This window comes from Trachemys scripta, chromosome 7 (assembly GCF_013100865.1).
Source record: "Trachemys scripta elegans isolate TJP31775 chromosome 7, CAS_Tse_1.0, whole genome shotgun sequence".
NCBI lineage: Eukaryota > Metazoa > Chordata > Testudines > Emydidae > Trachemys > Trachemys scripta.
The window spans coordinates 24,968,731-25,112,909 of NC_048304.1; the positions used below are offsets into that span (position 1 = coordinate 24,968,731).

Consider the following 144,179-nt stretch of genomic DNA (forward strand, 5'->3'; position numbering starts at 1 on the left):
AACCAGTTTAAAATGTCATTCTTATGGACGTTATATTTTCTCATGTTTTAATTAATGTAAATTTAGCTAATATTTGCCTAGTTAATATTACCAGCTTAACTATGTCCCATCCAAATGGTTTTATCAGTATTAATGATCCAGTCCTGTGAAGTACTGAGTGCCCCCAGTAACTCATGAGAAAATTCACAGGATCAAACCCATTTGAGATTAGATATATTGTTTCCTTGTTTATTCATTCTCGTATCCAATAATACTGGATGAAGTTTATAGTGGTAAAGATTTTTATCAGCTGATATATGGAAACCAAGCATCCTGACATTTGATTTTGAATTAACCCAAAGTCAATGTACATAGTCCCATCCACAAAGTAAAACCTTTAATTTATTTACATGGCCCTGATTCAGGAAATCTACATTCATCCCTGTTGAGCAAAGTATTAACATACTTAACTGTTAGTATATGGTGAAGTCTCATTGCTTTCAATGGGATGTCAGCTGATGCTTAAGTGCTTTGCTGAATAGAGGTGCTTTCCTGAATTGGGGCCTAACAGTATACAAGGAAACTCCATTTCAGATGGCAGAATTCAATGTCTTCCATTGTTGTATGCAGTATCATAGGTGTGTTGGTTCCAGGATATTAGAGACACAAGGTGGGTGAGGTCATATTTTTCATTGGACCAACTTCTGTTGGTCAGAGAGATAAGCTTTTGAGCTTACAAGCTTTCTTGCCTGAGTGGGAAGCAGGGCTGGCTCTGGCTTTCTGGCCACCCTAAGCAAAAAAAAAAAACCGCGGCGGCCAGAACAGCAAAGCAAAAAAAAAAAAAAACCTGCGTCACGGCCCTGCAGATGTGCCCCGGCTAGCGGGGGGAGGGGGAGGGAGCGGGGGGAGAGAAGGGGGGCGGCCAGGGCTTCAGCGGGGCGCTGCCACGTGGCCCTCCCACCGTGCCCCTTGCCAGGAGGGCTCCACACCGCTCCAGGTCGGCTGGGAGGGAAGGACGCAGGCTGCCCTGCCAGGCTTGCTGCAGGGCGCTCCCGTCCTCCACGCCGCTGCCCCCTACAGGGCGGCCGGAGCAGAACAACACCAACAACAAAAAGCAGCCATGCCGCCTTAGGATTGGGCGGAATGCTGCCTCCTACAAGCTGCTGCCCCAAGCACCAGCTTGCTCGGCTGGTGCCTGGAGCCGGCCCTGGTGGTAAGATAGACAGAAATGCCAGAGATGACTGTCTGTGATTCCATGGTAAAACTATTATATTGCTTTAGAAATTCACCTTGTTACTGGGTTGGTGAAATCTATAACACATAACCAATTTGGGGTCTCTGCCTTGCTTCTTGACAGTCTGCCCTGTGTTTTTCACTCATGGTCATGAACCACTCTGTTAAAGCTTGTCTCTTTCACCAACAAGTTGGTCCAATAAAGGATATTACCTCATCAATCTTGTCTCTCTACAAGAAAACTGATTTTCTGAGTTTGGTGATTCATCCACCAATAAAGGATATTACCTCATCAATCTTGTCTCTCTACAAGAAAACTGATTTTCTGAGTTTGGTGATTCATCCATTAGACCAATAAAAGAACCAATTCCTTTAACTGGCCTTTTCCTTTTTTTGTGTAACCCTTCTGCCCATCTAAGTTGGCAGCAACAAGGGCCGGGTTCTGTATCTAGGGGTTCCGTTTCAATAACACAATGCAAAACCGGCTCGAGCCCCCACCCAGTGACCTGGGACAATTACATACCACCCCCTGGGCGCCTCTAAGAGGCAATACTTCCCCTCTCGCAAGCACGGAGTCTGAGTGTAACAGAAAATGTTTAATAACATGAGGTAAACAACATCAGCATTAAATTGGAAAAACACCAGAACTAGAGTTCTTAGACCAAACCATGAGCGAAGACCCACCCCAGCAAATTGGGCCGTGTCCTCTCCCATTGGTTCTTGAAACCAGCGACCCAAGAATCACCAAAGTCCCAAAAGTCCACCAATCCCAAAGTCTCTTGGGTCCAGCAACCCAAGAATCACAAAAGTCCGACAACCCCCCAAAGTCTCTGTCCATGATCAGTGCAGCCCTAGAGTTCAAAAGGGGGGGGGGCGAGCAGGGTGTTAAGGGGCACCTTACGTGATCCGAGGCCAACCGGCTGCTTCTCCGTGGGGTTCCACCGCAGCCTTCACCACGAACTGCTCCATTCCACCTGCAGTCCCACTCCTGCCGTCCCCGAACTGCTCTGGCAGCTGCTCCGCTCCGCCCCGCTCACCGACCTGTGAGCCGTGCCGCTCCGCTCACCGACCTGTGAGCCGTGCCGCTCCGCTCCGCTCCGCTCACTGACCTGTGAGCCGTGCCGCTCCACTCACTGACCTGTGAGCCGAGCCGCGCCGCTCCGCTCCAGCCGTCCCTTGGGCTGCTCCCACAAGGCTCTGCTCTGCTAGCTGCTCCTCCAGCCGCTCCGCTCACCGACCTGTGAGCCGCTCCGCTCACCCCCGCTAAGCTAAGTTAGCTTAGCAATAGCTTCAGGCTCCCCCACTAGTTAACACAGCCTCAGTGATCTCAGCTCTTAAGTAGCTTTAGCTCTTTTGTGATTTCAGCTCTTAGTGATTTCAGTCCTTAGTGATTTCAGCTAGTAGTAGGGGAGCCCCAGTGCTGGTGCACTATTGGCCCAAAGTGAACTCAGCTCAGCAGTCTGTAACTAGACTCCTAAGGGAATCAAAGTTAGCTCTGACATTCAACAGTGGAGAGAGGAGGAGGTGCAATTGGTGTTTCAAGCCAACAAAAGGGACCCACACCACCAGGTACCAATACCTGTCCCCATCCTCTCTCAATTCACTGGGTTTTGTAACCCATGCCCCTTGACAAGCAAATGCTACCTAGGTAATGGTGAATGATTCACTCAGTCCTTCTGTCATACAACAGTTCCACTGGCCTTGATTCACAGAATCAGGGTAACAAAACTTTATTCTTCCTGCCCCAATAACAGAGAAACTGGGGATCCCACACCAGCCAAAGTAACCACTTTGAGTTGCTGTGGTTTCATGCCAGGCGAGTGGGTGTGCCTATGCAAACAAGATCAGCCCCTGGAGTTCTTTTCCACACTCGCCATAATTCACCACCAGATGTCAGGGTAGAGCTTATCCTGACTCTGCTTACATTTGTAACCATTTTTTTGAACTGCACATATCTGTAGACCTTAAAGCAGAGATCTTCCATATACCATAGGTACCAACTTTCCCTGGCACCAGTGGGTGCTCGTGCCCCTAGCCACCCCCATTCCAATCCTTTCCCCAAAGACCCCACCCCAACCTGCCCCCTTCCTGCCCCTATTGAACCCCTTCCCCAAATCCCTGCCCCGGCCCCGCCTCTTCCCCAAGCGCGCCATGTTCCCCCTCCCTCTCAGCCGTGCGAAATAGCTGTTTCGCGGCACAAGCACTGGGAGCTAGGGGGGCAAAAAGGGGGCACGCGGTGCGCTCAGGGGAGGAGGAGCGAAGGTGAGCTGGGCGGCAGTGAGCTGCCGGTGGGTGCTGAGCACCCACCAATTTTTCCCCGTGGGTGCTCCAGACCTGGAGCACCCACAGAGTCATATGCCATATACTATATGTAGCCAGAAGATTTCTCCAGGTAGTTATTCAAGAACATGCATTCTAATTTTGAAGGGTTTGTTGTGTGCTGAATTATACTGAAAACATTGCAAACACATGTAGAATCTTTGAAAAGTGAGTGTCATATCTGTTATGCCTTAAGATGTATTCCTTAACATATCTGACTTTGATGAACTTAACGGATGACAGTGATTATCCTATCCAATTTGTGTGATGGCAGTAGTCCTCCAACTTCGTTTTTATCTACGAAGCCTTGAAACTGTCACTCTTTAATCAATATTCTTTTCTGTTCTTAACATTGAATGTTGCTTATAATAGGAAAAATAACCGAACTAGGTGCTAAGACTTCTTATTGGACAAAAGCTGCAATTGGCAAAAACTATTTGCATACATTTAAACTACTTTTTTTCCCCACTAGGTAAATTCATGGTTTTATTGCATTTTGCTGATTCAGGGACCAAGCCTGCAAACTCTCTCTCTCTCTCTCTCTCTCAATTTCACTGACGTCTGAGACAATTTACTTAAGTAAGGATTTGCCGTATTGGTCTCTTATTTTTAAAGTAGTATGTCCGTTGATTTTCAGATGATATTAAGCACTGAAGCTCTTCTTGAATTCAATGGGAGCTGAGTGTATGCTGCACCTCTGAAAAATTAGGCTGTACACTTTAGTGACTCTGGACAGTTTTTGTTCATTGCAGCCATAATACAATGGGAAGAAATAAAACTAAGACATGTTTATTTTATGAGGAAACTAACCGCAACAGGATTGTATTGGGCACAAACAAGCCTTTTTAGGATAATGCAAGGAGGGGAAAGTGACAGTCTCCTTAAATTCTTTAATTATTTAGCTGGGTTTTGTTTTTGTTTTATTGGGTTGTTCTTTTTTTTAGAAAGCAAAAACACCAACTGCAGTACTTGAATTTAAATAATTACCTTTCTTGTTTTCATTATTCGATCAGTATGAACACAATAAATCCCAAAGAATGTTAGTTCCTCATTGTTTGCTTTTATTAAAGTCTTAGAGGACATAGAAGAAAAACACTTGAGAGCCAACCTCTTGTGTCCCACTCCATGAGACAACTAACTTAAGTAAAGTTACTCACATGTCCAACTTGTGTTTGTAGGATTAATCCCTTAGTTACTCCATTGTGCAGGGAGATAGATACTCAGAGGGTTATAGCCCCAGATGGTGAACATTGATGTATTTGTCACACCAGTTTACACCAGATGAGCATCTGTCTCAAAATCTTTGTCCTCTTTACTATCTATGATGCTTACTTCATATGGAATTAGTTTCTTAAAACCTCTGAATACAGCATGTTGTCAGTAATTCAGGTCAGCTGTAAATAGCAAAAAGTGAGAGAACTGGAGAAAAATGGAGAAACTCCACCATCTTCTCCAGTTGCAATATAGTTCTGTTGATAATTAAATGTTCTCTGTATCTTATTTCCTTTGCTAATTAAATAATAACTATGAATAGACAAAATTTAACCTTCCCAGGTACATTATTTTCAATTTAGTTTATTCTTGAAAGAGATAAGGGTTGAATTTTGAAGCCTTGTTTCTTTCTATTCCTGGAGGGTGATTGATTCTTGGTAAGCTGCACTAACATTTCTAGAGGAAGGACTTTCTTTCAATGCTAGGAAGTGCTGACTTCACAAATATAGTGAACAGGAAAGATGGAATAGCAGATGGCTGTGTTTTACATTACATTAGTGGAGAATTCACTGAAGTTGTGTCTTTTGCTAGATGTTTTGGAATCTATTTGGAAACCCATCTGATTCAGAAATTTACCAAACTTTCATGGACAAAGAGAAAACAGTTGTCTTTATTGCTTGAAGTTTTACCCATGCTATTGGTTGGTCTGCAGAATGGAAGGTCAATATTTATTTGCCTGCTTTTTTATTGTTTTATAGTGCCTGGCATTTGCAAGGAGTATGTGGTAGATACATTGTGACTGAACTACGACTCCAAATATTGACCAAGAGAATTCAGTTGAGATTTGTTTGGAGGCGCAAGAGATTAAACAAAAAAGCCCTGATAATTGCCACAAAGTAAGATAAAAAGCCTCCTTAGCTCAATGTGGATAGTTTTCTTTAATATACTCCGATATGTAGCTTCATTGATGAATTATCTGTAACCTTTATGGGTTCCATACAAAATGGAAAGTTATTTGATCTCACAGTTAAAAAAGACTGTTTTAATCTGGAAAGATTTTACTTCAGTATGGAGAGAGGTTATCAAAGTTAGTAATTCATACTTTATTTTAAGGAGAACTGAATTTGATAGTTGTAATTGTGTTAAATATCATTGAGAGACTTTCATCAAACCCAACTAATCAGAATTCAGTAAAGGAAAAGTAATCTAAAGAGATATATACTGTATTGATATCATTAAATTAAGATCCAAATATTCATTAACATAAAATTCTTAATACTCCAAAATTTTAGACCTATAATACATTGATATACAATAAGGCAGCAAACAAAAGGTATTAAACAAAACTTTCAAATAGAAGGGTTAATTAAGGAAAACCAACAAATCCCAAAAGCATGGTGAATTCACACACGAGCAGAAAAATATCTACAATGGGGGTAGATTCAGAGAATGTGAGAATTTGCATACCTCCCTCATTTGGATAGTGAAGATGGTACTAGAGATGCAGGGGTAATTTCTCTCCCTCCCAACATACAGGATCTATTCCGCAGCTTAACCCTGTTCCAGGTAATTTGAAGCTATTGTCTAACTCAATGCTGGAAACAAAGTTTACAGCAGCAATAAATCACACTAAGCCAGTCAGGTTAATGCCTACAAGCCTCACTCTATTATCTGACAAAACACCTAAATAAGGTTACTGTCTCTCATAATGGAATTTTTTCCTCACAAGAGAAGACTGACAAAGCAATTTACAACACAGGACTAGTAACATAATAATAGCACCAGCTCTGGTGGTCAGCTTTCAATTAGTGAATGTTAACAATGGGATGCTTCCCATTCATATCATACCAGTGTTGTTGCACAAAGTCTCTTTAGCACAATTGTTATCAGCTTTTTCTCCGTCACAATGCTGTTGGCTTCATGAGATGTTAACAGCACAGAAGGGCCACTAACTTCACATTTGTTTCATGATACACATTGCTTTACATCAGGGACATCATATTTATCACGTTAAGACAAATACTCCATTCTCAACTTAAAATGTTAATCTGCTCTTCATAGGACACATACAGTATCTCAGACTTAATTGCTGCTGATTGCTTAGTATCTTGCATTACAACAGCAACATATAAACAATTTAGCATGCTATATTCAACTGTTTAGGCACAGACAATCCAAATAATGTAAATGTTCTGTCAGAACATGCCTCAGGTGTATTGCTTCAGTTATAATTAAGAAAGTTGTTTTTATCTACCACTAATACTGTAATTTAATCCAGTACCAATTCTACATCTTTTGAGTCTTATTCATATAAAGCTTTTGTTCATATACCACCCACTGGGAGTATTGTGAGGAAAGCGAGTTGTTACATTCAGGTATACTTCCAAGAAACCAGGAACTTCTCAATTTTAATCCCGGTTCTGCCACGGAGTTGCTCTGTGAAATCACAAATTCAGTGTCTGTTTCCCCATCTATAAAATGTGTATAATAAGCCTAAACCACAGAGCGATGCTGCTATTCCAGTCCATTCCATAGGACTTAAGTTGCCGTAGTGTTGGCTTCAATGGGCTTAAAGTTAAGTTTGTCCTTAAGTGCTTTCCTGATTAGGGATGCTTTCCTGAGTTAGGGTCTAGGTTCCCTGCCAGAAAATTAAAATTACTGGCCCACTTCCTCAGTTGTTGTAAATTGTTATATCTCCATTAACTTAATCCTTCAATATTCTAAGAACCTCCTCCACCCACAAATCTCAGTCATCCCCAGATGACAATAGAAAAAGATGGCCTTTGTACTTTGGCCTGAAGGTTTCAAAGGAATTCTCAAGTAAAATTAAAAGCCCTAGAAGAGGGGCCCTCATGGAGAATTCTTTGCCACCAACTCCCTCACCTATAAACCAAGGAAGCTCCTAGTAAGGAATATATGTGCGTATAGTTTTTCTATATAGGATTTTAAGCAAAGTTAATTCCCTATCAATATTAGTATGTAGTCAATCAGTGTCCCATATCACCAGAGAAACCTCCTGTAAAAAATGGTCTCGACTGGAGATAAAGCTATATGACTAAAACACGTAATTGATCATTATTACTTTATAAAAGTTATCCATGTGCACAGGATTTTGATGTAACTAATAAAAATGTTAATACCTGTCTCTAACAGGTATTTTCCATATGTACATTAAACTTAACATACATGCCATTATAAAATAATGTAATGGCAACATTGAGATCACATTATGGAGCAATAATACAATACAAAATTCTCTTGAATATACGTAGCTGTTTGTATGGAGCTGAGAGATGGGTGAGGTAGGGGGCAATTAAGAACAAATGGTTCACATAGTTATGAAACGATTGATAGAAATATTTCCATGATTTTTTAAATTGCAATGGAAGCAGTTTAAGACAAAAATTATTGTAATATTTGCAATACAGACATTGTAGTATGTTCTAGTCATGAGAACCTTAATGTAAAAAAGTCCACATACTCAGCATAAATCTTAGTGAAACTTACAAGTCTATTTTCCCTTTCCTTTAAAGGAAAGATGTAAATTATATATAATATATTTCTTCAGTTTTAATAACACTAGCTGCTATTTGTAACATGTGTAAGCACATATAATTTTCAAATTGACAGTGTCCCTTGTTCAATACCACACTTTACTAGTTGTCCAAAGTTTGGTATTGAAAATTCACTGAAGCAATAAAAATTAGAACAGGACTTTGTTCTATTGTGCATAAGAAGATTTGTTGATCTGCAGGCCTACTAATACAGGGAAATATGACTCCTAAAACAAATGCACAAAAACCAGGTAACATCATTTGCAAAATCCTTATTTTGCCCAGTGTGGAATGAGACAATTCTAGGTCACTAATTTCAGACCTTTGAGATTATCTCATAGATATTTAATGATCACCAATCATAGATAGTTAATGATCACCAATCAGGATTGTTTAGAAACCAATTGTGTGGCAGGTCATGTTTTGATTCAATGGATTAACTTGGTTTTTGTAACTATTGTTTGGATGATCTTATTTTCATTTTTCATTTTATAGGACTAATTATTATGTAATTGGATGAGGGCTCTAGGCTTTTTAGTTTTGTTTTTGTTGAAAAAATCAGTATGGAAAGTGATGAAATGGCAGCAATTGACCCAAACCAATATTTGATGACCTGCAGTTTATATAATGTAATATCTTGCATTATAGCAGGATGCCCTCCTCTGCTACTGTTAAGATTAAAAACAGGTTTCTGTTTAGAGCTTGATTCTTCTAAGTGTTCATCCACATAGTTACTCAAATTGTCTTGAAGGAAAACAAAACTATGAATGCCAATAGTGCTTATTGGGTATATCCAAGTTTACATATATCCACTGAACCATGATGGAGTAATCATAAAGAAAACAGTAGAAGACTTATCCTGATTTCAATGGGTGTTGGGGCCACTCAGTACCTTGCAAAATTGGGTTCTATATTACTGAATTATGCCCAGATCCTTGTCAACAGCTCTGGTGCTTTGCCATGCAGAGTCAGCACAAAGCACCTGGAAAACTTCCCTTAAGGAGCAGCTGAGGATTCTCTGAGAGATAAAAGTCTGTAGGTGGTTCAGAGCCACTCTTTACTCATTGTAGGAGGGAGGGACGGGGGGGGGGGGGGGGGTTGAAGAGGAGGCATGCTAAGGGGTGGGAAAGGGCGAGGCAGAGCACATGGAACAGCACCATGGTGGGACATACCCAGGCTCTTTTGAGTTAGGGAGTGGATTCTGTCTTTTTTTGGGTGCCCCACAATAGGGTGGTGCACAGCAGATGATAAAGTTGACACTGTATATAACTGAAGTAATTTTCTTACACTAAACAGGAAAGCATTGAGTAACTGCTTGGCATATATGGCACAATGTTAGCTTTCCTTTTCACCTGTGGTAAATTCATCTGTGAATGAATAAATAGAAAAGAAATCATTGTGCTTGGCAAGATTACTAGAAGCACTAAATTGATTTTTTTCTAATCTGTGTGGATGCAGGACACTTGTTTTTTGGCAGTGAGATACTAGAAACATCAGCATGAGATTTAGGACTGTGGTCTGTCTTGTCTGATACATACATAGCTGGTGTAACTTCCTATGAATTTTACACAAGCTTGTCTATTTTGCATATAGTCAGATGATCTTGGAATGCTCCTGCCCTTGGAATAATGGAACAAGTTGCTTTAATATAAAATCAGGGCCGGCTCCAGGCACCAGCTTAACAAGCAGGTGCTTGGGGCGGCTAAGGGAGAGGGGCGGCACCTGCGGCAATTCGGGGGCGGCAGGTCCCTCACTCCCTCTAGGAGCGAAGGACCTGCCGCTGAACTGCCACCGCCGATCGCGGCTTTTTTTTTTTTTTTTTTGCTTGGGGCAGCAGAAATACTGGAGCCAGCCCTGTATAAAATAATAATAAAATAAAAAACAATAAACAGTGCTATACTGTGTAACTAGAGTATGTTTGTTCAGTGTTATAAATCACAAAGTTCAAGGCCCAGTTACTTGAGCCATCTCTAAGCAATAACCTTGTACCTTCTCTTGAATGATTGGAAGGGAGTCCCTGTGCCCAGTCATAATCCACAGCCTCAAGAGGCATAATCTTCTGCTTTGAGAGATGGTCAGGACTTGAATGGGTGGTCTGCCTGTATGCTGCAGTCCACAGGACACCATGGGGCGGGAAGGGGAAGTAAGTGTTGCTTCTTTTTAAAACTACAAGCACATGCCTTATAGAGTATATCTGCTCAGATCCAATCTTCTTTCTGACAGCAGACTGGCCTGAGGACCCACTACATATATGGTGCCACTTCTCTGCTTCACCTTGTGCAGCTGATAGCTCTAAAAGCTCTTTGCCAACTTTCAATGAAAGTTGCTCTATAAATGAGACTATTTAGCATCATTGTCATTAATAATCACTTAGAAAATACCAAGTGTGGAGTTTACAGTTTCTGCTGCCAAATGGAATTTATACACATACTGTTGCTAACTCTCATGATTTGATTGTGAATTTCATAGTATTTGGGTTTTTTTCCTTAAAGTCCCCAACCCCTGGAGTCATGATTATGTGAGAATTTTGTCTTTCTTTTAAAAGTAAGTTTCTGGCCCTCATGGCTGCAGAGAAAAGCTTGAAAATGTGAACCCAAAAGGCGTAAACATCAGAAACCAAATTAGGAGACAATTCAAAGGTGGCTTTTTTACAATCTGATGATTTTTTGGGGCATCACCCATGATTTTTGAATGGCTGGGGTTAGCAATGCTATTATATACACAGCTCCCTTTCCAACACCTCCAACCAAGAATCTCAAACTTTCTGATTTTTCTGGTCATTATGCTGAATGGCATGAAAACACTCATTACCAATCAGAAACCTCCCTACAGTTCTCAGTTTTAAAACCATTTAATATTTACTGAGAGATTTGGTCTTTGATGCTAGATTCATTGGATTCTTTTCTGTACATCAGTAAAATGACTTTATAGTAATGTAATTCTTTCTTGTGAAGAGGAGTAGTCAGATAAACCCGTTGCTTCATCCCAGCCACTCAGATAATATTCTAATGCTCCCATATAAACACCTAGATAAAAAGAGCTTTTTTTCTGTTAAATATTTAAGAACGTAAGTTCTACTCTTGGGCCAAAGAAGTATACAACTCTGAACATAGAGCTCTATCACTTCTCAACTCAGACTTCATTTCTGCCTCCTGTGTCTGTAACCTTGGCATCTTCCCTCTGAAATCTTCCCTTTCCTGGGAAGGAGATTTCAGAGGAAAATCTACCATATGTGTAAATCCACTCAACATTGTTAGGGGATGTCACTGCCTGAGCTCCATCTTTTCTGAGAGCCTCATCTGTACTTTTATCTCTTGTCTGCTTTCATGCATATAGCTTTCCCAAGCCAAAACTCTTTGGACTGCAGGATGTGGAGAATGCTACTGTCTGACTTCTCCCAAACATAAACAATACAGCCACCTCACTCTCATGTTCAAACAAGACAAGGGCGCCTCCATTCATTTCAGTAATGATATTCTTACTTATAAAGCCACCCATCAGTAGCCTTGCCCCAATTTGTGTCTTGGACTTTATTTCTATATGCTCTCTGTTCCTCTAGAACTTATTGCCTTCTTTTCTTTCCACATAATTGCATCATTTGGATGCAATAGCCTTTTCATCTGCAGCTCCCAGTATCTGTAAAAGATTTACTGTCTCTCTCTGCACCATTGACTTATGTCTCAGTTTCGTATTTCAGATGAAAATATATCTTAACTTCTGATCTTTACCTATTAATTTCTTTCTCCATCTACTAATATTTAGCTCTTTCATTGTATTATTTACAGTAACACTGTAAAATGTTTTGAGATGCAGTGTGTATGAAAGATACCAAACAAAATAAAATCAAGGAAAATAAGAGGACAGGAAATAGAGAACTCTCTAATTAAGGAGAGTATATTTGTGCTGTAATACATTTTCCAAATGTTAAACAATTTACTTTTCAAACTAAATCAAGCTTTTAAGTTCACATATGTCTCACAGCAAAGTCAATGTTTTTCAATCTCAGTAAAAAAGATGCTATTTTACCATGTGTAACTTGCTCCCTCTTGTGGTTGGCAGATAGATTTATACTCTCAGCTCTTTACTAAAAGCAAAACAAAATAAACAAACAAACAAAAAATAGTGAATCTAAATGAAGCTTTGGGCCAGACAGAGAGAGGCTGTCTTTAACAATAGCTTTGTATGACAAGGACAGAAAGTCAGCAGATAGTAGCCCCTTTTGATTACAGTACAAGAAAACTATCTAAACTATTAAAAAAAATACAAGGGAATGCTAATGAGTTGGATAATTAGGTACTATATTTATTGCGAACTAGTTACCGATACTTAAAAGTGTGGTTCTGAATAAACTTCAGTAGATTCAGTTGTTTAATAAAAAATATTATGAGAAATATTTTGCACTAAAAATATTAATGATGTTGTTCTTCTGTGCCTGCTGCTGTGCCCTCACCACAGTGCTGAAACTGCTTGGGACTGGTACCCAGTGATCCTTCATTCCCTGCTGGTAATGCTGAGCCCAGAGGGGACACTTCACTGCTGCGAGATGATGCATCAAAAGAAAAAGACTTGGAGAAAAGAGAAGAAACGGAAGAGGGGTAGAAAGCAACAGAGTGAGAAAGAGAAGAGAGAAGCAGAGTATGAGCAGGGAAAGAAGAGCTACTAGACATCACAGAGGAAGAGGAGTAGAGGAACGGAGAAAAGAGACAGCACAAAAAGGTACAGTTGCCATCTTGTAAACTTTGTTCTAGTCATTGCACCAGAATTAGATGTTACTGAGTTGTGACACCCCGATGTTGTATTGCTACATCATGATGCAGCTGACAGCATCTGATGATGGCATTAGCCCCTGAGAGACTTTAGGACGATCATAAGGAATAAATGACGATGGAGTCTCATGTAATGTCAGTGTACAAGGATTCAGGTGAACATGTATATACAAGGTCAGATCAATGCAAGAACTGCAAACATGGTTACATGTGGGACACACAAGGTTGTACATGACCTTTGCAGGCTATTGTATCCTTGCTTTGTACTATTCATATTTTTCTTGTAAGGTGTTAATAAACCTTGCTTCAATGCAGTTAATGGCAACATGACAAATCTGCCACAACCTTGCTCTGTCATGGGCTGTTGCTTCCCAGTGGCTGAGATCAACATGACATGCTTTCAGGTTTGACTACCATGTGTCTTTATATCATTTGTACTGGCCACCATGAGAATGGGTACTTTGCTTTAGTGGACCATAAAATATGTCTTTGGGTATTCTCGAGTTGGCCATTTGAGTGAGATGCCCAGTTAACACAGCTCAGCATTTATGAGCATGTTTTGAATGTCAGACATCCAACAGTAAATAAGGATTTCAGTATTGGGAATCTTGGCCCACCATTTGACTCTGCAAACAAAATGAAGACAGCACATATAGAACTGATCATATTTCCTAATGTAGCAGTGATATGTTGTTCATCTTCCATAACCATATAGAAGTGTAGTAGGCACAACTGCCTGATAGACATTTAGCTTTGTGCTTATTTTGACTCCCCTAGTGTTCCATATGTGGTATGAAAGCATTCCAAATGTAGAGCTGGCCTTGGCTATGTGATGGGTAATGTCATCATCAATTGTGGCATTCTGCCACTGTATACTCCCTAGGTAGCAAAACAGCTTTACAGACTTGAGAGAAGTGTTGTTTACCTTAATAATTGGGTAGATATGGGCATCCCCCAGCACAAGCACAAGTACTTTGGGTTTTTTTAGGCAGATTGTGAAACCAAAACAATGGACAGCACAAATGAAGTGATCAGTTATGAACTGAATGTCATCCATCAAGTAAGCAACCAGTGCACAGTCATCAGCAAATAAAAGTTCCTTAATAAGTAATTCTCTGCTTTCATATGAGCATGGAAGTGTTGCAGATTGAACAACTTCCCAGTAGTGCAGAACTCCCCTGTCAATGTCATGAAATGTATCCAATAGCATAGCTGAAAAAAGGATGGAAAAGAGTGTAGAAGCTAGCACACAGCCTTGTTTAGTGCAAGTGGTGACATTACATTTTTCACCACTCTGGCCATCATCCTATCATGGAAATATTGTTATATTGGAAGGTGTTAATGGTGGCCATCAATTACAGACCCGGTAAAAGTTGATGAGGGTAGAGCTCAATGAAGTCTTCCAAAGAAGTATAGAGTTACCGTGGTTTGAAATTTACCTCATGATTAGTAAACAACAGCACCATGTTCATGAGCAACCTGAAGCGCAAATATCATAAAAACCATCACAGCTATAGACTTTGCTGGTTTTCATAATATTTACACCACAAAGGCTGGTCATGAACAATATCACAATCATACATCATAAACAACAAGAGCTGTTTACTGGAACAGAATATTTGGACAGTAATATTCAGTTTTAGAAAGCAAAATGTTGATTTTTCTAATTGTCCCTTTAAAAACAGCATTTGATTTTTATTATTCAATTTTCTCTTTCCCTCCAATGTCTCAATGGTACTTCTGTTCTTTTCACTTTCCTATGTAAGCTCCTTGTTGGTTGGGGACTGGTTATGTAGGAAGTAACTCTTCTACTCTCCTTTCTGTACCCTTTTTCTCCCTACCTAATCTTTCCGCTGCTGCCTTCTCCACCCTTTGATTATTGGATGGTGGGACTGTTTGACATCTTCCCCAGTGGGATTGGGATTTTGGAGGTAAATCAATTATCATTCTTTCTTTCCCCTTCTTTTGTTCCTCCTCTTTGTCCAGTAGGAAGGTGCTTGGGTGGGGTTGTGACAGAGGTAAATCACTCCTGTTCTTTCTTTCTCTCCCATTGGGGAATAACTAGGTGGGATTGTGACATCTGAGTCAGCTCCACCTTTGAACAGCTCAGGCTGGTTGTTGGGATGAGAATTGGAGTAGTAACCAGATCGCTGTTTCTAACAGTTTTTATTCAAGGCCACCAGAATGCCAGTTGACTAAATAAATAAATAACTAAATAAAAACACAAGAGCTTGTGAACACTGGCTTTCCAGGGACACGATCCATATCAAAATCATCAGAGAAACAGATGAGCCATGCACAAGGGATTTCATATTTCTAATCAGACAGATTTTGGGGGAAATTATAATAGAGATATGAAAGCGAGAAGGATACTTAAATTCCTGTTTTAAAAATTGGGCCCAGTCCTGTAAGCTGTTCACTTGCAGAATCCCCATCAAGTCAATGGTAATTCTGCACACAGAGTATGTGCAAGAACAGGACCTTTCTGACTTACTTTAAACTACAATAGGACTAATCCTACAAACACAGTCTAAGGAGTCCTAACTTGGGCCAAGATTTTTTTAACTTGTAAGGGACTAAAGTTAGGCTCCTACATCCATATTTGGGCATCTCAGTATTTGGGCCTGACTTCTGAAACGATTGAGCACTCAAGAACTCTCATTGAAGTGAAGAAACTGTTAGGTACTCAGCACTTTTGAAAATCTGGCTACTTATTTAGGGGCTTAAATATGAATTTAGGAACCTAACTTTAGGCAGCCATTTTAAAAAATCTTGATTTTGATGTCAAGGGAACTACTCAGTTGAGTAGCACTATTCACTTGAGTGTGTTCAGAGCCGCCCAAAGGTGGGGACAAAAAGACCAGTTTGCCCCACGCCTCCCATTTGAGAGGGCCCCCAAACCAAGGGGTGTTATGACCTGGTGCATGGGTTTACAGCACTACTCAAGTTTGGCTCAGCTGCCATTCTGTCATGATGGAGGGGATGCTGGGCCAAACCTGAGTGGTGTTGCGACTCTGTGTACTGGATCACAATGCCCAGAATGGGGAGAGGGCCAGGTCTCTGGGACAGAAGCCGCCGCTGCAAGGTGAGTGCTTGCTCTCCAATCCCCTCACCCCCACCCGTGGCCTCCCTTCAGTGGTAATTATTTTGGAAAGGTGGGGGAGCCTCCGTTTCACATTTTGGCCAGTTTTTTCAAGCAGTTTATTCTAATGGAATATTTGTACATGCAATATTCAATTTGAGAAAATTGAGTGTATGATTTTTAGAACTGACCATTTTAAAATCAAACTTGAATTAATTCTGCTAATACATCTACTAACACAATTCTCCTTTGATAACAAATGTAATGTTGACAGTTCCAATGTTTGTCATACAGGACTCATTGGCGCCAGCCACTTCTTTTATCATTAATAGTTTTATCATATTAATAGCATATACATTACTTTGTGATATTTAAATGTTGCACATTTATCGGCAGATTCTGTCATATATATCAAAATGTCCACTGAGTATAAACTATTTCAAAATGTAAAGCCATGCTCACATTACAGTATCTTTTTTTTCAAAGTTCGTTTCCCACTATTATAATATTTGCATATTGTCATTGGCCAAATGTTTGAGTAAGGGACCCATGGCAAAATGCATTTGACTTACTTCAAAGTTGGAACGGAATCTCATTTACAGTTACAGTATAAGGTCACCTGACAACCTAATTGCTAACCGCTTCAGCTCTTTGTAAAAGATAAATAAAAAATGAGCAAGTGGAAACACTCTAATAGGGCATCAGCCTCACCATCAGAATGCAGCTGGCAGTGGCTAGATGCCCTTGTGAAAACATATTCCCGAATGAAGTGTAGTTTTAATAGTGCTCAGGGATTTTCCAGTGATTTTTACTATTATTATCTAACTATTCATTAGTAGTTAATGTCTCTAGGTTTCTAACTTTTTATTTTATTATTATTAACATGCATGAACTTTCAAAGTATTAACAAATTTTATTCATAACTTGTATTTGTTACCTCTGTTTGTGCTTGGTCAACCTCTGAGCTTCTGTGAATTTATTTTCTTCAAAGTCCAAAAAAATCTATTTATTTTCCTCCCAAATATTATTAACTTAGGGCCTTTCTGACGAGGGCAGGTTGTGAGTTGTTTGATTGGTTGACAGGGAGGCTGGGTAGAGGAAGAAGTGGGCACGATGGAATGAGAAGTATTGTTTGGAGCTGGGAAGAGTTTGTGAAATATCCTAGTTTTCTTTAAGTTTCATAGCTGTGTTCAGGCTACATTTTGGCACTTTGTTTTGCACTTTTAATCAATGAAGAAGAGAGCACACTTAAGTTTAGAGAAAAAATCTTTCCTTTCTTTTTCTTTTTATAAGACACAGTATTCAAAAATTTTGATGAAAAAATGGCCAAATATTGAAAGACATATAATTGTGAGAACACTGACAGATTTGTGGGGTTATTAGTAACACAACAATTCTGTAACAAAAAGTATTTCCCTCTATGAAATTTATAATTTTCTGTCCATCATAAATCCACTTTTCTCTAAGAAGCCTGAGCCCAGCTACTCACTTCCATTTGCAAACAGTAATGAACAATGGCCTGGGCACCTAACTAAACAACAAGGCAGAGCCAGCTCCAAGAGTCCAAAATTGTTTTAGTACAGTTTAAATAGGGAGAAGCAAATGTGCATAAGATTTAGAAGGTGGAATACGCTTTAGGGATCTGCTCATAAATGGTAATAATACTTAATACTTTAGGCAAAAATCTTGTCCTTGTGTAGTGTCATTTATATAAAGTTCCCAAAGTGCTTTACAAACATTAATCACTGTAATTAACCATCACAATATCCTTGTGAGAAAGGGAAGTATTATCTCAGTTTTACAGATGAGAAAACAGAGGCATGGAAAGTAAGGCAAAGGCTTGCAAATGCGGATGCCTTAAGTTATGAGTCCATATTTAGACACCTAAATATAGCTGTCCTGATTTCCAGAGATGTAGAACACTTGCAACTCCCTTTGACTTCCGTAGAAGCTCTGCTGCTAAATCCTATTTTGAAACTATGGGCATTACTACAATATGTTAGTCAGACGTATAAGTATCATAAATGGTGCTTTGAGGGCATGGTGAAAATTTATATCCACATCTGCTCCTCAAAAATTATCCATGGATATAAAGCAGATATCCATGGATTTGCAGGGCTGTATCTGTTTGGCCAATTTGATGGAGGCCTGAGCTTTAAAAAACAAAAGAAATAAGGAAGCGGTGTTCCTATCTCCCTCTTTTCTCTTTGGTTGTTCCTTGAAATCATCTAGTTTAGTTAGTAGGTCTTTTGCAGCCCTACAACATTCCCCTCTCTGCAGCCTGTCACCCATACTACTAATCCAGCATGCAATAGTATCTTCTGTTTATGGGTAGCTCTGTTTGGTTTGTATATGAGTAACTCTGTGGCTCAGATGACTCTTTCTAATGGACAGTACCACTAGGTTCCAGGTCTCAGTAAGTGAGCCGGTTCATACTGCACAGTCCCTTCTGCTTTCGGCATGTCACCGTTGTAGCCAGCTGCTGCTGGATGACCCTTTTTTGGTATTCTGCCATCTAGCCAATGTAAGTGTTTATTATAGTCTATTCTTTTATTTCTATCTGAGATCACAGTAGAACTTTTCTGACAGCCACTATTCTAGCTGATGTAGTAGGCAATGCATGTTTCCTTTCTCTTCCCACATACAATATCCAGCTCCTCCATGTGCCTCAGATATTTTGTTATAACTCTGAACTGTATAGTGGTTTGGTTTCCCAGAGGTCTAAAGATAGATCAGTTCTCAGGTCACTGGAGAGATGTTCAATAGAATCACTGTTGATCATGAGTGACCATGGGCTGCGGCGTTGTTAGCCTATAAATGAGGTATGAATAAGCCTTCCTTTCACTAGCCCTGCCACTATGTTCCTGAATTCTGTATGTTTTGTAGTGTATTAGACATGAAGTTGTTCTGACTTGATGTAATGGTAGGTAGATGTCTTTCTGTGTTCTTTGGTCACTTCCAAACAATACAATGAGAGGACTAAAACATCTGGCTGGAAGTATAGTGCATATATTGAAGAAAAATATACAAAAACTCACAGTTCTGCCCTGGGATGTAATGGACCCTAGAGAAACACTGTCACATCTTGAGATCAATGAGATTACAGCTAGAGGGAAAAACTTTGTCCTCACTTTCAAGGCCCTGCACAGCTTTGCACCACCCTACTCCCCAGCACTGGCCATACATCACTTTTTCCTGTTGAAACCCTGCATTCTGCTATTTCTGTCTCCCTCTATGTATCTTTAGTTCTATTCTCTCACAAACGCCTCTCTGTACCTTCACCCATACTGCTCCACTTGATATATTCTCTCTGGTACTATATGCCAGACTTGTTCTCCATTTTTAAATCCCTTTTCAAAACTTACTGTCTCCCCACAATCCTTCAAACATGATGTATCTTGATTTTAGTAACGCTTTTGACACAGTCCCACATGATATGCTCATAAATAAACTGAGGAAATGTGGTCTAAATGAAATTACTTTAAGGTGAGTGCACAACTGTTTGAAAAACCTTACTTGTAGAGTTATGAGTAGTTTGCTGTCAAATAGGGAAGACTTATCTTGTGGGGATCTGCAGGGGTCTGTCCTTGTTCAAGTAATATTCAATGGTTTCATTGATGACTTGGATAATGAGGTGGAGAGTATGCTTATAAAATTTGTGGATGACACCAAGCTGGGCGGGGTTGCAAGCACTTTGGAGGATGGGCTTAGAATTCAAAAGGAACTTGATAAAGTGGAGAATTAATATGAAATCAACAAGATGAAATTCAATAAAGACAAGTACACTTCAATAAAGACTGCACTTAGGAAGGAAAAATAAAATGTACACATACAAAATGGGGAATAACTGAATAGGCTGTAGTACTGCAGAAAAGGATCTGGGGGTTATATGCAAACTAGACACAATCAACTCAGGATTAAATAAGGACTGGGAATGGCTGAGCCATTACAAACATTGAATCTATCTCCCCTTGTAAGTATTCTCACACTTCTTATCAACCTGTCTGTACTGGGCTAGCTTGATTATCACTTCAAAAGTTTTTTTTCTCTTACTTAATTGGCCTCTCAGAGTTGGTAAGACAACTCCCACCTGTTCATGCTCTCTGTATGTGTGTATATATATCTCCTCAATATATGTTCCATTCTATATGCATCCGAAGAAGTGGGCTGTAGTCCACGAAAGCTTATGCTCTAATAAATTTGTTAGTCTCTAAGGTGCCACAAGTACTCCTGTTCTTTTTGCGGATACAGACTAACACGGCTGCTACTCTGATACCTGGGGGTTATAGTGTACCATAAATTGAATATGAGCATAGGCAGTGGGTATAATAGGCTAGGGAAGGCTCTACCTCCCCCAGCATGGCCGCGACTGCCGGACCCCTGGTTGTGAGGTTTGGCGGTGAAGTTTTTGCTTTATTATGCACCATGGAGGTTCTGGGGCAGCTGAGGAGGCACATAATGCCTCTTCAGATGGGGCATATCAAAAGCATCTTCTAACAGATGCTTTTCCCCTGGGCAAGTTTAGTCTGGGGAGGGGAGGCAAGGCACAGCACAGTTACAGCTGGCACGGGGCTCTTCCAGGTGCTGGGGAGGGCACTCTGGGCATGGGGGGAAAGGTCGGGGCTTCGGCCAACCCGGGGCTCCTCTGGCCGAGCAGGTGGGGTGCTCAGGGCTTCGACCTGCCCGGGGCACCTGTGCCGAGTGGGGTGTGTGCACTCTGGGATGGAGGGGCCTTGTGGCACCGGCTGCGAGGGGAGGTCAGTGGGTCTCAGGGCTCCGGGTGTGGGGAGGGCGTGGACGGAAGGGGCGGAGCTGGGGTCTAGCCTCCCCAAAGTGGGGCTCCACCCGCAGTCCATGAATATGAGCCAACATGAGACAGTAGTGTTATATGTAGTACAGGGGAGGCAATTGTTATACAGTAGGGTTACCATGTGTCCGTTTTTTCCCAGACATGTCCGGCTTTTTGGTAATCAAACCCCCGTCCGGGGGGGAATTTCCAAAAAGCTGAACATGTCCAGGAAAAATACTCCCTGGCTTACCTTAGAGCGGGCGCCGGAGGCTGCTGTGCTCCCTGACTCCTGGGCTCTGTAAGAGCCGAGCTGCCCGAGCGCTACCGGCTTCGGGCAGCCCCCATGCCTCCGGACCCTGTGCCACCAGCCGGGCACTTCCCTTCCCGGGCTCCGGGGGCGCAGGGTCCAGAGGCATGGGGGCTGCCCGAAGCTGGTAGCGCTCGGGCAGCTCGGCGCTTACAGAGCCCAGGAATGCAGGGAGCACAACAGCCGCCAGAGCCCGGGAGGGGAAGTGCCCGGCCGGGGGCGCAGGGTCCGAAGGTATGGGGGCTGCCCGAAGCCCGAGCACTACCGGCTTCATGGTTTGCCGGGCAGCCTCCAGACCCTGCGCCCCCGGCTGGGCGCTTCCCCTCCCGGGCTCCAGCTGTGTGAAGCCGGTAGCGCTTGGGCAGCCCTTTTTGTGTGGCTGGGAAGGAGGAGGGGGTATATAGCAGTTGAGAGCATTGTAGAGACAGTGCAGAGCCCCTGGAGTAGAAAGCATGCCTCTGCCTCCTTTGGCTCATGGGCTCCAAAGGGAGATGTATCCAACCATATGTGGCCAAAAAGAATGTTGTTATAACAACAGACCTTTACGGTGGGCAAAGGTAAGTAAAAAAATGGGTATATGGGCGGGGGGCGAGGGGCGGGGGAGGGGGGGGGCTGGAAAAAAGGCCAACCTCATCCTGGAGTGGAAAAGAAGAAATGTGAAACAAAGAGGAATACATAATAACAAGAGTGCCCTCATATGGAAAGTACTATAACTGCAAGTCCTTATGGCTTGGAAATGTACTGCTAACAAAGGATGTGTGCTATATACCAGGGGTGGCCAAATTTATTGACCCTCCGAGCCACATATGACAATCTTCAGAAGTTCGAGAGCCAGGGCACACCTGACAGGGCTTCAACTGTGCAGCAGGCACCTGCTGGGGGTTGGGGCTTCAGCCCCGCTCCTGTTTAAGCACCAAGCCCTGGCAGGCGCACCCTATGGGTCTGAAGTCCCAAGAACCCCAGCCCGCTGGGCAGAAGCTTGGGACAATGGAGGGGGGGCATGTGGGATCATGTACCCACTCCCACCGATTTTTGCCAGGGTTTGCTGGCCCTGCTTAGTCACATGGTGCCGCCAGGCTTCCTCCTTGTATGGCAGCTGCTGGAGCCAACAAGCTGGGAGCTGTGGCCTGAGAGGAGAAGCAGTGGCAAACAGCTGGGAGCTGCAGGGAGTGCTGCTGTTTTTGCTGCTGCCTCTTCTCCCTGAGCTAAAGCATCAGCCCCTCCCTGCAGCTCCCATCTGTTTACTACTGCCTCTCCATGTGGAGCTAACACCTGGGAGCTGTGGGAAGGGGTCGCTGAGGGTAAGGGGGGCATGCCTGGGGTATGTGACTCAAGCTGTTGGGGGGGGGATGAACCTTTAAATTGTGCCCCCAACTCTCAGCAGTCACCAGTTGTCTTTGGCAGAAGCCCCGAGCTCCCCGCCCTCCTCCCCCAGCCTGGTAGGTGGAGAACAGGGGAGTAGGTGGGGGGCTCCGCGAGCCATACTTTAACTGTAAAAGAGCTGCAAGCCACAGTTTGGCCACCCTTCTCATGCAAGTTTCTGGGATAAACTAAAATATTGCATAAAGTCTGTGGAATTAAGCCCTCTTACACCAGGTCTGACTTTATCCCTGTATCTGTGTTAGTCTGCTTAAAGTGATGTCTAGCACTGCAGCATTCAATTAATATTGCATTAAACATAAGAATTCAGACAAGAGTAAGCTGACATGAAATTTTAAAGACATCTGTATTCTCAGCGACAGAATCGATGGCCGTGTAGGACTTCACAGGTGTCACTATGCTGTACGCCATGGCTAATTAATTCTACTCCAAAGGCACAGCCTCCTATTGCTTGAGCCAAAGAAGAGATTCTGTTTGCTGTTAGCCATATAGGGCCTCTGAAACATACTTGAGCATTTCTGGTTCTGTTGATTAGAGGGCAGTGATACACTTACATTCTAGGCAGCCCATTGTAATATTACTTTATATTGTTGCATATATGTCATGTGGTCATGTAAGGGGAGACTCAACTGTAATGCTTCCATGCAAGGTGACAGAGTTAAGTTTGCTATTGGAAGTTGAAGTAGTCCCCTTTTTCTTGGAGTGTTCAATCACATGCTCTAATCTAGAGAGACATGCTAGATGGAGTTGCACTTTCTTCTACCATGAAGTATTCCATTTACTCCAACCAAATCCACATAGATAATATGTGGACAAGAATATTTTGAGTATAAAAACTTAAATTAATTGTGTAAGAGGGAAATAAAATAAGAAAGAGGACTGTAAAAAGATTAAGGAAAATGAGAAACTCTCTGCTTGCTAATTATACTTTATTAAAAAAAACACTGTTGTAAATATTACAAGAATATACATCTGCAGAATTCTTTCCTTTTGTTTTCAATAACATACCTAAATATAAGTGAGTGGTCTTATCCTATATAATATTAAATGCAGATAAAGCCATATGATAAGGCTTATTTTTGAAATAAGTGATTTCTGTTTCACATATCCTTTCAAACTCATCCAAGTCCTGGGTCATTTTTGCTGCGACTTGCTCCATTACAGTTTTATTCTGATCAGGTTGAGCCATGTAGTCCTTTATGGATCCTGCTGGTTTCATTCATGCCATCATCAGGATTGCTTTTTTGGGCAGTGTTAACAATAGTAAAAGTATCAAAAGTCATTGGAATTAAGTGACTTAGAAGCCTAAGTTCCATTTTATGTTCAAGAAAACTTAGGCTCCTATGTCACTTTTGAAAATTTTACCCACAGTGCATTTGTCTGTTTTAGGTGAGCTGTTGTAGGAACAACAATCTCCAGTGTGTCCTTAAGGGTGTGTGTTTCTTCTGCTCAAAAAGTTTGTGTTAGTTGTCATGACAAGAATACATCAAAATACGATGCTGTTGTAATTTATATTTATTAGAAACACTATGTTGTTGTTTTTTTAAATAAATTTAGTTTTGGGTCAAAGTTTGCAGTATAGAGGTCAATACAAAAAAAGTAAAATAAACATAAATCCAAGTAATTTCTATTGATTTTTCTACCTTTAAATTTATTGGATAGCATTTACCTTCAGTTTGTCTTTTTTTAAATGTTATGATTTATTATTTCATTGCAAAATTCTCAGTGTTTTGCAAACGATAGCCCCAGTCCTATGTGTAGATGTGAGTAACTTTACTCATGACATCCCTGGGACTGCTCCCCTGAGTAAAGTTACACATGTGCTTACATGTTTGCAAGAGTGGGGACAAAATCCCTATATTGAAATATACCCATCTCTGGACAAAGTGTAGCAGATAGGTGAACAACAGATGGGGTGAAGATAGGGAAAAATGGTTAGCCACCGGAGCAAACCCCCTATTCTCAAAAAAATACCATATGATCTTTAACGTCCATGCAGAGGGGACAGGACAGGGACAGTTAAAGGCCCATGGGAAAGACGTGCACACAGACACTTGTATGCAAGTCTTGCTAACTTTCCTTTTTGGAGCTGTGGTGTTCCTGAGTAATCTCGCCTTCCTTAGAGGCAAAGACTTTGAAGCAGCATCTCTTTTCATTGCCAAAAAATAGTACATGACTAGGGGCTGGGGAGGAGGGACAACGATTGCATTCTGCGCCAGACACAGTTATTGTAGTTCTCTTCGCAAGGAACAGCCCCCCTGCCACCAGCAGGGATGCGGGGGGGGGGGGGGGGGGGGGGGGGGGGCAGCAGCTGCACATTCTCTCGCGCATGCACGCAGCTAACCCCCCCTCCTGCTGTTGCTTCTGCTCAGACTCCAGTCTCCGTGCACTGCCGCTGCAGACCATGGCACCTTGGCTCCAGTTCAGCTCCTTTTTCTTCACTCTGATCGCCTGCTTCAAGGGTCACCAGCTGGCTGGGCCTGCCGGAGGACCCAGCAGCAGGCGGGAGCCTGCGGCCGACACGTGTGGATGGAGGGTGAGTGGACTGAAGCTTTGTTTCTTGTTTCTCCGCACAATCGGGCAGATTCATGCGCTGAGTTGGGTTTTCCAAACTTGCAGGATTTGGCGGAGTGGCGTGGGATGATGCCAGAGTTTCCCAGCTAAGCCTCGCAAGCGCTGTCCCGTGGGCAGCGGACTCTTTGCAGCCAAGCCCATCTGAGCAATGCAGGTGTGGTGCCTACCTGCCTGTCCGACTTGCTGCTTCTCCCGAATATGCAAGGAGAGCTCGCTGGGCGGGCGGGGGGGGGGGGGGGGGGGGGGAGCCTCTTCTGCAATTCCTTTGCTGCTGCTCCAAGGCTCTGCAGCTGGTAATTTGCGGCCAGGAGGAAAGGTGGCATTTCCAGAGAAGGGATAGTTACTGGTTTCTCGCCCTGGGGGTGCGAGGCATCGTTTAACCAGCGAGTGTGAAGAAGTCACTCAACAGGTCCTTTATCCGCAGCTCTCTCCTTCCTTAACTCGACCTGCCCTGCCAGCAGGATAAAAAGGCGATCATTTGGGCTTTGTTATTTTAATGATTCGAGGCCGGCTTGGGGTCTTAGCTTCAGGCCTGATCATCAGACATAGGATGTAGGAAAAGTAAATTGGCGGGGGGCGTGGAGGGGGGGAGCTGGAAGGTGAAACATTCCGTTATTGGTCTTTACCTTTTGTTCCGGCTCCTGGTGCGTTAGCTTCAGACTTTTCTTGCTGCGTTTTCCTGTTTGTTTTTCAAAAATCACCTTTCAGTGTTTTCTCCCCACAAAGGCTAGCGAGAATTCTAGTTAAATTGTGGAGTTCCAAGGACCATAGGAAGGAAAAGACTGACTTTCATTGCCTTTCTTTTTTGTTAGATTCTCACTAATGATTTCATTAGTTTCAGATCATAACATTTGAAAAAGTTCCTGCAAGGCACAAATCAGGGATATGGAGGGAATAGTGTAGTTCACTGGAAGTTAGAAAACACTGGAAACTATGTAAGAGAGAGAAAAAATGCACATATTGCATCTTAAGTCACGGTTTACTAGCAAAATATATTTTACTATAGTGTTCATGTTTCACAAGATGTAAGCCGTGTGCGCCACATATTTCAAACTACCAGCATACATATTTCTGTCAGGTTCAGCAGCAGCTATTAAATATACTGTCATTACCTATTAGGAGTTATAATGCTTGATTAATTTTGCTTATCTTGACATCTAGAGGAATGTGCAATATATATTTAATTGATTTTTCCTTACATAATGAATTATATTGTATATATTAAACTGATTATATCTGGGTCTGTTTAATGTAAAGCTTTTAAAATAGTCCCCTGTAATAAATCTGCTAAAAACACAATCTTTCAAGTTACTGTGAAGAAAACCTTTATTTTTGTATCACATACAACAAATTTAAGGTTTTAATTTCCTAAACAAACATTCCAATCAGTTAGACTGTGTTACCAATATATTTTTTATTTCCAGTTAGCAAATTTGCCTGACCAGTTTTTTAGATAATGAATCTTATTCTGTAGTACAATTCTTAATTGAGAAAACTCGTATTGACTTAAGTGGGAGTTTTGCCAGAGGAATGACTGCAGGAAGGGACCCATTGTCTTGGTTGTGTGGTATTTATCTTGGAGTGCATGTAAGTTTTGAATAGACTTGACATACTATTAAATGACTGATGGCCCCTGTAACACATTGTCTGCTCTGGGGCAGGGCTGCCTTTGAAGTGCTACCCTGTAGGAAGTAAAGAGACTATTTGCTCTATTAAAATTCCTTGGTATTTCCTCTGTTTAACCACAGGCCACTTCCCCTCTGCCACTCTAAACACTGCAGGGACACTGACTGATTGAAAAGACATAAGCCCTGAAGTAATTGTACCTTATTCAAATAGATATTCTTATTGTAGCTTATTTATAAATGGTTGCTAATCTGTAGGTTAAGGGCAGGAACAAATCTAAAAACTTTATAGAGAGAGATGAATAGCAAGCATGTCTAATGTGTTTTGAGTAAAACAATGCTTGTTAAGCTAATTTTCACTAGTATAGTATTGAAAAAAATATTGTTTAACTGTTGATATTTGAGTAATTAAACAAGAGATAGAATGTGACTTATCTATGTGTGTGTTATTTTTCTTATCACTGGTAGAATTGTGTGGATATGTCACACTTTCTCACAATTGCATTGGGGGGAAAACCTGGCTCCCCCACCCCTCAATTTGAGCACTTTTATTTATTTTCCCCAAATTCATGCTCATTTTCCTCATATGTGAAATTTTCATGTCACATTCTGCTTAGGTTTGCTTAATTTATTAGAACAAAAAAATATGAACTTTTCTAAAAAAAACTATAATCTTTTTGCTTTTAATCTAATGTAAATATTTGAAATTTGTCTTTGTTTTATTGCAGTAAAAATTTAATTTGGTAAAGGAATAGTGTAGATTTGTGTTGGTAAGAATTTATATTTGCAAATATTTGCTGTTTCAATTCAGAGACCCTCAGCTTATTCTTTTCATTTGAATCATTTGAATTTGCAAAATCTAAAGGTTATGGAACAGGTCCTGACAACTTTAGTTGCAAAATATGTGAATACTTGCAGTGCATTCTTTTGTAGTAGTTTGGTCCCAGTCCTGCAAGACCAACATGGCTCTGAACAAGCAAAACAGTTAAGCATATGTGTAACTTACGAGCACATGAGTAGTCTCACTGAGTGAAATCCTCCTGGCCTCACTAACCTCAGTGGCAGAACTTCCTTTGATTTCAGTGCGGCCAGGGTTTCGCGCATTTACTTCAGTGAGAATTTTAAGGCTTATGTACATTTGCAAGTTGTACAAATTTGAGTTAGGATTGAAATTTAAAGCACAATAGCTATTCTCGAATAGCTCCCTGTGTGGACACTTATTCTGAAATAGCTATTTCGGTTAATTTCCCCATGTAGGTATTGTAAGGAATGAAGGACTGAGTTTTAAAATTTAGTTGTATATATTTGGGGCCCAGTTCTGCAAAGAGTTAAGCACATGGGTAACTTTACTCACATAACTAATTTTGTTGACTCCAATGGGACTACTCATGTGAGTAAAGTTTTCCACATTCTTAACTCTGCAGGCCTTTGACTATGTTCAGACTAAAACATAAGATTAATGAGACTATTGACTGAGAGAGAATATAGCATTTGGCATATTTTAAAGCAAAAAAACAAAAAGTATTGTACGTTGCCCACAATAGGGGCTCCTTGCATTCCTCCATTCTCCCCCAGAAGCTTCCTATGTGCCATCCTCCCATCTGCTTCTATTCCAGGGATTTTCTGCAGTCTTCATCATCCCGTCCCTCATGCCATGAGCTCCTGTGTGGACCCCTGCTCTCCCATGCTAGGGTTCCTGATTCCCTTCCCCATGCCAGGTGCTATGTGTGCAATCCATTCTACCCATGCCTCCCCCCCTCCCCCCAAACTTTCTGATCTTCAGAAAGTTTGATTTTCGAGCTGATTTTCAGTGGCACTCAAACTGCTTGGGGGGCTCTGCATTTTAATTTAATTTTAAATGAAACTTCTTAAGCATTTTAAAAACCTTATTTACTTTACATACAACAATAGTTTAGTTATATATTATAGACTTATAGAAAGAGACCTTCTAAAAACGTTAAAATGTATTACTGGCACGCAAAACCTTAAATTAGAGTGAGTAAATGAAGACTCGGCACACCACTTCTGAAAGGTTGCCTACCCCTGTTCTACACCAACAGAAGAAGTTTGTGTCCAGACATGGGGGCTGTGCTGGCGTAGCTATGCCAACATAACTATTCTGGCTTAGGCTCTGTATTGTAGACATAGCCTAGATCACTTAACTAAATTTCCATAAAAAACATGCTAACTACAGCATGCCTACTGCTTTATGTTTATTTAAAAACCAACAACACAATTTAAGTATATACACTACTCGAACAGGAAGATGTCTCTTCATTACAATTGTTTTATAGTGGGTCTGAGCCTTCCTTCCATAAAAAGCATTTAGTCTAAATAGTGCAAGTAATGTATTTTCAGAGTTGGCTTTCAAATGCACAAAACATTTAGAGAGGAAAAATGATGAAAACTTATTCCAGTTTACTTATAATAAACTTGTTCTGAATATTGACAATAAAAATGCATCTTTAATCTTTTACATGCATTTTATTGTGTAATTGTGTACTTTGACTATTCAGGACATTCAAAAGGCTCATGACCTAACAAGCATTTCTGTAGTTGAAGGCCTCCCAGCAATATTATGGACTGGATTTGTTTCCTCTTTATAATGCATGCCATGGTTTAGATTTCAACAAACAAAAGTTGCCTCTTAACAACTTGAAACAAATGTATCAGTCAGACTAATTTCAAAATCTAGATAATTTATTTGAGGGGCAAAACAAATACTTAATTAATTTCATAGATTTAAATATTTTCTTGTCCACTGGTGGAAAAAAGTTAAGCCATCATTAGATGACTCTAGCTTTTCTTTAGTTAATTACTTGATAATGTTAGTGTAATGTGGATGTTAGTTCATTTAAGCTGCAACATTTTAAATGGGTGTTTAATAAGGACCAGCTGTCTTTTCCAACAGATCCGTCCAAAGATGATGAAACAAAGCTTTGATGTGAATTTGCCCATTTAATTCTGCTCAAAGGCTGAAGTTTGCCAATTAATTTGGCATTTTATTAGGGTACTATAAAAATGATAGGAGTGCAAAGTTTTATTGGTGAACAATAAGACTAAAATTGGTCTTCAATTTTTAAATGTGAAAATAATTTCTCTTTACTTTACTTGTGGTTGTAAAATATGAAGTGTAATGCTCCCAATAATGTTCAATGGTGCTTGAAGGAGGAAACTCCAAAAGTTTTATTTTTATTTTTCTGAAAGTTAACAATTTACCTTGAAGTTTTATGCTGTATTTATGCTTTGTTTATCTGCTTAACATAAAACTGAACATTATGTGTAAAAACTGATATATAAAGCATAGCACAATTTGAAAAAACACATATAATTTATATCTCAGGTTATATATATCCATTAATTTTGTGGTGTTCCCTTGTTCTTCCCTCCGCATAAAATTATATTAATTTTGACAACCAATTTTGTGAAAGAAGGGCAAGTCATAGGAGCTATTTTAATTAAGCTACTTTTTATTACTTTCAAATGGACATTCAGCTTGATTTATTTTAAATGCATATATATTTGAAACCCTGTTTCGAGATTAGATATAAACTGTGAAACTGGAAAAAAAGATTTTATCCTATCACGTTTTTTGCAATTGTAAATTCATCCAGCTATTTACCTTTCCAAGCTTTGACAATTATAGTCACCATTGTTTACACTTGTACTTGTGCCTCTGTATGAGTTTCCACAAGAGATTAAAATCAGAGAATAATGATTACTTTACAGCATATAGCAGTTTGCTACAGTAATGGATGGTTTCCTGCAGCTGTTCTGATGTGCAATATTTATTTAACAAAAATATATGGTTTTGAACCCTTTGTCACTTTAGTGACTATGCTAAATCCTGTTAGCTGAGCCATATATTTAAACATCTTCTGTATGCTTCCTTTTCCAGCATGTCAGGCCTTATGCTACTTTAGCAATATGTTCTGCATTCAATAGCATACTGAAAACATCTCTTCCTGGGTTTCACAATAACTGTCATCAGACTGTAGAATGAGTGACCCCAGAATTCCACAGTGGTGTGAAAAGTGTAATATTGACCCATATAATCTAAGGGGTCCCTTTTTAAAAAAAATGATAAATAGTCTTGGAAGGATTAGTTTTTTATCAGTCAATTCGGTAAAGTCAGTTTCATGATACACACCCAAAAATATCTGAAAAAATATATCCGTGGATAATTGAAATTTACAGATAGACAAAGTAAGAAAAATGCTGCTGGGGCACTTATCAGACTTTGATTTAGGGATAGTTACTTTGAATATTTTCACATTTGATATTGGCAATTTGTGTTTTAACAGTTGTATAGCTTTAACTTTTTGAATGTCAATGTCTACTGTTATTAAATAATTATTGTCTGACCTCTCCCATAATTTCCCAGAAAAGTGAACATTTAAATGGATAAAAATAGAAAAAATATTAAAAATAAACCAGTACTATCAGTTGAAATTATAAAATAATCTATTTAATGTTGTTTATTTCTGCAATTGAACGCGGCACCTGTATCAAGTGTATATAACGATACAAAATGTACTTCCAAAAGTTAATTCTTGGAAGTATGCCATGAACATGCATGAATGTGGACAGCGGATACTGAGCAATGTAGGGAAGTCAAGTGCATATTGTTTAACATTAGCTATAACAAGTTTCCATGTTACAGATGTTTCTTAGTAAATCTGACTGATCTTTAAACTCCACTGGACCCATTTCTAATAACCAATTTTCAAATTGTAGGTATTGCTTTGTAAAACGCTTAGAAATAAATGGTCTGACAAACACTCTGATAGAAGGAGTTGATAGTACCACTATAATAGCTTACTATTTAACAGATGATTTTTAAAAAGTTCTCTAAAATCCACATGCTTATTTGGGTTGTCTTGAAAATTGCTGTGCCTCCCGGGACCTAGGGTAAAATTAGTGATCAAAATTTGTGGTTGTTTGAGCAAGGGGTTTCCAAGATACAGCCCATTCCTCTCCCCCTCAAAATGGAATCAAAATGTTACAGTTCTTGTAACTTTATTTTGCCTATTGTGGCTCTGATCCTCCCCAAATTGATATCATCCACTCAAGATTGATCTGGGCTAGTGTCTGGTACCCACTCCTACTTTGAGAAAGCAAGATTAAAAAAATTATTCAAGGTAAAAATTGGATCTACAATATGGCTTGAACCAAGTTGACATGTCAGAGGAAGAAATTTGCCCATGTGCATCAGGACTAGAGTTTAGTTGCAATCCAGGATGGTTGCAGACAGCCTGACATCAGATTAATTGGGGGCTAAAAGATGACACACTGTGGCTTTCGAACCTGAGCACCACCCATGTACTGTGAATTAGCTCAAGTCCTACCTACACTTGGGAGTTTTCTGAGGCTGTCTTGTGCACATTAGTTGCATCGTGCAGGGTCATCTTCTGGAAGTTTTGCCTGCAATTGTTATGCATACTCAGATTTTACTTTAGAGGAATTGTCAAGAATAATAGCATTAATTAAATAGGGGGAAGATTAAAGATTCTAGTAAGCAGCAGCATTAGGATAATGTAACCATGCCACATGCTCCTGACTCATTTTCTGAACAGTGGGTCTGAGTGTGAGGTATGTATAGCAAAGAAAGTAGCTGTGACTCTCATCAATGTCAGTATGATCAAAGTGATTATTAAGTATCAGGAAACTACCCATAGTAGAGAGCTCTGTTCTAAAAACTTATGTGACGTCAACATTGACTAATGCACTGTCAGAATATTTTATAAATCAAATCAGTAACCCATATTTTTCATTAAAAATAAACACATTTACACTTTCTACAATAATTAATCCATCTACACAAACTAAGGGTTCAGACCTCTTGATTTTCCCCTTCAAAATGTTGAGGTTCCTTAGAAAAATTGTAGTTCTTTAAAAAAAAAAAAAAAAAAGAGGCAGAACAAACCTCAAATGACATTCTCCCTTCACAAAGGGTTATAAAAAAATCAAGCAATCCACAAATAGCAATAAATATTGTAAATGATAGTCTAACCTAAAAGCCAGAATTTTTGTAGAACCTTTCTCATCCCGTTAAAATGAAAATCTGGTGCAATTTTAACTGTGGTGGCACTGCTGCGCTGCCACATTAGAGCCAGAGGTAGATATAGTGGTGCAAGTGGGATCATTTGCTCAAGGGTTTCTCAGATACGGTCCCCAAATAAGGAACCAATTTTAATAATCAAAGTGTTCTAAAGTATATACACATAGGGGGATTGTCTTGAAAATAGGTATGCTGTAACAGAGGCTGGGATAGAGTTTGCAGTGCAAATTTGGGGTCATTTGAACAAGGGATTCTCAATATAAGGCCCCTCCCGTACTACGAGCTTCTTTTAATTTTCACTAATATCTGTGTGAACAGATCATATCTTGAATATTGCATACCACAACAGACACAGGGGTATGCTTCTGCATACAAATTTGAAGTCATTTGGTCAATGTGTTCTTCAGATTCAGCCCCCAATAAAGAGATGATATTAATATTAAAGTTGCTCTAAAACCTACATGCACGGTGAGATTGTCCTGAAAACTGATAGTTCATAACAGTGGATGGGGTAGACTTGGGGAGGTGGTGAGGAGATCACCCATTGAGATGAACAGGCCACTTCAAACCTCAGCAATCCTCCTAGACTTCAGAGTGTTGTGCAGGGCGCTTTCCCCCTACATTAGCCCTAAATGGAGTATGGTATCTGAGTCTTTCATCCATGCCTCTTTGCTGCCTCCAGCTGGTAGATGTGCTTCTCACAGCCCATTGGTTTACCACCTACCTTCCTCCTCATTGCCCCTCCACCCATACTGGGGAAATGCAGAGTCCAGGAGGAGGCCAGAGATGGTAACAGACTGCCAGTAATGTGTTCCCAGGAAACTTTCTTGTGCCTGTGCATAGGTACTCCCTAGTCAGACCCCCATCATTACCACCACTTACTGAAAAAACAAGGGTCATTCACTGCCCCAAAACTTTAATACAGAGTTAAGGTTGATTGGCAGTTCTACATACCCTTCCAGAATGTCAAGTGCACTTATACTTTAAATCTCTGAAACCAGGAAAAGATGAGTTACGGTGCATACCAGCCCCTCTCTGTAACCTTAACTCTGCCCTCCTTGAATGATGCTCCAACCTGCTCTGACAGACATCATAGCACTCTTTTTCCATATGATATAGGATACTGTGGGGATGCCTATGGTAGGAGAAACTGTCACACTATGTCCTGAGTAAGGCAAAAGTTGCATTTGGGGCACACTTCATGAATACCAGCTGGGTAGGCCTGGCCTATACTTGACTATTTCACCTACTCTGTATAAACCACCTGTGAAGGGGCTCCCTCTTCACCTCCTGGAAACACTGACTAGTGAACACTCTCTGTGAATTAAGCACCACACACGGTCCAGCAGGATTCCAAGTGTCTTTATTGTGGTTTATGCTCCAAATATATCACAACAGAGCAGCAGTTGTCTGGAACCCCCTTCCTGCTCCCTGGCTCATACTACTTGCTTTCTTCTCAGAGCTACCCAGCTGGCAAGCTAATTACCTCATTAGTTCATCAGGCTCCCTACAGGTGCAAATGATCCCTTCTACTCTTCCAAGCCCAAACTACCTAAGCCTCTCCTATTCTAACTACACCCAGTGCTCTGGGTGTTCTAAGTGACCAGGGTGCTGGCTTCCAAAGGCTCAATTTATAGCTGCTAACAGCACCCTGTCGCACCAAATGTTAGCACCCCTTGACTCTTGTCCTCAGGATTCCCCTTACAACACGACCTGCATCTCTGCCCTGTAGTACACTGTCATGCTTACCGTCAGACTGTTACAAATCCTTCAACAAGAATATTGTGCTCCTCTATTTGCATAACCCGCATAATTCAGCACAGAAATGAGGGGTCCCAGATCCATTGGGTACCGATGCATCACTCTTTGTATCACAGTTTGAGCTGCAGCTACTTGTTGCAATTAATCCCAGCATTAGTCAATATACCTGTCCCTAACACAGTGAAGGACAGTTGGAGGGCGTGCAGATAAATGAGAGAATACAATTCTGTGGGTCACACCATACCACATAAAATGGTACACTCCTCATGTCCGTTTATTATAGGGCAGCCCTGGCCAAAACATACTATCCCCAGTTTATCGTATTAGTTCCGGGGGCAGAGTTAAGGTTGTGAGGAGTACTGTTGTGTGTAACAACTGGATTCAAGAGATTTAAAAGTAGGTGCACTCGATGTTCTGGGAGGATACCTGGCACAACCAGTCAGCTTTAATTCATGTGTTAATAAATTTTTTGGGTAGTGAATATTCTATAAGGGCTTCCAAACTGGCAGGACTCAGCACCAGCTCTTCCAAGGTGTTGAATCCTTTCAACCCGCATGGAGTTCACTGGGTGTAAGCACCTGACAGGCTCAAACTCATAATATTCTCGTCTAGCATATAGTTTTAAATACTTTGCTAAAACCAAGTTCCTTAGGAAGAAGTCATTTGAATACATTTAATTTATGAATTGCACCGCATTTTAAAAATGTACTCTTTACTGGACATGCATCTTTTTTATGACATTTTTGAAGAACAATTTCTAAAAATTGTCTATATCAATGTTTCTCATTCATTTAATTTATTTGTATCTGATTTTTCCTAAGTGATTTAAACTTATGCTTCATATTTTACTTTCACTGGGGTTTTAAATGGCAATGTGAACTAGTCAATTTTGATCATTCTTGGTGAGCAGACTTGGATTTTCATTTCTGGACACCTCCCCCCCCCCCACTCCAGTGGGAGGAACTAAATATTTCTGATCTTACTTCTGACCATATTCAAATCCAACCAAGCAATCAGTGACTTCCCTGACTTTTTTTGTATAAGGCTGTGGGAAAATTCCTGGTTGGCTGGTTATGAATTAATGAAAATCCTTAGAATGCTTCACTAATGATAGCTCCTGTGGCTTTAAAAAAATGCTATTCCCTTTTTTAATTTGAAGGAGGTCATGGGGGTTTACAGAAACTAAGAAAAGAAAGCGTAACATCTGGTTGTGCTCTGCTGATGACTGCTTTTGTGTAAAGAAAAGTTATGGAGTCTCCTCAGCATCAAATGCATTCAAGGTGATCCTTCATAAGAATTTCTTGCAAGAATACATTTCACTCAAACTGTGTTTTCTAATTGCTTTTACTCTGTACTTTGAAATACTGTTTTTTTTCTGTTAACCAGGACACTTTTGAAATCCTAAATTTGTAATATTTTCACCTAAATATATACCTTAATTTTATTTTCTTCTCTATCAAATATTCTTTTGCTTAACTCAGTTATGTTCCTATAACTTTTTCTAAAGGTTTTGAGTCCAACATTAAAAAACATTAAAAATAGATCTTAGGTGACCCTAATGAAATTGATGGAAGTTTTGCTTTCAGAGTTTATATCCATATAGATAGCTATTTTTTGACTACTTGATTATAAAGTAGTTTGAGTTTTTGAAATAACTTTTTTATAATTTATATATACATATTAATATATAATATGCATTAATATATATTAATGTAGTTAATATATAATAACAATTTTGGATAATAATACTTTTATCTGGGGGTTCTTTGTTACCTTTCACTTAACCATGTTTGATAAGTTGAAAAGCCTGTCCTGTAAATGTTTTGATCCAAACAGCTAAATGATTAGTCTAGAAACTGCTGGCTGTTCATTTACAATTACAAGTGGGTATTCTGTGCATGGTTTATATGGCTATCAGAAAATATAATAGGAAATATGTACAGTTTTTAACAGTAACATACACCTCTACCCCGATATAACGCGACCCGATATAACACGAATTCGGATATAACGCGGTAAAGCAGTGCTCTGGGGTGGCGGGGCTGTGCACTTCTGTGGATCAAAGCAAGTTCGATATAACGCGGTTTCACCTATAACGCGGTAAGATTTTTTTGGCTCCTGAAGACAGCGTTATATTGGGGTAGAGGTGTATTTACAATATCTTATCTGTTTTTGAAAAATATGTTTTGGTTTTATAAAGTGATTCAAATTAACAGTCAGGGCCTGTGCTTATCACTTATAAGTGGCCTGCTCTGCACCTAATACTGGCATAGCTATATTGGTCAGGGGTGTGAAAAAAACATACCCTCTAGCAACATCGCTATGGTCACAAAACTCCAAGTGTAGATGCAGTTATGCCAACAGAAGAAGACTTCTGTTGAGCTAATGTTGTTTGGGGAGGTGGGGTTCCTGTACCAATAGAGAAAGCTTTTCCTTCTGTCAGTGCATGCTGCATCTACAGTAGGAGGCAAAGCTATGCTGGCATAGGCTCTGTAGTGTAGACATAGCCCATGAGTTAGAAGCAAGGGTCAAGATTTTTAAAAAGGGGGTCAAAATCCTGTCTCCTTGAAGTCAGTGGTAAAACTCATTTACTTAATTGAATTTCTCTTTGTGTGCCTAGAGTTTGGCTTCTACGTCCATATGTAGGTGCCTAAATAAGAGGCCTGATTTTCAGAAGTGCCTAGCATGTAGCAGCTCATCTTGGCTTTAGTGGGAGCACTGGATTCTCAGCACTTTTGGAAATCAGGCCACTTATTTAGGCCTGCATCTAAATAAGGCCTTAGTGATGGGATTTTCAAAAGCACCTAAATGACTTCGGAGTACAGGATGGGACTTTCAAAGTGCCTAACAAGTTAGGCACTTAGCTCCCATTAATTTTCAATGGGGCTTGCGCTCATAAGTCACTTAGCTCTTCTGAAAATTCCACCCAAAAAATGTAATTTTAGGCACCTGATTTTTTACAATCTGGCCAAAAAAGGCGGAGGAAAATTTCCATTTGTGCCTGTGAAAATCTCTCACTAGATTATGAAATGCACCACATATAAAACAGCACCATTCTAAAAGATTTACAATATTTAATGTTTTGATTGTGCTTTTCATCTGAGGATTTCAAAATGGTGAGTACTTCACGAGCATTAACTTAGATTTACAATCTTGTGAAGAAGACAAAGGATATATAGGAACCATTTCAGCCTCCACTGAAAAGCAACTGCCTCTGTGGTGGAACGCAGCAATTATTTAACAGTGCATTGTAATGCTGTACATTTTCTGACAGGAAATGAAGAATAGTGTATCCAGTTGTAACTCTAAGGGGAATTTAGACAGACAGACTGTAATTTCAAAAATCATACTAAAATTACAGAACAGAACCATAGGGTCTTTTATGACCATAAGTGGTCAAGGATCTCTGTTTCACATCTCATCCTAAAGACAACAACTCCGTCAGCACATAACAAATGTGCTGGAGTGCTGGTACCCTACTGATTTGGATTTAAGGGGCCTTCTGAATTGCTAAGATCTTTGATTTTGTTTACAGCATCAAATCTTTTTCTGAAGCCTCTCTATGTCATTACACAGGACATGTATTAACAGCTCAAGACAACATGGGGGGAAGATCCTCAGCTGTGTAAATTAGTGTAGCTCCACTGAAGTCAATGAAACTACATTGATTTATGCCAGTTGAGAGTCTGGCCCTTATCCTTGATGTTTTTGTCATGAATTAGTTTTCAGTGTCAGATCTTTTTTTTGTTTAATAATAGAAAAATGTTTAATAAGTGAAATAAATGTTGAAAACTATCAGGATTGTTTAAGCTGTACCATCATAGTTAAAGCTCTATTATTACAATTCTGTCAGTTAGTATATCCCTAGATTAAAGGCTGAGTTGTTAATATTCTGTAATTAACCTTGTGGTTTATCTTTCTTTTGACTGAAATTAAATGTTAATCAATCTCTCTCTCTCTCTCTCTCTCTCTCTCTCACACACACACACACACACACACACACACAAGTTAAAATATCAACAAAACTTGACCCTTAACAGGTGACAAGTTATTATTCTATGCTGTTCCTGAACAGCAATGGAAACAAAACCTGTATCTTTTATTCATAAGTTAGGGATAATACAAGTCGGTATAGCTTAGGTTTTTCCATATAGTTGCATTTGTAAGAGTAATTCACTAATCACGCCATTCACTTTTGGGGTTCTTTTCGAGTAAGGACCGCTAGCCGTGAAATGTCATGCAGAGATTTTAAAATGGGACATTCAGCTCACTAAAGAATGAGCTGCAAAGACAGAATTTTCTTTTTATTACTCTTTTGGCAGTAAATGCAAGAATAGAAGCCACAAAATAAATGAGGCTAAAACCCAGTATAATCCAACAATGCTGATAGGTATGAATAATTATTTTTCAGGTTAGCTGTATTATATTTGATATGAACATTTTGGTTGGTGGTTATTGTGTTCCTCTCACACGCAGAACTTCACTTTTGCAAATTCGGTGTGATAGTATAGTAGTTTGCTTTTCTTTTGGCTTGATGAGTTTTGGTTACAACAGAGAAAATAATTGTTTCAATATTTATGTTTCATATTTATTCCAAGTAGCTTTGTTGTTGTTGTGAGTTATTATTTACAGTGGAAGTGGAAGCTTACAGCAGTTTTAGGACCCACTTCTCAAGTTAGTACAATAACAGGACATTTTCTGTGTAGTAGATGAAGGCTTTAACTGGAAGTGTTTTATATACCATATTTATCTTCCTGTTAAGTGTTCAAAGATTAGCTTTTTAGACATTCATGTTAGCTCTGACAAAAGGAAGCCTGGTAAAGATTGTAAGAACTACTGCCTTGATTTAACTCGCTAATCTTTACAGTTAAATGTTTAAACTCTTAAATCTTATGCTGCAATTCTGATTTCCTGTGTGTTGTTTAACTAAAATGGCTGGCAGGAGAAAACCTGTGCATAGCATTAATTTTTTGTCCAAAGTCTTGTTTGTTAAGAGTAATTGTTTCATATAGTAAAATGCTCAGTGTACTATTTGGGGCTCATATTAAAAAAAGTTTGTAAATCTTTTTAACATATTGTCAAAATCAAAAGGCTTTTTTTTTCTTCAAAATTTGATCAAAGTAGCATAACCTGTGCCTCTGTTTTTGTTACACACACTGAAGGTCTGTGGATAACATTACATTTTTTCAGCATGAAACTGAACACTTCAAATCCCTAAAGCAGTCTCAAATTTATGGTTAATAAAAGAATTTATTGTACTCGATGTCATCTGTTATATCACTCTGGGAGCAGAAACTGGCAGTGAGTGGACAGGAAATATTTCCATTTCAAATCGCTTCAATCGTATGGTCTAGGGCAAAAGTTTCTGATTTCAGCAGTCACTGTACACAGCAACGTAATTAAGCACTTTTAGTTGATTAAATGTGTATTATATCTTTTCAAACAATATTAGTTTCTTTTTGATTATGGTATTTAACATGAATGTATTATTTAAATGATTACATGTCTTATATTTGCTGTATTTCGGTATTGATTATTTAAAACCTTTTTTATTGGCAGAAGGAATAGTAATTGTGTGTTTCCAGGTAAATGTCTGTATAAGCCAAGAGAACAGCAGTAAGATGAGTTAGTGTACCATGGCCAAGCTACTTCAAAGTTTCAGACCTTTGTATTTGTAATCAGCTACTTTCTGAATAAAGAAAAAGCTCCTGTCTGGTGATTAGGTTCTTCTAGTGTAATGGATTTCTTACACTTGAAAAAGTTAAACAGTTTATGTTGAAGTGTGATATCTATAGCGTGTGACTTTTATTAATGGAAACTGCCTGCTGTCTGATTTGAGTTTCTATATATATTCACACATTAAATAGTTTTTAAAATGTTTTCAGTAGTTTAAAACATAAAGCTGTGCAAATAATAAAACGGAAATGTATATTTTGAGAAAGATGGTGACCAGGGGAAAGGGCACTTTTGTTCTCTTACTTTAAAAAGTTAACAAATAAATTATCCTCCTAAAACATCTTTTCATTGTTGCCTGTGAATATGTACAATGCAAAATGTGGTTGCAAAAATGTAGTGCCTGCTAGTCTGATTAATTTTGAATTAAATTCTTATAACAAAGACAAAAATGCACAACAAGCTTCTTGCAGATTCCATACTGACTTTATTATCATCTTATTGGGAAAAGTAAAATAAAACAAAACAAAACAAACAAAAAAACAGAAGTGTTTTGAAGTAAGGGTGACAGTTTAACTCTCTGCTTTTCATTGCAGACCAGGTTGCTTCCCATTATATTAAGGAAAATTTGCGGGGAGGCAGGGCAGGGAGAGGGTACAGAAGAAAGGACTCCCATCAGATGGTGTCCATGTGGATAATGTTTGTCACTTCAGACCTTGCTTCCTCCTCAGTTGAAGGTGAGAGAGCCTTTTCAGAAAAGATAATATACAAAATAAAAGCTAGAAGGGGTTGCTATCCTTTGGAAGAAGTCTGCATGTTAGTGCCCTTTTGTCACACTGCCATATAGAATACAGGGCAATCAGTTATCACTAGCAAAACAGGTGTTTGAAAAAGTAGACGAGTATCCTACTTGTATTGTTAAGAACTGTTTTATGCAGGGTTTTGTGTAAGACACTTAGCAATAAGCACCTAACATAGATAGGTAAGACCTAATTTAATAAGCTAGTTCTAAGGAATACATTCCTAAACAGGGAAATAAAATGTGAAAAAATAATTGCTGTGAAATAATACAGTATACAGATTGCACTATAGGTTTGTTACAAATTACTTGTGTTAGAGTATCACCTGAAGACCCCAGCTGAGAGTGTGTTCCATTGTGCTAGGAGCTGTACATGCACAAGATAAGCAGTAGTCCCTGTTTTGAAGAGTTTACAGTCTAATTAGATCTGACAGACAAAGGTTTGGAGAAAGGAAATATTATTATCTGAATTTACAGATGGAGAGCTGAGGTACCTAGAGACTAAGTGATTTGCCCAAAGTCACACAGGGACTCTCTGACCAAGTCAGGAAATGAACCCACAAAGCTCTACTTCTCACCCTGAGTCTGACTGTTTTCTTTGCAGCACACCCAGTCCTTGTCAGCCCAGGAAATGAGCAAGTGGACCTACGTATGAAATCCGGTCCTCATTTGGGAACTTTGGTCAGACTTTTGTTGTTCTTTTAAGGGATTATTTCACATTATAGATTAATGGTAAATGATTATTTATATGAAAGCTGTTTTTAATTCAGAATAAAGAAAATCTGAATCTCATTTGTAACTTTTTTTTTCTTCACCACTTCAGTTTTTAAACTGGCCAATCCAGTTTTAACCATTTGTAGAATATAAGAAAAAGTTACTCCCCAGCTGAGACTTTTATGTACCAAGATTTGGGTCAGAGCAAGTCTTTGTCTAAAAGGGGCTTACAATGGAAATACTGCCAGATCTGAACTGTAGCAGCGCAAATGGCAACACTATAGTAACGTAAGGTCCTGGCAAGTTGTTACAGCTTGTGTGAGATGGTGAATTTGACTGCAAATATCACATTTCATGTCAGGTAATATAACGGTACGAAAATAACAATTAGTAACTAACATCTTACTTTATGGATTGAACATGTAACCTTTGCTTTGGCCTGCTTTCAAATGTACTTAACATTACATTTGTAGGAAAAATGGAACTCTTAAACTGTTTCACTTATTTAAGTGTATTATAAAGTGTGATATCCAGAGGGTGTAACTTTTATTAGTGGAAACTGAATGCAGTCAGACTAGAGTTTAAATAATATTTAAAACATTAAAATAAATATTTGTATTTAGATTTCCGTTTGTAATAGTTAAAAAATCACAGGAATTGATAGCATATAACAGCTCTAAAGGAGTAGAAGTCAGCGTTTGGTACTGCAGGCACAGCATGTTGAAGAATCAGAGGGGGCAGTGCAGAACGGGGAAGAAAATTGGCAGCATGTGACCTCCAGAAGAAGAAAGAGGAGAACCCATGTATCCCCAATGCAGATAGAGGTAAGAAACTGTTTTCAGGCTCTCTGCACAGGTACTACAGCTGAGAATGGTTTGGAAGAGTCATCTGAGGGAAGGGATCAGAAGGAGACCCCATCGACCGGAAGGCATGGGATGCATTGTCCTAGGGATGGGGGATCCACGACCACCACTCCCAAGAGGACACGGGTAGTGGAGGTCGGGGACTCCCTTCTAAGGGGGACGGAGTCATCCATCTGCCGTCCAGACCGGGAGACTCGAGAAGCATGCTGCTTGCCTGGAGCTAGAATTCAGGATGTAACGGAGAGTCTGCCAAGACTGATTGAGCCCTTGGACCACTACCCCTTCCTACTTCTCCATGTGGGCACCAATGATACTGCCAAGAATGACCTTGAGCGGGTCACTGCAGACGATGTGGCTCTGGGAAGAAGGATAAATGAGTTTGAGGCGCAAGTCGTGTTCTCGTCCATCCTCCCTGTTGTAGGAAAAGGCCCAGGTAGGGACCATCGAATTGTGGAGGTAAATGCGTGATTACGCAGATGGTGTCGGAGAGAGGGCTTTGGATTCTCTGACCATGGGATGTTGTTCCAGGAAGAATGATTGCTAGGAAGAGATGGGATCCAACTAACTAGGAGAGGGAAGAGCATCTTCGCAGGCAGGCTTGCTAACCTAGTGAGGAGGGCTTTAAACTAGGTTCACCGGGGGATAGTGACCTAAACCCAGAGGTAAGTGGAGAATTGGGATACCGGAGGAAACACAAGGAGGAGGGTGCAAGGGGAGGCCTCCTGATTCATACTGAAAAAGTAGGGCAATCAGCTAGTTATCTTAAGTGCCTGTGTACACGATCCCAAGAAGCCTGGGAAACAAGCAGGAAGAATTGCAAGTCCTGGCACAGTCAAGGAACTATGATATGATTGGAATAACAGAGACTTGGTGGGGTAACTCACAAGACTGAAGCAATGTCATGGATGGGTATAAACTGGTCAGGAAGAACAGGCAAGGGAGAAAATGTGGAGGAGTTGCACTGTATGTAAGAGAGCAGTATGATAGCTCAGAGCTTCAGTATAAAACTGGAGAAAAACCTGTTGAGAGTCTTTGCGTTAAGTTTAGATGTGAGAGCAACAAGGGTGATGTCATGGTGGGTGTTTGCTATAGACCACCAGACCAGGAGGATGAAGTAAATGAAGCTTTCTTCGGACAACTAACAACAGTTTCCAGATCACAGGCTCTGTTTTTTATGGGGGACTTTTCACCCTGACATCTCTTGGGAGAGCAGTGTAGCTGTACACAGACAATCCAGGAAGTTTTTGGAGAGTGTTTGGGACAACTTCCTGGTGCAAGTGCTGGAGGAACCAACAAGGGGCCATGCTCCTCTTGACCTGCTGCTCACAAACAGGGAAGAATTGGTAGGGGAAGTAGAAGTGGGTTGCAATCTGGGCAGCAGTGACCATGAGATGGTTGAGTTCAGGATTCCAACAAAAGGAAGAAAGAGCAGCAGAATTCGGTCCCTGGACTTCAGAAAAGCAGACTTTGACTCCCTTAGGGAACTGATGGGCAGAATCCCCTGGGAGGCTAATATGAGGGGGAAAGGAGTCCAGGAGAGCTGGCTGTATTTTAAAGAAGCCCTATTGACAGGGCTTTGGAGCGGAGCCCGGAGCTGGAGCCTGGACCAGTAGGTTTTTGTCCTGAGCTGGAGCGGAGCCAGAGCGGAGCAATTCAAAAATTTGATTGCTCCAAATCCCTGCTTATTGAGGGCACAGGAACAAACTATCCTGATTTGCAGAAAGAATAGTAAATATGGCAGGCGACCAGCTTGGCTTAACAGAGAAATCTTCTGTGGGCTTAAACACAAAAAAGGAAGCTTACAAGAAGTGGAAACTTGGACAGATGACATGGGAGGAGTATAAAATATTGCTCAAGCATGCAGGGATGTAATTAGGAAGGTCAAAGCACAATTGGAGTTGCATCTAGCAAGGGATGTGAAGGGTAACAAGAAGGGTTTCTACAGGATTGTTAGCAACAAGAAGAAGGTCAGGAAAAGTGTGGGACCCTTACTGAATGGGGGAGGCAACCTACTGACAGATGATGTGGAAAAAGCTGAAGTACTCAATGCTTTTTTTGACTCGATCTTCACAGACAAGGTCAGTTCCCAGACTGCTGTACTGGACAACATATTATGGGGAGGAGGTGAACAGCCCTCAGTGGTGAAAGAACAGGTTAAGAACTATTTAGAAAAGCTGGACATGCACAAGTCCATGGGGCTGGATCTAATGCATCTGACGGTGCTCAGGGAGTTGGCTGATGTGATTGTAGAGCCATTGGCCATTATCTTTGAAAACTCATGGCGATCGGAGGAGGTCCCGGACGATTGGAAAAAGCCAAATATAGTGCCCATCTTTAAAAAAGGGAAGAAGGAGAATCAGGGGAACTACAGACTGGTCAGCCTCATCTCAGTCCCTGGAAAAATCATGGAGCGGGTCCTCAAGGAATCCATTTTGAAGCACTTGGAGGAGAGGAAGGTGATCAGGAACAGTCAACATGGATTCACCAAGGGCAAGTCATGCCTGGCCAACCTGATTGCCTGCTATGATGAGATAACTGTCTCTGTGGATATGCGGAAAGTGGTGGACGTGATATACCTTTACTTTAGCAAAGCTTTTGATATGGTCTCCCACAGTATTCTTGCCAGCAAGTTAAAAAAATATGGATTAGATGAATGGACTATAAGGTGCATAGAAAACTGGCTAGATAGTCAGGGCTCAACGGATAGTGATCCGCGGCTCAATGTCTAGTTGGCAGCCGGTATCAAACGGAGTGCCCCAGGTGTCGGTCCTGGGGCCGGTTTTGTTCAACATCTTCATTAATGATCTGGATGATGGGATGGATTGCACCCTCAGCAAATTCGCGGATGACACTCAGATAGGGGGAGAGGTAGATATGTTGGAGGGTAGGGAGAGGGTCCAGAGTGACCTAGATAAATTGGAGGATTGGGCCCAAAAGAAATCTGATGAGGTTCAACAAGGACAAGTGCAGAGTCCTGCACTTAGGACAGAAGAATCCCATGCACTGCTACAGGCTGGGGACCGACTGGCTAAGCAGCAGTTCTGCATAAAAGGACCTGGGGATTACAGTGGACGAGAAGCTGGATATGAGTCAACAGTGTGCACTTGTTGCCAAGAAGGCTAATGGCATATTGGGCTGCATTAGTAGGAGGAGATCGAGGGAAGTGATTATTCCCCTCTATTCGGCACTGGTGAGACCACATCTGGAGTATTACGTCCAGTTTTGGGCCCCCCACTACAGAAAGGATGTGGACAAATTGAAGAGAGTCCAGCGGAGGGCAACAAAAATTATTAGGGGGCTGGGGCACCTGACTTACAAGGAGAGGCTGAGGGAACTGGCGTTATTTAGTCTGCAGAAGAGAAGAGTGAGGGGGGATTTGATAGCAGCCTTCAACTACCTGAAGGGGGGTTCCAAAGAGGATGGAGCTAGGCTGTTCTCAGTGGTGGCAGATGACAGAACAAGAAGCAATGGTCTGAAGTTGCAGTGAGGGAGGTCTAGATTGGATATTAGGAAAAACTATTTCATTAGGAGGGTGGTGAAGGACTGGAATGGGTTACCTAGGGAGGTGATGGAATCTCCATCCTTGGAGGTTTTTAAGGCCCGGCTTGACAAAGCCCTGGCTGGGATGATTTAGTTGGGATTAGTCCTGCTTTGAGCAGGGGGTTGGACTAGATGACCTCCTGAGGTCTCTTCCAACCCTAATCTTCTGAGTCTTTGAGTTTGCCATTACAGATGTATTTAAAAAACACACATTATTTACTTTATTGTTCTAACTCTGATAGGACTTAGCAATATATTTTTTTTAAATTCAATTGTTTGTGAACTAGATGAGTACATAGCAGTATCTGAATACATTGTTCTTCTTTCCTCTTCCCACTATAACTTTTGAAGTCATAATGAAAAGCCACAATCTTGAAGGCAGACACAGCTATGAACATCTAAATAGGTGCTTGGATAACATGGTGATAGACTCAAAATAAAGACTTAGTTAGAATGAAAACAAAACTCCTGAGAGAGACACTCAGCTTTGACAATCAATTCTCTTTGTCTGCTCCTCTGTGAGGTGAAGTGTGGATGTTTCTTATTCAGTACTGGTTGCTGGTCTTGTGAATTGTTCTTCTTTGGTTCCTAGATGGCTACATTTTGATTGACATCATGTGACGAAGTGGGAATGTTCTTAATATGTTCTTTGAATGCTGAGTGGGGAGTGTTGGCTGGGAAAGGTTGCAGGGGAGTTTTGCTGGGATGGTCTGCATTGGGGGATGGGAGACTGGCCTTGAGGGAGGATACTTGAGCACGTAACATGAGAACCCAGGAAGGGGGTTGGAGGCCCAGATGTGGCTCAGGCTTCCCAACAGGGCTGTGGTGCTCAGCTCGCCGTTCCGTGGGCCGCTCCAACCATCCCCGCAAACTGCTCAGTTCCGCGGCTCCCTTCCGCTCGCCGTTCCGGGGGCCGCTCCAACCGTCCCACAAACTGCTCCGCTCTGCTAGCCGCTCCTCCAGCCGTCCCCGCAAACTGCTCCCCAGCTGCTTAGCAATATAGCTTCAGGCTCCCCCACTAGTTAACACAACACTCAGTGATCTCAGCTCTTAGTAATTAGTAATCAGCTCTTAGCTCTTTTGTGATTTCAGCTCTTAGTGATTTCAGCTTGTAGTAGGTGAGCCCCAGTGCTGGTGCACCATTGGCCCAAAGTGAATTCAGCTCAGCAGCCTGTAACTAGACTCCTAATGGAATCAAAGTTAGCTCTGTGGTGTCCCTGGGACCCCAAGATGGACCTAACTAAGGGGGTCCTGTTGTCTGTACCTGCAAGACCTGTCGTGGACTGTGTTCCTGTCATCTAAATAAACCTCTGCTTTACTGGCTGGTTGAGATTCATGGTGAATCACAGGAAGTCGGGGATGCAAGGCCATGTCTCCCCCACACTCCGTGACACATCACAATTCCAGATTCTTATTATTATCACTTGTCTTTGGGTACTTCAAGAGATTGGAACTGGGAGGGCTGCAGACCACTGGTAGAGAGGGACCAGTTCCTTCAAGCTGTCCTTTTGGGGGTCTGTGGAGTGTGCATTGCAGACCATTGAAACTGGCAGCAGATTTTGTTTGCCTGCTAACATGAAGGCCAGGGTCACTGGGGGAACTGTAGTAGCTTCTACCAGTACTATACTCCCTGACAATTGCAAGTTCCAAAGCTGCAACCAGAGGGCCATCAGTGGGGCTTATGTCTCTTGAAGTTCAAACCTGTCACCAGCAATCAAAATGACCAAAGTGTGGAACACCTGTATTTTGTTGTTGAATGCTCCATAATGGATATATGATTATGGTTATTAACTATAGAATATGTTTTAAAGGATTTTTTTATTTGTTAAATAAACCATGTTTTTTTAAAAAACTGGAAAAAACAAATTCTATCACATGCAGCCATTTGAGTTATATAAGTGCAACTGTTTGCTGAAGCAAGAATCTTGGATTCTATCCCTTGCTGTGGGATGAGACTGTAACATAGTGCCCAGAGATAAGGGAACTAAAGCTTTTACATTTAGCGTAGGCAATCTGAAAGGCAGTATGGCTGAAATTGTTCTATCCCTGATGCTGCCTGAAATCATCTTATATAGTGTCCCCATTAACTTGTTTGTAAAATGAGGAATCAGGAAGATATCTGACTGCCTTCTAGGGGAGGGTATGAGGAACTGTTATTTGGTATTTTATCCATCTTTCCACAATGCTAAAGATACTGAGTCTATAGTCACAGACTCTTTCTTCCTTCTGATCCACAGCACCTTTGCATTGCCATGTAGAAGATATCTAGATATCAAATCTAGTTTCTCATTCCATGAGCAATTAAACTCTGAATGTTATGAAGGCAGCACATTTAGCCCTTCAGGAAGGGGGAGTACTTAGTGTCAATACATATAGAAGTCCTTGCTGACTGTAGTGGATTTGAAAGGAAGCGCTGCCTCTTGATGCTACTAAGGATACATCTAAACTGCAAAAAAGACCCCCTTTGCAGTCATCTTCTTCGTCTTTTGTATGGCTGGTGTAGAGCAGCAACTACAATTTCACTTGAAGTTGATTGAGGCAGATGGCTACCTAAGGAGTGGCAGAATTTATTGCAGCCATGTCTCCTTCATATTTATCAATTGGGCGGTAGGTAGTAATATGTTTGATGGTCTGTTGTGGGGAGCCATACTTGCACACCGAGGGGTCCTTGATTTTCCATTTGTGCATTAGATGTCCACATCTATCATGGTTGGTTTGGATTTGGTTCAGAGTTGATCAAGATGGGTGTGGAAGGTCAAACCCAGGAACCTTCTGCATGGGATCCAGCACAAGATGCTTATTTTTTAAGTTTTGTTTAGCCCAATCTGCTTTCCAAGCCTCCTTCTGCTCATAGTTTGCTTGCATGAGATTAAGCGAATATTTCCAGAAAGACTTTTGGGGCTTGAGATGTGTGTGTGTGTGTGGGGGTGAGACATTGTTGAGGTCTTGGTAGAAAGGAAAACATCTGTTTTCCTGGATTCGCTGAGCTTCGCAGAGTGTCACAGCTGTTCAGCGTATTGGCAGGGGAGCGATGTTAGAACAAGTAGCTTTGGTGTTGGAGTCAACTTCAGCTGGGTGTCAACAAGTTGCGTGTGGCTGCATCTGCTCCATACCAATGCACAATATTTAGCTACTAAATATACAAGTGCCATTGCAGATGTTCGCAACACTGATGCCATTGCACCTCAGGTTGTACCTGCTAGTTTCTGAATTATGTTGGCTTTCGTTTTAATCTGTGCAGCTGCCTTCTCAAGGTGAACATGGAAGATGAGGGTGCGGTTGAGTTTCACTCCAAGGTATGTTGGGGTGTAATCATGTCGCACATTTTTACCACAGGATGCTACTTTCAGTGTGGTTTTGGCACGCCTATTATCAAGATGAAATGCACTTACTATTGTTTTTCCAGGGTGTGGTGTGAGCCTCCATTTCCGGAAGTATAGTTTGGAGGTCCTCAGTTAATGCTCTCTCAATGTCATGGAGGTTTGGTGCTTGGATTGTCATGGCAAGATCACCTGCATATCCACATTTTTATGATTCAGCTGGAGGCATGTCACTTATGTAAATATTAAAAAGGGTTGGCGTGAGTTCAGAGCCTTGTGGGAGCCCATTGTTTATGGTATGGGTGAGCTGATCTTATTACCCAGGCACACCTGTAGGCATCTGTTACTTAGCATGGTCCACAGCAGGCAAAGTATTTGGTAGCAAAGTATAATTTTGTAAGTTTCAGCATCAGGCCCTTAATCCATACAGTGTCATATGCAGATGACAGGTTTCAAATACTGCACCAGTCTTTAGGTTTTTTTCTGATAGGCAGCCTCAGTGTGAGTTGTGAGTGCCAGAACTTGGTTGCAACAACTATGTTTTGACCGGAAGCCTGCCTGAGGGTATTCTTTTAAGGATGATACATTCAAGAAGTTTATAGGTTGCCCATAGTAGAGAAATTGGCCTGTAGCTTCCCAGCTTCATCAGTGGGTTCCCAGGTTTTCGAATGACAATTACCATTGCTTCACGCCATATTTCAGGGGTCCGTACTGTCCTTAAGGTAGCGTAGTACAATGTTGCTAGCCAATGAAGTCCTTGGGGCTGAGATGGAGGAAGAATTCTGGCAGAATACCATCGGGGCCTGCAGACTTCCCTTTTTTTCATTGCGGCAAGTCCTTCTCTTACTTCCTCAAAGCTGACAGTGGAAGGTTTTGCTTGGATTGATGCAAGTATCCGGTAAAGTTGTTGATACACTTCTCTTTTCATGTGTTTATCAAGTGATCCTTTTGTGTTCTCCAACAGTTTGGAGGCTATTGAGTTTGGCTGAATTTTTCGTGGCTGATACTTTTGGGGATTAGCAGCCCCAAGGCATCACAGTAGTGTCCAGGCTCGACGGTTTGTATGTGTAAAATCAAGGTTTTGACCTTGTGCATGGAACGATACTACCTTGTCTAGTAACTTTCAGTCCAGAAATCATTTGTGTGGAGAAGAACAGTTGTGTGTTTCTAAATCCTTTCAAAAAGGGTTGGAAATAATTATATAACCTGAAAGAAACAGTCCTCAAAGTTGAGAAGTTCCAAATCTTGTCTACTTTAAAAATTACATATAAAATTTCATATTGTCCTGATCTATACAATCATGTAATCTCTAATCTACCCTCCTCCCACATCCTCAAAAAAGAAGACCGTGACCATACCAAAACAAAGCTTTGTGCACAATAATGAGCTTAAGTGTGTACATAATGCTTTTCCCATCTGTGCCTGTGTGTTTCATGACTATGAATGGGGAATATATTGAACTTTACAAGAATCCCTCTTTGTTGTGTTCCAACAGCAGAGCTCTTAACAGCTTCCCTCCAAAGAATGTAGCAGACAGGCTGGGGTTGGGGGAAGAGATCACACACATACACACACACTCTCTCTCTCTCTCTCTCTCTCTCTCTCTAAATGGACAGAGTATGTCACATTTTTGACAGACCAGCCTTTGCATAATGCTAACCCTTTCACAGCTGCAATGCAAGCAGCTGTTCCTTCCATTTTCAAAATCTATGGCTTGTAAGATAAACTCTCCTCAGAACTATAAACTCCAGTCAGGAGCTCTCTGCACAACTTCTGTTTGGAGAATTTGGTAGTAGCTCCTCTCAGCTTGTACGTATCCTGTTACAATCAATTCAGATTCCAACTTCATAAAGTACATTTCAGGTTTGAAACGGGTCAGGTAGAACATTTTTTTAAAAAGCAGTTACATCCCAAGTAATGAAAGATTTACTCTAAAAACTGGTAGTTTATGTTTTGTGCATTCTAGCATTAGTCAGACTATAAACTAGAGAGCAATACAATATATAGGGTAATAGCAAAATGCAAGCATCATTATAATTTCTAATAAAACCTATAAAATAAATGAGAAAACACACAGCTTTTAACTGGCAGACATCTGGTTATTGAATGATTGTATAACATTCTTATACTGTATACCCATAAAGAACAGGTTGGCTTCTGTTTATATGCTCAGAGTTGGCGGACTTTTGCCTCTTCGTTTTATTTTAAATAAATATTCCTTTAAAATAAAAGCTTTTGATGTTATCTGATCAGCACGTATCCACGATTCAAGCTATTAACAATGTATACGTCTTGTTACAGCATGCAGAAAGCAGTCCACCAAACCATAACGATTTAAAAATCAGACTCTGATCTTTTCCCTTGTCTGCCAGGCTTAAGCCTGAGCTTCTAAGAGCTCCACAGGTGGTTATTTGGACATAAAGGGTTATTCTCATATTGAAACATGAGGAAGAATGCCTGTAACTCCCCGTGCAAGCATAAGAAAAGTATGTTACAATGAAAGGTTTTTCAACCTTTAATCAGTATTGTTGAATGTACAGTCTTCTTAAAAAAATTTATGGGGAAGATTTGCAGATTGCAATTCATTGGGGTCTTTTATTTCAGTTTTTTCCCCTTTCCCTTTTTTGAGCTTGGTTAATTAAAATGGCAAAATCAGGAGGATTCAAACTTGGATATTGCAACTGCTTAATAGTGCAGAGTTTTCCCCAAGGTATAATTTATTGAAGCGAGACATGCATTCATAGAATTTATCGGGGAGCACAGTTATTCTGATAGATAGAGATCCTGTACTCATCTTACATGCATCAGATTCCAAAGATTCCAACATTTCAATCTGTTCTGCATTTTAAGATGATAAAACTTCATTTTATTTGCAAAACAGTATAAACAGTCCATCCAGTATAAACAGAATGATGATCATACTCAGTTATAATCTATTATTAAATCTCAACATTTAATGTATCTTTGAAAAAAATGTCTTCATATTTGGAAAATGATAGCACTTACAGTGAAGGATTTGATTTTATTAACATCACAAATGTTTAGGTACTGGGATCCACATTAAGCCTTTGAGTTGTTGAGTTAAACTTAAATATAAAATGTAATGGTAAGTGGCTGACACTTTCTGGTTATAAATGTTAATGATCTGATCGGATTATGGAATTATTGTCCACCAGAGGCTGAGTTTTCAGCTTATTATGTAGTCGTTTCCCTTAAAAAAAATAAAAATGGGCTCTGTTTAATCATAGTCTTCAAAGTGTGCCTTTTGCTGCAGAATCAGACGTGCCCTTTATTGTTATGATTATTCATTAATTGTATTAATAAAGCACCTGGAGTCCCCAACCCAGATTGAGACCCCATTACATTAGGCACTGTATATATACATAGTAATAGACAATGCTTGCCCTAAAGAGACAAAACAAAGGGTGGTAGAAAAGAAGTATTATGCCCATATTAGACATGGGGAACTGAGGCATGTTGAGATTAAGTGACTTCCCCAGCTTCACGTAGGAAGTCTGTTTTATTCATTTGTGTTGCAAGTTACACCTAAGATTCCCGTAATTGATAAAGATCAGTGAAAAGAACATTTCCCTCTGTTTTTTTAGTTTGCTTACTTTGTGCATTTGTTTACTTTGTATTTGACAGCATTTTGGATATCGTCATCCCCACCTTTCCCCCTGTAAAGTCAGTCAGTTTCCTCAGTTGTTCTTGTGGGTTACACAGTGCAACAGTGGAAAGAATGTCATTTGAAAAAAATGTGATTGTAAAACAACTAAAATTGGCAGGGGACTAAGTGTCAATACTACACCTGCCCCTGCTTTTTAAATTCATTTTAAAAAAATGTCTAGATATTAATGTGATGACTTGAAAGACTGAGTTAAAGAGTTCTATGTGAAAATGATAGCAAAGATATCTGTATGAAGCTATTAGGGGAGTTTGTATGACAGTGTAACCCCTCTCCTGTTCACTGACCCAGTGTGAGGTTATTCACGATAGGGGAAGCCTGCCTTGCAACTTTTTACACAACTTTGGGAAATGGGGCCTGAGGCTCCTTTGTGTGCTCTGCATTGTGTCGTGTGTGTTCACCTCAGACCAGACCCACTCAGACAAACCACCAGGAAGAAGGCTTTATTCTGTAAAGAACATAGAATAGGATTACAGTCCAGCAGCCTCCTTTCTGCTTGCCTGCTATTTGCTCCCAGCTCAGTCAGTGCTGAAACCTCCTGCTTGGGGGGGCAGGGGATATATTCTGGCAGCAGGGCTGGCTCCAACTTTTTCGCCGCCCCAAGCCGCAAAGCGGAAAAAAAAAGCCGATCAGCGGCACTTCAGCGGCAGCTCATTCGCTCCTTCTCTTCCTTTTTGGCGGCACTTCGGCGGCAACTCAATGAGGAGGAGAGGGACTGAGGGACCCGTCGTGCCGCCCCCCTTTCCATTGGCCGCCCCAAGCACCTGCTTAGTTCGCTGGTGCCTGGAGCCGGCCCTGTCTGGCAGGAACCAGGAAGTTCTCCTAACATGCCTCAGTTTGTAGTCCACTATTTGTAGTTCCCACAGCTGCTGTTGAAGCACACTGGACCTTGGGCTACAACTGCATAGGCTCAAGTGGCAGCAATATGTAAATGATGCCCAGCTTTTCATTTTGTTAACGTCAAACACTAGCATCGCCATCTCCTGGCCACCCCAGTGTCTGGAAGCCATAAGCACCTGAATGAAGGTATTTGGCTGACATTGAACCCAGACAAGATGTAGGTTATGCCGGGAGGGTGGGGTGAGAAGGAAGTGCTTTAAAACACTCTCCACATCGAAAAAGCTCACTTCACTCACTGCCTCTGTCCTTCAGTTATTAAGACAATCCACAGCATTGGAGTCTTTGTGAATTCCTAGTTGCCATCCTGGAGACCCCAGATAGCTGTGGATGGACAGGAAATAACGAACATTTCTTTTGTCTATGGAGTGCTCCACAGTTATCCATGCTTTGTCAACTTGAGACGGCTCAGGAATTTCAGCTGGTGCAGGCTGTGTTTACTTGCTTATTAAGCATCATTTATGTAGGGAGCCTATTACACTTGTACTCTGTACTCTGCACAGCCTTGCAGTTGGTCTCCAGTTGAAGTTTAAGGTTGACCCACAAAGGTCCCCACTTCTCCATATCTGGTTCCAGCTTCTGCTGGGACTATACTGCCCTCCCTCTTATGAAGGTTAAGGAGCTGGGGAAAGAGTGTTGTCTCCTCACTGTACCAGCCATTTGGAGCCCCAGTTCCCCCTTTCCCAGTGTCCTTAGAAGATACCTTGCCGTTAAGTCCATTTCTAATTCTGGTTTTCTAGGTAACGAGACCCGCTGTGGAACAAGTACCTGCACTGGACACCTGCCATGAGGAGGTACCAGCAATTAGCTTGGCTGCCTCCCTTTATTGGACATGAGAGAGGGCTCCAGCTGGAGGGGCAGGGTTTATATACTGCCTCCTCGGTGCACAGGAGGCATTTTCAATGAAGGGATGTTGATTCTGGAAATCATGCTCTGCTCTTCTCCCACTGAACTTGTTGACCTTTATGGCTCACTGTGAGGTGGAGGTTTGGCCTGTGGTTCCACGTAATTTTTGTATTTGCAATGTAGCTGTGTCTGGAATTTAGTAGACATATCAAGATGGATTTGTGTGCATAGATCCATGAAAATCCCCAGATCGTCCATGCTTTCCCCATAATCTTAGAAGGTTGTGAACTCCCTATGCTTTCTTTCCACTACACATTCTGTATTCTGGAAGCTATCCTGCCTCTTAACATGGTAGACGTATTAGCGAAATGAATGACTGAAGCTGTATGATTTTAGAAATGAGCATAGTTCTCCCACAGTTCCAGGGCATCTATTGAAACCACCTGTTGACTAGTTCCCAAATTTCTCCTAAAATCAGTGGTGGGTGGAGACCCTGCTTCTTATGCCTGTGGCTGTCTACATTTATACTTTAATGGACTGTCAGCAGAGATACTGATATTGATTTAGTTCCTGAATAGCATCTTACAGTGACAATAAGTACTACATTTTGTTTGACTTGCTTGGAATAACAGGTTGCTGCCCATTTTGTGAAGTATAATTGGTGCAGTAGAGTCAAAACAAGATGCATTAAATGCTTTTATCTTGGGAAATCTTAGGAATGAATTCTCTTTATTTGTTTTTTATAGTTTAAGTGCAGAATTTTGGTTTCTGTCCAAGAATCCTTAGACTACAGCACTTAGGCAACATTAGTGGGAATCTGAACTGTTTGCTGTTGTCTACTTTTTTTCTTTTTAGGTGAAATGCAGTTAAAAATAATACATTTTGCCATGATTATGCTTATTCAGACAAAACACTTGAAACAATTAAACGGGGCAGGTCAGACTTTAAAGAACTTGCAAATGATTGAAAGAAATAAGAACAGTGATCCTCCTTTTGCCATGCCTGGCTGCATTGAATTCCTGGGCTTGACTGAAGAGATTTAAGATTTTCATAGTAGAAGGCAAACTGTATAGATTAAATTCTCTCCTATTGTTGGTAAATTGTGGCTTTAAGAACTGTCTCTTCCTTAAGGTAAACCAGTTGGAACACATCCTGCGAACAGCTACATAAAAGATATATTGTATTCTGAAGATGCACAGTGCAAGTACTTTATTTGTGGTTTGCAATGATTTTTTACCTTCCATTTGTTTCACTGATATACTGTAAACTGACAGTATATATTGTATTTTTTAAAGAGATTAAAATAATGAGTGGTGAGGCCTACTAAAAGACTATCTTCTGACATACTTTGCATAATTTTATAGGAGTAGTTAATTTTTATATAATATCTTTCATTCCAAAGGATCATAAAATACCTCAGAAGCTTAACTGGCAAATAATTTTATATCTGTATCTATCTATATCAAGACTACTTTATCCTCCACTAAAATACAGCTATGTTTGGGGTGAAACTCAGCAGTGGTTTAACAAAGCATTACATAATAGGAGCAGCTGAAGAATACCGTAACCAGTTGAAATGGCAGGAGAATTTAGGCAGCTGGAATGTAATTACCCAAGTGGGAAGTCGACCATAACATCAAAGATAACACCCTACTCGTGTGAAAAGTGCTGTGAGATCTTTAGTGATCACAAATGGCCAGTACCTCAATTTTAAATTTATGCAAAAGAGCACTGGATAAGAGATTATCTTCCTGAATCTTGGGTTAGGGAAATACATATGAAATGTTCTTACAGAAGACTGTTTTAGGAGGATGGAATATTTACCAGAATCCTCAATAAAATAGCATTTTCCAGATTATTGTTAGATAGAATGTGAGGCTTCAGGACAATTGTGTCATCTTTTGGGGCTTGTCTACACTTGAGTGTTTCACTTTGAGTTAAATAATTTCCAGTATTTGTAAAGGCTTATGTGGACACACCACAAACATTGTTCCAGCACATAAACATTTGTTCTTTATCCTAGAGTAACTTAAGGAAAAAGCTCTGGTGTGGCCAGACCCGAGATACTGAGAGAAACACTTAAAATTGTTCATATTTGAAAACCTGAAACAAAGGGAAGTGTATTGTGACCAGACCAGGTCACAAGGCATATTACTCCCTGAAGGTTGTACTGTGATCAGGAAGTCAAAACATTAACTCTGTTAACATGAAAACAAAGGTTCTTCCAGCTCATAGGAAGAGCCTAATTGATGTCCAGACAATCCAGTGCAGTAGCTGAAAGGGACAATTGTGTAAGAGCAATGTGTTAATATTTGACACTGAATGCTGAGTTTTCCCTAGTAACCAGAGAGAACCAAACAGGATAGTACTACATGGGAAACTATCCTACAGATGATGTACCAAAAGGCAGAGTGTAGTGAGAGAGAAAAATGACAGAGTAAGAGAAAGGGATTATTAGGGGTAATATCAGGGAAGTTGGCAGAGATAGTATGATTCCAGGCATTATTGGTAAAGTCTTTTAATTTGTATGTTTCTGAGATTAGGCATCAGACTTCATCCAAGTCTAGCAAGTGTTTATCTTAAACTCCTGTTTCCTACAAGTGCTTGTCTTAGACATCTTACACATACACACACACACACACACACACACACACGCACACACACACAATATCTTAGAGAGGTTCTCTTGTTTGATTTATTGATTTCAGATTAAATGCCTGGCTATAATCTTTCTCCAGGAAAGGGATTGGAGGCGAGGGGGCAAAAAGCGACCCAGCAGCAGTGGGTTGGAGAGTTTAAAGTTACAGGCACTAGTTGTAAAGCCCTATCTGTGCTTCTGCCTGATAAGAAGAATGTTTGCAAATCCCAGGCTATGGGAGCTAAGGATTCCAGGATGCTGGATTCTTAAGGTAGATTTGGGGAGCTGGTGTCTTCCTGAAAACGGGGAGGCAGAGAGCTAGATTTGACAATGCGAGGCATTGTTGAAAAAGATGTGAAAACATTAGCAGAAAAGAATAAGGGCCAAATATAGACCAGATGTAAGTGGTCAAAAGGACACTGACTTCAGTAGAATTTTATCTGTTTAACACAAGGCTGAATTTGGCACTGAATCTTTGAGGTTTTAATAATACTGAATTTTGAAAGCACTTCTTCTTGAGGAGTTGCTTGATAGATTTATTCATGGAGTCCAATTAGTTTTCATAGAAAACTCCCACATGAAAGCATGTGTTTTCACAATGCATAAATATGTAAAATCCACCTTGAAGCAGACACTGCTTTTAAAAAATAAGTAAATAAATAAATAAATAAATAACTTTTTTTAAAAAAGTAAAAGGATATAACCTGCCTTAGCAGAACAGGATTCTGAGCCATACTACTTTGTATTTAAAGTAAGTACAGTAACTCCTCACTTAATGTCCCCCTGCTTAATGTTGTTTCAAAGTTATGTTGCTGCTCAATTAGGGAACATGCTTGTTTAAAGTTGTGCAATGCTCCCTTATAATGTCATTTGGCTGCCTGCTCTGTCCACTGCTTGTAAAATTCTGTGGAAGAGCAGCGACTTTACAAGGGAGTATTGCACAAGTTCCTCTTCTCCACCTCCACCTCCACCTCCTCCCCCTCCCTCCCAGCGCTTCCCTCACTGCCAAACAGCTGTTTGGCGGGTCTTAGGACTTTCTGGGAGGGAAGGGGAAGAGCGGGGATGCGGCTGCTCCGGAGAGGAGGTGGAGTGGGGGTGGGAAGAGGTGGGTCTGGAGCATCCCCCGGCAAAGTTGGCACCTGTGCTTCTCTGGGGAAGCTGCCGTTGCTGCTGCAAAGGTGCTTCCTAGCGTCCTTGCCTGCAGCAGGCTGTGCCTGTGTGGGGTAAGCCAGGGGCACTTCCAAATCACAGTACAGTACAGTACTGTACAGTATATAATGCCTTTTGTCTGCCCCCCCAAAATTTCCTTGGAACCTAACCCCACGCATTTACATTAAATCTTATGGGAAAATTGGATTCGTTTAACATCGTTTCACTTAAAGTTGCATTTTTCAGGAACATAACTACAACGTTAAGTGAGGAGTTACTGTATAGTTCTCCAGGCATCTTTCTGTGTGGTCTTTAAAGCTTTTGGTTAATTTTGTTTTGATCCTGACATTTCCTTGCATCTTGTCCTCATTTAGGGATGTAAACTGTTCTTTGGGAGGGACTGTCTTTTATTATACACCCAAGACAGTGGGGCCCTGATCTTTGAGTGGGTCCCCTAGGTTTTACTATAATACAAATAATAATAATACTCTAGTATCAGAGGGGTAGCCGTGTTAGTCTGGATCTGTAAAAAGCAACAGAGAGTCCTGTGGCACCTTTAAGACTAACAGATGTATTGGAGCATAAGCTTTCATGGGTGTATAACCCCACAAAAGCTTATGCTCCAATACATCTGTTAGTCTTAAAGGTGCCACAGGACTCTCTGTTGAATAATACTCTAGTGATTTCTGCTGTAGTGCTATCTATTTCTCCCCCTTTATCTTATTTTTATAGTTTAAACTCTAGTACACTTTTTCATTCCATACTTGTTTCACATTTTATTTGTCAATATGTTCATCCTTTCCTTTCTGTTGCTATCATCTCCTCAGTTTGTCTTGTTTCAGTTGCAGGTTCTTCAATTCAGGGTTTCTATTTTGTTTCTATACAGTACAAAGCTTACTTTTATGGATCAGTGTAGATATTCAATTCAAAATAATTCAATTCAATAATTCAATTCAAAAGTAATAGTAATAATTTCTTCAGAATGTCCAAACTGTGGTAACTACTACAGTAGAACCTCAGAGTTATGGACACCAGAGTTATGAATTGACAAGTAAACCACACACCTCATTTGGAACCAGAAGTACGCAAACAGGCAGCGGTAGAGACCAAAAAAAAAAAAAAAAAAGTTTGACAAGGTAAGGAAACTGTTTCTGTGCTTCTTTCATTTAAATGATGATTAAAAGCAGCATTTTTCTTCTGCATAGTAAAGTTTCAAAGCTGTATTCAGTTAATGTTCAGTTGCAAACTTTTGAAAGAACAACCATAATGTTTTGTTCAGAGTTACGAACATTTCCAAGACACAAACAACCTCCATTTCTTCTTCGAGTGCTTGCTCATGCCGATTCCATTCTAGGTGTGCACGCGCCCACGTGAGCAGCCGTCGGAGATTTTTGCCTTAGTGGTACCCATACGGCCGGCTGTGCCACCCTCTGGAGTGCCGTGCTCATACCGACGGCCCTATGCCCTCTCTGTTCCTTCCTACTGCCCGCAGTGGTCAGTTGGAGCACCTTTCTTGCTTAGCAAGAGCTAGCGGGTTTCTACCATTCGGAACTTCATGCCTTAAGGCCATTGTACATAGTTCGCAGTTGATAGTGTTAAGTAGTTGTTAAATGTTAGTTAGTAGTTACAAAAAGAACAGGAGTACTTGTGGCACCTTAGAGACTAACAAATTTATTAGAGCATAAGCTTTCGTGGACTACAGCCCACTTCTTCGGATGCATAGTCCACAAGTGGGCTGTAGTCCATGAAAGCTTATGCTCTAATAAATTTGTTAGTCTCTAAGGTGCCACAAGTACTCCTGTTCTTTTTGCGGATACAGACTAACACAGCTGCTACTCTGAAACCAGTTAGTAGTTAGGGTCCCAGCTGGACTTTGCCCCCAGGCAGGGCATGCCCCGGTTTCCTGGGTTTAAGCCCTACTCTGATTGCAGCAGGGCAAGGCCTGTGAGTGACCCCCACGGCAGCTGCCTTAAGTGCTTGGGGAAGTCTCACGTTAAGGAGCAGTATCAGATCTGCAAAAACTTTCGGTCCCCCTACCCAAAAGAAATGGGATACCTGCCTCAGGGCTCTTCTGGTGGAGTCTGCCTTCCTCCCGGCTTCTGAGCTGTCCAGACAGGTTGCACCGAGTGCCTTGGCCTCCGTGCACAGCGCACCGCCAGCACCCGGCTCCTCCTGGCACCGTTTGCCATTGCCTAAGAAGAAGGCCAAGAAGCGCACCGAGCAAGAAGGCCCATGGGTCATGTATCAAGGGACCCAGGCCTGCCTGCCAGGCTACTGTGGAGCCCAGCCCCCTTAAATGTCCACCACCGATTCCTGGGAGTGGTATGGGAGCCACACTCCTGCCTGCACCTTCATCATCCCAGGCTCCCCCGGCGCAGAGAGAGCACAGGTCTCCACATGCTCCGATGAAGACCCTCATGCTTCAGGACCTGGCTATGGCTTCCCAAGAGGGCAAGCCCACTGTTAAGGCAGTGGTTCTCAATCTTTTTTTTCGTGGCCCCTTGAAAATTGCTGAGGGCCTCGGCGGACCACTTAATGATCTTTCCAAATGTTGTTTGCACCGTTAGCTACAAAGTATAAAGCACTTTGGATAAAAGCACTATATAAAAAAAAACTTAATAATAATTAACGTTTTTTTGTTCTACAAATAAAGGCACACAACTCCTATTTTAATATCAGTAGTCTTACCTTTCTATTGCGATAGATGTGCCCTCTCTCTCCCCACCGCGGCAGCCCCTGAGCTGGGGCTGGGAAGGAGTGGGGGGGTCTCTCCTCCGCCACAGCAGCCACAGAGCTGAGGCTGGGAAGGAGGGCCGTCTTTCCCCAGCAGCTGCAGAAAGTCGCCTCTTTCTCTGGCCACCGCAGCCCTGCACATCCCAAATTCCCTCCTCCCCTTTTTCTCATCCCACTGTCCCCTCCCACCTACCCCTTATTTCCCCCAAGACCACCACCTCACCTTACATGCGCGTCTTCTCCAGGGTCCAGGCACCTAATTAGTGGAGCCACACTTGCGCGGTTCCACTAATTAGGTGGGTGGCCCTTCATTCTCTCTTGTGCGGCTGCCTAGGTGTGCACCTTAGAGGGAACTATCCACAGACCACAGTTTGAGAACCTCTGCCTTAGGAGACAGGGGAACAATGCCGGTCACTGGACAGAAAATGTCGATCTCCGCTGCATCGGGAATCCCAGGGCAAATCCCAACCACATCTTCGGTTGCCCAGGCGGACTTCAAAATCCCCTTGGCGCTACTCTCGGGCAGTTCCGGACTTTCTCACTCTCTCCTTTAGCTGTCGGTCCCAATCACCAGCGCAGTGGGAATGTTCCCCGTCCCGGTACCAATCTCCCCACCACCGGTACTGCTCTCCACACTACAGTTACCGGGCAGTTACGCCTGGGCAACGGTCACCAGTAGCCGCAACCAGTAAAAAAATGCAGGCATCGACAAGTTCCTCCAGGACGGAAGGCCAGTTCAGCCTATTGCCAAAGTCTCATCGGTGTGATTGAGCACCGGAGCCCGCTCCCTCGTCTGCAGCACCACAATGGCAACATGGCCAGTGGTCTCCTTCACATCACTCTTTGGTGGCCGAGGCGGAGCATCAGGCGGCGGCCTCACCGGACCTGGTACTGGAAGCCTGTTCCGAGGTTGGGGCAGAGGAACCTGTGCCCACCTCAAAGCCTTTTTTTCCGACAGTGGTCAAGACCCCAGCACACACACCGGCAGTCCAGTCTTCCTCGTCATCCCCGATGAGGCGGTCGCGGGACCTTCCAGAGCTAGCCCGCCGGATGACTTTAGGGAACATCAAGCCCTTCTCCGGCGCGTGGCCGAGAACTTGGGGCTCGAGGTACAGGAGATGGCGGAGCAGGAGGATACCCTCTTCAACGTCCTCTCGGCCTCTTCTCCCGCCCGGGTCAACCTGCTTATACATGAGGGATTCCTCAAGATAGCACAGCCTTGTGGCAGACCCCCACTTCCATCCTGCCCACCTCAAAACGAGCCAAGAAAAAGTATTTTGAGCCAGCCAAAGGTACTGAATACCTTTATATCCACCCACCCCCCGGGCTGGCTGGTTATATCTGTGGCCAACAAAAAAGGCAAGCAGGTCTCCACCGCCTCAACTCCCAAAAAAAGAAAGAGGCTAAGAAACTCGATTTATTTGGGAGAAAAAATTATTCAACTGCCAGCCTGCAATTTCGGGTGGTGAACCATCAGGCCCTGCTGGGACGGTACAATTTTAATCTCTGGGACGCTCTCAAAAAGTTCCAGGAAACCCTCCCTCAGGGTTTGGCCCAGGAGTTTGGCACTCTTGTGAAGCAGGGTACTGCGGTGGCCAGATGTTCCCTGCAGATGGCATGGGACACGGTGGACTTGGTGGCAAGGGTGGTCGCATCGGTGATGGTCATGCGACACAGCTCCTGGCTCCAGATGGTGGGCCTCTCCCAGGAGATGCAGGCCTCAATCCGGGACCTTCCCTTTGATGGAGTTGGTCTGTTCTCGGATCAAACGGATGTCAGGCTGCACAGGTTGAAGGACACTAGAGCTACCTTTCGCTTGTTGGGCATGCATACGCCGCAATCCACCAGAAAGCTCTTCTGGCCACCGCCAAGACCCAGGCAGCCTCGTCAGGGACCTACAAGGAGAAGGGATGCTAGTTTTAGTTGTTGTCACCCTTCTTCCTCTCACTCGCCAGCCCAGCCTGGGGCTGCTAAATACCCAAGGGACCAGAAACAATCATTTTGAGGGTGGGCCCGAGAGCAACATCCCAGTCAGTCGACTGGATCCTAGCCGCCTTTTCCTCAACTGCTTCTCTCCCTACCGCTCGGCCAGGTTGTGGGTTACTAAAAATAAATTTTCATGAAGTTAAATTTTGGAATAATTTGTTTAACAAAATATAAAACTTACCAGAAAAAGAAAAAAAATCAGCCATTCAGGTTTTTAAGTTTAATTCTGTCATTAAATCCCAATTTTTACAGCTTGTACAGATGCTAGTTATATATTCTGGTAGAAGCACTCCAAAAGGAAGCATGTAGAAAATACCTGGTATTTAACCTTTTTGTTGAAATTGGTGATAACTTTAAATATAGAAAATAGTTCAACTTAGTAGAAAATAGTGATAGAGTTTAAAAATGAAAAGAACAGCTGTCAGATATAAAACTTTAGTTTACTAACTAATGTGTTTGATAAACACTGATTATTCATCTTGATGTTAGAGTTCAGAAACAATTGTCCCTTCAGCTTGCCTTGCGGGAGCATGAAATTAGGAACATATGTGTATTGATTAACAACATGTGAAAGATGAATCATCATTATTGTTTTGGTCTGGTGCACAAGTCAATGCTTGGGGAAGGGGGATAGCAATTTCCTATCTCCATTACCAGATATCTGTAATTAGTTCAAACAAAGATCTCTGGTTCCCTAGTACTGATGTTAAAGTCATTGGCTGAGAGGGCTAATTCACACTGTTGTTTTGCCTTTATTGAACAAAAGCTGAATATTGACGTACATTTCAGCATTATTTCTATAAGTAAATTTCTAAATGCTTAAAACTCAGTAAATACATCTTTATTTAGCTGACAAAATTGCTGCCAACATAGCTCTATTATATTTAATCATGTGAATGAGGCAAACGAGATTTGGCTGCATGTTCTTTAATGTGGACTCTCTCTGCTGAGTGGCCATTGGTTCTGCAGTACCAATATATTGCAGTAGAATCACTTGTAAAGATTGGGGGCCTGCCTCTGATCTCACATAATTAAAAATTAGGAGTAACTTGGATGATCTCAGTCAAATTATGCAGTGCTCAGCTAGTACTAGAGAGATCAGAATTGGTTGCTGGGAGTTTAAATGTCTTGGTGACACAGGAAGAAGGGCCCCTTAGCGGAGGGAGTATAAGTCAATTACCATGATTTGCAGAACTGTTCTGACAACACTAATGTAATTTCTGATGCTGGTAGGAAGTATCAAATAAAAGAGAAGTAGATATGTTACTTTCATTTCCACTGAAAACATAGAACACCATATGTGCCCAATGAAAAAGGACACAATTATCATAAAAAGGACTTTTTTCTTTACAGGCTCCTAAAAGGGTGCTGACAACAGTGGAGAATAGCAACAACAAACAATAAATAGTTTTTATGTTCCTTTCTAATTAACACAGTTGGGACCTGCTCCCATCATAGGTATTGGTAACAGCACCATTAACTTCATTGGGAGCAGGATTGGAGCTGAAGATTTTATTGTTAGCTCTGTCTCTTAAAATTAAATCCAAGCTTTGCAGTGACTTCCACAAATGTTTTGCATAAATAAGTTTTCACCATTGAAACTTCATAAGTGGAGCTCTTGCGAAGTACAACTATTGGGACAAATTGTATGTTGTAAATCTGTCCTTCTCAACCAAAGCCATATTCTTCATATTGAAAGATGGACATTTGAATCAACTGAAATGTCCTAGGGCATCATCCTGCAAGAGGTTGAGCATACTCAACTCTCAGTGAGCTGAGTTGAGGTCACTCTGCAGAAGACACTTAGAACCCTGAGATTTGAGACTCATAGTTATTCTGATTTAAGATGTTTCAAAACCATAATCCTAGTAGCCTGTGATTTGGAGTCTGTTGAATTTTTTAAGATTCTACGAAGAGGTATATGTGAGTATTCTTTTCAGTGGCTCTTGAAGTTTTGCAATTTGAGGGATAGATCTGACAACTGAATCTTTGTGATGAAAGCCCTGTGACCTGCATGTTTCAAGTTGCCAATATGGTCTTTATCAGATTTTCTGCAAAATTCTGCACTTCCTAACCACATAACGTGAGCGCTGTGTTGTCACTAGGAATAGAAAATTACCTTTTATCAAGTATATAATTATTTGTTATTTTCTGTGTTAAAGTTTCAATTTTGGTTATCCTAGAATCCATTTAAAGTTCTTTAGGTTGTATTTCTTTTTAAAAGACGTTTTGACCATTACCTTTCGTTATATGTTGTTTCTCAGTCATTGTTCATAGTAGTGTGTAGACCAAAGGAATTTTATAGAAAAAGCTCCAGGGAATGGAGACTTACTTTTTAGCAAAGGTCAGAACAAATTAAAAGCTGCACATAAGTTCAACAAATGTTAGTGGTTAATTAACTAAGAACATATAACCCTGAGGTCATAACATTAGTATTTATAGTTTAAGTAAGATACTCTGAACAAGTCTTCTTAATTGTAAGCTAATTAAATAGCACAAGTGCTTAGTGGCTTAAATACAAGGGACTGTTTCCTGGTAAAGTATTTTACTGAACTCATGTGTATAAGTGTTTGGAGGACTGGGGCCTAAATTTGCTGTGATCAGTTTATGCCTTTTAATTTATAAAATGTATGGCTTTAAAAATTATATTGTTCTTGTTTAACAATTTAAGTGTCTTTTATACACTTGAGGCCAAATTCTGCTTATCTTACCCATGCAGTTAGTCCCACTCACTGTTCACCTATAGGATCAGTTGGATTTGGCCTATGATCATACTTGGTTTTAGTAGCTATTGTTTTAATTAGTGTCTGCAGTATGTTAACTTATGCTCATTATGTATATTTTAGTATGTTTAGAAAATATTCCAAAATTCCCGCCAATGGGAGTTGCGGGGGCAGCGCTTAGGGTGGGGGCAGCATGCAGAGCCCCCTGGCTGCCCCTACGCATAGGAGCCGGAGGAGGGATATGCCACTGCTTCTGGAAGCTGCGTGGAGCCATGGCACATGCAGGGCGGGGCAAGCCCCAGACTCCGCTCCCCAGGAGCTCAAGGGCAGGATTAAAACATCTGATGGGCTGGATGCGGCCTGCAGGCCGTAGTTTGCCCACCCCTGCATTAGAGAAACAGCGAATGAGTCATAATACAAATATTGTATAAGTTAAGACTACCAAAAAGATAATTTGCCTTCTTCCTATTTCTGAAACTTGGTATGTTTATAGCTAAACTAAATCAAAGCTAAACAAATAAAAAGACATCTAGGAAAGGAGATTACAAGTTGTGCTTCTGACAGCACTAAAAAGATCTGCCTTGCTTTGATCCATCTGTTAAGTAGCACAGTAGAACCTCAGAGTTACGAACATCTTGGGAATGGAGGTTGTTTGTAACTCTGAAGTGTTCGTACCTCTGAACAAAACATTATGGTTGTTCTTTCAAAAGTTACAACTGAACCTTGACTGAATACTGCTTTGAAACTTTGTTATGCAGAAGAAAAAATGCTGCTTTTAACCATCTTAATTTGCATAAAACAAGCGCAGAAATAGTTTTCTTACCTTGTCAAATCTTTTTTTAAACTTTCCCTTTATTTTTTTAGTAGTTTACATTTAACATAGTACTGTACTGTATTTGCCTTTTTTTTGGCAGCATGGGTTCTGCTGCTGCCTGATTGCCTATTTCTGGTTCTAAATGAGGTGTGTGGTGACTGGTCAGTTCATAACTCTGGTGTTCGTAACTCTGCGGTTCTACTGTAGTTACATCTCTTTAAAAGATTTTCTTCACGCATTCATAGTTTTTCCTCCCCTGCACCAGTGTTTGACTATTAAGATTTGGTGAGATATGCTGCATGTTTCCACACGTTTTTGACAATCCCTTTAAAATGTTAAATACTGTTCTCTTTTACAGTCTAGCGATACATAAGATCATAAGAATGTCCATACTGGGTCAGACCAATGGTCCCTCTAGTCCAGTAGCCTGTCTTCCCAGAGTGGCTAATGTCAAATGCTTCAGGGGGAATGAACAGAAGAGGGCAATTATCGAGTGATCCATCCACTGTCATCCAGTCCCAACTTCTGACAGAAGATGTTTACGGACACCCAGAACATGGGGTTTCATCCTTGACCATCTTGGCTAATAGCTATTGATGGACCTATCCTTCATGAACTTATCTAATTCTTTTTTTAATTCTGTTATATGTTTGGCCTTCACAGCTTCCCTGGCCATGAGTACTTCAGGTTGACTGTGCGTTGCTTGAAGAAGTACTTCTAGATACTTTTTTAAAATCTGCAGCCTATTAATTTGATTGAATGACCCCTGGTTCTTAAGTTGTGTGAAGGAGTAAATAGTACTTCCCTATTCACTTTCTCCACACCGTTCATGATTTTATAGATCTTTGTCATACCCTCCCCCCAAGTCATCTCTTTTCTAAATTGAATAGTCAAAGTCTTTTTATCTCTTTTCATATGGAAGCTGTTGTATACCCCTAATCATTTTTGTTGCCCTCTCTATACCTTTTCCAATTTTAATATATCTTTTTTGAGATGAGGTGACCAGAACTTCACACAGTATTCACGAGGTGGGCATAGTGGATTTATTCAGTGGTATTATAATATGTTCTGTCTTATTTTCTATCACTTTCCTAATGATCTATTTGCTCTTTTGAATGCCATAGCACATTGAGCAGATGTTTTCAGAGAACATTCCACAATGACTCCAAGATCTTTCTTGAGTGGTCTCAGCTAATTTAGAACCCATCAATTTATATATATATAGTTGGGATTAGTTTTTCCAATGTGCATTACTTTACACTTATCAACATTGCATTTCATCTGCCGTTTTGTGGTTTAGTCACTCCTTTTTGTGAGATCCCTTTGTACCTCTGTGCAGTTAGTTTTGGATTTAACTATGATGAGTTATTTAGTATCATCTGCAAACATTGCCTCTTCACTGTTTATCATCTTTTCCAGATCATTTATGAATTTGTTGAACAGCACAGGTCCCAGTACAGATCCATGGGGGACCCCACAATTTACCACTTTTCATTATGAAAACTGACCATTTATTCCTACCTTTTGTTTTATATCTTTTTAACCAGTTACTGATGAATGAAAGGACTTACTTCTTATCCCGTGACTGTTTAGTTTGCTTAAGAGCTTTTGGTGTGGGACCTTGTCAGAGGCTTTCTGAAAGGCCAAATGCACTATATCAACTGGATATCTATATCATGCTTGTTGACACCTTCAGAGAATTCTGGTAGATTGGTGAGGCATGATTTCCGTTTACAAAAGCCGTGTTGACTCTACCTCAACATACCATGTTCATCTACATGTCTGATAATTCTGTTCTTTACTATAGTTTCAATCAACTTGCCTGGTACTGAAGTTAGGCTTCCTGTCCTGTAATTGCTAGAATTGCCTCAGCTTTACATTAGCTTTACATCAGCTTTACATTAGCTACCTTCCAATCATCTGGTACAGAGGCTGATTTCAGCAATAGGTAACATACCACAGTTAGTATTTCTGCAATTTCGTATTTGAGTTCCTTGAGAACTTTTAAATGAACACCATCTGGTCTTGTTGATGTGTTACTGTTTAATTTATCAGTGTGTTCCAAAACCACCTCTGCTGAAACCTCAGTCTGGGACAGTTCCTCAGATTTGTCACCTAAAAAGAATGTGGGAATCTCCCTAATATTCTGTGCAGTGAAGATTGGTACAAAGAATTCATTTAGCTTATCCACAATGGCCTTGTCTTCCTTGAGATCTCCTTTAGCACCTCAATTGTCCAGTGGCACCACTGATTGTTTGGCAGGCTTCCTCTTTCACATGTACTAAAAAAATTTTTTTTGCTCTGAGTTTTCTGTCTTTTGCTAGTTGCTCTTCAAATTCTTTTTTTGGCTTGCCTAATTATATTTTTATGCTTGACTTGCTAGAGTTTAAGCTCCTTTCTAGTTTCCTTAGTAGGATTTTACTTCCAATTTTTAAAGGATGCCTTTTTGCTTCTAAAAAACTTTTACTTTGTGGTTTAGCCATGGTGGGATTTTGTTCATCCTCTTACTTCTATTTTATTTTGTTTTTTTCTTTGTTTTTTTAATTTGGGATATGCATTTAGTTTGAGCCTCTATTATGGTGTTTTTAAATAGTTTCCATGCAAGCATCAACCTTGTGATTAATCCTTTTAATTTATGTTTAACTAGCTTCCTCATTTTTGTGTGGTTCCGCTTTATGTAGTTAAATGCTACTGTGGTGGGTTTCTTTGGTATATTCTTCCCTAAAAGGATGATAAATTTAATTATGTTATGGTTGCTATTACTAAAGAATTGCCTCTCCCATCAAGGGTTTCAGGACTAGCTGCCCCAAGAAGCAGTGATTAAAGGTATCTAGAAACTTTATCTCTGCATCCTGTCTTGAGGTGACATGTTCCTAGTCAATATGAGGATAATTGAAATCCCCCATTATTATTGTTTTTTTTTGGTTTTGTAGCCTCTCTAATCTTCCTGAGCATTTCACAGTCATCTTGGTTGGTAGTATATTCCTACTGCTATCTTCTTTTATTCAAGCATGGAATTGCTAGAGTCTATTGTACAGCTTGTTTCATTTAAGATTTTTACTATATTTAACTCCCCCACCATGGCCAACTCTGTCATTCCTATCTATGTTGTAGTTAGTATTACCGTGCCCAATTGATGACCATCATTCCACCAAGTTTCTGTGATGCCTATTGTATCAATAACCTCATTTAATACCAGGCACTCAAATTCACCCATCTTAATATTTAGACTTTTAGCATTTGTATATCAGCTATTATAAAATTTGTCACATTTTAGCTGTCTGTCTTCACATGATATAATTGAATGGGACTCTTTTTTGGTTGACTGTTTCTCTTCAGTTCCTATCTGTACATTATCAACTTCTATCCTCTCTTCTTTTACTAGGATATAGATTATCCTCTTTAATAAATCCCTCCCCAAGGGATGTCTCTGTCCAAACTGTGTGCTCCTCCCACCCCAGCCCTTAGTTTAAAAGCTCCTTTATGACTTTTTTTACATTTTATGTGCAAGCAATCTAGTTTCGTTTTGATTTAGGTGGAGCCCACTCTTCCCGTGTAGGCTCCTACTTTCCCAAAAGGTTCCCCAGTTCCTAATAAACCTAAATCCCTCCTCCCAATACCATTGTCTCATCCACGCATTGAGACCCTGCAGTTCTGCCTGTCTAACTGGCCCTGCATGTGGTACTGGAAACCTTTCAGAGAATGCTATCATGAAAGTTCTGGACTTGAATCTCTTACCTAGCAGCCTGAGTTTGGCCTCCAGGATCTCTCTTCTACCTTTCCCTATGTCCAGGGTGAAAGTAACTTAAAGGATTTATCGGTATGCCGGAGTCCTGAGCAGGGGGCGGGGCCTTAACCGGAAGGGGAGGGGCCTCAACTGGAAGGGGCGAGGCTTTAAATCCCCAGGCCTTTTAAATCAAGATTTAAAGGGCCCGGGGCTCTGGCCGCTGCTACTGCGGCAGAGCCCTGGGCCCTTTAAATTGCCCTGGGGCTTCTGGCTGCTGCTGCTACCCCGGGGCTCCAGCAGCAGGGCTCTGGCAGCAATTTAAAGGGCCAGAGTAGCAGCAGCTGGGAGCCCCTGGCCCTTTAAATCACTGCTGTAGCCCCGGGCCCCTTAAATCACCGGCCCAGGGAAACTGCCCCCGGCCGGTATGGTTGGCTGTGTACTGGCTCTTGCCAGTACACCGTACCATACTGTACTGGCTTACTTTCACCTCTGCCTGTGTAACTGGTACCTATGTGTACCACAATCACTGGCTCCTTCCCAGCACTGCACATAAGTCTGCCTAGATGTGTCAAGGCTGATTCCCCACTCTGGCACTTCAGTGCAGAATGTGGGGGCCCATAAGGATTCTAAAAATTAATACTGGCCACTCCAGGCTTGTATTAAACTCCCAAGGTTACAGTTTCTCTCTGACCTTGGATGGGTAGATGCTGCCACCACCCAAAGACAAAAAAAAACTTTGAAACCAGAAAGGCGCACTTGGGAATTCCTTCCTGTGGGGTACCCTCAAGCCCTCCTCCTCCTCCTCTCCCCGTCCCACAGGGAAGAGCTGAGAAAGAAAAACAAAGGAAATCAGCTGTTGCCACCAGCTAAATAAACAACATATGCACAAACCTCTTAGGACACCAAAAATCCAATCCTGTTCTTAAAAAAGGCAAACTATATTAAAAACAAAAAGAAAGAAAATACATCTGGAACTTAGGCTTTTGCTAGATTTAAAAAACCCACTAACAAAATTTCTAGATTTGATCTGATGATTTACGATCATACCTGGCTTAAAGCTTCTCATAGCATAACTCTCCCTGTTCCCCTCTTTCCCGGAGAACACAACAGACCCAAAGGGGAAGTTTTTTTTCCCCATTTAAAAAAGTTCTAGCCTTCCCATTGGCTCTTTTGGTCAGGTGCCCACTCCTTTTCCTTTACCTGGGGGATTTTGTTAACCCTTTATAGGTAAAGCAAGCAGAGAACAGCCACCAAGAAGGGTGTGTGTGGGGGGGTAGCTCCCTTTTATGGACACCCAGCCAGCCAGTTAGCTAACTGGCTGGCTGGGTGTCCATAAAAGGGAGCTACCCCCCCACACACACCCTTCTTGGTGGCTGTTCTCTGCTTGCTTTACCTATAAAGGGTTAACAAAATCCCCCAGGTAAAGGAAAAGGAGTGGGCACCTGACCAAAAGAGCCAATGGGAAGGCTAGAACTTTTTTAAATGGGGAAAAAAAACTTCCCCTTTGGGTCTGTTGTGTTCTCCGGGAAAGAGGGGAACAGGGAGAGTTATGCTATGAGAAGCTTTAAGCCAGGTATGATCGTAAATCATCAGATCAAATCTAGAAATTTTGTTAGTGGGTTTTTTAAATCTAGCAAAAGCCTAAGTTCCAGATGTATTTTCTTTCTTTTTGTTTTTAATATAGTTTGCCTTTTTNTGAAGGGTGTGTGTGGGGGGGGTAGCTCCCTTTTATGGACACCCAGCCAGCCAGTTAGCTAACTGGCTGGCTGGGTGTCCATAAAAGGGAGCTACCCCCCCCACACACACCCTTCATTTATCACAAGATGTCTCGAGAGATCTGCAACCTTCGCAAATGGCAGGCAATTTGCCATGTGGTTCTTGCAGTCATCATAAACCCAATCTATATTTCTAATGATTAAATCTCCCATTACTATTATCTTACTCTTCCTAGTAACTAGGGTCCCTCTCCTACAGGGGTATCCTCAGTGCAAGAGAGTACTGTGACATCAACTGAAAGGCAGGTCCCAACTATGGGATCATTTCCCTGCACTCCAGCTTGATGTTCTCTTTCCCTGAGCTTTTCATCCTCCTCAATAGCACAGGGGTTGTCAGTATAGGGGTGGAACCACTCTCCTGTGACCCTGAAAGTCTCCTCTAAGTACCTCTTTGTCTCCCTTAGCCCCTCCAGTTCAGTGACTCTGGTCTCAAGAGCCCGGTCTCTGACGGCCATGAGTTGCTTGCACCAAATGCACACATATGCCACCTGCCTGCGAGGCAAGTAATGACAGATGCTGCATTCAGAGCAATAAACTGGATAGCCCCCACTCTGCTCCTGGACTTCTGCCTGGATTATTTTTACTTTTGCAGGGTTGTGTGTGTTTGTTTGGGTTTTTTGGAGGGTGGGGGGCAGTTATTGGTCTGAGTTTAGACTGTTTGGTAGGTGTATCTTCCTCTCACACTCCTTCGCAAAACTCCCCTATTTGCTGTTCCTGTTTGCTAGCTCCTCTGTTTGGTTAGGAGGTGGCTTTTTAAACCCCTGTTCTTCTGAGTTAGCCCTGCCTCCTTGTCAAGGAATCCTAAAGGGGCTAGGGATCAAAGATAGCAGGTTAGAGCCTTGGTAATAAGCTCTCAGCCTACCTAACAGGCAACTTGGCTGAGCACACAGGTGAAAACAAAGATAACATTTAATGAAAGCCCATACTTCTGTAAATGTCCTTGTGCTTTACTAGACAGTGTTAATTAACATCATACTCACAGATACCATGGGATTTCAATACAAGCACTGAAACCAGTGTCAAAGCTTTCATTGATGACTAGGAACAGGTTAGGGTATATAGTGCATGTTCTCATTTAAAAGTTAGTTTAATGCTATAAAAGGCATTGAATTGATATCTCTGGAGCCCAAAATCCTCTTATTCAGGTTTGCTACAGACCTCAACCTCTGCATCTTGCAAATGTGCTTGAACTCCAAACTACAGGGACAACTTTTAGGAGCAAAATAATATTTTCATGTTTCTGCCCTAGTTGGTTCTTACCCTCTATGAAAACTTCAACAAGGATGCCAGTTAGTGTCTGTTTCAATGGCATCTTTTGTGGTGTGGATACTTGTATGTTCACTTAAAACTGTCTGTGTACCAAATTCACAGCCATGAAAAACGCATCACAGACTGTGAAATCTGGTCTTTTGTGTGCTTTTACCCTATACTATACAGAGTTCATGGGACCAGCATTTCTCAAATCTGGAGTCCTGACCCAAAATGGAGTTACAAGGTTATTTTAGGGGAGTTACGGTATTGTCACCCTTACTTCTGCACTGCCTTCAGAACTGGGTGGCCGGAGAGCAGCTGCTGTTGGCTGGGTGCCCAGCTCTGAAGGCAGCACCCTGCCAGCAGCAGCGCAGAAGTAAGAGTGGCAATACCATACCATGCCATCCTTACTTCTGCGCTGCTGCTGGTGGCTGCTCTGTCTTCAGAGCTGGGCTCCTGGCCAGCAGCTGCCACTCTCCAGCTGCCCAGTTCTGAAGGCAGTGCTATCACCAGCAGCAGCGCAGAAGTAAGGGTAACAGTATTGTAACCCCCCCTACAATAATCTTGTGACCCCCCCTCCCCCACAACTCCTTTTTGAGTCAGGACTCCTACAATCACAATACTGGGAAATTTCAGATTGAAATAGCTGAAATCATGAAATTTATGATTTTTAAAATCCTATACCATGAAATTGACCAAAATGGTCAAAGTGAATTTGATAGGGCCCTATGTATGGGAACCGCACATTTCACATGAGCCACTGAACAGATTTTGGTCACTGCTATCCTAGGCTAATTGAAATCTATATCTAGACGTGAAAAGTTCTCTAAGCCTTTACGAACCCTCTGATTCACGCAGCCCCATATGTAGTTAGCAGAAAGTATGTTTGTTAAATGAGGGTTCTATCAAAGCAGTAAGAGAACATAAGAACGGCCATACTGGGTCAGACCAAAGGTCCATTTAGCCCCATTCCCAACTCCTGGCAAACAGAGGCTAGGGACACCATCCCTGCTCATCCTGGCTAATAGCCATTGGTGGACCTGTCCTCCATGATCTTATCTAGAGCTGCCTCTTCTGTAGGATTGAGCACAGTAATATGCTATTACATTAAGGAAATTCACACTGGTATAACTACATTAGTGTAATCACTCTAGTGCAATCCTCTAATGTTGAAGTTCTGCAGCAGTGAAAGAGTGGTAACATGGTGAAGTAAACTGTCTCGGTATAGGTCCTAATTTGGGCTGATGCAGCATGTCAGCATTATAAGTTCACACTTGTGTAACTACACTGAAGTAATTACGCCAGTGAGAATTTTCTTAATGTAGACAGAGCCTAAGAGGTATTCACATTTATAGGGCTTGTTGGCATTTCTAATAAAGTGTTGGGAGGGAGGAGAGGGAAGCTGATTTTAACCTTTGCATTTTCAAATTAGAGTACTGGAACATGTTTTTTTTATTTTATTTATTTTTTTTTTTTAAGTATTTGTAAAATTGTAATGTAATCCTGGAATTCAAAGTTTTAACACCAGCTCTGGAAAAATAAAATGCAAAAAATGTGGAACCAGTCAGTCCTTTGAAGTGGATTTATGCTGGGCTGACCCCGGGTTTCATTTCCCTTGGAGTTACTGCTCTGGAACACACTGGAACATTGAAATTACCGGAGCAGATTAGCTCAGCAACCTATCTCTGACATTGGCGAGTACCAGATGCTTCACCAAAAGGGACTAGACTCTTTAATAGACAATTAGCTACTATGGGGGAAGTTTCTTCCTAATTCCTGCCAGCTAGTGCTTGTCTTGCGCCCTGCATCATGAGGACTTATAGCTTTTGTGTTTTGTTAATATCCTATCTAATGTAAATGTGGCTAGTCTTGTTATCCGTATAGTGGTCTAATCTCTTTTTTGAAACTTTGAGTGATATTTTGTGGCAGAGTTCCAGAGGTTGAGTACATGTGGGTGTGAAAAAGTATGCTATTTAATTAAGTTTAAATTTGTTGACCTCAACTTTCCTTGAATATCCTCTTGTTCTTGTAGTATGAGAAAGAATAAACAGGAGCATCTGGGTACCTCTTCTAAACCATCCACTACTTTTTATAACTGTCATATCTCCTCTCTAATCTAAACGGTCTCAATCTTTTGAATCTCTACTTTAATGGAAGTCTTTCCTTTGCTCTAAACGTTTTTGTACCCTATCTCTGGACATCTTCTGTTTCTGCTAAATCTTTGTAAAGAAAGGGTGACCACCAGGTGAGGTTGTGCCATCTGTTTGTAATATGTGTTCAGTTCTGGTCATCCTTTCTTTACAAAGATTTAGCAGAAATTGACTTGCATTATAATATTTTCAGCACATTGTTTGCTTTTTTTGACTGCTGCTGCACACTGAGTGAGCAGAAGTTTCCACGGAGCAGTTCACAGCAGTCCACGAGCCTTTTCCCCAAGTGCTTACAGTTAAGTTAGAACCCAACAATGTGTATGAGTATTTCACTTCATACCTTTCAATATGCTTTACTTTACAGTTGTCAATTTTGTGCTGCAGGCTCACCTAGCTTTGCTAGGTCCCTCAGAAGTTCCTCAGTCTTCACTAACCTAGATAATTTTATGTCATCTGGAAATGTTGCCACTTCTCAGGTCACACCCGCCCTTTTCCAGATCCTTTGTAACTGAATTAACAATACCAGTCTTAGTACATATCTTTGGGTTGCCCTTCTATTGATCTTTTGCCATGTCGAAACCTGACCATTTATTCCTGCTCTTTGTTTTCTGTTTCGATTAAGCATGTTTCTCAGCCCTGACAGTACTTTACCTCTCACCCTATGAATACTTAGTTTCCTTAATAGCTTCTTATGAAAAGGTTTTGAAAGACTTTTGGAGAGTTCATTTAGATCATAACAACCAAGTTCTCCTTTAGTTGCTATTTTGTTGAAATGCACTAAGAATTAATATAGAGTAGAGAAATTGTGCTGGTTTGTCCCTTTCACATAATGGTCAACTAAGTGTTTTATAATTCTAATTGTAACTGTTATTTCAGCCAGTTTTACTGGTATTTGAAAGAAGGCATGATGGCTGTAATTCCCAGCACCACCCAGATACTTTTTTCAAAGATAGCTACAATTTTACTACCTTCCAATCCTCTGATATAGGAAGTGATTTTAATGTGAGATTGAATAGTTTTGTTAGCAGCTCTGAAGAAGTGAGGTTTTTTACCCACGAAAGCTTATGCCCAAATAAATCTGTTAGTCTTTAAGGTGCCACCGGACTCCCTTGTTGTTTTTGTGGATACAGACTAACACGGCTACCCCCTGATAGTTAGCAGCTCTGTTGCTTCATTCTTAAATTCCTTTAGAACTTTTGGATGGATGTCATATTGTTCTGAAGACTTATTGCTCTTTAATTTATCAACTTGTTTTGGCACCACTTGTTTTATATCTGTTTTTGACAGTGCCTCATCTTTATTGGTTTGGATTTACAGTGATGATTTATTCTTTTTTAATTGGAGGTAGTGATTAGAGTATCTTTTATATTACACTGCAGTTTTCCTTTAAGTATCAACTCACTATTTCCTGCTTGTCTGGTTTTAAAAACTGTATCATAGTTGTACCTTCTGAAGCTTATGTGTTTAAGTAGCTCTCATACCTATATAGTATTGTGTGGAGCCATGGTGTAGCATCTGTTGAATATGAAAATTTCTTTTCACACAACTTTGAGATTTTTTTCCCTATTTGTTTTAGTATCTGTCACTAACTCTGGAATGTTTACTGCTTACATTACAAAAATGTGCCTGCAATATTAGTGGTTCTATATGAAATTAAGGTCTGTTATGTAAATTTTGATCATTTAATGTATGTTCATTCTTTCATGATTTTGTTAATTTAATGTATATTCAGTCTTTCATGATTTTGTTCATTTGGTGGATGATGGTGCTGATCTGCTTGGGAAAACCAAGGGGATTTTTTTTAAGATTAGAGGTTTAATAGAAAGGTGGTGTTTCTCTTTCAAATGGAGAATTTTATATTTCATCTGTTCAATTTGAATTGTTAAGTGAAAGTTGCAAAGTTGTGAGTATAAGAGCTATTAGTACGTATATTTTAAAAAACTATTTATTTTTAGAGCCATTAGTTTGTGCAAAATGGTAAGGATATTTAAGAAAGTTGCTTTGTTTGGATACACAGTGAGTAAATATTCTGTTTAGTCCTGTGAGTTGTGCCAATTGTGGCTTTGTTTTTCCATGCATATTTTTTGTTTTGTTTTGTTTGTTTCCTGGATTTCATTTGATGTTGCTGGTAAATTTTGAAGTGTTCTATAAAACTCTGATGATAACTTCAAGATAGTTGTGTGGTTTTTTGTGCTGCTCATTCTTGTTAAACACAGCAGAGCTGTTGCGTTTAACTGGGGAGCTGCAGTTAAGGTGAATGCGTGCAAAGAGTGAGTGTTTCCTGATCCTTTCTTCTGGTTCAATATTATGATGATGATATCATCATCATCATTACAGCAGCAACCAAAGTGAACATTCAGGGATCAGGGTTTCCTTGTACTAGGGATGCAAAATGTAAACCAGTTAACCGTTAACCTCTGGGCCGGTCGGCCGACCCCGGCCGGCCGGAGCAACCCTAGCCACAACGGCCGTCTGGCCCTTTAATTGGTTAGGGAGGGATAGCTCAGTGATTTGAGTATTGGCCTGCTAAACCCAGGGTTGTAAGTTCAATCCTTGAGGGGGCCACTTGGGGATCTGGGGCAAAATCAGTACTTGTTTCTGCTAGTGAAGGCAGGGGGCTGGACTCGATGACCTTCCAGCTCTATGAGATAGGTATATCTCCATATATTATAACCGTTTAAACAAAACATTTTAAATCATTTAAACTGTTAACTTTTAAAACGGTATTTACATCCCTACATTGTTCTAAGGGTTATATGAACACAATAAAGACAAACCTTGACCCAAAGAGTTCAGATGGTAGGATTATGACAAATGCAAAATGTGGATGAAATAGGTAAAAGGAGGAGGTGGAAAGCCAAATTAATAGCAAAATGAATATGTTGAGCATAATGTATTCTCAGTTTACCACCTGCCTAATGAGTTTTATTACAACTGTAAGTGAGAATATAAATCAATAGGCCAAGTATATGAATACGTGAGAGTTAGGATTTTAAAAGCCTATTAAATAGTGTATCTTATCCTCAATTCTGATAGCCAGGGCCAGCTCTAGGCACCAGCAAAGCAAGCAGTTGCTTGGGGCGGCATATTTGCAGGGGCGCAAGAATCCAGCATGGGAGCTGAGAACCAACAGGGGGCCCTGGGAGCTGTAGTTCCTTCATTAGCTCCCTGCCTATAGAGCCAGCCCTGGAGCAGGGAAAGAACTACATTTCCCAGCATTCCCTCGGCCGCTAGTAACAGGAAAGGGAGGGGGAAGGAGTATGGAACTGAAATCTGCAGCTTGCTGTGAATGGTAGAGACAGAGCCAGCTCTAGGTTTTTTGCTGCCCCCCACCGCAGCCCTGGGCTCCTCCCTCACCCCTGTGTTGCCCCAGCCCTGGACTCTCCCCCGCTCACACCCCCTGCCATCCCAGCTCTGGCCCCCACCTGCACTCCCCTGCTGCCCCAGCCCTGGGCTCTCCCCCAAAGAAAAAATTGGGTGGACTAAATGGACATTGCACCTCTCTATCTGAAGCCTAGCAAGGGAGGTACGTGGATCCCACTAGAATTTAAAATGAAAAGTAAGGGAGGGGAGGCTCTACTAGACTGGGTAGCTTTAGATACAGTGCCAGGCACGTAGGAGGATTTCCACTTCTGAGCCATGGAAGCAGAAATTGACTTTTCTTTTCCAGATTTGAACACCCTCAAAATTCAGGAGTGCTCAAGCTCAATTTAGGCAGTTGTTACTTCATTTCTCCCAAATCAAATATACTGATCCACTGTAACTTGCTGTAGAAAAAGTAGAATAAATTGACCAAGAAATGCTTCCCAGTGGTTATTAGGACTGGAATTGCTATTTTCAACAGCCATTGCTTTTTTTTTTTTTTTTTAGTTTTAGTTTTATTTGTTTAAAAGGAAGACCGTGATATTGCATTGGCAAATTCCCCATAGAAACAAAGAATGGAACAAAAGAAGATTAAAGGCACCTCAACTTTTCCTCATTTATGTAGGACAGTCTTATAATGTGCATCCAGATATCCTCCAATCACACAAGCTGAAAATTGTTCCACTTTACTGCAGTTCTGTAACCATATAGGAACAGTTTAGCAGTTCATTGATGCTTCCTGGTTGAAAACATTCAAGTGGATTGTTCTATATCTCAGAGTTGGATTGGGACAACCAATTGACTCACAACAAAATGCCCAACAGTGATGGAAAAGAAACATTTTAGCCAAGAAAACTGAGGGAAGGGGCAAATCCTTGCTCCCCCCTTCCCCAAATGTATAATCGGGCCTTAAATAGGACCCTGAAAAGATAGGACTTTACTTGTAATGGTCTCATCCACAAGACTGCCACACAGCCAATTGCATGGTAAGAGTTGGTCAGCTGCTGAAGAATCATACACAGTGTGATTTGATGATGTGTGTCTAAGGAGTCTAGATATTTCAAACATGATGCTTACAGGTCTTAGCCATCTCCTGTTGCTTTAGGCATTGTTAGCAGTGCATCTACTGTTATTAGATAATCCTTCTACAGTGTCAAAAAATGAGGTAATTTCTGGGAAGAGTGAATGAAAGCAACAGATGTTTCAGCAATAAATTCACACATGATGTAAAGCCACCTGTAACAAACAAGAAACCTGATTTAATAATTGAGTTACAGGACCGAGTTCAATTGTGGTGTAACCCCTTAGGAGAGAGTGGGTAAATTTTACCAAGAAATAGAAAACAATACATTGATTTATTTTTCCTCAATTATTAGATCAATATTAGAGCTGTGAGCTTTAGAAAAACCCTCCAGGCAAGTTTTGAAAAAGGCAAATACAAAATAATAAACTGTACTGAATTCATTTTAGATATTTCCTTGTTCATTCCACAGTATCATCAGTGATATTAGCACAGCTCTGAGAAAAGTGTCAGGTAATTAACTGCACCTTTTTTGTGTAGGCCATACCTATTTAGATAACTGTAAATCAACCTTGTTCCACTAGCTCCTTTGCAATACAAAGGAGAGTTTCTTAAATGTTTGTTCAGAATCTGTAAGATCTTTCCCTATCCCTGAACCAGATTATACCATATTCGAATAAGCAGGGCCGGCTCCAGGCACCAGTTTACCAAGCAGGTGCTTGGGGCGGCCACTTCGGAGAGGGGCGGCACATCCAGCTGTTCGGCGGCAATTCTGCGGACAGTCCCTCACTCCTGCTCAGAGCGAAGGACCTCCCGCCGAATTGCTGCCGCAGATCGCGATCGCGGCTTTTTTTTTGTTTGTTTGGCTGCTTGAGGCTGCCAAAACCCTGGAGCCGGCCCTGCAAATAAGTCAAATTTTAGTGCAGTTTGACAGTGCTGCTTTAATGTTGCATGCAAGCCAAGTGTTTAAAGACACTGATAACATACTACTGCAGGTGCATGATCATGAATATATGATATATTGTATATATAATTTATAAATACATATGTATACATAGGTGTGTGTGTGTCCATATAGACTCCCTATAGATACCATAGAGCCTGCTTCTTCTCCACTGCTTTGCACCTTTTTCAGTCATTTACCCCTGCACAGAGATAATCATATAATGTGAACAACATCGATGTATTATATTGCAACTCAATTTTGTAATCTTGGATTAAATAGCTCCTGTGACATATATGATAACACATGGGGCTGCTCCCATTGAAATCAGTGGCAAAACTCTTGTTGTCTTTAGCAATAGTAGGATCAGACCTCATCTCTTTGATCCTTCCCTCAGTAGTTTTGGGGGATACTTTAAATGTATATTTGAATGCAGATAGATTTATCCCATAAAATGTAATACAACTCTAAAATACCAAGAGACAAATGTAACAATCATTTGTACTACTTGTGGAAAAAACATTAATATTTGAAAGTAAAAGCTGCTTTTTAGCTGCCATATATAAAGCCAAAGTGCAACGTACTAGGCAAAAAGGCAGTGAACTTGAAGGTAAATCTGTACAATTGTTAACTCAATAATTAAAGCAGCAATTTGCTGAAGAAATAGTTCCTGTGTTAGGAGTGCAGATGGCTAACTGGTAACATAGCCTAAAGGCAATTATTAAGTCTTAAAACATTTTTATGAACAATTATAGGTGTCTCAAGCATAAAAGTAAACATGATTTCTCTTGAAATATAACACACTCTGAAACAGAATGAGAAACTATAGATTCTTGCATTTTAAAAATTGGTATCTAATGTACTTTACTGTATATTTACAACTTGTTCCTCTAGTAGAAAAGTTTTAGGATACAAAACCTGTTCCAACTGGAGTTGCTCCAGTTGGCAGCCTTGCTAACTGTTTGTTGATTTTAGCCAACCAACCAATAAAGAGCGAAGAATTTAAATGATCTTTCTGTGCTGTTTTTCTTGTCTAATAAGAGTGTATGCTCTTCTTGGCAAAGACTGCCTCTTAATATGTGTTTGTACAGAGCATAGCATGATGGACCCTCAATATTGATTGAGGTGTTACTGTAATATAAGCAATTAAGATGTTACTGTCATATAAACAGATAATGAAAACGATAAATCACTCTTAAATCCATAAAGCACTTACAAGTATAAAATCTACACAATTCTGATGTCAGGTGCAAAAACCTATGTGAAGGCTAAACATAAAATCACAGAAATGTAGGCTGGAAGAGACCTTGAGAGGTCATCTAGTGAGTCGATCCCCTTGTGCTGAGGCAGGACCAAGTATACCTAGACCATCCCAAGTGTTTATCTTACCTGTTATTAGAAACCTCCCAATGACGGAGATTCCACATCCTCACCGGGTAACCTTTTCCAGTGCTTAACTATCCTTATAGCTAGAACGTTTTTCCTAATATGTAACCTAAATCTTCCTTGCTGCAGATTAATCTGCTTGCTCCTTGTCCTGCCTTCAGTGGACACAGGGTTGTGCCCCAGGAGGGGCAAACAAGGGCATGGCCCCCCCAATAATTGTCAGGGGCACAGAACTCCTCCCAGCCCTAGGGTCACGGGGAGGGGGGAGTGAGCTACTCCCGAGGCCTCCTGGTATCCTGTTATACCTGTTCTTTGGTTACACTTTGATCTCTGTAGGTATGACTCCAACACCTTTCATAAGCACTGAATAGAGTTAAACATTTTTAAAAGGCAGTCTGATTTATCTGCAGGCAAATTCCGAACATGCTGAAAACTTGGCCATATGTGCCTGATGGTCAAGCAGATGGACAAAATCCATCACGCCCTTCATGCGCCTACTCACCCTCAGTTGATTAGCACAATGGGGAATTTCTCTTTTGTGGTTTTGATGGTTTTTCTCTTTTGTGGTTTTGATTTCTGTCCTGGAAGTTACTAAGAAAACAGAGCTAAGGTGCCATGATCACTCTTCTGTGCAATGCCCTGGTGCTCTTCTGTATTTCCCTTTATATTTAGGAATGACAGTTTTTTTCTTTTTAGTTGTTCAGGCTTCCTTGTCATTAGGTCTGAGGAAAAGGGCTCAGCCTCAGAAGAGACTGGCATTTTCTTGCTCATGTACGTTTGTTTGACAGCTTGTAGCTTAGTGGTTTTGAGCCTTATTAGATGCTGCTTTCAGTCACACTTTATTTCCTCTCTAAAGATAAGTTTGAGTCACTTTTTGACTTTCCAATCTCTGGGCTGATGGAGTATATCTGTACAGATCCAGTCAGTTCAGAATAATGGATTTGGGGACACCAGTACCTTCCAACACAAAAAAACGTAATATTTTTTTATTATTCAGATATACTGATCAGGTCATCCTCCTTAAAACTGCAGATTTTTCCTTGGTGTTGAAATTTGTTTCTTTGTGATTTGATGCCTGTGTGTATTTGAAAGCTACTGGCAGGAGAAAAGATAGAATTTCAGGAATGCTGCAATCTGTTCTTGCATTAGTTGTATTCACATTGCCTGCCTGCCTGCCTGACAGGTTGAAGACAATATAACTCACCATGGATTTCCATGTGAGACTTTTCTTTTTGTGTGTGATGCCAAATTGAAACACCTAAAATTAAAATGTTTATGTAAACTCAAAGCAAAGTAATTTTTATTTACTTTATTTTTCTGTTGTTTCTCTGTAGGTGCTGCCACTAGTCAGCAAGAACGGTGGAATGCTTAATATCACCTTTAAATATGACAGTAAGTTAATCACCTACAACAGATAAAAATCTCAACTTCTCTCAAAAACAAAAAGCCCAACTCTTACTCTTATATAGCAACATGACTTTTAAAAAAAATAATTCTCACAATTCTTGTAAGTTTGTGAACTGCAGGTTTATGTAAACAAAGATGATTGAAAAATGCTTTTGGTGAGATATTTTTACTAAATAATAATCTTCCCCACATTTCTACTGTCTGTTATGCATTCTGAGCCCATCCAATGTCTGTCATTCAAAAGTAAATCTCCATACAGGAGGCAGCAGCTGCCAAAAATAGGCAGTCACTTCACTCACGCTTACCAAAATTTATGCCATGTAAAGCAGGATTCCATTATGCCAAGTTTTACATTGCTTAATTTTTCTTTGGTCTCTTTAAAAGGAAGACATATTTACACTCTAAAATTAGCTAGTGTTGATTTTAAAAGGAAATAGTCTGTAAGGTTTATATGGTTTTAAAAGGTTTTCCTTACATATACTAGTAATAACAATGTAGATTATTTAATACCAAAAAAGTTTAAAAATCTAGTTTAGTTTCTATCCTTTGTGTGTTTCATTTACCTAAGAACATAAGAACAGCCATACTGGGTCAGACCAAAGGTCCATCTAGCCCAGTATCCTGTCTTCCGACAGTGGCCAAAGCCAGGTGCCCCAGAGGGAATGAACAGATCAGGTAATCATCAAGTGATCCATCCCGTCGCCCATTCCCAGCTTCTAAATTCATGAGAAAAAATGTGTTTGTTTTTAGCTTTGTAGAAGCTTGTTTTTCTGAAATCTAAATTTTGAGGGTAAACGGAGTTGTGTTCCTTTAAGTAGAAAATAAATTTAATTTGTTCTCATGTAAAGGGAATATACTAGAAATAGGTTTCTTTCCAATGATTAATGTTAAATATCTGAGTTTTAGTTTGTTCTCTCATGAACTATAATCTGACTTGCATATCTTGGCTCAGGATATGCTAACACATACTCAGATATCTGTTGGGTGTACGAGGGCCATATCTGCATTGGGAATTTACCCTGTTTTGGCAATCAGGGGTCTGCCACCAGTATAAACTTAATGTGTAGACTAGGAAAGCCCCAATTTTGCAGCAGTGGAGCTAAAATAAATTGCATCAGTGCAAATAACAGCTTTCCTTGTCTACATTTGGTGTGTGCACCTTTACAACTACATCACTGACTGGTTGCTGGAGTTGGAGTAAAGCCCTTATGTGTTAAAACCTAGTATACTTACTGGAAACACTGAAGGAAATCCTTTTGTTTCATTCTGATGTATCTTAGTTTATCCTTGGTCACAATTTCATATGAGCCCTCTGTTTATATGATAATTTCTGAAATATCAATCCTTTATTGTGAATTCCTGTTCTATGTCTAACCTCACATTAGTATTTAAAGAACGCCAGCATAATTTATGCCTATTAAATCCTACATGGAATACATGGTCACTAGAAGAGGGTAATAATTTCTTACCTGAATAAAGAAAAGCAGGAAATAGCAATCAGAGCAGTGATACCCACTGGTAGGTTCACACAGTGGAGCCTGTTTAAACCCTAATAACTGTCATGTTTTTTACCATTAATTCTTGCATCAGGAGCTGGGGTTAACCAATGACAAATGTTAATTTAAAATGCTGCTCCAAACTCCCTGCCTAAGGGGGTTATTTAAGTTTGGCAGTACTGCAAGGAGGTCCCTTCTACCAAGACTGAAGATTTTACATAATACAGAAACATATACTGATAAAGAAGAGCCAACAGAAAGAAAAATGTGGATACCTGGCTCTGATTTAAAAGGCATTTATTTTGTTGCATAGCCTGTCCATGGGTTAAGACACTTCATAGTAGGGGTTAAATAATTTGTTCAAAGTGAGAAAATAAATGTTTATCCAGTTTCGTATTTAACTTGGATTTAACAGAAGAAATGCCTCCCTGTAAAGCCTGCAAATTCTTCACTGCTGTGTTCTTTTTAAACATTTTAAATCAGGAACTCACATTCAACCCTGAGACATTTTGTGTATTGCATTTTGGCAAATTGTTATTTCAGCATAGCATTTTAGTAACTAGGATCCAAAATCTTAGGCAAGGCTGTTAATTGGATCCAGACCTTGCAAGAAGCTGTTACTCCAAACTTTCCATTGAAAGAGATATTTCTATTCTCCTAAGAGGAAATTCGTGCTGTCACTCAGTTGACTTTTAGCAACAGATTCCACTTACAATAACTGAGGACTAATTGCTCAATTTTCATAAAACTTAATATAGTACAAAATATATTTTTCTGAATTGTGCAACAGTTACCTAAAGGAACCAAACAGCTCACCCTTGTCATTTATGGTAAAAAGCCCATTTCAAAGATTCAGTTTGTGTGATTAATAATTTTTCATTTGTAGTTTTCAAGGGAGTGTATTTGATTTAAATTCTTATTTTCTGCATTGGCTTGATAATATCAGTCAAATTCATTTGCAAGCATAGTACAGTCTAGTACCTAGCATCAGATTTTGAATAACTGATTATTAAAATTTGGCACTATACTTAGAACATCAATCCAACATTTTTTTTTGTAAATTTAGTAGATTTTGCAAGTAGAAAATTATAGTACTATGCCACCCCCACACAGTGCAGGTATTACCAAATCCAAGCATTCACACAAATTTAATGAGATTGGCCTAAAAATCGTGAGAGGTTAAAAAATAAACTTTGGAATAGTTTTATTTGACTTCTGATTTTTGAGTCCTTATGGTTCACATTCTCAGGCTTTTCTCAGTAACTATAACTTTTTATTTTTAAATGAAAACTGAGATCTCACATAATCATATGATTCTAGGAGCTGAGGCTTTAATAACATCAAATATTGTGAAACTCACAATAAAATAATGAGATTTATCGACATTAGAGTTCTCAGTGGGCCCTAGTTGCAGATAGATGGGGTATTGGAGCTGTGTGGTTGTTGAACAGATTGGAGACTAAAGGTCTTCACAACAGAGGTGAGAGGAGATGGATTTAGTGAGTGAATGCTGCAATGGCCAAGTCTGCTTTATGGACTGGAATCAATCTGTGTCTTTATTTCAGAAGATGAGCTGCACTATGGTAAGTTAGCAGACAGTGTTATGTATCTGGACTGAGGTCTTGGTAGCTAGTGAGAACAGTGGCTGTTGGGATCTTCAGAAGTTTGTCTTTTGTATTGATATTCCTGTGGTACCTGGTGCCATGGTGGTACAACTTGCTGAGCTGTTTGGACAACATGGACTAGGTCCAAGGATGTTATCACAGACCTGGTGAAAGTAGTTGTAGTTAATGGTGTCTAGAATCCATGATTTGCAGTCTGTTTGCGTGTGATGTTTTAGGAGAATATGTAGAGGGGACACGGAAGAAGATTTGAAAAAAAAATTAAAAAAACAAACCCTTTTCTTGTGCTATTGCTGTACTGGGGAGTAAAGAATTTTGCTTCCCTTTGGAAACTGCAGCCTCCATTATAGATGTCCTGCCCTCTGGAGCCATCCGGTTCACCTGTACTGTATGTGGTATTATTACTAGATGACCAAAATATTTGGTGTGTTAAGGAATCAGTCAGGTGTGATTTATTTTGTGGTTTAATTACCAGTGTTATTGAATCTCATTTTGTGAAAGTAAGCCGTTTTCTGTGTGTCTGTCTGTCTCTCTTTGTCTGAGGTGGTGGGAGCAAGCTATCTGTAGGCCTGCTAGCTGGATAACTGAGAAGTAGTGGGATTGATATTAATAATTGCACATAAAAACAATAATGAAAAAAGAAAATGAAACCAGGCTGCTTTATGTAAATTAATAAATTAAAGTTTGATCTCCTGGAACGGTTTAGTAGTACATTCACCCAAACAGGGATTACAGTGCCCGCATTGTTTTTAATTATCCTGGCACTAAAGCCCTATTGTAGACTTAATGTGCGGTAGATATAACAATACAATAATTGAGGTATTTGAAGTACCTATTTTTAAGTTTGATTATTTTTCTAAAAATGTTAAGGAATAAACTAAATCTTGCTCACTTTACTCACATGAATAGCATTATTGGCACTACTAGCATGAACAAGGCTTTCCAGATTTTGTCCTGTGTCAGTTTGTGAATTATTTGGTCCTGCACAAGACAATTTTTATGTTTTATTTAAGTGATTTGTTTCTCAATGTTTTAGATTGCACTCCTTATTTGAATTCAGTGGGAAAACACGTGATTGGAGATGTGCAAAATATAACAATCAGCCAGTATGCATGTTCCGAACAAGTTGCAGTGACAATAATTTGGACAGCAAATCTACTTGGTAAGTATTAGAGAACAAAACAGTTTAAATCAGGGGTGGGCAAACTTTTTGGCCCGAGGGTCACATCAGGGTTGCGCAACTGTATGGAAGGCCGGGAAGGGAAAGCTGTGCCTCCCCAACAGCCTGGCCCCCCGCCCCCTATCCGCCCCCTCCCACTTCCCGCCCCACTGACTGCCCCCCTCAGAACCTCAACCCCTCCAACCCCCCCCCCCCACTCCTTGTTCCCTGACTGCCCCCTCCCGGGACCCTCGTCCCTATCCAACCCCCCTGCTCCCTGTCCCCTGACTGCCCCGACCCCTATCCACACCCCCACCTCTTGACAGCCCTCCCGGGACTCCCACCCCCTATCCAACTGCCCTCTGCTCCTCGTCCCCTGACCATCCCCTCCCAGGACCCCCCACCCCTAACTGCACCCCAGGATCCCACCCCCTGCTCCCTGTCCCCTGACTGCCCTCCCGACCCCTATCCACATCCCCGCCCCATGACAGGCCCCCCGGGACTCCCACTCCTCCCTGTTCCCCATCGCCTGACGGCCCCCCCAGAACCTCCGCCCCATCCAACCGCCCCCCTCCTCCCTGACTGCCCCCCAGAACTCCCGCTTCCTTACCCAACCCCCCTACTCCCCACCCCCTTACCAGCAGCAGGAGCTCGCAGCTGCGACACCTGGCTAGAGCCAGCTGCGCTCCCCACGCTGCCCAGCGGGAGCAGTGGGCCAGAGTGCAGGCGGCGGCGTGGCTGCAGGGAAGAGGGGACAGCAGGAGTGGGGCCGGGGACTAGGCTCCCCGGCTGAGAGCTCAGGGGCCGGGCAGGACGGTCCCACAGGCCGGGTGTGGCCCGCAGGCCGTAGTTTGCCCACGTCTGGGTTAAATCATCATGTCTTTTGTAATAATCTCTCAATGATCATATTAATTTAAAATAACTTGTCTTTTCCTCTCATATTAATTAAGGCCTGATCAAAGTAACTTGGTTATACACAGAAGCATGTATTTTATTGGAATCTATATTCAGGAAACAAAAAGGCTACAGTTTTATTTTTTTAAATATTCTCACACTCCAACACACAAAACATAGCATTAAAAACCATTCTGTACCTTTTAAACAATCATAGTTTAAAAAATATGAAGGTTGTTATATACACACAGAAAAATTATCCCTCTGCTCTTCCATCAGAGTCTCAACTTTGAATTTCTTTGCATTTATTAGTTTATACTGCCTCATATTGTCACGGCTAGAAAAAGTTTATTTCTCACAATTTTAAACATTTAGAACTGAAGCTGTCTATCTACTTAAGGACTAGACCCTAAATGCAGATTAGAGTAATAACATAAATAAGTATTTATAGATTTTATACAGAAAAAAATGAACTATAGTTCCTTTTGGTGTAATTTAGTTCTGTAGAGTGAATAGGTATTTGGTATTTTGTCCATATAATGAATTGCTGCAGTGTTAATATAAATATGTATAGGTTTGTTTACACTTGAAATGCCACAGTGGCACAGCTTCACTCCTGCAGGCTTCAGTGTAGATATCACCTACGGCAATGTGAGGGGTTCTCCCATTACCTTAGGTAATCCACCTCCCTGAAAGATGGTAGCTAAGTGGACAGAAAAATTCTTCTGTTGACCTAGCACTGTCTACACTGGTCAGCTTAACTATACCACTCAGAGGTTTGGATTTTTCACACCCCCGAACGACGTAGTTAAGCTGACTTCGTTTTCCAGTGTAGATCAGGGCTATTCAAAATGTTAGGACAGTAGTTACTCCACGTTTGCAATGCTACAGTTCAAACATTGATATCTCAGCCACTTAACACTGTTTTCTTTTAAAAGAAATGCACTCTTCATTATGGATAAAGATTTTGCAAACTGAGTACAAAGCATTCAGAACACTTAAACTTCTATTCTTGAACATGTGCAATTTAAAAACAACCAATCTCTTGAAAAGTTGAATATTTGTTTTCTTTATGTAAAGCAGTGGTCCCCAAACTTTTTACCTCACACCCCATTCATGCCCCCCCAACCCCAGGAGCCAGGGCTGGGAGAGGGGACTGCGGCTCCGGGAGGGGGGGGAATGCTGGGGCCACAGCTGGGGGAGGGCATGGAGCAGGCGGCCAGGAGTGGAGTCCTGGGCGTGGGGCCGGCCCCATGCCTGCCCCCAGCATTCCCCCCTCCTGGAGCCGCGAAAATGTTCCCTGAAAATGTTCTAGAAAGAGAAGAAAAATTTCCTAGAGCTTCTCTGTCACATTTGGTCCATTTGTAAATAATGTTTGCATAATCACATTTGATAACAGCTAAATTTGTAACAGAAAATAGTGATTAAGTTCGTTATTGGATATTAAAAGAGAATGTGGATGATACCTAATGCTTTCAGTAGCATACTGTTAGTGAATTTGGTAATCTACAGCTGCAGATTGGATAAATCAAATCTCCAGGGGATTCAAAACTTGGTATTCTCTCTTGTAATGATCAGAGGTTAATCCTTTTGAAAGTATCAGTACAGAACTGTAGTTGAACGGTCTCAGGTGACAGGGAGACGGACACTTCTCTTTCATGGTCTGCATGTTAGCACAAACAGTGCTTTTGTTCCACTTATTATTAAGAACACATTGGGCAGGTCATGGCTCTTTCTCTTCTACAAGATTATAAAACATTTTTTAAAACTGGAGAAATAGAAGAGGCTCATGGAAACACACAAATCTAGATAAACATATAATGTTAAGTGGCATTAATCCATTTTGGTTTATGTAATCGTTAGCGTATGTTAACTGCAGTGGTGTCTTTGGTAAACATTATATTCTGACATATGTAGAAAACTTGTAATTAGATAGCTCAGTCGTGATGGTAGTGGGGCTTGAAGAACTGGGCAGCATCTTTGACATCTGATCCACAACATAATCGAAGCACAACTCTAGCATTGTGACATTTGCGTCATCATGACTCAGTGTAATGTCCCGGTGCAATACCATGGTGAGAACATAAGCAAGCAATGTCACAACATTTTGCTGAGAGTCTATTGTGTGAGTCTCTTGAGCAAAATGGGTGTAATTTCAGTCTCACTTATACATAACTATAGTTAAGGAATAATTCTACTTAACGTAATTCTTCTGCTGTTCTGCAATATTAGAACTAAACAAAATCATAACTACTGCATCCAGCCACTGTAGTCCAGTGGTCTCATAAATGACAGGAACACAATATAGATGCAGTGTTTCCATTCTTTGTGAACAAAAATGTTACAAAATTGTTTACCGCTAATAGTGGCAAAATTGAACAAATACAGTGTATTACCAAAGCTGCTGCTTATGATTATTTTATTTATTTGTAGTATGGTAAAACCCAAAGGACCAATTGGGGTGAAGTCCCCATTGAGCTAAGCACTGTACAGATATAGAGTGATGGTCTCAGCAGAGGAACTTAAATTCTAGATAGAATTTAACAAGTCAGAAAAACGTTGAGAGAAAGGAAGAATTATTACTGACATCCAGCTAACAAACATCTTATGCAGGAGGAATAACAATGGTGGTTAGGCATTATTTTTTAACAAGTGTAGTACTTTAAAACTGCATCACACACATTGAAATGTGTTTTTGAAATATTTGTCTGGATTTTAATTAAATGTCTGCAGGGATTGAATTCCTGAAAGGATTTCGAGTAATACTTGAGGAGTTAAAATCAGAGGGAAGACAGTGTCAGCAAATGGTTTTAAAAGACCCAAAGCAGCTCAACTCTGGTTTTAAAAGAACTGTAAGTGATATGCTTTAGGGAAAAATTCATTATTGGTTTGATCCTGCATGTGGGCTTGAAAGAGACATTTATGTTTTATTAAACTTTTTTTTAAAACGTGCTGCTGACTAGCCAGCAATTTGCTTGCTAAATAATTAAACATTTTTAGTTATAATATTTTTAATTTAGGGGCAAATCTAGCCCTTTCTCCCTGTCTACTGAGGCTCCCTTGTTGGTGGAACCAGCAACGTCACTGCAATGACGAGACGTTATTCTGAGGAACTGTGCAGCAGTTGTGCATCCCTTTAGCAGTGCAGAGCCCGTCTCTACGGGGCTCCCTGCATGGCAGTGCACAGGTGGCAAGAGAGGGATGAGGCCATAGGATTCCTAAAGCACTTAAATTTTGTTCATGTCCAGGAGAATTGTGGGCTTGTTTTAAAACAATATACTCTTAAATGGACATGGCAGATGACTTAAGAGTATATCAAAATCTCTTTATTTATATTTATGTTTTTAGGGAATGGAATCTCAGCCTTTTTTGAATCTGAAATTTGAAACTGATTATTTTGTAAAGATTGTTCCTTTTCCTTCCATTAAAAATGAAAGTAATTACCACCCATTTTTCTTCAGAACTCGACGTAAGTATCATACATATTATCTTCTCCCTCCTTACCTCCCCCTCCTTTTTTTTTCTTTCCTTAGGACTTGTCTACGCTTAAAATGCTGCAGCGGCGGCGCATGCTTCTCCCATTAGTGTAGGTTCTCCACCTCCCCAAGAGGCAGTAGCTAGGTTGACAGAAGAATTCTCCCATTGGCCTAGCGTTGTCTACAGCAGGGGTTAGGTTGGTTTCTCTGCGTCTCTCAGGGGTGTGGATTTTTCACACCCCTGAGCAACGTAGTTACACTGACCTAATTTCCTATTGTAGATCTGGCCTCAGTCAGGAAAACAGAAAAGGCAGAGTTTAAGGGGATGGGTGGCTGAGGAGAGGAAGCACCTGCTGTGATCTTAGGGTTGAGGTTCACATCCTGGCAGAGTCCTAAATGAAATTAGTTTATAGACCACAGATTGGTCTGTAGTGGACAAAACTTCAACTTATAAAACCACTACCATAGGTGCTTGAACTAGGGGTGCTGCAGCATCTCCTAGCTTGAAGTGGTTTCTATTATATACAAGATTTACAGCATGGGTCAATGACTCTCAGCACCCCCACTATAAAAATTATTCCAGCACACCTAACCACTACAGAGAAATTGGCAAAAGTAATAGTCTCTGTGTAGCAGAGGCCTAGGGCTGGCTACCATGGACAGCAGATTACCCTACATCTGCCTACTGTGGGGTTTCTTGCATTTTCCCCTGAACCATTTGGTGTTGACCACTGTTGGAGGCAGAATACTGGATTAGGCAGACTCAGGTCTGATCTAGCCTGACAATCATGTTCCTATGGAGACTGAACTACATCTTCCTTCTTAATGAATAGTGTCAGTGGCAGGACAGAATGGGAAAGCTTACACAGACCGTAGAATCATAGGGTTAGAAGGGACCACAAGGGTCATCTAGTCTAACCCCAGCCAACATACAGATTTTGTTGTGTCTAAACCATCCAAGATGGCTATCTAGCCTCCTTTTGAAAACCTGCAGTGAGGAAGCTTCCACAACCTTCCAAGGCAGTTTGTCTCAAGGTCAAGATTTTAAAATGGATTCCTAAAGATAGACTCCTAAAGCTACAATTATTTATTATTCCAGAATCAAGTCGTTTTTATTCTAGAATAGAATGTACACATAGGGAGTTATTCCAGAATAGCTATTCTGGAATAGCCATGATGGTCCATTTTCCGTATGAGGACAAGACCTAGGTGCCTATATATGGGCACAGGCACATAACTTTAGGTACGCTATTTTTTTTAAATTTTGGCAATCAATCTTCTCCCCCTCCCCCCCACCCCGCTGAGAACCTCCACTCTTCGGGATTTTCTTCTCTCTAAAATGTTTTAAAAATAGTTTAGAGCAGAGGTTCCCAAACTTATTTGGCCTACCGCCCCCTTTTCAGAAAAAAAATTACTCAGCGCCCCCCTGGAAACCTACCTTCTTTAAGCGAACAAACAGAAAGATGCAGTGACAAATTTGCGTTCTTTTATGTATCTATATTTCTACTTACGTCCTACAATATAGCAAAGAAAGAAGTGTTATTAGAATATTGCCCATGACATCAGGTATACAGTGGTTTTTACGTAAGACGGCAAAAGACAACCAAACTAAAATACTAATGAAACCAATAAACTGGGTTTTGTTCTCTGCTCAGCATTAGATATATGTATTTGATATTCAATTGTCAAATATCAAACTAAATTTATCAAGAAATAATTAATTTAAAAAATAATCAATATGCAATTAAAAATCAGTTAATAGTTTTAATTTAGTTTGCCCTTATTTAAATAATTGTTCCTTTATTAACACACGCCTTATTTACCAATTAACACAGATGATTCGATAGATATAAATAAATGTTAATAGTTAACAGTTTTTTTACGATTTCCTTCTCCTGTTTTCGTTAATATTGTAATAAAAAATATGACAAATATATTGACTGTACACTTCAAATAGTACTGTACCGACACAAGCCTGCTACGATTTTATTATTAGTAAGCACTAGAGACACAGAAACATACGGTAGATATGTAAGAAAATGTATAAAAATACTCACGTGTAAATTGCTGTTTTATTGAAACAACAATAATACAATTTGCTTTGTATGTGAGCCGTAATCCGTAAAGATCGAAGGTATCGAATATGAATAAAAATTTTTAAATACTTATTGCACTATTGTTAACTGCTTTTTACACAATTCAGAAACAATCTAAATTAGAATTCATACATGTCGCCTATTTATAGTATCGTATTGTAAACAAGTCATTAAACGCACATATTCCTGCCGATGCATGCTGGACTTCCCGACAATGCGCGACATGCTCGCCTGCCAACACTTGCTTGTTAAGAGCTGTTGGCAGACTTGACACCTGATCGGTTATAATTTGTGAATTTATTTGGAAAATAAAGTAATCACTGCAACTTCAACTCTATGTTACACAACAGATGAAACATGAACGAACAGTTTTTCAAAATTTTCTTATATTCTCTTCTTTCTTTATGCTTCCACTGCCCCCCTATTTTTATTCAACGCCCCCCAATTGCACCCGAGGCTACTACTGCCCCCCTGGATCATTCCAGCACCCCCCAGGGGGCGGTATCGCCCACTTTGGGAACCTCTGGTTTAGAGTAAATATTTCTGAATTGATTTGGTATTTCCAGTCCACTCTGGTGATGCTGACTAAAGTAACATTTTAAATATAGTCACATAAATGTGTTTGCTATAAGTTAGCTTCTGTCATCTTTACTCACATATTGCTTATTTCAATAAGTAACATTATTTCAAACAAACTGAGTAGGTTGTTTTTTGTGTGTAGAGGTGGAGAGTGATATGAGCAATTACAAGGATGCTGAGCTTGCTAAATATGGGAAAATCTGTTCATTCTGTACTATTTGGGGAGGCCCTGGATAAACAAAAATGGTGAAATAGCTTGCATTTTTCTGCCTTCTTTTCCCCCATCTTTCTCTTTATGGAGTATAGCAGTTGGAGAACCTAATCTTTATTATTAATATTCCTTTTGTGTATGTGTTTGTAGCATGTGAATTGTTGCTACAGCCAGAAAACCTTGCCTGCAAACCTTGTAAGTAAAATATAGTATTTTCCATTCATTCATGTTACAAAAATATCATTGTTCTTGAAAGAGTAATTTTCCAATTCATAAATATCTCTCCTCTGACAGTCTGGAAGCCCAGGAATCTGAATATTACCCAGCAAGGTTTTAACATGCAAGTGTCTTTTGATCACGCACCTCACAACTTTGGCTTTAAATATTACTATCTTCACTACAAACTTAAGGATGAAGGATCCTTTAAACAAAAGACCTGCAGACAAGTACGTTACTGGGTTTCGCTACCGTTGTTTTAAAGATTTGTGGTAACCGTTAAAAATTCTAGATGACCTTAGCTTTTCACATGTTTAAAAAATGTAAAGGACTTTTATATTATTTCTATTTTGGTAGTAAACAAAGGCCCAAACCAGGATTGGGGCCCCATTGTGCTAGGTGCTGTATAAATACATAGCAAGATATTGTCCTTGCCCCAAAGGGGCTACGCTCTCATTAGTAGTTTTAATTGCATTTTTATTTATAATTATAATTAATATTTTCCTCTTTTCATATGCTCCTTCTGAACAGAATTTCAACTCCTTAAATTTTGTCCATCTGAAATAACTCCCCAAGGTAGTCCTTTCTTTGAGCATTTAGTTAAACTTCCCTTCATGTTTAAAAGAGGGATGAGATGGCAGTGGTGAGTGGGAAAATTATAGCTAGTGGTCTCTGTGGGCCCAGTACAATGCCCATCCAAACCCAGGAGGGTCTTGTCCTAAGCAATTCACCTGAAATGGGAAAAGTTTGGATGTTCAGAAATAATGCAGTGTTTAGTAAATAGCTTCTGATATTGTTAGAAAATAAGTCTGACTGTGCTGGAAGCTTTCGGGGAAAGGAATGTATGAGGACAAACTTAAAATACAGTGAGCTATGCCCTTTAGAGTTCTGGTGAGAAACCTAAATGCTAAAATCAGAGTTAACCAAAAATAAAATAATAAAGGCCAACGCTTTACGGAAAGTGTGTACCATAGACTGGTGGCAATAATATGGGTTTATTTTGCTGAACACAACAACTCTATACATTTGGGTAATGTTTCATCTTTCCTACTGGTAACTATTATTTAGGGCTGGTCTACACTAGGGAGCTTACAGCAGCCCAGCTGTACCGATGCAGCTGCGCCGCTGTAAGATTGCTCATGTAGCCACTGTATGTCAACGGGAGAGCCCTGTTCTGTTGACATAATAAAACCACCTCCACCAGCGGTGGGTAGCTATGTCAGCAGGAGAAGCTCTCCTGCCGACATAGCACTATCTACGCTGGCGCTTCTGTCGATGTAACTTACGTCGTTCAGGGGGTGTTTTTCATTTTCATTTTGTTGAGTTAAATACTCCATGGCAGGTAACAGGTTGTTCAGTCCACCAGAGCTTGAGATTAAGGAGCTTCAGGGTATAGTGTAAAACTTACTTGATATCTCAAACTTTCATAGGCCTTTGGTGGCCGGAGATTCCAGTCCTTGGATATTTGAGTAGAGAGGTTGTATTTCTTTATCAGTATTGAATTGGATTTTGTTTGATGGAAGGTGCCTGAGTACATGGTGGAAATGTGAAGTTTCAACTCAATAACATTAGCTGTAAATGCAATTTTCCGTTAGCTTTGTAAAGCATGTGAACTACTTGTACAATAATTTCCTTCCTTTTCTTTGCAGGAACAAAACACGGATATCACAAGTTGTGTTCTTCAGAATATAGCTCCAGGGGATTACATCATTGAGGTAATATTTGTGAAGAGTTAATTAAATGCAGCTAAAGACGAAAGATAAATAAATTAATTGCAAATAAAATACTGTGGGCCACATTCTGCTGTAATTTACAGCCTTGTACACCCTCACTGAATTCAGTGGGGCAAATTAAAATTTTTAGGTCAGATCATAGTTGGGCCTTGCATGGCTGTGCAGTAGTGGAAAAAGAGCAATAAGCCTCCCTGTCTTGCACCTCCCTCATGCAGAAGCCAAGCACAATTGCAATCTCTCTGCTTTCCCGAGCACTGCTCACTGCTACATCCCCTGCTATGCGCCAAACCAAAATCCTATTCAGAATTTTGGCGCTTGGACCCATCTTAATTATATTGTAAATGTAGCTTATTTATTTAGATTTAAATAATAATACAGTAGTTATGAACTGACCAGTCAATCACACACCTCATTTGGAACCAGAAGTACACTATCAGGCAGCAGCAGAGACACCCCTCCCACCACACCCCCCAAAAAACCCAAATACAGTACAGTACTGTATTAAATGTAAACTACTAAAAAAAAAAAAAAAAAAAAGGCGGAAAGCAGAATTTTTCTTCTGCATAGTAAAATTTCAAAGCTGTATTAAGTTAATGTTCAGTTGTAAACTTTTGAAAGAACAACCATAACGTTTTGTTCAGACTTACGAACATTTCAGAGTTCAGAACAACCTGCATTACCGAGGTGTTCTTTATTCTGAGATTCTACTGTAAAGAAAACTCTTATACAAAGACTCTAGGTGGCTTGACATAAACTACCCAGGCAGCATTAAAAAAACAAACATTCAGACAAGGAAAAATAGTGCAACTCAGCCAGCCCACCTCACTCAGGCAGGCAGCTTAAAAAAAAAGCTCCTTCTTACCCTACCATACCATCATTCCACTAACAAACCCTCAGTCCTCTGCTAAATCCTGTCAGACAGATGGCTTTTGCAGCATGCCTGGAAAGTCCCTAAATTCTGGCTACTTTAGACCAGGGAAGGGAGTGGGTTGCAGAGCCCTGGGCCACTCACAGGGAATGCCTTGTCCTGCCAGTTTCTCCCTGTCTTTTATAACAAGGGGGATCCAGCTCAAGCATCTCTGCTGACTACAACTTTGCAGTATGTCAGGGGATCTTTTGTGGTTGGCTTCTCAGGCAGGCAGGTCCCAGACCATTTAGGACTTTAGAGATCATAACCAACATCTTAAACTCTACCCAGGGACCAGTAAGCAGCCAATGCAGATTCTGGAGTACCTTGTACAATACGCTACCAGCGAGATCCCCTATTCAGTAAGCAAGCTGCTGCGTTCTGCACCAACTCAGTCTTCAAATGGCTTTAACGTGTAGCCCCATGTAGAGCGCCTTTTAATATTCTAATCTTAAGGTAACAAAGGCATGGATAAGAGTAGAGAGGTCTGCATCCAAAAGAAAAAGTTGCAACCTCCTGCTCAAATGCAAATGACAAAAAACTGACTGAGTTACTGCTGTATTATGATTATCCAACAACATAAAATAATGGTGTTGGGGACTTTGGACCCATTGAGTAAAAGTCTGTTAGGTGCTTTTATTTGAGTTGGGGAAGAAAAGGCAAAAAATGTTCATGAAAATTTTCATTGAAAATGTTTTGTGTATTTTTGCTGATTGTGAAAAAATTTGACCATCTCCACTTTTTATTAATAGAGAGGATTCAAAGAATATAGTCTATTCACGAGACTTTTACCTCCTAGATCCCACTCCCATTCCTTCTCCCTCCCTCTTACCCCCCTTTTCCTTTGTCTTGGACATCAATTAGGTTGGATTGTTTCCTTTTTTTAATAGGCAGGTTTTGTATTCCAGTTTTACCGCAATATGATTTGTATTCTACTCATCCCTGATCCTATCGAGAAATGACTAATTCTAGGTACTTCTCATTGGTCATTTGTAATGGTAGCTTCCTTCAGATTTGGTCCTCGGGGTAATTGAAGTGTTTTTCACATTGCAAAAATGATTTTTCTGTATCTTTTTCAGTATTTAAAATGAGAATTTTCTTTTTTAAAGCTGGTTGATGACACTAACACAACAAGAAAAACAATGCACTATGCACTAAAACCCGGTAAGAATTTTCCTTTTAAAGTCAACATGTACTCATTTGTAGTGATAATTTGTGTTGAAGATCATTTGCCAGAATAATAATGACAGGACTAATGGGGTTTGACCATGCTTTTAAATGCAGTCTTGTGATCTTTTTGATAAAAAATAATATTGCTTTTGTACATCTGTGAATTTTACTTCCATTTTGTGCTTGTAAAGAATTGCAAAGGCAAATTGTGCAAGATAAAATTAAGTATAAAGATGATTTTGACTGTTAGTGGTTTTACATCAAAATATTGTAGAACTAAGAATCCTTACCGGAAACTAATTTTTGCTACATACACTAATGTGAAAAATCAGTTTAAAAATTGTCGAGAGTGCATCTTAGTCACATTCAAGTAGTAGCCTGCAAGCAGAGTGTGGAAATAATGTAATGCAAATATGTAAGCAGCCTAATGTTACACTAATGTAATCATACCCTAAATAAAGTTCTACAGTAGTTACCTTGCAATCGATTATCACAAAGATCCCATGATGGCATGAAGACTGTGAGTGTCAACTAGCTCCTCAAGCACTATGGAACTTTTGACCATAAGGGTAGACTTATCTGTGCAGGAGACAGAGCTTTCTCTGGGGTCAGTTTGAGACCGCTGACCAAATTCCCCCAGGCACCAAGGACCATCAGAAACCTCACCAACTTCATTCCAAGTGCAAGGCGCATTTCTTCAACCTGCCTTCTCTAACATAAACACAGAGCAGTACATTTAAAAAATAAACAGAACCCAACTAAAACAAAACTGCACTACACACATAATTCTTTCCCTGGGGAGAGAATGAGATGGAACAAACCACAGGCAAGAGAGGTTAGTCACCTCACTTAATGCATTATTGGAAGGCGCTCAGATCTTAGCTTTATATTTTGTATATTTAAGAATTACTTGATGCTATTGTGTTGCAGTGGTTGTCAGTACCAAATATGAAGATGAGATTAGATAATGATACCATAACTTACTTGCACAGTGCTAATTCTGCTTTATTTTTTAAAGTACATTCCCCGTGGGCTGGACCAATAAGGGCCATTGCCATTACCGTTCCCTTAGTTGTCATCTCAGCATTTGCAACGCTTTTCACAGTGATGTGCCGTAAAAAACAACAAGGTATGGTGTTTATTTGCATGTTGTTTCATTGGAAGGAGAGTTTGCTTGTCAGAGCAAATCTGAAAGGAAAATAGATTTATTCAAAACACAAATTTCTTTATCATAAGAGCTTTCCTTTTCACTCTCCCTACCCCCGAACCCACCCCCAAACCTCTGCATCTGCTGGAACTTGCAGCAAAATCTTAAAATCCAGTGTTTGGTGTTAATTTGTTACCCTGGAAAATATTGTGTCATATGTCCTGCATTATGACTTCACTGCAAAATCCAGCAGAAGGACAAGATGGGTTGAGTGAGGAGAAAACTTATTTTATTTTATTTTTTTAATGTATATTAGTAAAAGTAGTAGAGGGGAGATGATAAGACTATGCAGAGAGTGAAGAGATCCTGAAGATGATATATTTTAGACTATTTCCTCTTTCACTACAGAATTATTTAACTGATGAATCATAGTGGAAGGAAAGTAAAACCCTGAAGTGTGCATGTAAGCAGGTGTAATTCCCAGTCTCCATGAATCTGCACCCACTAGAATTAGTCCAAACTTACTCCCCCTTCCTGGTTGGCTTTATTCAGAATTCAGATAACAACAAAATCCCTTAAATCTCAGCCTAATCCTTCTCCTTTCATTTGACTATTCATAAGGTTTCCCTGCAGACACTTCCTAACTTAGATTCAAGCAACCACTGTTCACTTCTGCCTCCCTTATATCTAGGGTGGAGCTTGCAAGCCATACCTGCCACACTGATTTATCAGGAATTAGTCAATACTACGGTTCCAGGGAGTGATTGGGTTTCCCCCCTATAGAAGATGGGGTTTCAGTCCCCAAGCCTCACAGATCTGTGATATCTCCCTGGATCTTGGGGATGAGGGATTCTACAGCTTGCAGAAGTTATCTGGGCTGAGTCCTTTTCCCTTCTGGCCCTTTATGACATCATAGCATGACTCCAGCAAAAACTCAGATGAACACTAAAGAATATGGGCATGCCACAGAGAGACTGCACATGTTTCTGAAGGGTACCAGGCCCCCTGGAGTTTCATTCTCTTCCCTACCAGTATCACTGTTTTAAAAGGAGCCCATTGCATTGCTAAGCAGGAAACTCTCACAGAGAAGTATGTTTGAAGTTTCTGATTTCTAAACAAAGAGGTGAGCTTCCTATAACAGTACTGTGGTAATTCCGTAGGATGGATGGAGGTGAAACTATCTAATTTCTTCTGTTCACAGAGCAAACCTTTCTAGACATGTCTTTGCACAGGCAGTAACTATCCAATCTTTCACCTCACTGGCTGATAAAATAGAAGAGGAAGAAGGGAGGGAAAAAGGAATGTCTTGGGATGAAGAGCCTTTTACTATGTACTTGAATAATGAGTCTGTCAAGGCTAAAGAAAATTTTTGATCTTGGATAGAGTGAAGATTTTTGTGTTTTTGTTTTTTTTCCCTTCCAATTTAGAAAATATATATTCCCATTTAGATGAGGAGAGCTCGGAATCTTCTACATATGCTGCAGCACTCCATGTGGAAAGGCTCCGTCCCCGGCCAAAAGTGTTCATCTGCTATTCCAGTAAAGATTGCCAGAAACACATAAATGTCATTCAGTGCTTCGCTTATTTCCTTCAGGACTTCTGTGGCTGTGAGGTAAGATCACCACTTCTTCTTTTAATGTTTGGAATTGCCTTATTCAAAACATTGCCCCCAAAACTCGTGATAGCCTAGCCCTTGAAAATATTTCACCTAGACAGAGATATTCTAATCTCTCTTTGCTAAAGAGAGTAGCTTCCATTAGTGTTAGTGGAAACTGCCTACATTAATTTTACCTATGTGAATTTTCTCCATTTAGAGAAAAAAAGCAAACCAAATAATGGATGACACAGTATTGTAGATAATTTGCGTCAGTCCTAATTCTCTCATTCAGTCATCCTTAGCTCTTTATATATTAACTACCAGAAGCATATGCACACATTATGCTCATCTAGTTATCAGAATTTATATCTTCTGTAGATTACAGACACAAAGAAGCTCTACAATCTATCTAATCTAGTTTAGTATTTCTAAGGCACCTCTTATGCCATGGTATAGAAGCAGTGATCTCATGCATGCACACTTGAATCAATCAGAAATCTTGTCCAGAAGAAGAATTTGTGCAACACACACATTATACATAATACAACCTTGCTAATTTTGATTAACCCCTGAAATTCTTTATCATCCTTGATGGCTTATTCAGTAAATTTTTCATTCTTTTGATGCTATATGAAAACATCAAACAGCTTTTTTAATGGCATATAAAAGCATGGCCTAGGCCTGAATCTTTTTTTTTTTTTTACTGTCTTTGATTCAAAATGATATCAGAAAAATATCAAAATGACAATTTGATTGACTAGGTTCAAGTTCTCTGGCTTTTTTCTAAACCTGAGAGAAAATGTAACCAATAGTTCACTTTTTAAAAGGCAAAACAATTATTAGTTTAGAGAAAACATTTATTTCTTTTGTTAAACTTTAATCCAATCAAAGTCCAGTTAGTATTATGTATGAATTCAAATATTAGTATTCAGTCATATAGCAAGTGTGTCCCCTAGTGGTAGAATACATTATTTAAAATCATTGCTTGTTTTCATTATTGTGCTTCTGTTATTTTATTTTTATATTATTAATTTACTCAGACTTAAAACAGTCAGAATAAGATGTCTTATATTTAGCTTGTCTGAATTCCTTTTTTTCAGTTGTGATGGTAGCACAGCATCACCACAGCTACGTGGAATGGAGTTAAAGCCAAGTGCTTTTTGCATAACACTCCAGGGTTATTCAATATTTGGTAAACAAAGGACAACGAGACCTAGATAAAGATAGAATATGTAGCAGTCGTGTTTAATATAAAAAACAAAGTTCAAAAGATGACAATGAAGGTATCTGTATCTTTGGCCTACGGAATTGGATTATTGTCTTATAAAGAAAAGGGGCAATGGGATTTATTGCTGTTTAAAATGCTAACCTAATTATGCTAAAATTAAAAAAGACTTTTTCATAAGTACACATAGTGAAAACACAATTCCTGGACTCTCACTGACAACTGCCCCCCCATATTTATCAAGGCAACATATATCCCAGCTGTAAAATGACACCGGACTATGCATCCTTGGGATCATGATTCTGTGCACTAGCTTCCTGTATATATATATAAAATATTTGTTTTTAGACATGCACATTGTTGCTACCATAGTAGAATCATACGGGGAGATATGTGTATTTACAGCAGATTCAACATGTTAATCACACAAGTGTACAATAACTAAGAATTGCATAAAGCAACAGAGGATCCTGTGGCACCTTTGAGACTAACAGAAGTATTAGGAGCATAAGCTTTCGTGGGTAAGAACCTCACTTCTTCAGATGCAAGAAGTGAGGTTCTTGCATCTGAAGAAGTGAGGTTCTTACCCATGAAAGCTTATGCTCCCAGTACTTCTGTTAGTCTCAAAGGTGCCACTGGACCCTCTGTTGCTTTTTACAGATTCAGACTAACACGGCTACCCCTCTAATACTTAAGAATTGCATGTAGCACGTAGAGTGGAGTGTTCAGAGAGGGTTCATTTCCCTCTTTAACTAGATAGATAAATGCTCAGTCACTTGGGACCACTCTTACAAAATTTTCCAGCTTTGTTTCTTCTTCACAAGCACCGACAGTGCAGTGTTTTTTACCCCCTGCTTTGGAAGCAGCTACCCCGAAAACACATAATTGTTTGGCCTTGTACTGTTATTTGTAGATTTGGTGCTTTATAAGTAGGGCCCTACCAAATTCAAGGTCCATCATGGTCAATTTCATGGCCATAGGATTTGAAAATTGGTAAATTTCATGTTTTCGGATGTTTAAATCTGAAATTTCATGGTGGTGTAACCATGGGAGTCCTGACCCAAAATGGGAGGGGGGGATCGCAAACCTGTTGTAGGGGGGTTATGGGATTGCCACCCTCACTTATGTGCTGCCTTCAGAGCTGGACTCTGAAGGCAGCAACCGCGGAGCTTCCTGCAGCCACAGGAGGTTCCCAGAGGTGGAGGTGGAAGTCGGTCTGATTGCCCCTGTGCTGCTTTGAGCGCCTCAGCCAAGGGCTCCTAGCTGCTAGTTCTGGCTTGCTCTTCCACTGCGTGGCTGCTCTTGGGTACCTCTCCTGGCTTCAGAAAGCTCCGCAACCCTCCACCCCTACCCCACACACCCACTTTTTGCCCCCATCGCTCCACAGCCGCAAGAGGAGGGGTCACTGTACAGGGTGCGCCCCCTTCAAGATGCAATTATTAGTTTGTTTCAGTAAAATAAAAAAGATCATGTGAACTTGACAGGATTTATTGATTGACACTTTACAGCAGTAAATAACACTCAGGGCTCAACTCCCTGATTGGTAGATATGGGCATCTGAGACAGTTTTGTAGAGTAGCCTACAATTGGTAGCCTCAAACTTGAGAACCAAAGCCTTAAGTTAACAAAAACAAGTGAAAAAAATGTTGTGGTTTCAAATGTCATTAATTAAATGTCAGCATGGAGCATCCAACAACTGTGTCTTTCTTCATTTCCTGTCTCTGCGGAAGACACCTGTCCGTGTTTAGAAACTGCTCTCTCTGCATCCATGGAGTTTGTTGGAATTGTCAGGCAGTGCCGAGCTAGCCTTGCAAGATAGGGAATTCAGCCTTCCACTGAGTTCCAAAACTGCAGCATGGGCAAACTACTGTCCACTTCTTTTGCAATATTTTTGTAAGCAGGTATCTCCAGCCTACAATTATCAGAGCCAGGAATTGCGTTAAGCAACAGGAACACTGTTGTTAGTTTCCTGTCTGTCCCATCTTTGGCCTTGTCAGTAATGAAATCAAACAGAACATACAATACATAGTTGTCTTGGTCATCTGTGGACTCATCCTAAATAATTTCAAAAGACTCACATGTGTTAATTTGTACATTTTGTACATTCCCTTTAATGAACTCATGCAGCTTTGGGTGATCAAGTTTTTCCAGTGATATATTAGCACTTACAAATGCATCCACAAGTTCCATTCTAGCTAAATGACTGGTTTCAGAGCTCGCTGTCATCTTCTGAAAAAGAGAATAAATTGTTTTTTGTTTTTTTAACTTTTTGTTTACCAGCAACGCAGTATCTGCATCCTTCTTTCTGCTTTGATGGATTTCCGAGTCTAAGTGGCACTCAACTGTTGCCTGACATATGTGATCCAATGAAACATTGCAGCTTGTACAAAATAGTTTGTCACCATTGGCGTGTAGAATTAGGCTTCCAAATTCTTTCACACAATGCGCTGCAGTAATCATTTTTGAGCTTTTTATTTATTTTGGACACTCATTTTACAGCAATTACACATGTCTTCTGGTAGGCAGTCAATTGAGATCACTACACTATAAACAGGGCCGGCTCCAGGCACCAGCTGAGGAAGCTGGTGCCTGGGGCGGCAGACTGTTTGAGGTGGCATTTTGCTCAATCCGAGGGCGGCACGGCCGCTTCCCCCCCCGCTCCCCCGCTCCGGCCGCCCTGTAGGGGGCAGCAGCACAGAGAACCATAGCGCCCTGCAGGGCAGTCCTCTTCCCTCCCTCCCCGCCAACTGGAGCGGAGCCCTCGCGGCAGGCGAGCCCTGCTGTAGCCCTGGCCGCCCCCTCTCTCTCTCCTGCCTGCCCCCTCCCCCCGCCCAGCCGGTCCCCCTGCACCCATGCACCGTTCTGGCCACCCCATTTTTTTGTTTGTTTGTTTGGGTTTTTTTTGCTTGGGGCGGTCAAAATGCCAGAGCCGTCCCTGACTACAAAACCTCCCCAATGTCTATATCTACCACATCAGTGAGTTGAGCCCTGAGTATGATTTGCTGCTGTAAAGTGTCAATCAAAAAATTCTGTCAAGTGCTTCACCTTTTTATTTTTATTGAAATAATAAATTAATAATTGCATGTGGAAGGGGGGGCAATTCCCTGTACAATGTCCCCTCCCCTGGCAGCTGCAAAGGGAGGGGGACAGGAAGCGAGTTGGCAGGATGGGGTGCGGAGCTATCTGCAGCTGGGAGAGATAACCAAGAGCAGCTCTGCAGGGAAAGAGCAAGTCCTGTCCTGTCCCAGCCATGCCCGGACTAGTAGCTAGGAGCCCCCTGCTGAGGCACTCCCAGCAGCACAGGGAAGATTGGACCCAACTCCTCAAGTCTCCTCCAGCTGCAGGAACCTCAGGGGCAGAGTAACCTGCAGCACGGGGAGGCACCCGGAGGTGGGTCTGGTCTCTTCCTCCCCTCCCCCTGTCCCAGAGCAGCTGGGCAGAGGGATGGAGCTAGGAGCCCCCTTTACTGGGGCACTCCTAGGAACAAGGGGAGATCGGATTTCATGGGGAAGGGCTTATTTCACAGTCGCATTTTTCATGGCCGTGAAATTGATAGGGCCCTATGTACAAGTAATACAGGAATGTAGGTATATTGTTTCTTAAACAATACTTAGGCACCAAAAGCACATTATAACTAACATTTTCAATAGAACAGTTGTGAAAGTTAGCCTTCTTGCCCACAGGGCTTGCAGGTTTCCGTAACCCATTGAAAATACGTATTTCCCATGCCAAATGTACAACCCTTACTCACTTTGACGAGCACTTACCGACACAAATAGTTCCATTGACTTCAGTATGACTCTTCATATCAGTAAGTGCTTACCCAAGTGAGCAAGAGTCACACAGTTTACCTCTTTGTTAACTACAATTAAAATGTATTACTTATTTCTGTTTGAAAATAGTTTCCATTCACAGCATGGACGGACCTTAGTCTTCCTCATCTTTGATTCACATCTGCTTAATAAATACAAGCAGGTTCATTGAGCATTTGCAACACATTTAGCCTTTGTTCAGTTGCTAAATCCAGCATTGAATGTTAACCAAGATGCTCTCTTCTTTTCCAGGTTGCACTGGATATATGGGAAGATTTAAAAAATTGTAAGGAAGGGCAGAAAGAGTGGCTTATTCAAAAAATCAACGAGTCCCAATTTATCATCATTGTATGTTCCAAGGGAATGAAATACTTTGTGGAAAAAAAGAACTGGAAGCACAAGGGAGCAACAAGAGATGCTGAGAAAGGAGAACTCTTTCTGCTTGCCATATCAATCATCGCAGAGAAGCTGCGTCAGGCAAAGCAGAATTCAGATGACCTCTGCAAGTTCATTGCAGTCTACTTTGACTACTCCTGTGAGGGTGACATTCCTGGCATTGTGGATCTAAGTACAAAGTACAAGCTCATGGATAACCTCCCTCAGCTTTACTCTCACTTACACTCCAGAGATCTGAGCCTTCAGGATTCAGAGTTGTATCCTGTAAATATTAGCAAAAGAAACTACTTCAGGAGCAAATCTGGCCGGTCCCTTTATGTTGCCATTTGCAATATGCACCAATTCATTGATCAGGAGCCTGACTGGTTTGAGAAACAACTCATTCCTTTTCCTCAACCTCCTTTACATTACCAAGAACCTGTGATAGAAAAATTTGACTCAGGCTTGGTTTTAAATGACTTAGTGAGTAAACAGGTGACTGATGGGGATTTCTACCTGAAAACAGATGTAAATATTATCCCTGCTGTAAATTCAGACTCTCACTGTATAATTCAGCACTTTAACCTTGGAGAAGATGCAGAGACTCAGGACATTCAAGTTGGTAGCTCTGTTCTTCAGCCATTGTTGCATGTTGTAAAAGCTGCCAATCTTCCAGATATGCCCCGGGATTCAGGAATCTATGATTCTTCTGTTCCTTCATCTGAGTTATCTCTACCTTTAATGGAAGGACTTTTGACAGACCAAACTGAAACCTCTTCCATTACGGAGAGTGTCTCTTCATCTTCGGGTTTAGGTAAGATGCAGTAGTTTTTCTAAATTGCATTAATACAAAATATTCACATGTTGCTGTTATACTTTTAGCAACATAAAACTAAACATTGAGTACATAAGTACCATGGAATAAGGGACCATATAAGAAGCTGGAGAGAAAGCTAGTTAAAATATAGAGCTAGTCAAAAAAGGCAAAAAAAAAAATATTTTTTTAGTTGGTGGTAAAAAATATTCATCAAAGTTTTAAATTTTGATCATTCTCTAAGCTTATTGAAATTTTTTTAAAAAGTCATGAAACTTTTAAAAAATGTTTCAATTTGCATGTAGCTCTAATAGAATATAAAATGGTGTCTTCCCCTAGCTGATCGAGAGTCATTACTGTACTGCAGGTAACTAAAAGCTCAAACACACATAAGATATTAGGCTTTTTATAACATAGGCTATATAAACATTACCTGCTGCTGTTGTCTTAGTGACCATGATGTATTGAATGTGGTTTAAGAACTGGGGAAAAACAGTATTCAGCATTGTATTTATTGTAATTAAAGTGTGATCTACTGACTTTCAGCTCTTCCCTCAGCAAACTGAACAGTCAAACTTTCTATTTAGAGGGTCATAAGGTTGAATGATTCACTGTTTGCTCAATATATATTTTAAGTCTTGTCTTTTAAGAAACTGAATTTACCTTGGTGGTTATTAAAGTTCAGACTCTTAGTCATATGTACTGTTTGCTACAAGGTGGATGAGGAGATGACAGTAGATATGGAAGAGTTGAGTAGCAGACTTGTTGGAGAAAACATATAAAATCTGAAATGCCAAACGTGGGGAAAATACAGATTTACCAGTTTTATTGAGTAAGCCATGAACACCACCTCACCCAGTCATTCATTCAGAATTCACACATATAGTTCTCTTTAACTCCCTCAACACTGCTAATCCATCCCTTCCTCACAGGCCTGAAAAAACCTTGCATGCTGCTAGACTTCAGGCTGTTAGACCAAGCTGGGATGTCAGTTTCAGAGTTAAAGAGCCCACTAGGAGAATGCCTGTCCAGCAGTCCCCCTCCTGTTTGAACCACCGGGCTATCAGCTGAAGCGTCTCTGCTGTCCAGGAATTACTAGAGGAGAGAGGCAACCTCTCCAATAATTTAGTTCTGAAGTCATGTAGCTAATACGTTTTAACTAACACATTTTAAAGCTCTAGTATCAATCGGGCAAATTGTATTTTAACATGTGTGAGCTGATAGAGGTGAACCCTACGGAAGAGTTCCAAGGCTGTGTTACAAACAATGGGCATACTCACCCAATCAAATGACCCCAAATAACCCTTGCTACTTTTTTCAATTACTTCTCCCAAACCACGTTGGTCAAGTATGGCTAAGGTCTCAGCCACCTCCCCTCTTCTAAGCCACAATCTCCAATAGGCCCCAGGTAAGTTGGAAGAGAGAAATCTAGAGTTGAGCATTATGTGCCTACTAAATACACTGCATCCTGTACTTTCTCCTAATTATCCCACATACCCATGATATTTATACATTCATTGTAAGCTAACATCATGTACTGAGTATGGGATTTAGGAGCAATTATAACAAACTCTACATTTTGAATCAATAAACACCTAGGTTCATAGATTCTAAAGCCAGAAGAGACCATTATGATCATCTAGTCTGACCTCCTGTGTAACACGGGCCATAGAATTTCCCCAAAATAATACCCGGAGCATATCTTTTAGAAAAAGATCCAATCTTGATTTTAAAATTGTCAGTGATGGAGAATCCGCTATGACCCTTGGTGAACTGTTCGAATTTACTCTCACAGTTAAAAATGTATACATTATTTTGAATCTGAATTTGTCTAGCTTCATGTTCCAGCCATTGGATTGTGTTATACCTTTCTCTGCTAGATTGAAGAGCCAATTATTAAATATTTGTTCACCTTGCAGGTATTTATAGACTGTAATCAAGTCATCCCTTAACGCTGTGTTTGTTAAGCTAAATAGATTGAGCTCCTTAAGTCTGTCATTATAAGGCATATTGTATAATCCTTTAATCATTCTCATGGCTCTTCTCTGAATTTATCAACATCCTTCTTGAATTATGGGCACCAGAACTGGACACAGCAACAGTCACACCAGTGATAAATAACAGAGATAAAATAACCTCTTTACTCATACTTGAAATGCATCCCAGGATCTCATTAGCTCTTTTGGCCACCGCATCACACTGGGAGCCCATGTTCAGCTGATTATCTACCACAACCCCCAAATATATTTTTAAAGACACTGCTTCCCAGGATAGAGTCCCCCATCCTGTAAGTATGTCCTACATTTTTTATTCCTAGATGTATACATTTACTTTTAGCTGTATTAAGGTGCATATTGTTTGCTTATGCTCAGTTTACCAAGAGATCCAGATCGTTGTGTATCAGTGATCTGTCCTCTTCATTATTTACTACTCCACCAATTTTTGTGTCATCTGTAAACTTTATCAGTGATGATTTTATGTTTTCTTCAAGGTCATTGATAAAAATGTTAACTTGGGTAGGACCAAGAACTCATCTCCGCAGGATTCACAGGAAACAGACCTGCTTGATGATTCCTTGTTAACAACCACATTTTGAGACCTGTCAGTTAGCCAGTTTTTAATCCATTTAATATGTTAATTTTATATCACTCTGTTTTTTTTAATCAAAAATGTTGTGCAGTACCAAGTCAAATGCCTTACAGAAGTCTAAGTATATTACGTCAACACAATTACCTTTATCAATCAAACTTGTAACGTCATCAAAATATATAAAATTAGTTTGATAGGACATATTTTCCATAAACACATGTTAATTTGCATTAATTACATTATCCTCCTTTAGTTCTTTATTAATCGAGACCCGTAAGAGCCCCTCCATTATCTTGTCCAGAATCGATGTCAGACGGTCAGGCCTGTTATTACCCAGGTTATCCTGTTCACCCTTTTTAAAAATTGGCACAACATTAGCTTTCTTCAAGTCTTCTAGAACTTCCTCAGTGCTCCAAGACTTCCTGAAAATCAACATTGATGATCCAGTGAGCTTCTCTTCCAGCTTTTTTAAAACTCTTAGATGCAAGTTATCTGGACCTGCTGATTTTAAAATGTCTAACTTTAGTAGCTTCTGTTTAACATTCTCCAGAGATACTACTAGAATGGAAAGAATGTTATCATCATTGTATGAGGAGACTACGTAATCTGTATAAGGTTTCTATCTTGGATACTTAAATTTTTAAGTCACATAAGTTGAGACTAATGGGAAATCTTCATGCAGTTATCAAATGTCTGTGCATTTCATCTCATAGTAGTTTGATCTGATAACACTTTTCATCCTGACAGAATACTGTTCCACAAGAGTAGCCTCTCAAACAGGCCATTGAATTAGGGTGGATGCACTAAGCTTCAAACTCACTTAGCTCTCTAACCTCCTTCATTGGGCCTGACATAATGTTAGCCCATTCATCAGTGAGAACTTCTCTGAGTAGACCACCATGAGGAAAGGTTTGTATTAGTTCTTTATTTCTGATCATAGTGATATGGCCTGAGGATAGTGCATTATGATATCATCGGGTTGTGTTCTTTTCAACATACAGTTGACCGTTGTACAAATAAAATAATCACTGTTCAAAAAATAAAATGACCTTTTTTTTCTTTCCCAGGAGAAGAAGAACCCCCTGTGCTCACTGCTACAAAATGCCTGGTCCCTGGAATATGTAAAGCAGAACTTCATTGCCACATCCATACCGATGAACTACAGGCAATTGCACCTTTATAATGTCTTACAAGATTGTTAAGCATTGCCACTTTATCAATAGGCTCTGTTTGTGTGTTAACCATCACATCACCCCAACTGCTAAACCTTCTTGAAGGAACAAATGCTTCCTTGAAGGATATCTGTTATTCCTAAGGGAATTTGTGGCCAGTAGACGATTACCTGTAAATCTCTTTATAGACTCTTTTCTGATCTGAAAATGTAGCATTGAAAAAGATGAAGATACACTTTGAAATTACCATCTTAAATTGCATGTTGAAATTATACTCTTTACAGATATCAAAATCAAAAATCACTTCTGATGTTTTTATTAGAAATATTTTTGACTGAACATACAATAACTAGTCACTTTTGGCTTGGATCGTTAACCATCTCAATGGCACAGCATGTTTTGCAGCAGAAATTCTGGTTTTAAATGCTGAAATATTTGATAGTATGAGTATTTTAGTGATGATCAGTGGGATTTTTGTGACAGGAGTTATGGTCATAAAATGCCAAAGTCCAGACCTAGTAAATCTCCATTAGACAAATATTCCTTTAGCAAACATTTAAGCATTTTTTTCAACCCTGTTCCTCCAAAAAGTTTATCTAGTCCAGTGGATTCCAGTGGAAGGTAAAAGCATGTGTCCTATCCCCCACAGCTCCATCTCTATCCATATTTTGACAGACATGTAAGGGAAACATATTGTGCCATTCTGTCATTTCAACTCCAGGATGGTACAATGCAAGGCTATAGGACACATATGTTTATTGGATTTCCTGATGTCCGTTTCAAGGTTAATTGTTTTTTGTGGAAACCTGTCTTCAGACTTAGTTTCTTTTAAATGGTCTTAGTTCTGTCTGATTTTGTGGAAGATAAAATTCCTGTTCCCTACGTCTTTCCCACATTGAGTTCATTGCAGTATCAGGAACTTGATTTAGGAATACTCTGTTTTAGAATGCTGCAGCCTGTGAGGGGTGAACATTGCAACAGATGCAGTAAGTGAAGCTTCTTGCTAGCCTATCCAGACCTAGGGTAATTATTTCTATTTTTTTTTAATTCTATTCTTGACCAGCTGGCTACGATGTCTCACAAATAATGCCATGGTGAACCATATCACTTATATAATTTTAAAAAATCCTATATACCTCTATAGAATGGTGCAGTGGAAAATGAATCTCCTGTCATCTTCCTGGATGGGTTGGTGGGAGAAAGGATGTAGAGAGTGATGGAGAAAGAGTCACCAAATCTTGTCTTTGTGTAGGGCACTATTGGGCCTGAGGGCAGCCCTAATAGAGTTTGTGCTTGTTGTAGAAAGTATGTAAACTCCAAGTTTCCCCATAAAAATGTGCTGCTTCACATCCATTTGGAGTATAGGAAGTTACAGTAGGCAGTGAGTGACTGGCCATCTGCACATCTTTGTATTGGGCAGCCACAAGACAAATGTGTATTGGTTATTTTGAAGTTCCCAGTACTGAAAATCCTAGTGAATGGGATAAATATTCATTTTAACCTCATGTTATATTAAGCATAATTCTAACTACAGGCACCCTATAATGCATCTGGCCACATTTGTCTGAAGACAAACAGCATGATGTTCCTTCTCTTGCAATGATGATTTAGATATATCTTCATGTGAGAGACCCCTACTGCTTCCAGACAGCAATTCCTCATAAGCAAAATAAAATTTGAATATCTCCAAAGCTCGCCACTGTAAATAATAACAAAGGATGTCCTGTTTGGCTACCTGTGCCAAATTTACTAATCTGGAGTCTAAACTGCACCCTGTCCAATCCCATTGATTTGGGGTTGCATTGGGTGTTAATCAGGGTTTAATAATAGTTCTAGCTGTCCATAGCTGTCAAAAACCTTTCTGTAAGTGGAACTTTCTCAGTTCTGTGTTTGTTCATTTTAATCTTAACTGCTGGGTTTTGATATGATTCTCAACAGGTATCTGAGTAGCTTAATCATATTTAAATGTAATCATTGGCAGCAGAATCCAGCACAATTCATAACTGTGGTACAAAACAATAGAATGAGGCAGATACCTACACCAGTATTTATGATGGAGCTTTATTTCTACTAATGTAAAGCTCTTCAGCTATTTTTCACTGTAATTTTTCTGCTAAACTCAAAGTGAATGCCACAAGCTCAAAATGTCACAAGGATCTTAGTTAATTCTAAATAGTGTGCGAATGATCTGAAAGCATAGAAACAACTACAAAAGATTTGTATATATTGTGCCTTGGGTTGTACTGAAAGCAAAATTCTTACAGTTGCCCCATTCTTTGGAAGTTTAAAAACACTTGGGTCAAATTAGATAGCTTCATTTAAGAGCAAATCCTGCCCAACCACTTGCAGGTGTGGAGGACCCTGTCTCAGTGGGGTTTGTGCAGTTCCATTGCAGAAAGATGCACAGCCTGGATGCCTGGACACCAGGCAGGAGGTTTGATTGGATGCCAGGCAGAAGGTTTTCACCTGCTATGTGCAGCAAAGCTGAGCTCTACAGTGAGGTGACTGGACAAGTCACAGCCTATTACTCTGTGCAGGACTAAAGATTTGGGTGAATTCCTGGCTCCATTGAAATCAATGGCAAAATTCCCAATGAATTCAGTGAGGCCAGGATTTCACCCTTGACTCTTAACAGTCATTTTCAAATATGGATTGATGAATCCGTTGAAAACTAACATTAGTGTTTTATTACTTACAAATTTGCTGTACAATCCTGCTAATCTTAACTGAGTCTTGAAGTTATAGATACCACAATCAAATTAATTTTAGTCAAATATATTTTCCCCCACCAGGTAGTGGATGGAAGCCTAATCTTGAATGCCTTTGGGGGGAAAAGAACAGAAGTCATTATAGACTTTGTGTATAGACTGTAGAAAATAGCAGACCACTTTGGATTTTTATTTTTATTAAATGGAATTATAAATTGGAAAGAAATGTTTAATTTACTTTATAGTGATTTTTTGACAAAGTTAGCCACTCTGATTTTTTAAATTCAGAAAAATTGCATACATATTTTGGGGGATAGAGGAGGGGAATTACTACTGAGTTTGCAAGAATTCTGTTTTTTTTCCCCTTAAGAGGCCACGAGCAAAAGCTCTTGTAAAAAAAAATTTAAAAACTAATATGTTGATATACATTTTAGAGATTAGTTTTCTACTATTTTCATGTGTTAGTAAAATCTAAACAGAATGTAAATGGTGAAATAATCCCTCTTGTTACTACTAGAGTCTACAAATGTGTTGAAATGTGATCATTTTGATGTGTTTATAAGATATATGTTTCTCTGAGGATGAAAAAATAGTGGAAAGCTAAGGATGCAAGATGTATCTGTATGTTTAATATTTACATTGATAAATATAGTTTCCGTATTTTGTACCTGTATATAAACTGATGACAGTAGGCAGCAACTGATATTTGCAGAAATTTTTTTATGGTACCATAATTTAGAAGTTAAACATCAAAATAAAAAGTCATAAGGCATGGCCCTGTTGCTTTTTAATTTTATATAATTAGCATGTGTTTTTTCTTTTTTAGCTATATGTAGTGTAAGCAAACATACCATTTCACTATGCTTCTATTAGCAGGTTAATAGTACTAAATCTGATTTCTGCCTAATTATTTTTATTCCTCTTCATATGTCACATTTAGGAGATAAACTGATATGTATTCAGGGACTTTTAATATCAAACAGCTGTAAAAAATAGTTGTCTACAAGTTCTGTATAGAAAGATGGCTTCTGTTAATTTTTGAAGTAAGACTCCTTGAGTGCAGTAATTGCAATTATTCTCTCTGTACATTACCAGAAGGTCCCACAACGATACATGATTCTGTATGTCAAGTGAAGTCCAATTACATCATCCAGAAAATGTGTGATAGTTTGGATTGAATGAGTTTAGATCATTTTCACTTCTTCTGAATCAATTTTTATTTAGCCTCTTTTTCATCCAAATGGATTCCAAGCACTTGTCTAATGTATTCTGCAAACTATTCCCCGTAAATAAAGACTACTCAAGTAAGTCAGGGTTTTTGGAATGGACTCATACACAGTGTGACCCTGTCTATTCTAGAAAATTATGTACGAATATATAAGGAATGTGTTAAGTATTAGTTGTTTAATTAGAGAATTGAATTGCTTGTAACTGTACTGGAATAAGCACAAACAGTTAATTGTCCATGCTAGCCAGGCTGAGTGAGTTTAAGTTTTGCATTCACAATGATGCCATCTTAAATCTTTTTATTTGCAATGTGTCTGGACATCTATCCCAAAATTCCTGGGTTGTCTGCCATAACAGTGCATTCTGGGAGATTTTTAAAAGCCTCTAGTACAGTGGTTCTCAAACTGTGGGTCGGGAACCCATGTTAATGGGGTCACCAGGGCTGGCTTAGATTTGCTAGGGCCAAAGCTGAAGCCCGAGCACCACCGTCCGGGGACAAAGCCTGAGGGCTTTAGCCCTGGTTATCAGGACTCAGATTACAGGCCCCTGCCTGGGACTGAAGCCCTTGGGCTTCGGCTTTGGCCTCCCCCCACTTGGGGATTGGTCTGGCTCAGGCTTTGGTCCCCCCTCCTGGGGTCATGTAGTAATTTTTATTGTCGATGCAATGAAGTTTGAGAACCCCTGCTCTAGCACATTGTCATACAGTAATGACAGGACCAGTTGAACCATTTCAGCTTGTCTACATCGACATTGGCAAAAAACAAGTTCATAAAGCAAGTTCATAAAGAACTGGTTAAACCTTAAATAGTTATTAAACCTGATGAAAGTAGGTTTTTCTAACTGGTTATTGGACCACTTGTAATCCATTTGTGTATGAATGCAAAACATTCTATGAACTTTGTTTAATTTTTCAAAGATAGGCCACCCCTGTATATCATCTGCTCTCTACTGAAGTATTGAGCAACCTCTGAAGACAAAGCAAGGCTAGCGTTCAACAGCACACACACATTTAAAACATGAAGTGGAAGAATCCTGTATCCAGCTGAAACTACACATCTAGAAGATCTCTTTAAAAACACGATTTCATACTTAAAGCATAGGCATTTCCTTACCTGTGTATGCCGGCTCCGTCATGCAGCAGGGTTTAATGATCAATGTGACATCATAAAATAGTGCATGCCGGGGCTTCAGTTGGAGTGGGGAAAGTCAGTGGTCAGTGTGGTCAGGTATAGTAAGAGACCAAAAATCATGTATTAATCTAATAATGTGCTATTTCACTTAGCCTGGATTTTTGAGTATATTCAGAATCTAGCTACTGAAGTTGCTGGGGTTTTAAAAGAGAGTTTGCAAGTCTCCTTTAAACATTTATTCTTAAATGTATTTTAGTATGAAATCAATTAACTACAAACCTAATTACTCTCAGCTAAAACTAACATAGAAATCTAGGGTAAAATCCTGCCCCCCTTGAAATTAATGAGAATTTTCTCAGTGGGGCCAGGATTTTACCTCTGATTTCTAATTAGTGAGCCAAATTCTCCCCCCCAAGTACATTGGTGCAACTTAATTGATTTCAGTGAAGTTTTCATGTGCATTTGTTACACTCTAGATGTCTTTAAGACATCTTGTCAATGCAGAAATCCTATAATATTCCATATTCCTCCATTAATATGCAGAGATTTTAGAAGAATTTTAAGAAGGAAACAACTAACTGGTCACAATCATGCAACTTTTCAGTGTTTTCAAATATACTATATTATTGCCACTAGAGAAAACATCCTACCAACTGGGGTTTTGTTTGTTTGCTTATTTTAAGAATGAAATGACAATGAAATCTTCCCTAGCAATGAAAACTGGCACAAGTTAGAGTTCTTCCACTATATCTTGGTTTTCCTTTCCCTAAAATAAAACAAAAAACAGAAGCCTAACTTTCTTTTTTTTAATCTTAGATTTAAATGATGTGGTGACTTGCTACTGAAATTCCCTCACTGAATTATTTGTCTATGTGAGTTATATATCATATATAAAATATGCACACTACATAAAATTTGGGTATTCTGAACATATAAATGATCAGACATTAATTATTTTGAAACTGTTGGGAGCGAAAGATTAAATCATATGTCAGCCAAAAGGTAATTTTCCTTTAATTTGCCAGAAATTATTTGATTTGACCTACAGTCAGACCTCATTATCACAAGCTATTCATGTTGTCCATACTTGAACAGACAGGATAATAAATGTTTTAGATCGATTCGAACTCTATGCATTTAAAAGGATAAATTCAGTTAGAACTCAGTTGATAAAATGTAACTTACATTGAGAATGCCTCTTCTTTGTAGGGGTAACTATGCTATGGGCTTAAATTTTATATCGTTAGCTATCTATGAAATAAAAATGTCAGTTCACCTTGTCCTGCTCCAGAGGGGCAGGGAAGATGATGTGCCTGCTCACCAATGTCAAGAATGTCCACTCTTTCCTGGATGAGGAAAAAGCAAACCTCCCAGGTTCCAAAAGCCCCAGTTATCCCCTACTCAGCTGTCAAAACCTCCAGCTTCCCCAGAGCATCTTTAACTTGTTGTTAAAGTGAAAATCTGCAATACTGAAAAGTTGGGGATAATCTAAGTTTAGCTTATTATAAAAATAGATAGCAGAAGGAATAATGCACTGGCTAGCGGTCATTTTCATATTTTATTAACTTAAATGCTCCATTCGGGGGGAGGGAGGGGTAGGGTTGTCTCATGATTTTCAGGATGTTGCAGCATTTAGAACTGGTGTGCCACAGAAACCAAGCTACCTTGCTGCTGGGTAGTGCACAAGGCCTTGCTTGGAAGATTGAATTTGAGGGAGTGAGTGCATGGTAAGTGTTCCTGTTGGGTTTGCTGCTTTAGCTGGAATTCTAAGTATTTAGTGACTGTTGGCATGCAAATAGATCTATATGGAAAGAGAGAATGTCACGATTATATGAGGCAGGGAAATTTATTGCATAATTATCTGTAGAGTGGGTATTTTTATCCCACAAGGGGAGCACACACCTGTGATACTTGGTGAAAACTTGGTGTTAATAACTGATGTACACTGCCTATGCAATTTCTATCTTAAAACCTTGGGTTATAAATCACAGTCAAATTGCTCACATAAGCTTTTATCATTTTCTATAATAACCCACAAAGTGGATGATGGAGTTTTAGTAGATCAAAACGTTTGACCAGTTATATCGCAACATAAATTTCTAGTGAGGACAACGGTCCTGATTCAGACGGCATTCGGGATCATGCAAAGGGAGACTAATGCTGTAATCAGGGCCGGTGCTTCTGCTAGGCAACCCTAGGTGGTTGCCTAGGGCGGCAGGATTTGGGGGGCGGCATTTTGCCGTCCTTGGCGGAAATTTGGCGGCGGGGGGTCCTTCCGCTCTGGGTCTTCAGTGGAAATTCGGCGGCGGGTCCTTCACTCGCTCCGGGACCCTCCGCCGAAGTGCCCCGAAGACACGGAGCGAAAGGACCCCCGCCGCCGAATGCTCAGAGGAGGAGCGCTGCCGCCTAGGGTGGCAAAAACCCTGGGGCCGCTCCTGCCTGTATTGATCACTAAGTTAGAGTAATGCAAGCTGTATGGAAGGGCAAATCCTGCCCCTGCCCAGAGGAGTCCCTGGCAGCAAAATGAGAGATGTGCCAACGTACAGCAATGGGGATTGGGATTTGAGCAGCAAGTATGCATACCTTGTGTGGTGTGCAACTCAGCTCTGGTGCAATATCCTGACCTCAGCACACATGGGCTTGCAGGGATTAGGGCCAGGTGTGTTTTCTTTGTGTTAAACCAAGCTTGTAAACCTCTGATTGCAAAATGATCCTTTCAAATGTGAAATCAAAGCTGTGATATCTTCCTGGGTTTGTAGACGGATAGCCTCTAAGAATACCTCTCACAGGTGTAAAGTGTCTCCATCTTTTCCAATTGGGAGTTTACTCTGAAGCATAACGAGTATGATCTACATGCCAACAATGCTAGACATCTCATTGTTGATCATTTGAGCAGAAATATCTAGCTGTTGTCCCTATCTACTGTAGCTGGATGCAGTAGTGCATACAGCAACCAGCACCCTGTTTTCCGCGCCCCTCCCCCCAACATACATTTGTCACATTTTAATTCAGTTGTAAACAGTAGAACTGTTAATATTTTTTCTCTTTCTGACTCAGCTTGAGCTCACCCTTCAAATGAGTTCCCCATCAGCTGGGAGGAAAGAAACAAACCACAGCTGGGCTTCCCTTCAGGATAGTTCTAAAGGTGTCCAGTACCACTGCTTTTATTGAATGATGCTGAATAGAACAGTATAATATTATTAGTTAACATGTTGCTTACCATCTACGGACTATATTTTAAACTTTATCTTTGAATTAATGGTGGACCCTGGCAGTCCACAGACTATGTCTAAGATTTCCAAAGGGGTTAGAACCTCCATTTGAAATTTTTTAGGTATTCACAAATGAAAATGATTGAAAGCCACTGGCCTAGATCCATAGACCCTAATTGAAAATATAATTCAGTCCTCTTCAGTCTTCAGAGAATGAGTTTGTAATCCATGCTCATTAGGATAAAACCTGTCAAAAGAATAGATGTCCAGTGCACCAAAAGGGAACATTAAACACACTGGGAACAGATTTGTTCCATTAATCTGTACCATGAATACCAAACTAAACTGTGCTTCAAGAAAAAAGTGCCCAGTAAGATTATACATCAAAGAGGGTTTTACTCCACCAGTAACATTTGAACTACACAGTTCTAAGAATATTTTTGCTCTGACTGGTTACTGCCTGATTTAATAGTAGCAGTGTTATGCCACCCTGGTGAGAGTACTGTATACTACACAAATATAATATCATATCATTGAAGGTTTATATAACTGTCATTAAAATTTTCTAAGCTCTTTACAATGGCCACATTCTGATACTCTTACTTGTGTTGAATATTACTTTACTCCTCAAATAGCCCTACTAATATCAGTGGCATAAGGTGCTAATCAATATGTTTGTAAAATCTTGGAGGTGTATAGCACTTTAAGGACTGGGGCCTTGATCCTCAAATTCACATCCAGGAATATAAATTCTGTAAGTGTTGTTATACCCATTTTACAAATGAAGCATAGATAAGGAGCTTGCTTAGGGTCACAGATGGAGTTAGTGTCAGCAGTGTGACCAGAATGCAGGAATTCCTGGCTCCCATGCCTGGGCCTTTACTGATAACGGAGACACTCTCAGCTGTTGGTAACCCATCAGTAAGTATTGTTGATTAGCGACATCAGGCCTGATTAATCAATGCTCAATAGCAACCTTTGGGTATTTTCTACACTTTGAGCTGGAGGTGAAAATTCCAGTTTAAGGAGATATACCTGTGTTAGTTCTGAATAGAGGGTAGCCTTGATGGTGTGAGTAGTGGGAAGGACTAGCCACCCCTGTACAATCCCATCTGGACCATAGATACATGGGGCAGCTAGCCTTTCCCATGGCTATGCTATTTTTAGTATGCTAGCTTGATGAGAGCTAGTGCAGGTGTGTCTCCTTGAGCTGGAATTTATACCTCCAGCTCAAAGCACAGGCACACTTTTTATAATAGCTAGGAGGGCAAATATAGGCCATAGGACGGGCACAAGCCCTCCTCCCACAGTGAATCACCAGTGAGGAGGCTGGTATACTGTGTGTAGAGGAGGCACTGTGCGACCTGTACAGCACCCGCTCCAGTGGAGGGGCATTCCAGGATAGGCTGGCATGCACAAGAGGACAGCAGAGACGTAAGTACAGAGCAAGGGTGCATTTGGAGCATAGTGTATCCTGGTAATTCTGAGTTCCTGATATCCAACAGGAGCCATTGAAGCAGGGATGCAAGTTAGGGCAGCCCACAGAGCTCCAGCCTGTACATGGTGCTGTACCAACTCCTGGTATTCCCAGAATACATTCCCTCTCAACTGGTCAAGCCTGTGCTAGTGCAGGGATGAATCAAGTCCAGTAGGCCTGATTCTCCTTTCACATCCTTGCAAATCAGGAGTAACTTCATTAACTTCAGTGGAGTTACACCAGGGTAATATGTGTAAGGCAGAGAAGGATTAGCCCATTGTTCTTTAATAATCCGCTCTGATCTTGTGGGTGGTTCCCATAAAAACATGATCTGAGTCAGCAACAGGGAGGTAGCTGGCTGCCTTTTACTATAGCATTTGCAAACATGCCAAGGTTTAGGTTAGGTGTTAGTTAAAAAGGAAACCACTGTCTCTTCACAGGATAAGTGTTGGGCAATGCATAGTTAATGGAAGTGGTGTTGGAATAAAGTTACAGTGAAATCAGAAAGACATAGCATAGCCACATGCTTTGACTGCCTTTAGTACTTAACAAGTGCAGGAATATTTGTTTGGAGAATGCTGACCCATTTATTGAATGGCATATTTTACTTTTAACAGTATATTAAATAATGCTATATTTTGTCATATTTTAAACTAAAATGGTTTGAACCCTCGTCATTTGACCTCATAATCAGTTTTAAATTAATATAAATAAAATGCAAATATATATATACATATAAACGCAACATTGAAAATGCACAATTCAAATCACAACAAGGTGGGAAGTGCAAAAATCAAGGTTTCACAAGCTTCACTTGTTGGCTGTGCTACAATTTAGTGTAGACTTGACAGGAGTTCTAGGATTTGTTTGGGGACATTTTGCTTTTTTTCTCATTATTTTTAGTTAATCTTTTGTTAAGGCACTCACACACCTTTGGCTATGAATACATAGTAAATAAATGCAAATGTATTACTGATATTTCTAGACCATACACACCTAAAGATTTATACTCTGGTTAGGTTCATAACTTGGATTTGTCCTCAGCCGACCAATTTGGTTGGCTGTCCCATTTTACAAGTATTTCTCAAAACACAAGTTAGTTATGCAATAATCCCCAGAATAATAATCCTCTGCCTATCGTGATCTATTTTGCCTGAATAGCTCACAACTACCACACCTTTTTGAAAGGCTATGGTGCATGTCTGTAATTTACTCTTACAGTTGTTAGCACAATTCCAGTCTCTAATGAATGGCATTTCTTTCTTCAGGATCAATTCTCCATTGTTAAATGATTTCCAAAAGGGGAATTTTTAGGCATTTTCATTGTTACCTCCAATTAAAACAGCTTTGTACTTCTTTCTGCTTCTTTTTGTTCTAGTTTAAACCTCTTGTGTTTCCCCCCTTTTCTGTCCTTTCTCCATGTTCCATGTTGTTTTTAATTATATTTGACACTAATTGAGATTTAAAAGAGACATTAATTTATCCTTGTCTGATTTCACCTCCATATTATAACATCAGATAAAGAACAAATAATGATAAACACATAAATGTAAGTCTATTGCAGACTTTAATGCATGGTAGAGTCAATCATCTTTCAATAATCAAAATAATTACAAGTTAGACCAATAAAACATGTTCAATCTACCTGCACAACATCTTTAGTTCAGATAGACCAGCTTCCATTGCACCTATGTATTTACAGTACTTATATGGTCTGAACATTTGTTTTTTGCCTATATAAAGTAAGTGGGAATTTTGCATACACAAAAAACCCAGAGCACAGCCTAGACCAGAGGTGGGCAAAGTACTGGCATGGGCCACATCTGGCCCGCGGAACCATCCTGCTCAGCCCTTGAGCTCCTGGCTGGGAAGGCTAGCCCCCAGCCCCTCCCTCGCTGTCCCCCCTCCCCTGCAGCTATGCCGCCGCGTGGGCAGCGCTCTGGGCGGCGGGGTAGCACGCTCCTCCTGAGCAGCGCGGCAGCATGTCTGGCTCCGGCGGGGCAGCGTGGCTGCCAGACATGCTGCTCTGAGCGGCATGGTAAGGGGGCCGGGGGGTTGGATAAGGGGTGGGAGATCCCGGGGGGCAGTCAGGGGACAGGGAGTAGGGGACAGTTGGATGGGGCGGAGGTTCGGGGGAGTGGTCAGGGGATGGGGAATGGGGGGGGGGTTGGATAAGCATGGGAGTCCCGGGGTGGGGGCTGTCAGGGGTGGGGGTGTGGATAGGGGTCAAGGAACCGGGGGCATTGGATAGGCGTGGGAGTCCCGGGGGGCCTGTCAGGAGGCAGGGGGTGTGGATAGGGGTTGGGGCAGTCAGGGGACTGGGAGCAGGGAGGTTGGATAGGGGGTGGGGTCCTTGGGGGCCTGTCGGGGTGGGGGTGTAGATAGGGGTCAGGGCAGACAGGGGACAGGGAGCAGGAGGGGTTGGATAGGGGATGGGGTCCCAGGGGGCAGTTAGGGATGGGTGGTCCTGGGAGGGGTAGTTAGGAGACAAGGAGCAGGGGGGGTTGGATGGGTTGGGGGTTCTGAGGTGGGCAGTCGGGGTGGGGGCGGGCAGGGGCCAGGGGGCAGGGGCCAGGGGGCAGGGGCCAGGCTGTTTGGGGAGGCACAGCCTTCCCTATCCGGCCCTCCATACAGTTTTGCAACCTCAATGTGGCCCGGGCCAAAAAGTTTGCCCACCCCTGGCCTAGAGTCTAGCCCAGGGTGGGCAAACTTTTTGGCCCGAGGGCCACATCTGGGTATGGAAATTGTATGGCGGGCCATGAATGCTCACAAAATTGGAGGTTGGGGTATGGGAGGGGGTGAGGGTTCTGTCTGGGGGAGCGGGCTCTGGGGTGGGGCCAGAAATAAGGAGTTCAGGATGTGGGAGGGGGCTCCGGGCAGAGGTTTGGAGTGCAAGGGGGGTTGAGAGCTCTGGCTGTGGGTGTGGGCGGTGGAATGGGGCTGGGGATGAGGGGTTGGAATGCAGGGGGTACTCCCGACTGGGACCAAGGGGTTCGGAGGGCAGGAGGGGGATCAGGACTGGGGCAGGGGTTGGAGCATGGGAGGGGATCGGGGTGCAGGCTCGGGTGGTGCTTACCTCAAGCAGCTCCCGGAAGCAGCGTCATGTCCCCCCCGCCTCCGGCTCCTATGTGGAGGCATGGCCAGGCGGCTCTGCGCATTGCCCTGTCCACAGGTGCCTCCCCTGCAGCTTTCATTGGCCACAGTTCCCAGCCAATGGGAGCTGCAGGGGCAGCACTTGGGGTGGGGGCACTGTGCGGAGCCCCCTGGCTGTCCCTATGCATAGGAGCCGGAGGTAGGGACATGACGCTGCTTCCGGGAGCTGTGCGGAGCCATGGCACGCGCAGAGTGGAGCAAGCCACCAACACTGCTCCCCGTCTGGAGCGCTGGAGTGGGACAAGCCATGGACCCCGCTCCCCAGCGGGAGCTCGAGGGCCGGATTAAAACGTTTGAAGGGCCGGATGCAGACCCTGAGCCATAGTTTGCCCACCCCTTGTCTAGACAGAGGGTCTCACCACACTTGGTAATATTCAATACCTAGGTGCTTCTCTACAATTAGGATGTAACATAGGAACAAAAGCTGATAAGAGACATAGGGAGCAGAGGCTTATACCCAATATATATTATATAGCACCACTCTGCTGGGGCTTCCAGAGAAGGAGGTTTTTCAGTGATGGAAAAGAAAAGTCATTTCATGCCCACACCAGATATAGATACTATGTATGGGTATTACTGCAGCCGCCACAAAGACTCCTCTTTTCCATTAATGATATTTGGGCTGTGCACTGGGGCCATGAATTTGCCCATAATGCGGTGTCGAGTAAAAGTAGTTAGCCCTAATGTGGCTGCAGAGGGGCTTAAGTAGGAGTCTTACTACTGTGTGGTCTGCCTAAATTACTGCTCCAGGTGCAGAGGGAACAATCTTCATGGGGTCACTATTCCCTGCTACAAGCAGGTGGGTGGGGAAGGCTTACAGAGTAGCAGGGAATGGGTGGAACTTCGGCTCTGCCTCCAACATGCCAACCTACAGAACTGAGTCAGCGTGATGGGGAGAGGAATATATCACCTTATAAAGGGCTGGAGCAAATTCCTCCACCATCAGGAATAAGAGGTTCTTCCTGCATATTCAGAGCATTGAGAAAAGGCTCAAAATTTAGCCCATAATTTTAAGAAATGAGTAATAAATCAAAATAAATTACAAAAGTATTATTATATATTTTTTAGGAATAATAACATATGTCTTCTTGATAGCTATTTTTTCCAGTTTAACTATCCCTGATGTTTAAAAGGAAATGTTTTAGAGTACTTTGAGGACTTCCTGCCTTTAAAATGGACTGTTTTCATTTTTATCCTTATACTAGAACTTTCCCATAATGTGTCTTAAGCTGAGTCCAAACTTTATTTTTAAGATCCCAAACTGAAGAATAAATCATGGGGTTAAAAACATCTCTTTTAAAAATTGGGCCTGGCTATCCATGTCTATATCACATTTCTGGCTACAGTGCTTTTGAAATATCTGAGAAATTAAATCTCATCACAAAATGTTAGGTTTAAAGTGGAAAATCTAACCATAGACCAGAGGCCTCAACTGATTATTCTGTAATATCTTTTAAATGTTTCCATTGTCTCAGGATACATTATGTGGTGAACTGCTTTTTTTGACATTTTTGGCATGTTTGTTTCTCATAGATATACATTTACTTTTGATATCCCAAGATTAATATTGCAAGATTGCATTAGCTTTTTAAAGTGTCCTCATATGGAATCATAATTTTTCCCATCAGCTCTTCCATACAGGTCTTTTTCTGCAGTAATATTGTCCAGCATTGGCTTCTTATTTTGCATTTGCATTTGTGATTTTTATTTTCTTTGTTCATGTAATTATTTGTATTGCAGTAGTGTTTAGGAACCTCAATAATAGATCAGAGCACTGTACAAATGCATAATAAAAAGCCTCTGCCCCAAAGAGCTTTCCATCTACTTGCACTTGTCTTTGTTAAATTTTGTTTGATTTATCTGTACTTTCCTCCAATTTGTCCTGAGCAAGAGGGACTGTTCTAGCATATTTTCTGTTATTTGATATTCCTTCTTTCCCCAAAATCTGACACATTTGGTGTCAACTGTTAATTTATTTTTTTTCACTTCTTGCTTCAGACTGGATAAATTTGTCAAATAGGGCCAAATCCTGCTCATGTTATTCAAGTCCCATTCACTTTAATGATTCATCATTTTTTGGGGTGCCTGACTTGTGATTTTTTTGGATGCTTGTGGTTGGCAACACTGTGTAATTTGTCTTATCTGTAGATTTTGCTTGTCTTTTTTCTTATCTGCTTTGAACAATATATCAATGCACATTTATATGCAATGTTTCCTCGACTGTAACATGGAAAATGGGATGGGGTGTAGTGGAGAAGTAGGCATGATGTATTGTAGTACAGAGAACAGGACCCTCACTCTATGTATCATAGAAAGATTGTGATTAGAGATGAGCCCTAAACTGCCAAGTTAATTGCTGATCTACTTTCCTAAGCTCAGGTGGTGTATTTATCAGCGAGCAATTCAGGCCCATTCTAGAATATGACTGAAACAGAGAAGTTCAGATCCAAACTTTGGGAAACTGGGGTAGGAGAAGGAGAGAAGAGCAGGCTGGAGCAAGGGATCAGGTACATCTCTAGCTGAGATAACTCCCTGGATTTAGCTGGGGACATCTGGAGATGGATGGTTTTGTTCGTTGGTTCATCCGTCATTACCCCCAGGGAATCTCTGTAGGGAGAGTGTGAAGCAGACAGGAAGAGAGAATGAGAGACGGGGGGACAAGGAGGAAGAAAAAGAAAGGGGTCAGGGAGAAACAGAGAATGAGGAGGGTGCGAGGGGGAAAAGGGAGAGAGAAACGAGATCTAAAATAAGAAGGGGAGGGGGAAATGAAAGAGAAAAGGGTAGAGGGAGGATGCGTGAATGTGTGTGAGAGAGACGGGCGTGTGTGTGTGTGTGTGGGTGTGTGTGTGTGTGTGTGTGGGTGGGAGGGAGGGTGTTGTTGAACACAGGAGCCAAGGGGCGGGACTCTGTCCTTGAACTGAGGGTAGAACTGCGCCGGAGAACGCCTGGCGTGTGAAGTTCTCGGACTTCCCTGGCCTGTGGGGGGGATTTTGGTGCCCAGCCTCTCCTGACAGCCGCTTTGCGGCAGCTCGAAGTTCCTGGAGGCCAGCACGGCCGGGCGCTGCGTTGTGTCGCCTCCTTCTTCTTCCCCACGGCCTGCTGAGGGAGCCGGGGAAAGTGGCCCTCGCTCAATCCCTGAGCGCTCTGGGGCTCTCCGGCCCCTGCCGGGGGCTGCAACCTCTTCTCTGCGAGCTGGAGTTCGGGCCGCCGCCGCCGCATCCCTGCCCTGGCTGCAGCGCCGAGCCGCCAATGCAGGGAGCCCAGGAGGAGCGGGAAGGTACGAGGTGAGGTGCTAGCGCCTGGTTTCTCCTCAACTCTGACCAGTTCCATGGGAGTTTCGGGAACCTGAACTGGGAGCGGAGCTTTGCTTGGGGCTGGGGTGGGGATGCCGCTGCCTGCCAAGCGGTAAGGGACAGATCCTGCCGGGGAGATTGCGAGCGGCTCGTCTGGCCATCCCAAAACAGCGGCGAACAACAACAGATACCGTGTGGTGAACTGGCCCCATCTGCTCCGGAGAAAGCCCCCTGGAGGGAACTCCAGCAGCTCCTCCCCTCACATGACACGGAGGGAAGGTTGAGTCATCTAGAGGTTAATGAGAAGATTCACACGAGTTTAGCCGAGGCTGCGCTACAGGGTAGGTTGGGTTTCCCCATACACATACACACAGCTCTTTCCCAGCCTGCTGACTGACAGGGGCTTTGTACGGCTTGAACTACACCCCGACATACCTAAAGCGGTACAACTATTGGTGGCTGTGTGTGCTCACTGCAGAGGGTTTTGTGGAAAATCACGACGGATTTTGCAGGATTCACATATCTGGCAGGGTTTGCAGGGTCAAGTTTACAGTACTAAAGATAGGTAAGGATAATAGGGGGGAAACGAATAGGACTTCACATTTTCAAAGCATTCTACAAACAGTAACTAATTTCAGGTTTCAGAGTAGCAGCCGTGTTAGTCTGTATCCGCAAAAAGAACAGGAATACTTGTGGCACCTTAGAGACTAACACGTTTATTAGAGCATAAGCTTTCGTGGGCTACTGCCCACTTCTTCGGATGCATATAGACTAATTTATAACTAATTTATCCTTGTATCACACCTCAGAAAGGCAGTGAGGTGAAGTGACTTGCTCAAGGCTACAGAGTGAGTCAGTGGCAAAGCCAGGATTACACTGTAGTGCCCTGATTCTTCTGGCACATGTGTTACTCCATTAACTGCTTATTTCACAATCCTGCAAACAGGCTGGGATTGTCGAAAGAGTTCAAGGGAGTTAGGTGCCCAACTCCCAGGGTGCCTCTCTCTCTTAGGCTGCTTTGAAAATTTCACTCTCTACAACATGAGTAATTTTACTCACTCAAGTAGTCCCATTGCATGTCTGCACACTGCAACTCGGAGTCAGCCTCCCGGCCTGCTTAGACAGATTTGTGCTAGCGCACTGAAAGTAACAGGGCTACAAGGTCCACACTAGCAGAGGATTGGGCTAGCTACCCAACCCCCTAGGTCTGTGTTAGGTGATTAGCTTGAGCCTCCCAGGGTGCAGCAACTCCATGCTGCTATTTTTAGCATGCTAGTTTGAGTACTGCCAGTGCCAGTGTGCCTATTTGGGCTGGGAGGCTCGCTCCCAGCTGCAGTGCAGACATACCCATTGAGTTCAAAATCACTCTGTGAAAGTATCTGTAGGACCGGGGCTTTATGCTGATATAAGCGGAAGAAGAATCAAGCCCAAGGAACTTCTGATTCTCAGTCCTGTACCTCAGTCACTACACAATGCTGCCTCAAGTTTTATAAAATTGAAATACCAAGGAGATGAAAGAGCACACAGTATTTGCACACAGGATTCTGAAATTAAACACAGCAGATTATGTATAGACTTCAAAACAGAGCTAGTGTTAATTAACCTGTAATAGATAGTTGTGTGAATTAACTTTAATGTTTTTGAAGTTCTTTGAAGAGGAAAACCACTATGCACAGTAAGTGTGAAATATTGCTAAATTCTTACTCTCTGCCGGTGGCATTCCATGGAATGCTGGCACTTCAACGGGGACACCTTTGTGATGTGGGAATGGCTATGGATCTAATTTAATGTGAGTGTGAGGGGCTATTTTACCCCAAAGAATTTGGTTTTATGAGGTGGTAGGTTTATTTTTCTACATACTACTAAAAATTTGTGAACATGTATAAGCATGCTTTTATATTTGTATGTAGATACTTTCTCATCTATACATAAGGCCATATGCACTCTTTGGCAGTAAAAAGGTAGAGAAAGTTCTTTGATCTTCAAACATTTGTTACAGAATTGAGCTACTTAGGACTCCAGTTCTGCAGCTTGTGTAGGATTCTACTTGCATGAAACTGTAGTAACTGTTAATGGCTATGGATAACAAACTCATTGCAGAGATCATAAAACTAGATACTGTGTGGGGGGAGTGGGGAAGTATGGAGCAGTGAGCTGCTTCACACATGGTAGAATCTGCAGTAAAGACCGCAGTGTGTGGAAATGTATAGAAAACTTTCAGGTTTCTTGTAATCTGAGGTGAAGACAGCCACCACTGCTTAGCTATTTGTATAAATGTTTATAAATGTTTTATTGTTTTCTGTACTGTGTTACTTCAGGTCTTGAGCAGAAATCCCTATTAATTTCCAAGGGGAGTTGTGCTTTAAAAATCAATGATACGAAAAGAGATTGTGACTTGCCATGGTAGCACATGTACTGTAGTATTTTGGCCTCACTCCCCATGGAGTTCCTCAAACCTCAGTTCCGTTTTTGGTTTTTGCAGTTCTTCTCCCTGGGATCATTGTTGTGCAGTTAGTTGGTCTCGTAGTATTTCTGCATAGAATCTGGAGTGAGGTGTTTTGTAGGGATTTTCTTGCTTTTTCAGCAGGTAAGCTATGGAAATGCATGGACCATAATTAGGATCTACGGTAGAACCTCACAGTACAAACACCAGAGTTATGAACTGACCAGTCAACCACACACCTCATCTGGAATCAGAAGTACACAATCAGGCAGCAGCAGAGACCGAAAAAAAGCAAAAGCAAATATAGTACAGTATTGTGTTAAATGTAAACTACTAAAAAAAAAAAAAAAAAAGCAGCATTTTTCTTCTGCATATAAAGTTTCAAAACTGTATTAAGTCAATGTTTAGTTGTAAACTTTTGAAAGAGCAACCATAACAATTGTTCAGAGTTATGAACATTTCAGAGTTAAAAACTCCCTTCCTGAGGTGTTCATAACTCTGAGGTTCTACTGTATTTTGTTTTTGTCATTCATGAGTTGAAGTGAATGAAAGCTGCAGAAGCTCAGCAACTTTTTGCCTAAATTTGGATTTAGAAGCTAATTTTTGTCTTCCAGATAGGAATATTTAGATTTGAGTAGTGTTTGTTTTTGCATTGAGATGGGTTCAAACCCAAGTGCTGGGCCTGAATACTTAAACTATGTGAGAGTTTGCACCTAAACTTTAAAGCTCTGATTCTCATCTTGATTTTTGTTAACTGGTATATTTAGTGAGTGACTAAAAGTAAAACAGTACCATCATATGCTACAAATCTCTCAAACAAGTTATTTTAAGTATGTTTTGTATCTTCTTTTCTGAGGCTGTTATGAACCTGATAAGTTTATAAATGTGCCTTCTTTGAAGCAATGCTTAGTGCAACCACAGTCAATTAATTCAGATCTTTTTAAGTATGCTTTTTTTGGAAGATATAAGGTGTCTGTATATATATACACACCCTAGACAATGTCCTCAACAATGTAGATGTTAACCTGTTGGCTGTGAACCAGCTGTTCCTTTCCTACGTGGACTGGTATTCCATAAAACTTAGTTGCTTTTAAGGAAATTTACCAAGTATACTACACAGCACTGCATGAAATATGGTTCATGCACCTAATCCCTGATGTAACATTAAGATAGACCTTTAGTGAGTTTAAAGACATCCAATTCAGTGTTGGAACCACATTCTCTTCTTAATTTGCCCCACTGAGCCCAGGTACTTCAAGGTCTGAGATTTGTGTGAGTGTTGCTTTGTATAAGATCTCTCTCTCTCTCTCATGGGCGCTCTCTCTCTCTCTCTCTCTACACACACCTAGGAATAAATGGTGTGAATGAGAAGTTTTAACTGGTTGTTGGGGCTTATTCCAAGTCTTCAGCTTATCCAGCTTGATATTCAATAATACTAAATTTATTGTCTGTATTTTAAGTTCCTAAAAGTTTCTATTAGGTTCAAGAAGCTTGTAATTATTTTGAGTACTACATGTGATAACCTCTGCCCCATTAGTACAAACATTATAATAAATACACTTAGAATCCTTTTGAAGTTTTCTGTGTGCACTGAGTTATATTGCAAGCAGCTTAAATTCAGTTAAATCTCACATTCCTTCCTAACAATAATTCCATATGAATTGTCATTTTTTCACTCATAATACATAAGGATGATTGGCAGAGGGATCTTCTTAATAGGAGACTTCAAAGAATTTTGTGGGTTTAAGTCAATTCCTTTAACGTTATTTTAAACTAGCTTTTTTGTGTTTAATTTTCTAGGTCTCTTTATTTAAATTTTAACCAGAATCTATCTTGGAGAAAGTGAGGCTGTGCAATTGCTTCCTTGCAGCTATTTTTATCTATAGCAAGGGTTTGGATCGAAAGAAGGTTAGTTTCTGTGAACCCGTATGATGTGGTGTTTTTTGTTTTTTTTCCCCCTGAAATCATGTTCCTCAAGTTTTGAATGGTGTTTTGGAGTTTTAATTGCTTGACTCCCATGAAAGTCTGTGCCAAGCAAAGCTAAAACACTGCACAAGACTAAAAGTTTGAACTGATATAGTATATAGAATTATTACATTGTACTATGTTAGTCATCAAATATAGGACTTAATAAATATGCTCTAATAATCTGTGACTAACGAATATCTCATACACATTTGTTGAGGTAGCCATAACTCCAAAGTAGCTATTATGAAGTAAACATCTCTATACAAAATGTGTATTATTGGAGGGTGGGGTAAAAGCAGTGCACAGGAGCTTCATGTAAGTGGTGTGCTTTAAACCATGGAAATGTAAACAATGTTCTTGAATTTCCAGAGGTGCTTTTATTAGGTCCTGGTCAAGTTACAGGTGCTCAACACTGTTCAGGATTAAGCTGTAAGAGTTCAGATGCTTGACATCTGAGTATCAGGCCCTTAATGCCTAAACAAAAGGATATGTTTTAATTGTTTTTATTACTTCTCCCTAATCACCCAACTAAGGCTTGGCTACACAGCTTATTCCCCTTTCAGTATGGGAATAATTATACTGGTATAACTGCACCCATGCTGGACTTTGTACTGGTATAGCTAAAATGGAACGGATTGAGTCACTTACCATGTCAGGCTCCATGACAATACTGGAAGCTGCTCTCCATTGATATGGTGTGTTCTCTCTCTCGCTCTTCCTGCCCCCAGCCCCCTATGTGTGGAGCACCTGCAGGATTGGGGGTCTCAAAGGCTATTGAAGATAATTCTAGAATCATACACTTTCCTTTTACCCTCTATATGTAAATCTGTTAAACACCCTATCGAACCGCAGCCAGTGGGAGCTGCGATTGGCCGAACCTGCGGATGCGGCAGGTAAATAAACTGGCCAGGGGGCTTACTCTGGCGGGCCACGTGCCAAAAGTTGCCGATCCCCGGTGTAAACCATTCTGGCATTTGAGGTGTTGGAAACAAGACATAAAGAGGTAGCATGGGGAGCAGCAGTTTTTTGGATGTGCACCATCTTGTGATTAGGCATACTGGTGGTTGTATGTATATCTGCCTTCACTTCTTCTCTAAAAATGTTTTACTTAAATATTGCCTGTAGTAAGACATTTAATTTGTTTGATCAAAACATAATTGTGCTTTGTTTGGAAGTTTTTCTAATGTTCCAGAAGGATGCTTATTTTTTTGCACCTTCATAATTTTTCCTTTTTTGAAATTACTTGAAACCACCAAAAGCCCTTTTTACTTAATATACTCCTCAGAAGTGACTCTGATATTCTTTCCAAGGCAAATTTGCAGGATTTGTCCCCATTACCATCTTAGAACAATATTTTTGAATAACACCTCAAATGCTTTACTTTCAAGTTTGGTGTTTTGAGGAGGATAGAGTTAAATTCCTCTCACATGTTACTAACTGTATGAGTCACTAGAATTGGTAACAGAAATAATTCTCATAATCTTTGGAAAGAACCTTTCAACACTGTTTTGCTGTGTAGTATCGACTTAGAAGACACAAAGGCAGTGTCTTAATATAAAAGTAGAACTGTGTGTACTTGAGATCATCAACAACCATATTAACTTGAACCAGAAGAACAAAATCAGCAGAGCTTCTTACTAAGATTTCAGCCAAAATCAAGACAGTAACAGGTCAGTACTAAAGGCCGGATTGTGCCATTTAAGTTTTGGTGGTTTGGAGGTGAGGAGAGGCAGAATCAACAGTTTAAATTACTGGGCAAGTGTTAGTGTGTATCAGTGGTACTATATGGCCCTTTTATTTTGCCTCTCTTCTAACACTAGAAAAAATAAAAACAGACCTGTTCAATCATTCCACTTGCCTCAGAATGACAGGTAAGACTTAATGGGAACAAATTCAGTGGAATTAAATATCTTTGATTGCTATTAAACTTAATAAGTTATAACAGTTAACGTGTTCTGTGCTTAAGAATGTGTTAACGCTTATTCATAGATTATAAAGCCAGAAGTGGCCACTGTGATCATCTAGTCTGACTTCCAGTGTAACATACACCATAGAATTTCCCTGAATTAATTCCTGTATGAACTAGAGGATACATCTTACATGATAAAAGGTTTCAATTAATTCAACTCATGGTCTCTTAAATTGGGGCTTAAGAAAGATTGTTTGGATTTGTTTTGTAACACTGTTTTTGTGGCTAATTAGATATGAGAGAACATTTGTGTGTGTGTGCGTGCATGTGTGTGGGTGAGATTATTGAGAAGGACACAGAGTACTGAAACACTTGAGTTTGTTTGTTTTTTTACGGGATAAACTACTGAAGTTACTTTCCTCTACAGAGAGGGCTCCCTTCCCCCCCCCCCCCCCCGCCCAATTAAAATCACTTCGATTTTTTGCTTTGCTTTGGTTTTTCAACAAACAAACAAAAGTAGTAGTTTGCCAGGCTGGTCAATGTAGTAATGTCATACCCTTTCATCCTCTATTTCACCAATGTAAATTACTGCAAAATTGACTAATGGCTCCTTCCAGGAGACAGGATTGCGGATTAGATGAACCAATGGGATCAGTCATTCTGTAATTCCTATTTTCATAAAGCTACCCCTTTTTTGGACATACAACTGTCAGGAAAGAATATGCATTTACATTTTTTGCGGGGGTTGAATGAGCATACTCACTTCTGCTTTCATTGAAATGAGTAAGTATCAGATTGGACCCTTCAAGGGCATCTAGTAACTGAAAGGTGACTCCAGTCTTTAGAACAGGTTCAACACTGGCATTAGCACTGCAATTTCCCCCATCAACTTGCTTTAATTTTATTCTAGGATGTTTTGTAATGTATTTGGTTGGGTTCATTCTTTTGTGGCTTCTGATCATTGGAAAAAGAAGTAGGTGCTCAGAACTAAAGGATTAAGTCCACTCAGAACTATATTGCAAACTAGTGATTTTTCTGCTGCATTAAAGAATACCATATTCATGGTTCTGGATTCAGTATGGTACAAATTTGCATTGTTCCCTATGGCCTCCTGCTTTACATTCCTTTGTGCAAAGACTAACAGCAGCATTCTTGGTCTTCCAAGGTGTCTGGTTTCCAAGCATTTTTTTCCTTCTTGCCTGCTCAGTGGTTCTCAACCAGGGGTACACAGAGCCCTGGGGGTACGCGGAGGTCTTCCAGGGGGTACTCAACTCATCTAGATCAGTTTCTCAACATGGAGGTTGCGATCCCCAGGGAGGGTTGCGGGACAGATTTAGGGGGATTGCAAGTTCAGGGCCAGCATTTGGGGTGGCAAACAGGGAAATTGCCTGGGTCCCCATGCCACAAGGGGGCCCCACAAAGTTAAGTTACACACTTCAGCTCTGAGCAGCAGGGCTCAGGCTTCAGCCCCGCCGCCAGGAGCTCCGGCTTCAGACAAGGCTCACACTGAAATGTAAGTACAATATTTATATTTCAGTTAATCTATTTTATAATTATATGGTAAAAATGAGAAAGTAAGCACATATTCAGTAACAATGTGGTCAAAAGCTATTTGGAATAACTATAATGCATGAGGAAAAAAAGTCCACAATCTAATGATTTGCGCTGAAGTGATTATGCAATGTGAAATTTCCTAGAATTGCCTGTTACTTGAGGGATTTTTCTACTCACTACAGATGTAGGAGTTTTTGTTTTTTCAATTCTCATTCTAACTTATCTTAAGTATGTTGGAAGGACCTCTTTTTCTTTTTATTAGGTTATGCCAAGTGTGTTAGTGGTATGAACATGTCTAGCAATCGCTGCATCGTATCTTAAAATTGTTGATTTAAAGTTTGCAGAGGGGATTGTTTGCAGCACTTGCTGCTGAAGCAGCATCATTATTTAATTACATACACTTAAAATCTGTGCTTTAACACGCTATTTGCTTAAGGCAATGTGCTGGTTAGAAGCTGTTCTGCCTGCTTTGTGTGTAAATGAGAGACTTTCCAGAAAGCAGCAGAGCTGTAACCATTTGTGTTCAATGAAAAGTACAGAATGCTGTACATCTAGTAAAGGGTTGATAAAGTGGCTTTATGGATGTAAGGGCTCTTCTCTGAGAGAACAAGGAGCAGGAGTTAGTAACCTTCTCCCTACCCTCTCTGATTTTTCACTGTGGCAGAGGTAAATTATTTTATTTATTTATTTTTTCATTACTCCTCTGACACTGTTGATACTGGGGTTTACAATAAAACCCTCAAAGATTTTCCACAGTTCCTTTGTCAGACAGAAATGCAGAAGATAATTTTCAGTAAACTGAGGCATTTTGCTGGACAGTAGGAGAGGGAGGAGCACAAGGGACTGTTGGGTAATTTTAATGAAAAGTTAATAATTGTGAGTAGAGATCTTTAGTGTTACACTAAATTCACTGTGGGCCTATTCATGAAGGCTTTATTCTGCTGGAGTTTTGCCTAACTAAGGAGTGAAGGAAAAAGAGAGAATCTGAGTTTTAGGAGTCAAATGCTGGTCCCCTGTTGTTTTTTTTTTTAAAGACCAAAATGATAAGACTTGGTGTAAGGGAATCTATGCTGGGAATGCAGAAGATAGATTATCCTCATTTCTACTTTTGCCAATCTGGTGGCAATGAAACATGGGCTAACTTGATGACCCTGACCTCTTTGCAACTCTCATGTAATTTTTGGATCTTCTGATCACTCCCCTATCATCAGTCTTGCACTGGTGTCCTGTGCAGACTTTTTGTGGCCTGGTATCCCCTCCCCACCAGTAAAACTGTTCGTGTAGTTCCATGGTATTGTTGAACTAATTTAATGGATACCTAAGAAAAGCTGATCAGGGAGCTACATTCACCTAGACTAAAATCCAGTGTTATGCACAAAATAAAATGTTTTTTTTTTTTTAAAGTGCTTTTGTTAGAAGGGAGCTCTTATTTAGTGACTAGCAGGACTGCTAATCTGAGTGTAGACCTGTTTGGAAATCTCAAAGACTACGTTGACTCTTTATTAGGTGCCTTGTAAGGAAATATGATTTACATCTTTATCTGATTAGAGTCTCTCTCAATAATAGTTAGGTATACAATCTAGGAAAGATTGAGATTCTTTTTGCAGTGCCACTAACCTATTTCAAATGCAAACCAATACACTTGGGCTGTGGGGAGAGAGAGAAGCAGGATTCTTCCAAAAAAACACACATGGGCAAGAAAGAAACTCCTGCTTCTGGTGTAGTGTTGCCACTTTCCTAATGGCTGGTAACCGGACCCCTGAGGCCCCTGCTCTGCCTCTTCCTCCCAGATCAAAATAACTGGACATCAGGGCTTGTCAAATGGCACCTAGACTGTCTGGTGAAAACTGGATGGGTGGCACCCTATTCTGGTGCTATGATATGCAGTAGTATACTTGCAAGTGTAAAGCTTCCTTGCAAGTTTAAATAAGAAATGTATACAAATCTGGAGAAACAATAATTTTAGTTTGTAACAATCTAGTTGCACAACTCTATCGAGATTAACCTGCCATGCTGATCAACAATGTCACTTTGAGGAATGAGATTGCAATGCTCTTATATTCTATGAGAAAACAAAATACCACGATGTAAAAGAATTGCCTTCTTATATGCTAGTGTTTTGTGTGTATATATGCATACACAGGGTGAAGAATATTTGCCTTTGTTTGGGGGTAAGGATTGTGCAAAACTTGATGATTTAGTAATTGCATAACTGTGTCCTATTCATTAATGTGGAGCATGAATTTAGTTTTCATTTCTTGAAGCTGAACTGTGGTGCTCAAATGAATGAATTGCTAGTGCAAAGAAATAATCAAATATATAAATTTAATGTGCTGTACTGTGTTACGTTTCATCGCATACACAGGGAGAAGTTAGATAAAAACATAAAATATTCCTGCTAGAAGGCGCAGTGTGACACTGCTTTATTTCTTAGAGTTCAGAATGATAACACACAAGAACCCCAAAAGAGAGAGAGAAAGCAGCTTCCTAAAACAGAAAGGCACATTTCACCCCACTCTAGGCTGGTTGCCTCCAAACTGACTGTATCTGTTCTGATTGTGTACTTTCCTATAGAACCCTCTTCCCTGTAAGCAGGTCCAGGAGATCTCTAAGTAATTAAAGTGATAGCTCTACAATTTTTAACACAGATTTCTATACACCACCCACTAGAATTTCTACACCATACACTAGCTGCCATAAGTTGGGTGTCTGAAGGTGTTCACTTATGCTTTTGTTCTGGGGTTTTATTTTCCTCCATGTAATATTTCCTATCAGAGCATGATCTCTAGAATAGCCTATAGCATATAGTTACAGTACATGGACCTTTATTGGGAGCAGTCAAGGTTCAATGCACAAAATGAGGGTGAGGAACAGATTACCCCTTGGGTTGAGTCTTTTAAATTAATATTCATTGACTGACTTTGGCAAAAGCTCCAGATTATTAGGAGGAGGGTTGGTAGATTTATTTTTTCCCTCTTCAGGCTTTAGCATTAACAGTACAGTATCTGTGCTTTATACTTCAAGTTCAAACAAGAGTTGGACACGGATATTGAGACACTTGTGGGTAGCCTGTTTTTCCTGCTGGACTATTCTTATAGTGCTTGTTGAATTAATTTGTAAGATATTATCACTGGAAAATTATTTCTGATGATAATGTCTGTATTTCAATCTTGTAACACAATATTGTGTTACATCTGTGAACAAAATCTTGCGTTAGTGGTTTTATCTTTAATTCTGTATAGATCACTTAAACATATACTGTATCTTTTGATGGTATATACATTTTCTCTGAACAACAGCACAGGTTATAATTGTATGTTAGAATTTAGTCCCGGTCTAAGACACATATGCTGAAGCAATTCTAAGAGTTTTGTGCTCACTGAGTCACTTCAAAGAAAAACATTTCATTAAGTTTTGATTTGACCAAAATCTGAATGTTTAGGTTTAACTGTTCTGAAACATTTCATTTAGAATTTGCTTAGCAAAGCATTATATTGCATTTTCCTATTGTCATATTGCCTTAAGGGTTCTATAGTTCTGGTCCTTCTCTCCTCTGGGCTGGGCTCCCTGGAGGATATCTACCTTGAGACAACATTTTCTGTCACAGAGCTGTGTGGTACATCATGGGAGACATGTGACTTTGGGAGCATTATGGGAGATGTAGTCCAGTGAGGAGAGAATGGGGTGTGTCAGACTCCCAAACTACAACTCCCATAAGGGAATGCATCACAATGGGAAAACACCATTGAAGATTGAAATGAGTCAAAAGGAAGGGTTTCGGGTCATTTCAACAAACCAAAACCAGACATTTTGATTGTGGGACTGTCAAAATTTTAATTTTTTAAAAATTTCCATTCAGCAGAAAGATTTGAAATTTCAACTTTTCATCCCAATTTGGGAAAAAAAACAAGTGTTGGAATTTCCTATGGGGATTTTGCCCAGGCTCTTGTAAAATGAAGAGATGAGAACTTGTGAATAAATACATCCACTTTTTGGGGAAGTGGTGGGTGTGTGCAAATCAAAGCTATCTCTAAGTATTAATTAATTTGTATATTTTTGTCTTTAGCCAATATTTAAGTGAGCTCATATTGAATAATTATGCAATGAATTGGGCATAAACATTAATTTTTCTTCAAGGAGCATCCTGTAGGTGCTCCACTTCAGGTGAATGCGCACCCCTGCTTCTTCAATCAGAGAGTTTCAGCAGCAGTGCTTATCTGTGTCGCGCATGCACTATCTCATCTTATGCTGTTGTCAGCGCCTATCTAGCACTCACAACCCGACCCCCCTCAGTTCCTTCTCAACCGTCCTTGGCCTGAGACAGAGCTCCCAGCAGTGCGAAAACAGATACTATTATTTAAGCTTAGAAGAGTTTCTTCTTAGAATACTTTTTAATAGATTAGATACGGTTACTTACCCTTTCTTTCCCCGTTAATTTTCTGTTTACACTTTTTTTTCTTTTTATACCTCTATTTCTACCCATTAGAATAGTTACTGTTCACCTATATGGTTGAACTGCCATAGTTTCAGTATGCCTGGTTCACCAGGCTTCAAATGTTGCCTTTCCTGCCAGGAGGCGATCCTGGTGTCGGACGGACACTCTCAATGTGTCTGCTGCTTAGGTGAGATACAGACACCTCGGAAGTGCTCTCACTGCAGTAACCCAAAGGCTCAAGCCTGAAGGGACAGAGATTTGCATCTCAAATTTATTCTCCTGGAGAAGTCTCTGTGCCCGGCATCTGATCCCGGCCAGCCAGACCTCTGGACAAAGATCTCCAGAGACGCCATCTTCTCCATACAAGAAGGCTCATTCCGCCAAAAAAAGGCTCTGAGGAAAAGAGCATCAACTTCTCCACTGAAAGACCCAGTAAAAAAAGAAGCGATCTTCAGGTCATTACCTACCCTCGGTACTGACCTCATCATGATTGAGTACATACAAGGCACCAGGATCCTCCAGTACCACGTGTACTACAACAACCACTGACCCCAAGTGGACAGACTCAGAGTTGAGAGGCAAACAAATGTCCTCCTCCTCTGCTATGACACTGATGGGGCCGGATGTGGCATCGAGGCACTCCACACAGCCTATGGTGCCACCACCTGTTCCAGTAGCACAGAGCGCTCAGAGGTCGGCACTGACACCCTGCAGTAGCATCGTTGGTACTGACCACTTCTGCGCCGGAACCACACCATTTCCTACATGTCTCTTCAACGCCGCAATCTTCGCTATTCGATCACTATGTCTCTCTGGCCTTACAGTGTTATCTTCACTTACACACACACAGCTCCAAAGCCCCTTCCATCCATTGAGGGGCACTGCTCAACAGTCACCTGAAGTGGACCATCCACAGGGACACTCCTCAAAGAAGAAGAGAAGGTTACTCATCCTGTACAGTAACTGATGGGTGGCCCTGTGGGTGTTCCACTACCCTTTCTCCTCCCATCTACTTCAGAGTTAAATTTCCGGACTCTACGGTAGAGAAGGAGCTGAGGTGGGTTGGGGTGTGTGTGCGCTGGATAGGCACCGACAGCGGTGAGAGACGGAGATAGCACATGAATGACTCAGACAAGCACTGCTGCTGAAACTCTCTGATTGAAAGCATGGGGGCATGCATTCACCTGAAGTGGAGCACCCACAGGGACAACCACCTCGAAGAATAATTGTTCTTTCTACCCTCAAAGAGGCTAGTCTTATTGTCTTCCCTTCACAATAAGGGCCCCTTCTGGGTCTCTCAGTAAAAGAACTAGGGTTCAAAAATGGCCTCCCCCGAGATTCTACCCCTTTCTACCACATGGGCCAGAAGGATCTGCATTTCCCTGGGAGGCCCCAACCTGGGATATCACTACGGTTCCCCTGAGGAGATAGCAAGGTGAGGGAGCTGAACCTGTAGGTCCCTTACTGTATTCTCCAGTGATGGCAGTGTCCATTGCCCTCCAATCACATCCAAGGAAGAGGCAGAGTGCGAGGAGGTGGCTAAGCTCTACAGCAGGGATGGGCAAATCTTTTGGCCCGAGAGTCACATCTCAGGTATGGAAATTGTATGGTGGGCCATGAATGCTCACGAAATTGGGGGTTGGGGTGTGGAAGGGGGTGAGGGCTCTAGCTGGGAGTGCGGGCTCTGGTGTGGGGTTGGGGACGAGGGGTTAGGGTGCAGGAGGGTGCTCCGTGCTGGCACTGAGGGGTTTGGAGGTCAGGAAGGTGATCAGGTTTGGGGCTGGGGAAGGGGGTTGGGGCCCAGGAGGGGGTCAAGGGTGCAGGCTCTGGGGAGTGCTTACCTCAAGCAGCTCCCAAAAGCAGTGGCATGTCCCCCCTCTGGCTCCAACGCAGAGGCACAGCCAGGTGGCTCTGCGTGCTGCCCCATCCACAGGCGCTACCCCTGCAGTTCCCATTGGTCGTGGTTCCTGGCCAATGGGAGCTGCGGGGGCAGTGTGCGGAGTCCCCTGGCTGCTCCTATGTGTAGGAGGGACGGGGGGGGACATGCCACTGCTTCCGGGAGCCGAACACAGCGGGGCAAGCCCCCAACCCCGCTCCCTGTCTGGAGCGGGGCAAGCCCCGGGCCCTGCTGCCTGATGGGAACTTGAGGCCAGATTAAAATGTCTGGAGGGCCGCATCTGGCCCTTGGCCCATAGTTTGCCCACCCCTGCTCTACAGTCAGGAGTGCGGCTGGTGCAAGCTATAGGGACAAAGGCCCAATTTTCTATCCAGTGTGCTACCCTTCTGGCATTCCTCCCCATATGGAGATGGAGAAGGGGGAACAGCTATTCCATTCTTGCCTTCTTGGGGAAAAGAGAGAGAGCGTGTGTGCGTGTGTGTGTGTGTATAGAAGTTGAGGCAACCTCACCAAGACTGGGCTTGCGTGTGTGTGTGTGTGGGGGGGGGGAATTACACTCTGCCTACAGTACCAGCAGAGCTCCCCAGTAAGACACATCAGTAAGGAGAGCGGCAGGTGAAGCAGGAGACACAGACCTTTCCCTTTGCTTCTGGCTTTCTCGGCCTTGCTCACTCCCTGAAGCCTGCAGGTGCAGTGGATACCAAAAACATCTAGGAAGGGGAAACGGAGCTGAGTTGACAATGTCTCCAAAAGGCAAATACAACCCCGGGACACAACTGGGAATTAGATAGTTACACTACAGTGCCCCAGTTGTTAGTCAGACATTTGAAATAAAGGTTGAAATTTTCCTCATTAAAGCTCTGTGGCAAGGAAGTTGGCTGAGCTGCCTGCTGCTGTGTAGATAAAACTGGAGGAAACTTCTGGGGATGGGCCATTTCCCTGCTGCCAGTGACTGTCAGGTCTGTTCTGCTTCAAGCTGGCGGAAGTACCCATTGTAATGGATCTCTGGACCTTTTTATTTGAAGAAAGGAAAAACATTGTTTACCAGAAATTTTCCTAGCTTCTGGTGACTTGCATTCTGGTTGTTTTAATTCATTAGTCTGCAGAAGACACTGATCTATGTCATACTGCTGATGTAAATACTGTTAGCTTGATAAATCTGTAGGCTGATTCTGATGAAATCCAGAGCTTGCTCAATCCAAACAGGATGATTCTGATGGCTGAAAATATCTGGTATTATTTTGTTTGACTCTTAAAAAAAACCCCAAAAGCAACCTTTGCAAAGAAGTTTCACATCACTACTGTGGATCATATTTCATGATGCAATTATCTTTCTCAATTTTGGGAGCCTTGGTTTATACTTCTAATTAGCATGTGAAAAGCACAGGCTTGGAGCAGATTAGGCCATGTGTACCTTTCAGAAATGTTACAGTATGGA

The 144,179-nt window shown here is 40.9% G+C and overlaps 2 protein-coding genes across 4 annotated transcripts in view; both read left to right on the forward strand.

Annotated features, from left to right (window-relative positions):
* The first annotated feature begins 24,986 nt into the window (after positions 1-24,986).
* IL17RD (interleukin 17 receptor D) lies at positions 24,987-115,808 on the forward strand. Its single transcript, XM_034777562.1, has 13 exons — positions 24,987-25,157; positions 83,973-84,030; positions 88,200-88,325; positions 91,950-92,068; positions 92,565-92,685; positions 95,729-95,773; positions 95,873-96,024; positions 97,444-97,509; positions 99,544-99,598; positions 100,623-100,733; positions 102,179-102,363; positions 107,638-108,574; positions 112,231-115,808. Exons 1-13 carry the CDS (start codon positions 25,026-25,028, stop codon positions 112,344-112,346), a joined length of 2,223 nt encoding a protein of 740 aa, XP_034633453.1. The 5' UTR covers positions 24,987-25,025; the 3' UTR covers positions 112,347-115,808.
* A 12,457-nt stretch (positions 115,809-128,265) lies between these two features.
* ARHGEF3 (Rho guanine nucleotide exchange factor 3) overlaps positions 128,266-144,179 on the forward strand; it is a 268,433-nt gene continuing 252,519 nt past the window's right edge. The window contains exon 1 of one of the 3 annotated variants that reach the window (XM_034776302.1): positions 128,266-128,519. Coding sequence is in view for 1 of the 3 variants with exons in the window: in XM_034776298.1 (XP_034632189.1) it covers positions 128,492-128,526 (35 nt within the window). In the remaining 2 variants the exon portion in view is untranslated. Of the gene's footprint in view, positions 128,527-128,634; positions 128,877-144,179 lie in introns of those variants that run through there. The other 2 variants (XM_034776298.1, XM_034776299.1) reach the window with 2 other exon arrangements.

Excerpts from the sequence above, each read along its gene's own strand:
- IL17RD (XM_034777562.1), top strand. The coding sequence starts at position 25,026 with ATGGCACCTTGGCTCCAGTTCAGCTCCTTTTTCTTCACTCTGATCGCC. Across the intron at positions 92,069-92,564 it reads ACTCTGGTTTTAAAAGAACT|GGAATGGAATCTCAGCCTTT; the intron begins GTAAGTGATATG and ends TTATGTTTTTAG. Across the intron at positions 99,599-100,622 it reads GCACTATGCACTAAAACCCG|TACATTCCCCGTGGGCTGGA; the intron begins GTAAGAATTTTC and ends TATTTTTTAAAG.